This window comes from Artibeus jamaicensis, unplaced genomic scaffold, assembly GCF_021234435.1.
Source record: "Artibeus jamaicensis isolate MK-2021 breed Jamaican fruit bat unplaced genomic scaffold, CSHL_Jam_final contig_2170, whole genome shotgun sequence".
Taxonomy (NCBI): Eukaryota; Metazoa; Chordata; class Mammalia; order Chiroptera; family Phyllostomidae; genus Artibeus; species Artibeus jamaicensis.
The window spans coordinates 4,261,672-4,405,850 of NW_026521445.1; the positions used below are offsets into that span (position 1 = coordinate 4,261,672).

General features: G+C 43.9%; 2 protein-coding genes and 1 long non-coding RNA gene across 7 annotated transcripts in view; 2 read left to right on the top strand and 1 right to left on the bottom strand.

Moving 5' to 3' along the window:
* Positions 1 to 296: 296 nt before the first annotated feature.
* Positions 297 to 102,944, top strand: LPGAT1 (lysophosphatidylglycerol acyltransferase 1). 5 transcript variants are annotated; one of them, XM_037136941.2, is made up of 8 exons: positions 297 to 388; positions 33,534 to 33,798; positions 58,067 to 58,185; positions 60,033 to 60,128; positions 63,302 to 63,575; positions 67,053 to 67,179; positions 94,075 to 94,181; positions 96,863 to 102,944. In XM_037136941.2, exons 1-8 carry the CDS (start codon positions 380 to 382, stop codon positions 97,012 to 97,014), a joined length of 1,149 nt encoding a protein of 382 aa, XP_036992836.2. In that variant the 5' UTR covers positions 297 to 379; the 3' UTR covers positions 97,015 to 102,944. The 5 variants fall into 5 exon arrangements, with proteins under 5 accessions (XP_036992836.2, XP_036992839.2, XP_036992837.2 ...); XM_037136944.2 differs by lacking the exon at positions 297 to 388 and adding an exon at positions 32,006 to 32,225 and having other exon boundaries at positions 33,538 to 33,798; XM_037136942.2 differs by lacking the exon at positions 297 to 388 and adding an exon at positions 32,136 to 32,225.
* A 9,761-nt stretch (positions 102,945 to 112,705) lies between these two features.
* LOC128626391 (uncharacterized) lies at positions 112,706 to 114,389 on the bottom strand. Its single transcript, XR_008390330.1, has 3 exons — positions 114,232 to 114,389; positions 113,292 to 113,430; positions 112,706 to 112,980 (listed from the first exon to the last, which is right to left on the bottom strand). It is a non-coding gene; the product is annotated as an uncharacterized LOC128626391 (long non-coding RNA).
* A 28,337-nt stretch (positions 114,390 to 142,726) lies between these two features.
* NEK2 (NIMA related kinase 2) overlaps positions 142,727 to 144,179 on the top strand; it is a 10,602-nt gene continuing 9,149 nt past the window's right edge. Inside the window, exons 1-2 of the mRNA XM_037136995.2 lie at positions 142,727 to 142,944; positions 143,916 to 144,133. Coding sequence (XP_036992890.2) covers positions 142,849 to 142,944; positions 143,916 to 144,133 — 314 coding nt within the window. The 5' untranslated portion in view covers positions 142,727 to 142,848. The remainder of the gene's footprint in view (positions 142,945 to 143,915; positions 144,134 to 144,179) is intronic.

Sequence of the window (144,179 nt, forward strand, 5' to 3'; positions counted from 1 at the left end):
AGTATTGGAGACCACAGTTGTGCCCCAGGTCAGCTGAGACCCAGCTTTGGGGGATTCCTGAAAACTTGGATGCCCAAAGAAACCCTGAAGTGACCAGTCTCCCAAAGTCACCCTGGGCTTTCCCAGACACTGGCCATTTACTGATGGGAAAACTAGCAGTGATCACAACCCTGAACAGAAATTGTTTGCTGGGAGCTGTGGCCACTGTTTGTAGAGCTTGGCCTTGTTGGTGACTCTGCCACTCACGTTTACAGTTGCCCTGAAACCTTTGCTCTGAAGAGCCCCGCCCCACTCCCAGTCCTGAGGACCCGGCTGCCTGGCTGCCTGCTCCGTCAGACTCCATTACTTCCTGCTGCAACCACCCAGAGCCTGCAGCTGAATGGACAAGGTAAGTGTGGAGAGTTCTTTTCTGGGCAGCTACCGAGGGAAGTGACTTTGCACGTGTCGTTTACCAGCTGTTTGCAAAATGGGCAGTATATTCCTAGAGTTGAAAACACTGGTTTTCAAACCTTTTGTTTTCCTTCTTGAACTCACTTTTAAGCTGGACAGCCAGTCACCTCCATCCGTTCTCGTGTACCAATGGAGTGATAACTTGAGGGTACTGTTTACAATATACATTGTAAAGTATATGTGGAGGGACTAAGTGTGCATGTGCTTTAGCAATTGGGGCATAAATGATGCATATTGAGATTGTAATGCATAATTGTCTTTAGGTATAATTACTGCAAAATTAAAGGCCAAAAACTACAGTTGAAGCAAATTCACAACACTAGTCCCTTTAAGGTTAACCAAACAAATCACAACTAACTTGTTCACGATGGAGGTAAATTAACAGTACGTTGTCATTAAAAACAAGGACAGCAGCTGTAGAAGACCTTGCCCCACACTGACAGTAGACTAATGACAGAGTTTCAGCCCAGAGAGTGTCCGTGTGTGGGTGAGGCTGGACGTCCTGATGGAACATTCAACTCGAATCCTTAATAGGATTCTGGTAGAGCATTGATTTTGGTTTATGAATCCCAAATAGATTAACCTTTGATAATTGACTTAGTGAACTGTTAGTAAGTCTCAGATGTACATAAAAATGGGAGGGTATGGATTTGTAAACAGTTTGCCCAGTTTGAAGGGAAGACTTGCTTTCTTGGGTCAGTTCGAGGCCTGCCAGGTGGGCGGGCCTTCGGTAGCTTTTGAGAATCACTGGTTGGAAGGCTCTGGAACACATCTGGATTATTATTTGCAGGGGATTTAGAAGGCAGGAGCAAGAGATGAGATCTGAGCACCAGGGACATTTGTTCCAGCCCTCCTGCAGTGAGAGTCTGTCTGGACCTCAGGAGAAAGTGGAGCATTCTAGCCTGACACTCCCAGTAAGGTTAGCCTTGAGGTCTGTGGGACTTGGAAACTTTTCACACTTACTAATTAAAAAAAGTAGTGAAGATGGACATTGTTGACTCACAGAAGAATTACGGTATTTTATTTGTGGCTAGAATATTGAATGAGGGAAAGACTAAGAAGCAGTCTGCCAAGAAACCCAGCAGTATTGGTCTCCAGCGGTACTGGCCTTGTAGTCTACGTCAGAAAATAACACTTCACAATTGTGTAGCACTTCCAACTTCTCAGAATACACCTGCACATGTTACTCTAATCTGGAAGGGAAGTTGTGATTACCGAGTTGACCAGAGGCAGTTTGCAGCTCTCTGACCCCTTTATTCTCCTTTCGTGCCTCAGCAGTCGCTTTTGTTCTCCTGGGGCTCGTGTCCCTCCTAATTTCTCCTTTCTCTCTTGTTCTTTCTATTCACTTTCTCAGTTATTGCTTTAATAGTTGGCCCAGGCCTTGATTATTCTTAAAATGAAACTATGGGACTTTTCAGGGTTACTTAGAGGTGGCTGATCCTGAGATCAAAGTCTAATTCAATTTAGATCTTTTGGGTCTTTTTTTTTTAAAATAAATCCTCACTCAAGGACATGCCTGTTGATTCTAGAGAGAGAAAAAAGGAGAGACATTAATGTGAGAGAGAAATATCCATCAGTTGCATCTCCTATGCATACCTGCAACGTAGGCAAGTGCCCTGACTGGGAATAGAACCTGCAACCTTTCAGTTTAACAGATGACATTCTAGTCAATTGAGCCATGCTGGCCAGGGCTAGATCTTTTAGGTCCTTTTGAAAAAAAAGAAGTATTTGACTTTCGAGTGAGTCAGGTAGAAGCCTTCATGTCAAGCTCCTTCACTCCTGGATAAATTGCCCTTGGTAAGTGGGTTTATGAATTGTGAGTGACTCATGCATCGCACAGGCTGTCTCGTGTTTCTAGACTCACTGAGTCAGCCAGCCACCAGCTCACCTGGGTCTTGGTTGTCTAAAGTTCAGTGTGAACTGGGAGAGCATTATGGGTTGAACTGTGGCCCTTTTCCTCCCCACCCAGCAATTCCAATGTGGAAGTCCTGACTCCCAGGACCTCAGAATGTGGCCTTATTTGGAGATGGAGTCTTTAAAGAGGTAATCCAGTTAAAATGAAGTCAGTAGAATGAGTTCTAGTCAAATATGACTAGTATTGTAAAAAGGGGACATTTGACCACAGAGACAGACAAATAGAGAAAAGGCATGTGAAGAGACAAGGGGGAAGATGGCTACCTACAAGCCAAGGAGAGAGTTTTGGAAAAGATGCTTCCCTCACCAGCCCTCAGAAGGAGCCAACCAACCCACTCGACAGCTCGATCTGGGACTTTTGGAGTACAGGATGATGCTCCAAGCAACTGAGGGACCCCGCCGGGGCTGTTCACACATTTTTGTACCAGATCCTGTGCTAAATCTTGAAGACACAAAAATAAATATCAACAACCAGTTCAACAAAGAACCGTGACCTCCCGGATCTGTGTCCGAGCAGACCTCATTTTACTGTGCTTTGCTTTATTGCACTTTGCAGGTGTTGCTTTCTTTTTTTTACAAACTTAAGGTAAGAACCTCACCACCTGCAAAAAGGCTCTTAATTAAAGTATTTTTAATTAAGATATGTACATTTTTCAGACACAATGCTACTACATACTTAATAGACTATAGCATAGCATAAATATACCTTTTATATGCACTAGAAAACCAAAAACTTCACGTGACTCATTTTATTGTGGTGATCTGGACACGAAGAACTGGAATATCTCTGAGGTATTCCCGTAATCTCTCATCCAATTCAAACGGGTGTCTTCTGGCATCCTCCTGGGGGCCAGGAAGGGCAGCTGTGACACAGGGGACCACAAGGCTGATCAAGCAGAGCAGAAAGCCGTCGGGGGTAAAATGCCAACCCGTCAGGGGACCTGGGAGCAGAGCCTCTCGACCTCTTGCTGGAACACTGACTGGGACCCACCCATTAGAACAGAAGTACAGTCCCAGTTAGGCTACAGGCACTGCCACTGAAAAATCACTTAGGCACAATAACCACTGAGCCACACAAGGAAAGATTTTAGTTAAGTGGATCTTTCTAGAATGACTGCAGTCATTGGGTGGGTTGTTGACTTTCTTCTTCAACATGGACCTTTTACCAAGTTCCTGAGACAAAACAGATTTATATGCTGCCTCTGACTCCTGCGAGACCTTCTCACCGGGAGCAGAAAGACTAACTGAGCCATGGGCTGCACCTCCCCACTTTAAAAACATGTTCTCCGGGTTTTGAAAAGCAAATTTCCCCAGGAAACACTTCTTCACAGCAGTAACTCCCCAGACTATATGTTTGGTACTCTGTAAATTCCATAAGTAGTTTGCATGTTAGAGGCAAGATGACACTCAGTGTTTACTTTGAACATAAAGGGACAGGGAGAAGAGATAGTCTTTGTTCAAGGCATTGCCAGTTACCCATCCATCAGAAATCTGTGGAGGGTTTACTTTATTCAGCACTGTGCTGAGCCCCAGGGTGATGGAGCAGGACAAGAGGGGAAGGTACATACTACATACAAAGCACGTGACAGCTAGTCCTCAGTAAGCTTCCGGTCTCATGGGGTGTTGTAGGTCAGGTTCCCTGGGTTTGAGATGGATTTGGGAGCAAGAAGTTTACCGGGGAGTGTTCTCAAGGACAACACCTGTATGGGACTGGGAAGAGGTGGGGGTTGGACTGTGATGCAACAGAAGCATCAGCTGATCCCACAGGGAGCTCTGGAGCTGAGCTGGCCCTTCAGAAATGTCCCGAATTGAGGCAGGGGAGGTGTGTCTTTGTGCTCTCCATCCAATGTCATTGGATGCAGGCTTCTCCCTTAGAAGTCAAAGTAAACTTGGACCGAACAATACCTCCTGTGGACAGAAATTCATGGGAGGGACTCAGCTATGAGCTTGCAGCAGGCAACGAACCCAAAAGTTGGGGAAGTTGTGCCTTGTCCCTGCAGGTGTGAGTGGCACACCACGAGGGAGTGTTACATGACAATACAAAGCACAGGTGACACCATGGTGTGGCAACAAAGGTGCAGATGTAGCAGAAGGAGCATTCAGGAGGGGGAGAGATCACATGTGGTGGGGAAAAGGGAACACTTCCTGAGGAAGCTGGGGTCCCTGGAGAAGAGCAAAGGGTGGAGCGGAGGAGGAGGGAGAAGTAAGAATCTGCAGTCACCTGCTTGCCCAGCTCTTTCAGAGTCAGCAGTCCCAATGACCAATCATGTCTACCTGAAATATTTCTTAGTCTCCTCTGGCTCAGGAAGCCCCTGATTGCGCTGGTAGAGAGCTGCCCACCTGGATCTTTCAGGCGTCTTCACTGACTGCTCTGCTCGTGGACCAGCTCGCCCAGCTGAGCGATCCCTGTTTGGTCCAGGAGCAAACCCATCGAAGGCGACCCCAGCATTCTGAGCCTAGATGATGCTTTGCTAAGATAGTGCCTCTCATTGTGCAAACTTTTTGTTACTACTAAGCCTGGTTGTTCACCCGTTTTTTGGAGTGTGGGTGTCAAAGCTGGTGAACTTAGAGCCACCTTTCTGCGATCAGGAGGATGAGAAAGTGAGGCTCCACTCTCTGGCAAGGCCAAGGGTATTTTCATCAGTTTGGGGATTTACCTTTCTGCTTGAGATGCCTCCAGGCTAAGGGAAACATTTTTTTCATGGATTTACCCCTCCCCCTGCGAAAAGCAGTAGGTCTCCTTTCCCATTTCATAATTTTGCTCAGCTACACACCTTGAAATTCTCCATCTTCAGGCAAAGCAAAAAACTGCTGTTCAGAAGCTGAATAATGGTTTCCCTCCCAGTGCTTTGCATACATTTGTATACTCCAACACACAACGTTCAATGCCATGGTTCCAAAGCATTACTTCAAGCAGGCAGAGTTAAACAAACAAAGCAAAGCACTTTAGCCCTGTTGCAGATAGGGCCTCATTTTCCTGCTGGTCAAATACAAAGGTGAATCTCACACAATCGTCTGTATTTGCTAGGTCCTCCCATGCCAAGAACCGCTGACTCATACATCCACTCCCGGCTAATGCCCCCATTTCATTATTGGAAACTGCCTCTGCTGTGGAAGCCAAAGCTATCCTCTTGGAGAAAGAATGTATTTAGAGGGCAGTTCCCTGGAGGACATTGTGGGGCAACTGCCCAAAGTACTCACAAATATGGAGTCTCCTAGGGAGCCTGCATGCAGCAAACGATCAAGAATAATGTCCGACATGCTACGCGTTCTTCCAAGCCTGCTCTGTTCCCTTCTACCTCTGGGGAAGGATAAGCTTCTGGCCTCATGATGGCTTCCTTCAGGGAAGTCCTTCCTATCAGCTTCTGCTTCTGATCCTGCCCTGGCACCACAAGCCCAAGAGAGATGGTTCAAGTCCATACAGGAATGAGCACAGTGCTGCTGCCTGAGCCCTCGGTCCCCTCTCCTGTGCTTCATCTACTGTTGTCCCCTCTTAGCTGCAATTTTGCTTTCCACAATTTCAGTAACTCAGGATCACCTATGGTCTGAAAATGTGAAATGGAAAATTCCAGAAACAGACAATTGCTAAGTTTTAAATTGTATGCCGCTCTGAGTAGTGTGATGAAATCCCGTGCTGTCCCACTCTGGCCCTCCTGTGATGTGGGCCATCCCTTTGTCCAGCATCTCCACACGCCATGTGCCACTTACCACCCGCTAGTCACTTAGGAGCCCTCCCGGGTATCAGACCAACCCATCACAGAACTTGTGTTCCAGCAACCCTTGTCTTACTTAGTAATGCCGCATTTACATAACTTCTATTACAATGTATTATAATTGTTCTGCTTTATTATCAGTTATTGTTATTCATCTCTTACTGTGCCTAACTTATAAATAAAGCTTTGTCATATGTAGTACGTATAGAAAAAAACTAGTATAAATAGGGTTCAGTTCAATCCACTGAGAGTCTTGGAACAAATGCCCCACAGATGGAGGACTGCTGTATTAAGATAAAGCATTTTCCATCCTACAGTGGACAGCAGACTCAAACCAGTTTCTCAGCGTCCTTATGGGTTGGGCCTCCAGGGCCACTGTGATAACTGTAATAACTGTGCTCTCTGGGGTCAACCAGCCAGGCCTGTATCCAGCAGGAACACAGGGAGCTGGACCTACAGCTAATCAGTAGCTCTCAGATCTGCCTTCACTGGTTGGTTCCAGTCACCAGCTGATGGAATAAGCTCTGCTGGTGTCTTTAGGTGTCTAAGGAGGGAGTACAGCCCATCAAACATCCAGGCTGAGTGCTCAGGGCTAGACCTCCTTTTCTGTCTCTTGCTTTCTCTCCTCTCCCTTACCATGGCCAGGTTCAGGTTCTAGTGGTCTCCAACCAGACAACTGAAGTGCCTCTGGGCTCTGCTTGGTGCAGTTCAAACCACACAGTGCTTCAGGCTTGCTCACGGGCTGTGCCCCTCAACAATTTTCAGTGGCTCTGGAATGTGCCTTCCAAGTGAAGGATGCGTTCTACTCCACTCGCCAGCTATCCAGCCGCATTCCCCATCTCTGACTTCCTAGGTGATGCTCCAGGAACTACAGGGGAGGAGGGTCAAGGCTACTACTAAACAGCTCTCTTGATCCTGTGGGTGGAAAATGGGGCTAGGCGGATTTCCCAGCTCCTCATGACATTGTCAAGGTTGCCCATGGAAACATCAGGGCAACCACGAAAACAGTGAAATTAGGAGTTTCCCAGACCCATGAAATCAAGAGAATTGACCCTTGAAGTCACCCCTACAATTTGGGTTGGCCAGGACTACTGGACGATGAATGGCGGCGCTCCTGACGGCAGGGCGGGTGTACACCAAGGATCCCGTAGACTGGTTCCGTGAACTGCCACTCTTGGCACACTTAATAGAGAGTGTCCGTTTTAGCAATACTATTACTGCCGTCATTTCAGTAACCACGATTCCTGGCAAGGACCATGCCTTCTTTCTAAGGGCAGATTCCTTTTAATTCAAAATTCCCCTGGTGTAGAGTTAGGGTAAGGTTTCTGAGGAGACCGACTGCAGTGTGAGTGACAGCATGAGGGATGAGGATGGAAGAGGCAGTTTTTCAATCCAACTCCCCTGGATAACTGTAGCCATCATCCTACCCCATCTGTGTGCCATTTACCCACCTGTACGGCTGCACGTGCTCTAGTATTTGTATTATAAAACATCAGGGCAGGGCGGTCAAACAAGTTATCCTATGAGCCAAGGGCATCTCCGTCCTGCCTCCAAGTGTTCTTCCAGCCATGGGTGTGTGAACCACTCCGCTAACATAGGAAACTAACTTGGGCCAGTGATTTCATCCTCTTCCCCAGTCTTTTATTAACATTTCTATTGGGACAGGAGCACACCTGCCTCTCCCTTTCCTTCTTTCTCATTGGTAATCCTGCAAATGGGTAATAAAGTGGTCCAAAGAAGGTAATGGTAAGAGAGAAAGCCACACGTTTGGGTAATTTTGAAATTACAACTTCAAACAATCTCTTGAGTAATGAGGACAAGTTGCATAACATTAGAAATATGTCTGCTTTTCCTGAAATAACCAAAGTCTTTCATGCCGTATTCTTTAATTCTAGGAACTCATATTTCCTATGGGGAGTTGCTGTCTTATTCTTTCTGGTTTTTAGATTTGTTATTTGCAAAGAACAACATTCAGGTTTTAGAATTATGTTAATGCTCTAACACTGTCTTTTAAAAAAATACTTTATTTTTAGACTGGACAAGGGAGAGAAACATCAATGTGTGGTTGCCTCTCACATGCCCCTACTGGGGACCTGGCCCACAATCCAGGCAGGTGCCCTGATTGGGAATGAAGCCAGCAACTCTTTGGTTTGCAGGCCAGCACTCAATCCACTGAGCCACACCAGCCAGGGCAAACAGTGCCTTTTTAAGCTTAACCTTCTAACCTCTCCAATAGATTTCACTGTGCTCCCCCACAAACAAGCTGCCCCATCCTCAGTGCACTAACAAAAATGTAACAAAGGAGTTGGGGCATGAGTTGTGTCTCTCAGAAGATCTTTTAAATGGCTATTTTCCCAACTATGTTGGGATCTGATTCCAAGCCTGTCAGAGCCAGGCCCTTTTGGCCTCAACATGCATATTCTGTCCTCTCTCACCCACTGCCCATGCTCACAGGACGGGGGTGGGAGGGGGGGCGGGAGAGAGGAGAAGGAGGAGCAGAAGGAAGAGAAACAGATATGCTAAAGGTGGTTTGCTTTTTAGGGAATTCAATATCAGCTTTTTATACTTTTGAATGTAACTCTCCATCAAGGTATTGTTAATAATTAATAAGGCAATACCCTATAAATATCTGTATTAGCTACTTCACAAGATTGTTGTAAGGCTACTATTAATATTTAATATGGTCATGTTACCTTATTTAAGGTTTTTAAGGTATTATTTAGATCTACCTCACAGGATTCTAGTGAGAAATAAACATAAGTATATTAAGTGCCTGACACATCAATGATAGTTGTGAAATAGTAAATATTACTGGTACCGTGAATTTGGTAGAAATGTGTTCTCTAATGCTAAAGGCAGACAGACCTGAGTTCATAGACTGTGAACAAGTTATGTAAAGTCACAAAGCCTCACTTTCCTCATTTATACACTGTATGAAATAGATATTACTTCCTAGTGTTGTTATAAGGATTAAATATGCTAATGCTATGATATTTAGCATTACGCTTGTCATGTAGAAAGTGCTGACTGAACATCGTTATACATCAGTGTTATTATGAGGTCTTTATTATCCTGTTTTTGTTTAGCATGTGCTTGATGTCATCACACGTTTCCTTCTTAGTGACTCCACATGCCTTCCCCACCTTTGGAATAGCTGTGCTTTTGAAACTCCAAAACCAGTTTGGAAGAATTCCATTGGATTCCTTTCTTCTAACCCTCATTGAGTCTATTTTTATTACATTTCCCCTGTAAGTTCTCTAGGTCCTTTCTCTTTGCCATTATTATTTTAATTTAGAGCACCCTTGAAGCATGACCCATCATTCAAACCCAGTACATCTTGTAACTTGGAAACTCTTTTTTGCTCAGTAACAGTCATACCCTTGATTAAAACCATGACACTTGACTCAAGGGGGCAGTTGTTTTCTATTATCTTGCATGCCCTTCAGTGTGGGGGCGACTTTTCCTGCAAGTCCCCCCTGTCTACCACGGATGAAAGTAAACAAGACATGGTCTGCTTGGGGAGGAGAGGTGACTGATCCCTCAAAAGGGAAGGGCCTTGAGCAGTGGCCAGTTTCTCAGGGGAAAAAGGCCAGGAGCAGCCAGTTTCTCCAAGGAAAAAAGGCCTGGAGCCCCTCCCTCCAGGAGCTTTTATTGGGTTGTAATACACAGGGATACAGGGCAGCAAGGATCAAACTGTAGATAACATTTCAAAAAAATCTGAGGGCTTAGTCTGAGTCAGAGTCTGTCAGGAAGAGAGTTTTGCAGAAACTTTTAGGGTTTCCTGCTCGGACCCTTAACATATGAATAAAAGCACTCTTAGCAGAGCAAATTTTACAGGTTTTTCAGGAATTCTTTGTGATGCCAGATTTTTCCCCGCTGCTCCTCTCTGGCAAGACAAGGAGCTGTACCCCTGCCCATCAGGTAGTCAGGCTTAAGTGGATTAGAGCCAGGAAGCACTTCTCCCAGAGTACATGGGGATTCGGGCTGTGTCATATAGCTGGGGGGCAAGAGTCCATTGCTTGCTGTTTGTTGCAGCCCCCCGAGTCCTTCCATGATGGCCTCCCAAGTGATCATGTCTGGCTTAGGTTGCCCCTCCTCTGAGGGGACTTACCCGTCAAAAACATAGACCATGCTTTGGGGGCAGGGAAAGGAAACTGAGGCAGCATCTGCTATCAGAGACAAGCCTTCACAGAGTCTCCTGTGGCTCACATTCTGGAGGTCACTCACTCATCCTTAGCCATGGGGGGTAGAGTTACAATTCCTGAAACCAGGCAGAGTGGTCCCCAACACTTGAGCCCTCTATAACCATGAGTGAGAACCCCACAGGGAGAATCGCTGCTCCCCAAATCAGAGAGGCACACAGGTGAACACAGATACTCATACTTGTCAGAGCAGAAACTCCTGGGTAGAAACCTTTAGAGGACCCGGTACTGGGGTAAGAAAACCTGAACTATCATTGATGAATTGTTGGAGCCTCAGTATACACAAGTTCGAGAGATCCAGGGGGACACAGTCATAAGGGGCTCCCACACTTTTGAGAGTTGTACCTCTAGGAAATCTACCAGGTTGTCACAGTGACTATCAGGAAAAAATGCCCTCCTGTTTCTGGCAGGATAAGGAGAAAAGAAACCATTCTGAAATATCCCATGGCATCCGGTCTTCTTAATGAGCCCATGGACTTTAAAAGGATAATAAAGAAATACTAGGGACAACTTTATGCCCACAAGTATGATAACCTAGATGAAGACAGCCTGCCAACATATACACAAAAGACAATCTGAATAGGCCTATGACTATTAAAGAAGTCAAATCAATCATTAACCTTCTAAAGCAGAAAGCACTGGGCCCAGATGAGTTCACTGGGGAATTTTACCAAACATTTAAATAAGAAATCATACCAGCTCTGTACGAACTGTCACTCATTGCTGGTGAGACTGTAGAATGATACAGCCACTTTAGAAGACAGTTTGAGAGTTTCTTACAAGACAAAACACACTCCTACCATACAATCTAGCAGTCATGCTCTTTGGTATTTACTCAACAGAGTTGAGAACTTATGTCTACATAAAAGCCTGCACACAGATGTTTATAGCAACTTTATTCATAACTGCCAAAACTTGGAAGCAACCACATTGTCCTTCAGTAAGTGAATCAATAAACTTGTACACCTTGACAATGGAATGTATTCAGCACTAAAAAGAAATAAGCTATCAAGTCATTATAAATACATGGAGAAAATGTTAATGGAATCACTAAGTGAAAGAAGTCAATCTGAATAGGCTACATACTCTATGATTCCAACTATATGACATTTTGGAAGAGGCAGAACTATGGAAACAGTAAAAAGATCAGTGGTTTGCCAGAGTTGGGAAGAGGGAGGAATAAAAAGGCAGAGTACAGAGGATGTTTAGGGCAGTGAAACCATTCTGTGCAAATGCCGCAGTGGTGGATACACGTCATTATACGTTTGTCAAAACCCACAGAGTACACAGCACCCAGAGCGAACCCCAGTGCCAGCTATGGACACGGAGTGATAATGCTGTGCCAGTTACATTCATCAGTGCTACCAACCGTACACTCTGATGCAGGATGTTGATAGTGTGCGCGGTTGTGCATGAGTGGGGGGAGGGGTTACATGGGAACGCTGTACTTTCTGTTCAGTTTTGGTATGAAACTAAACCTGCTCTGAAAAATAAAGTTTGTTGAACCAATGATAAAAATAGTATGTTCATGCAAGAATACAGAGAACACAAGTCAGTCTTTAATACCATTCACTTTGACATTCGTCTCTTTTTCCAACACTTGGTTGAAATAAATAGTGTTTAAGTTTGAGACCCCTTCTGAGATCTCAAGGTTGGGTCTTCCTAACACCAAATGCCAACTCTGGGCAACCTTTATCCTCTTTGGCTTTCGTGGCTTTATTTGTAATGTTCATCTCAAAAGTTAAAGATATTTCTCCATCAGTCGTAGCTTCCCTACAAACCCATTATAAGCCTAAATATTTTTCATTTTAAGAATACATGATAAATGAATTGTGGAAATTTACATCCCTTGGTGTATTTATACTATGTGATCACTAAAGTAAATGTACCTAGAAATATGTATATAGACATTGATATTAGACAAACGTTATTAGAAATGCTAGGTCTTGAAAACCCACTGAGTAACAATTCCAAGTTGTACAATATTACACATAGCATACTATTTTTGCATTTATTCATATTTATTTATGTTTTAATGACATTATTTCTGCAAAGTATAAAAGCACAATAATATTTAATAGTACACTATCGGAAAGGAAGAAGGAGGATGGGTGAGGTAGAGGAAAGAACACAGGGACTTCAACATTATCTTCAAAGTTTTCAAAAGAATCTCTTATGAAACTTCTGTTTTTCTTCTGAAGGGCCATGAGGGGCAAATGTTTCTTAAGTTTCCTGGTAATTTTGTAAGGCGATGCTTGCCTGTGTCCCCATGTCTCTCTTTCATACCTAATTGGGGCATTCTGATATTTGTGAACTTAATTTTGTTCCCTCTCTCTTTACCATTACAACTTTATAGGCAGTACCCGTGAAGAGTCTATTTAGAGGTAATTAGGCCTAGGGTTACATGGCAGTTCTGCCACTTATTAGTGGTTTGGTGTCAAGTCAGTTATTTAATTCTGTTTTTCTTGTCTGTAAAATGGTGGCAGCAAAAATATTCCTCTCCGGTGGTTATGAGGTGATATGTGTAATAATAGCAGACACAAAGCTGGTACTCACTAAATGCTAGTTTCTACAAAATAAATAATCTTCTCTCTTAGTCTCGGAACTATCTGTGTTTCGAATAAGTGAATGAATGGATGCCAGAAGAATTATGTAGTCAACAATGGAGTAGCTATAATGATAGCAGGCTAGAAATTTTACCCGGAAATGTAAGTAATTAGGTAAAGCACCAGTTAACAGTTCATGAACATGTGGATTTTAGGTGATGAGTACTTTACAGCACACCACTGAAGAGGAGGCTGATACATCACTGTAAGATGTGCGATGCAAGAAATCGATCAAGTCGTCACTCCTAGCCCGATCATACGCGGATGAGTCTAGTTATGTCACGTGACATAGCACGGAGATTGCCTGTATTAACAGAATGGAAGTCAGGGTCCAGAGTTACTAAGAATAAAATGGAGGGTGAAGGCGGGGAGTTTTAAAAGTTAAACAGAAAGCCCTGGCCACCTGGCTCAGTTGACTGGAGTGTCATCGGTGCTCCAAAAGGTGGTGGGTTCAGTTCCCAGTGCGGGCACATGCCTAGATTCAGGGTTCTAGGAGCAAGGGTCAGGAGTGGCCCATCCATGTGCCATCTATAGATCTATAGATGTGCCATCTATTACATCTATGTAATAGATGTTTCTCTCTCTCTTCCTCTCTCTCTAGAATCAATGAACATACCCTTGGTGAGAATTAACAAATAATAATAAAATAAAAGTTAAGAAGGTGTGTTGTGGTTTTGAATGTAAGAGCAGCTGTGGTTAATATGTGATCTTCTGAAGGAGCTAAGCGATAGACAGATAAGCCCCTTAACAAACCGGTATTCAGAAAACTCAGAAAAGTAAGTCGTGTTCCCCTTTTTGACTGCTTGAGGTGGTGAGGCCCCCTGGAACAGAAAGTGCCTAGTAAAATACTTTTCAAAGTAGTCAGGTATTTCTCAAACTATGGTCTAGCTCACCGATAAGAAGCAAATGGGTATCACATGTCTCCAGAGGACACATTCAGGAAAGGACACATCAGTTATGTAGGATTCTAGCCAAAAATGCATAACCCAAATCTAATCACTAGAAGACATTAGCTAAGCTTACAATATGGGGTATTCTATAAAATAGTTTATTTGTAGTCTTTAAAAAAATGTCAATGTCATGAAAAAATAAAAATAGGCTGGGATACTGTTCCAGATTAAAAGAGACAAAAGGGATATCATATTAAATGTAGCACGTGGTCCCTGGCTTGGATCCTGTAGGGGGAGGGAGGGAAAGGCTGCTGTAAAAGGCATTAATGAGGCAATTCACGAAATTGGAATATGCATTGTGTATTCGATAAAAGCATCTTAGCAATGTTAAGTTTTCTGAATTTGGTAAGTGAAGAGGGGCTATGTAGAGAGACTATACTTATTCTTAGGAAATACACACTGAACTTTTAAGGAACAAAGAGGCATGACATGCAACTTATTCTCCAATAATTTAGAAAAGAATTATAAATAAAGACAAATAGAGTTAGAAAAAAGCAAATGCAGCAAAATATTAAACACTGATGAATCTTGATAAAGCATTCATGAGGGTTCTTTGTACTGTTCCTGCAACTTTTCTGAACTTTGAAATCATATCAAAATAAAAGTTAATTTAAAAAATTGCCCATGGGTTCCACACCTGAATCAGAATTCTCAAGTGAGGACAAGCTAAAGATGCAGATTCATAGTACTGCCACTGAATCAGAAATCCTGGGGACAGAGCCTGGGAATGTTCACTCAGAAAACTATTCTTGGTGATTGTTATGCCTCCTGAAGTTGGAAAACCACTGGAGTGAACTTCAAATAACTTTTCTAGTTTAATCAACTAGATGCCTCAAGGAAGAATGCTTATTCTTCTCCTAATAGCTGAAATGTGTCATGTGCTTATCACGTGGTAAAGACTCTGTATGTTGTATTCAATTCTCATAGTAATTTCTGTGAATTACTATAGACTCTTTTTACAGATGAGGCTGGGGGGAAGGTTAAGTAAAATGCCAAAGTCACATACAATTAAGAGAAGGAGCCAGGTTTTGAATCCAAGGACATTCTGACTCTAGGGCCACACTCTTGCCACCATACTATTGAGCCCAGCTGGGAAAGCACATGTTAGAATTACAGGCTTTGACTATCATAAAGCAGACAAGTTGTTTGTCTCTTCTAAAGTCAGTCCTTGACTGCATATTAAAGAAGGAAGCAGTGGTTCAGCTACAACGATGAGCTTTATGAATATTATGATAAGGCATGGAATTCCCCCTGCCCATCCTCCATCCTGGTGACAAAGCCTTAGCCGTGACTAAGATAAGGCCACAGCCTATTTGTTCTTCTCGATCACTACCGTTATTTTCCCATCCTTATTTTTTCTTAATCCTCACCTGAGGATATATATATTGATTTTAGAAAGAGAGGAGGGGAGAGAGAGAAACATTGATGTAAGAGAGAAACATCAATTGGTTGCCTCCCAGAGGCTCCCTGACCAGGGATTGAACCCACAACCCAGGTATCTGCCACGACTGGGGATCAAACCTGCAACATTTTTCATGTATGGGAGGACACTCCAACCAACAGAGCCACCCGGCCAGGGCTTCTGATCCATCTTGTAGATCCTCTTCAATCTGCAGGTACCAGACTGGACGAGGTCTGGATAAACGTTCACCAAAAATAGATCATTGCTTACTTGCTTACTTACTTACCTTACTTACTTAACCCTTACTTACTTACCTTACTTACTTAACGTTCAATGAGGTAGAATTTCAAAATAGTTTTATACTAGGAAAAGAATTATCCATGATGAAACCAAGCAAATGACTTGATGTAAAAGAGGTAGGCACTTCCCAGGGAAACAACTCAGCTGGTCCTGCCTCCGCTGGTCCTGCCACCCCTCTGCTGAGCAAACAACCATCCCACAGGCGGACACCTGAAGAATAGTTCCCTGGACCCTCAACAATAACCTTATGAAGAGAGTTAGGCAGACATGAGTCTACTGCTAATATGGACAGAGCTGAACTGGAAACCAGCCTTCCAATTCCAGAAACTGGGGAGGTCTTTCCACGAAACCATGCTGTCTTGTGAGGAAAGAGGTCCCTAATTTTGGAATCATGCTCTCATGTGTTTTTATGTAGATTGATAAGGGCAACCCTGGAGGTAAAAAGCCAAATTATTTTTCAGCTGCATCTAGATGAAATGTAATGTAAAAATAATTGGTAATGAATTTTTTATTGAGAGAGTTATCTTTTCTAACTGGAAAAATGAAAAGCTTTCAGCAGAACACATCGCTACTGTGAAGAGATTGAAGAAGCACCTCCAGCTCAGCCCACTGCTGTGCAGTTGCTATCGTCCTTCAGAACCTTCAGGTGGCATGTGACATGACCTTATATATTAAAAAGCCTAAGCAATCCACTTAAACTATTACATTTAATAAATGAGTTCAGCGAGGTCACAGGATATAAGATTAATATACAAAAATCATTTGCTATGTACTTCCGATGAAAAATCTGAAAATAAAATTAGGAATGGAATGCTCTATTTATAATAACATCAAGAGGAATAAATTAGGTAAAAGAGTGGCAAATCTATGCTCTGAAAACTACAAAATACTGCTGAGAGAAATTAAAGATGATTTAACAATACTGTTAAGATGGCGCTACTTCCCAGGGCACCATGGATGCAGTGCAATCCTTATCAAAATCCCAGCTGGCTTCTGTGCAGAAGAAGCTGATCCTAAAATTCATAGGAAACTTCAAGGGACCCAGACTAGGCAAAACCATCTTGAAATAGAAGAGTGCAGATGAAGGATTCACACTTCCTAATTTCAAAACTTACTGTAAAGCTACAGTAATCAAGACAGCATGGAACTAGTATCAGTACAGACATATAGATCAATAGACAGAATTGAGAATCCAGAAATATACCCTCACATTTTTGTCAATTGATTTTGAAGAACACCCAGTGGAGAAAAAATAGTCAAGGACAACTGGGTAACCACATGCAAAAGAATGAAGTTGGACCCCTACCATCCACTACACACAAAAATCAATTCTAAATGCGGGAGCTAAAACTTAAACTCTTAGAAGAAAACATAGGTATAAATCTTTGAGATCTTGGATTAAGCGATAGTTTCTTAGAAATGACACCAAAAGCAGAAGCAGCAACAAGAAAACAGATAAACTAACCATCAAAATTTGAATTTTTTTCCTTTACCAAGTGAAGAGAAAAGCCACAGAACGAGAGAAAACATTTGCAAATCATACATCTGGTAAAGCACTTGCATTTAGAATATATAAAGTACTCTTACAACTCAACAATTAAAAGACAAATGTGAAGGCATCTGAATAGGCATTATTCCAGAGAAAATAAACCAATGGCCAAGAGCACATGAAAAGATACTTGATCTCATTAGCCATCAGGAAAACGCAAATCAAATCCACAGTGAGATACTGCTTCACGCTCAGTGAAAAAGAGGAAAAATAGCAAGTGTCAGAGAGAATGTGAAGAAACGGAACCTTTATACATCTATTGCGGGTGGGAAAATAAATTGGTGCAGCCATTTTGGAAGACAGTCTGGCAATTTCTTCAAATGTTTAACATAGAGTCACCATATGACCCAGCGATTCTACTCCTCAGTTTATACCAAGAGAATTGAAAACCCCTGTCCACACAAACCTTGTGCATGAATTATTCATAGTAATCCCAAAGCAGAAACAACCCAAACATCCATCAACTAATACTAAGATACACTAGTGATTACTTTCAAAGAAAATAATTATGTACTTTATAGATGCAAAAACACTAACAAAGAAGCTCCTGCAGGTTTACTAGAGACTTTAGATTAAATGTAAATTGAGGAAAACAAAGCAGAACGGTGCTTAAGTGTAAGTTTTGATTCTCTAACACCAATCTTGTTTCATGGTTATTTGCTTGGCTCGCAGTCCGGACCGAACGACTTACTTCTAAAGGCACCAATTAGTTTTATGATGCATAAAGAGTGTGACAATTACAAAGTTATATATACTGTCTGCTGTTCCTACCAACAAAATGGAACATCTTGCAAAGGATGTTGAAATTATCATAAAACTCATGACAGTCATAAGTAAATAATCATTTCTGTAGCTATCTTAATTTAGAAATATGAGTTAGTAAATAAGGCAGAAGCGAATGATTATTTGGAAATACTGTCAGAAGCACAGTCTCATACCAATTAAACCTAGATAGGCAGCTCATGGTAATACCGGAACACTTTCTAGTCAGAGAAAAAAACATCTCAGAGCACATCCCGGTGAGAGGGTCCCTGGCTCCATTTCCAAGTGTGTTTGTAGTTCTCATGATGGTCAGGCTGTGACAAAGACTGTTTTCCTTGTGGAGCACAGTGATCTGAGCTGATTTAAATGGCCTTTGCCTAAAGGAGGCAAGTTAAGGAGCTACCATTTTTTTCTTTACAGCCTTTGATCCTTGAAACTATGGCCTAGTTTACACTTCGGCTAAGATAATGTCCTCTTGGGTCTACCTTACTGTTTCAGGGCTTGGAAGAATACAATGAACGTTTTCCTATGTGGCATTTGGAGTACAGATTTCACTTTTACACTTGAGTTAATCCATGTGGTCTTGGAAATAGCATTCCTAACCTCTCACCATGTCCTGCCAATCTTAACCTCCTAGAGTTCTCTCAAGTCCTTCTCTCAAGTCCACCCTCTTTTCCACTCCACTGTTACAACCCTAGCCCAGGCTCCCGTCTTCTCTTGCCTGGATACTCCACCAATCTAACTGGCCTGGTCAATTCCAACCCTGTTTCCCTACAGTAAGCAGAATGTGAGCTTTAGGGGAAATTGGATCATGTAAAACTACCAGGGTGGGGAATCCCTGACTCGCCCAGAACCATCTGTCTCATCTTAGCACTGACAGCCCCACAGCCCTGAGTCCCAGGCAGACTGGGATGGCTGGTCGCCCTAGGATGCTGCTCAAAAGCTGCCGTCATCAAAGCCAAGATGAGCTGGTCACTGTAAGACCACACCAGCTCTATTTCTGATATGCTCCAATCATCTTTGGAATAAACTATTTATAATGGTCTACAAGGTCTTATAGGACCTTTCTCTTGCCTTCTTCTCCAGCTCCTCTCATGAGAGGCTCCCTCTTGGGCACACCACTCCAGGTAAACTGGCTTTATCTTAATTATGAGAACTCATTATCTTCCTTTCCATCTCAGGGCCTTCGCCTTTCATTTCCCTACAGGAAATGTACCTTCTGCCTCATTTCACTTAGTTAACTTGGGCTTATCCTTCATATTTTAGCTTAATCCTACCTCACTGCATTAGGTCCTCTGACGCAAGCTCTCAGAACATTCTGTTCCTTCCCTTCATAGCACTTAGCACAATTTGCCATATTAGGAGTAGTTCCATCTCTGATTCCCATATCAGGCTGTACACTCTATGAATGTAAGAAGCATGTGTGTTTTGTGGCTTTAACTCCTAGAATATGCCTGGGATATAAAGGATCTCAACAAATACCTGTTTTAGTTCCGCTGCTTATGCCATGAGCTAGGTTGGGGTTTTTGAAGCATTTCCTTGCTTCTAACTTATTCACCTTCCAAACCATAATGTGCCCTATTGCCATGCTAATATTCTAGATACAGATACCCCCTGATTTTCCACAGCCATCGCTGTGTTCCATATTGCTCTGTTGATATGCCCTTGTATATAATTAGAGTGCATTTACTAAGGATGTACTGTGTACCAGCACTATGCTAAATACTTTATATTCTTAATCTAATTTGCTCCTCACAACCAGCCTTGAGGAATGTTCTACTTACTTTATATATGAGAATAGAAAGGCTTAAAGAGATTATGTAAGTAATCTATTGGGGTCTTAGAGTTTATATGTGATGTCACCAAGTTGGTGCCTGGTACAAAACCCTTACATTTTTTACTTTCGATTATGTTTTATTAGTTGAACTAGGTTTGGCTGGATATGACAGAAGAGTCCAAAGTACAGTGGTAGTGGCTTAAGCAAGACATAAAATTGCATCTTTCTCATGTTAAAAAGAACAGGGGAAAGCAGTTTGGAGTTAGGATGGTCTAATCACCAGGGACACAGTCTCTTCCTGTTTGCTCATCCAAGCTTGTAACTTCTACCTTCTGGTCCAAAATGGCTACTGAACTCCAGTTATCCTCATCCCTACCTACTTAACAGGGAGGTGGGAGATGTAATGAAGACTGTGCCCTTGTCCTTTAAAGATAGTTTAGAGAAGTCACAGCTCATACTTCTATTTATATCTCATTGTCCAGAATACAGTCATATGATCATACCTTCCTGTAGAGGAGGCTGGAAAATGTCTTCTATGTTTTGGTCATCTATGAGCCCAACTTTTAAAAAAAATCCTCTTATAAGAAAAAAGAGGGAATGGATATTGGGGCAAATAATCAGCATCTTCCAAATACATATGATAGCAAGTTCTACTTCTAACTCTCTAGTTATCAACAATTTAGTTCCATCTTACATAACCTTGGTTTCCCACCCTTCGCTCACCTTAAACCTTTCCCATGACAGAGCTATTCAGCCATTCACTTCTCTGTCTCCTAGTACAATTGAACTCATTTTAATTCATACATCCCTTGCTCTCTCCTCCTTGAAAAGGCCTCCTGTCGGCTTATAGAGTGCCTACCCACACTTGAACAAGCAGCTCTCCCCTTCCTCCTGACTCTCCTAGTCAGTGTACTTCCCCCTTCTTTGAACTCCAATGGCAAACGTCAAATGACCACACAGCACAGAGACATTTTAATAGCCTCTAAAAGTCTCCCATACGTTAGCTTTCTTTCCCTGAAATAGAATGGGAGAAGCAAAAGTCTGGGCACATAACAAACACCCAATGAATAAATACCTGTTGATTAATATGTAAAAGAGTTTTGTTTATATGCTCCAGCATTTATCTAGACCTCTGGTTTATTCAGCGTTCTGTCAAGGCAAGTTAGTTTGCACAATGGGACTTTCATCATCCTTATTCCATGACAATACATCCATCTCATGAATATTAATCACGTACATATTAAAAGCTCCCATAGAAGAAGGGCTAGGTTATCCCTTAATAGCTCACAGTTGGTTTCAAGTTTTGAGTTGATGTGATGCTGTTTATTGTACTGTAGTGTACTATTTATCAAATCATTTGCACTCAAATAACTTGGGGACTCTTTTTTTTAAAATAATGTATTTTATTGATTATGCCATTACAGTTGTCCCCTTCCTCTGCTTCATTCCCCTCCACCCTGCACACCCCCTCTCACCCACATTCCCCCCATTTAGTTCATGTCTGTGTGTCATAAGTTCTTTAGCTTCTACATTTCCCACACTACTCTTGCCCTCCCCCTGTCTGTTTTCTCCCCACCATCTATGCTACTTATTCTCTGTACCTTCTTCCCTCCTTTCCTCCCCTGTTGCTAACCCTCCATGTGACCTCCATTTCTGTGGCTCCGTTCCTGTTTTAGCTGTCCACTTAGTTTGTTTTTGTTTTAGGTGTGGTTGTTCATAGCTGTAAGTTTGCTGTCCTTTCACTGTTCATATTTTTTATCTTCTTTTTCTAAGTCCCTTTAACATTTCATATAATAAGGGCTTGGTGATGATGAACTCCTTGAACTTGACCTTATCTGAGAAGTACTTTATCTGTCCTTCCATTCTAAATGAAAGCTTTGCTGGATAGAGCAATCTTGGATCTAGGTCCTTGCATGTCATGACTTAGAATACTTCTTTCCAGCCCCTTTTTCCTATAAGGTCTCTTTTGAGAAATCAGCTGACAGTCTGATGGGAAGTCCTTTGTAGGTGACTATCCCCTTATCTCTTGCTGCTTCTACAATTCTCTCCTTCATTTTAATCTTGGTTAATGTAATTATGATGTGCCTTGGTATGTTCTTCCTTGGGTCCATCTTCTTTGGGACTCTCTGGGCTTCCTGTACTTCCTGGAAGTCTATTTCCTTTGCCAGATTGGGGAAGTTCTCCTTTATTATTTGTTCAAGCAAGTTTTTCACTCGTGGCTGTACCTCTTCCCCTTCTGGTACCCCTATAATTCAGATGTTGGAATGTTTAAAGATGTCCTGGAGGTATCTAAGTCTCTCCTCATTTTTTTTGAATTCTTGTTTCTTCATATTTTCCTGTTTGGCCATTTTTTTCTTCCTTCTGGTTCACTCCCTTGATTTGAGTCCCACTTTCCTTTTCATCACTATTGGTTTCCTGTGCAATTCCCTTCATTTCAATTAGTTTAGCCTTCATACATTCCTCTAATTTGTGACTAAAATCAACCAGTTCTGTGCCCATCCCGATCACCAGTGTTTTCAACTGTGCATCTGAAAGTTTTGCTATTTCTTCATTGCTTAGAGTTATGGGCTCTGGGGCTTTGAGAACTTCTTGAGCCATTTTTGGTCTGTTTGGGCCCATTAGGTATGAGGAGCGGAGCCTAAAGTGTTCACCAGGGTAGGGCTGCCCAGGTCGCTGGCTTGTGATGCTGTATGTGGGGGCGGGTCAGAGCAGGGAAATGGCAGCCTCCTCTGCTGCCGCCTACTGCTGGGGCCTGCTCCGGCTATCTCACCACCCACTCCCTTGTTGGTCTATTTGCGCGGGAATGCGTGACCACAGTCAACCCACCGCCCTGCACCCTCGCTGGGTCCGCTGGCCGTTGGCTGGGTCGCTCACAGGGTCCGCCCTTTGCAACCCCACGCCTGGGATCCACTCGCCTGAGTCCGTCTGACCGAGTTTTCCTGTGCAGCCCTGTTCCACCAGCTGCTGGCTTCACCCCTCTTACGGGTCAGGCTGAAGAATTCGTTGTTATCAGACTTCCGAAAAGTTCAATTTTCTGTGTTCTGGCTGTGTTTTCTGTTGCTAATATTTTGTTGTCTCTAAACTTGGTTGTGTGAGAAAGCATAGCATCTCCACCTATGCCTCCATCTTGGTGGAAGTCGTCCTGTTTCTAAATTTTTGTTGTCCTTAATTTTGGTTGTGCCAGGAGGTACCATGTTTACCTATGCCTCCATCTTGGCCAGAAGTCTGGGGATTCTTATTAAAATGCAGATACTGCATTTTAGGAGGTATGGAATGGATTCTAAGAATCTGTACTTCTAACCCATCACAGGTGACATGATGTTGGCAGACCACACATTAAACAGCAAGGCTGTAGAGATCTTCACAGCATCTGCCTCAGGTCACCTGACGGTACTCTTTCACAGTGAGGATCCCTGGTCCCCACTGCAGACCCACTAAATCAGGATCTCCATGAATATGGGGCCCAGGAATATGCATTTAAAAAGCTCTTCAGGAGAATCTTATATTCAGTAAAGTCTGAAGTTAAAAAGAACTCAAGATAATTCTTATGATTAGGCATGTTAAGAAAAAATGAAATAGAGAAACTGTGAAATTTTTGGAAGAATATCATTCAAGTCAATGTAACAGGGAGTTACTGAAACTTTACCAAACTTTCATATAAGAACTTAAACTATATTTATATATTACTCACCCAGGGACATGCTTCTTGATTTTAAAGAGAGGAAAAGGGAGGGGGGAAAGAGAGAGAAACATAGAGAGAGAGAAACATAGATTAGTTGCCACTTTTTTGCACCCCAACTGGGGACTGAACCTGCAGCCTAGGTATGTGCCCTGATGGAAATCGAGCCCATAATGTTTTAGTTTGCAGGATATTACTGCAACCAACTGAGCTATACTGCTGAGGGCAGAACTTAAACTATATAATTAGTATAACTTGTATTACTCTAAACTTTAAAAATCCAATACTTTAAGAGGCAGTATGTTAGCATTACCCTTTTGCCCATAGTTTTGTTTGATTCACAGTACCTAAAAGAGAAGTTTGTGTCTAGAAGATTACACAATAGGAAACCAAGAGGTGAGGTGTTCTTTATTGAAAGTTCCCAATTTATAATCAAGTTATCATTTTAAGAGAATGTTTGTTTGAATTTCCTCATAAAAATAATATTCTGGGAGAGAAAGGGTAGAGAGGTGGGCCTGCCAGCCTTGGGAGTGACAATGATTGGGGTCCTCACACCAGGGCCTGCCTGTGGCCATGTTGGGGAGGAGGAGCTGGTCCAGGATCCACTACCCAGCCCTGCTCTGGGGATTTTTGACACTATGGTCGCCAAAGCTGAGTCCAAATAATGTCGATCTCCACCTCTGTTTATGCTTTGAAGCCAAAGTTTAACAGAAACAAAGAATTTGAAAATATATTTTATAAAATGTTTCCTGAAGACATTTTAAGAGAAAAGCACTTGTAAAGAAATTCTTTCTTTACTCTTCTTACTTTTTTCAACCAATAAGTATCTGCCTACCTCAGGGGGTTACTGTTAGCATCCAACAAGGTGTGTGTGTGTGTGGGGGAGAGAGAGAGTGTGTGCTTTTGTTGACTACAAGGTATAGGAGAAATGCAAGGTGGCAAGATTTTCACTACAATAGAGTCTTAGGCACCAGGCTCAGTCCCCAATATGACAAATTAACCTCAAAGACAGTTGAAATGGGAGCAGAGTGAACATTTCTGTTCAAACCTCTTATGTTTTAAGCTGATAAGAGCCACACTGCATTGCAAACGGCTTGGATAAGTGAGAGAAATTTAACTCAGGTAAGGATAAGTAATATGCTTTAGAGGAGACATTAAACATACTGTCTGCCCTGAATGACTTCTTAACTCTGATGTGTCACATGATGAGGGAGCAGGTGTAGCAGAGAAAAGGTGTGGTAGGCAAAGAAGCTGGACCTCTTGTAACCTGGCTAAGGGACTACATGGGGACCCACATGGGGCCACTAACCATTTGCCAGGATGAGGAGTTTCCTGCGATATGGAACTTTGAGTGCTAAAACCATGGAAGTCTTGGGTAAACCAGGAGGAATTGGTCACCATAAGGCCACACCAGTTCTATTTCTAACATAACCTGTGACGAACAAGCCACATAACTTCACACCTTATTGTCTTTGTTCATAAGTGGAATTATCCTGTGTTCCATTCTTATGGGGAAATTCCTCTCCCTTAGCAAATATCATTAAATCCACACCCCAAACACCAGAGCAAAGATCCTCCTGTGGTTTTTCTTTTTTAATTTGTGGGAAAAGCCAAAAATATAGGACCCGAATGAGATAAAAGTTTCCACAATAAGTCAGGAGCTTGTTGTCAATGACAGGACTCACAGGTGTGAAAGAAAGCTTGAGTTATGAAATTCAGTGGGGTTTCCTGGGGATGGAGGTGAGGGCAGAGGAAAGGGAGAAGCAGCTAATTCAAAGCAGCTCATCAGGGTACCATTTCCAGAAAGAAGTTGGTGCTGGGAAATTCTACGGACCGAGTCCAAGGAAATTGTCAAGCTGGAATTCAGACAACTGAGGGCAGTGGTTTTATCCAGAAACTAGGGGGAACCTAGGAATGTAGAAGACCCAGCTTTTCCAAGGGGCTACATAGAGAGGCTGAAGAAAGCAGATTTGGCTTTAAACTGGTGGATGAACTTGGAAGGATGGGAAAATGGAAAGGATCAAGCTACTGAAGGACCCAGAGGCAAATAAGTGAAATGGAGGAGCTGGAATTTGTTTGCATTCTGAGTGGCGTACCGTGGAATCATGCACCTGGGACTTCTCAAATCTGTAGTTTATATGCTGAGATCTCCTTGAAATGCACCTTTCTTATTGGACAGTTAATTGTGGCTATTCACTGTGACAAACATGCAGAAGGAATCTGTGAAAGAATGAGGTCTGACCTTAATTTGAGAGTCCAGTGTTTTTTATAAATGCTGTAAATACTCAGAGAAGGGACTCGGAGTCCTGTAGAAATGGACAGGCTTCCGCCAGCTGCTGAGAGACACTCTACAGAGAAAGAAGGATGGCATTCTAGGTAAGGGAAGCAGCCAACACAAAGCTATGGAACATGCTTGTTTAAAAAGAAGTAGACAAGGCCAACCGGGAAACCAGTGAGAATTGAAGTAGAATCTGACAGTGTTTCCCACCCTTTCTTTTAACTTCATGGCACTTGTTGAAAATGGTAATGACAGTGGGGGGGCAGGTAAATGGAAGCAACCAGTTTACTGCTCTAGAGCCACCAGGTTCTGCTACAGGAACTTCACTGAGACACCTCAGAGTATATGGCCCATTGGTTGAAAAACCAGAATAACGAGTGAGGAATCTGGTGTCGAAGGCCCTGACTGAGTGAATTAAATCAAACAGAGACGTTCAGGCCTGATTAGTTAGGGCATGGAAAACCAATGTCAAAACTTGAACAGAAACATAAGTGTCAAGAATGGCGCTTTAACAAAAATATTGTACAATAACCACGTTACCTAGGATGGATTGGGACTTAGGTGATAGCTTGAGAAGGGAGGAAGGAAAATATTTTAATAATAAAAGGTGTTATAGTTTTTTTGTGCACTTAGAGATTCACTGAGGTACTTCTAACCACTGAATACTACTGAAACAATCATTTTTAAAACACTGAAATACATTTTAAAATAAACTATTAGCAATATTATTTCTTCTGGGTACGGATTGGATGATGATAATGTCACCATTCCAGGTACCCTATTGGCAACTTAAAAAAACGGAAAGAAATCATTTAGTCTGAATGAGTTAAACATTGAATTTAAAATTTGTTTCCTACCACAAATAAGGCACTGGAAGTGTCCAGCTTAGTGCCTTATTTGTGGTAGGAAACAAATATGAACAGACAGGTGATGTGGAACCCCTAATCTCAGCAGACAACCTGAAATACAAAGCATCCAGGCTGGTTCCAATGTAGTAAGCCCTGTGACAGAAGTATACATATGGAGGAAGACGGTGAATTCTAAAGTGGGCATAGGAGTGGGGACCCTTTGATCTTACCTGGATGAGGGATGGATAGGATCAAATAGACACAGTGAAGAAAAAAACATAACAAAAAATCACGTGAGTTTGTATGTGTGAAACAGCACAGTGCATTCTGTCAAGAAGGTGAGTACATTAGTGTGATTAGTACAACAGGTGAGTGGGGAGGCACCTGCGGCCTGGAAGGGGCCAGGAAGGAGTGATAAGAGATGAGAATGGAAAAGAGCAGCATCCTCCAAAATTTCCTAACTCTCACAGTGGAGAAGAACTTTTCTATCCGTCTCTCCTGGAGAGGCACTGTGTGTGGTCCGTAACCTGGGCTCTGGAGCCTCAGAACTGGGAATCCGGTCCCCCACCTGCCACTTGTCGCTGAGTAACCTAAGGCAGATGGCTTAATCTCCCCATCTGTGAAATATGGGTGACAGCACGGTCTTTGTAAGGTTTTTGTGAGTCTGAATGAGTTAATGCACGTAAAGCACTGAGAGAAGGTCTAGAAGTTGAAAGTCAGCTGTTAGTATTAACATAAAATGTTAATAGTTCAGTTCTTATGTTAGGACAATGCAATCTTAAGTGTGCATTTTTTCTTATCCATAGGTGTGCCATATGACTTTGTAGGTTCTGCCAGGGGAGAAATGTGCTGAAATAGCCTTCTGTAAAATATCTTACGAGAATGCTCGTGCACTGCAGCACCTGAGAACCTACCCCTAGGAGGTTCTTTATAAAACGTTCATACTTTAGCGAGAGGGAACACGGTTTCTTCCGCCATAAGCATCTCAGCATGAATTAATTTACCACAGTGGGTAGGAAGGACAGGGCTGAGCTAAGGAAATGCAATGTTGGACCAGTGACAAAGAAGGTTCTAGCTTAAAGTCCTGTCTCTGGGGAGAGTGGGGGTCTTCCCTTTAGGAACTAGAGATCATTTTGGCATTAAGAGGGGAAAAGGGAAATTAATTGAAGAGGAGAGCAGCCCAGACAAGAGAGAACTGTTTAGTTAATATTGCTTAGGGCCATCCACATTCACGAAAAGTTGCTGAAATGACTTAAATAAAACTGCACTCTACCCATAATGGTTTGACCCAGCTTGTCTAAAAACTGTTAAGGTTATAAGCCCTTATACATTTATATAAAATGATTACTGATAATAACATAGAAGAAAAATATTTTTATATATTTACATATATATTTCCCTTTTTGTTTGAAGTTAAAGCAGACAGTGGGTGGAAAGCAGGACTCTCTTGGGTGCTAATTTCTGGGCTGCAACTGTTTCTAGCGATGTGGGCGCCTGTGCCAAGTCACTGTGCACCTACAACACTGTGGACGGGTTTCCCCTGGAGAGGAAGCTGTTCATTGGAGCTTTACTGCAGAAGCCGGCACAGGCAGGTGGAATGTTTTTATAATTGCCACGAGGAAAAAGAGAGGGCCCAGGGGGGGTTTCTGCCCAAGGGAGCCCCTCCCTGGTTATAACCTAATTTGTGTGAATGTGGACCAGGTGGGTGAAATTAAACCTTCTAAGGTATTGTGGTTAGATTGTTTTAAAATGTCTGGGGACTTCGGGAAATGTGAGAAGTCCTGTATCTTTTACGAAGGACCATCCTCTTATGGTTCCAATGTGGGCTTTTGAAACTGAAACTGTAACGACTGTGGCATTGGGTGGAGCCTATTTTCCTTTTCCCTATTGGGGTATATATATGAAGGCTCTGAATTTCTTGACTTAATTCCTGTCGGGCTTTTGATAAACAAGGCTCTAAGGTCTCTAAGGTAGCAAGATAGGGAACTAGAAGCTCATTACTTATTGAAGAAAGTCCCTGTTTTCTGAATCTGTCTCCCCTGAAGAACGGGCTTTCCCCAGCTTCCTGTCACACTCATTCAGAGCCTCCATGCACCCGCCTGCCTGCCGTGTTGTGGGAATGAGCTATAGAAAAATCTCAGGAGGCTGCTTAAGTGGGTTGAGGGCAAAAAAAAAAAAAGTATAGGCAGGACGAAAGTATTATATATAAGGTGAAAGAATACAAAATGTTTATATAAAATGAAACCTGGCTTTGCCTGGGCAGCTCAGTTGGTTGGTTGGAGCATCGTCCTGTACACCAGAAGGTTGAGGGTTCCATCTCTAGTCAGGGCACGGAACCAGGTTTCAAATTCGATCCCTGGTTGGAGCACATACAGGAGGCAACAGATCAATGTTTCTCTCTCACATTGCTGTTTCTCTTTCTCCCTTCCTCCCTCTCTAAAATATATAAACATATCCTTGGGTGAGGGATAAATAAATAAAGTGAACTCTGAAGTAGAAGAAATATTGTTCCCTGAGATGTCAGCCCTAGTGTAGTTTCTTATCCACTGTATGTACTGAATTATCTTGAAACTGAATGGGCTCCAGTGGTCAAGCAAGTCGAAAAGATAAGCCCCCTCATTCACCTTGGGGAAAGAAAAGGCAGATCTACACTTGGAACACAGTATATTCTCTGTTTGCTTCAAGAAAAGTCTAATGAGGTTGGAACCAGTCACGAGAACAACTGAAAAAATCAATATTAGGGCCCCTGTGTCCCTTCCATCAGAACCTACTTCAATAGCAAATTCTGTAATATAAACAATAGAAGGATGACGTCGTGGGTGAATTTCATCACCCTACATTCCTATATTGAAGCCCTGACCCTCTGTAGCTCATAATGTGACTATGTTTGGAAATAGGACCTTTAAAAAGGTAATTAAGTAATATGGGCTCATTAGGGTAGGCCCTGTTCCAACCTGAGTGCTGTTCTTGTAAGAAGAGTTTAGAACACAAAGAGACGGACACCAGACACATGCACACACAGAGACGACCATGTGAACGGCCAAGGAGAAGATGACCATCTACAAGCCAAGGAGAGAGACCTCAGTAGAGACCACCCTGCCGATACCTTGATCTTAGGCTTCTAGCCTTCAGAACTGTGAGAAAATCAATTTGTGTTAAGTTACCCAGTCCACGGTATTTTGTTATGGCAGCCCCAGCAAACTAATACAGATAAGAACAGATATGAACAAAAGATTAAAAATTACGAAGGGTCTAGAAAAGGATGTGATTATCTCAGGACGCCTTACAGTCAGCGTTTCTTAAAGCAGGGTCTCCCTATTGCCTTCATCAGAAACACCTCTGATGTTTTTTAAAAGCAGGGTCCCAGGCCCCTCTGGACCTAGAGTATTAAAATTTTCTGGCCCAAGAATCCACCTTTTCAATAAACACCCCAAGTGACGTTTTTGCACACTACAGTGTGAGACCCACTATGCAAGGTCCTGCCCAACCTCCGGCTCTTTTGTGGGCCTAGCTGGCTGGTACTCATCGCATCTCAGAAAGTGCTGGTGTACCTTGGGGTTCCGGCAGATGCTCTGTGGTCCAGGAACCAGGTATACATCCCATTGCAGATTATATCTCTCCAGGTGTCAGTCAGTGTTTACCACCCTGTGAGGAATGCTGAATGGGATGGACCAAAAGGAATCTTAGGGGCACTTACTCTTGATTCTTGGAAAGAAATATGTGCCTCACCTATCTTACATAAACTATAATGACCCACTCCGAACAGAAATCTACAGTATATACATTATTTCTCTCATTAGATTTATTTAAAGATGCTAGTACCTCAGCACCTAAATTCTCAGATGGAATACAGGGAATAGAAAGAAAATATCTGCCCTGGCTGGTAGAGCTCAGTGGGTTGAGCACAGGCCTGTGAACCAAAAGGTTACCAGTTCGATTCCCAGTCCAGGCACATGCCTGTGTTATGGGACAGATTCCCAGTTGGGGGCACGCAAGGGTCAACCACACATTGATGTTTCTCTTCCTCCTTCTTTTCCTCTCTCTCTAAAAAAATTTTTAATTAAAAAAAAGAACATATCTAACTTTTGCTATACATCAGTTGAATTTATATGAAAAGTTCTCTGACAGGCCCTGGTGCCTTTTTAAGCCCTGTATAGTTAAAATACAATATTAGAGAAATCAGAGAAATAACATACATAGATAGAAACAAGTAATAATACATGGGAAGGAATTATTTCAGCCAGGCGCTGTGCTTTCATGGATTTCTTCATTATCAAAGGGAATGGGAGCAGAAAGTATTCTTTCATGTAGCACAAGATGAATTTTCTTTCCCTAATCTGTGAACCAAAGAGAAACTGGAGCTATAAAGAGAGCGAGAGCGAGAGCGAGAGAGAGAGAGAGAGAGAGAAATAGTTCAAAGCAAACACAGTGACAAACATTTTCGCAGTAGGCAAAATAGGTGACATTCTGATTTAAAGATGGCAGTTCACTAGAAATATATAAAGACTGTCCCCCCCTCCATTTACAAATGTGATTAAAGGCTGTAACAAGCTTTTATAAGCTTATTTTTATTTTTAATTTTTATTCATTGATTTTAGACAGAGAGGGCTGGGGAGAGAGAAACATGGATTTGTTGTTCCACGTATTTATGCACTCATCGGCAGATTCTTATACGTGCTCTGACCTCAACTTTGTCTTGTGGGGGCTATACTCCCGCCCACTGAGCCATCCGGCCAGGGCCTGTAAGTTTATTTTTTAAACTGAAATGTAGATAGGCCATTTGAGAATGTGCAGGTGGGCAGGTCTTTAGGCTATTTCTTTATTTCCCTTCTGGTGGTCCGTCCTTGAAATAGGAAGCAGCTAGTGTCCCAGGAGAGACTAAGCCTGTCCAGAAACCTATGACCACCATTTTTTGTTCACTCGCTCAATGACAGGCGCTGCAAAGTGCGTTTCCCTCCTCGACTAACTAATTTTAGTGCCTCTGTGTAGACCACTCATTCCCACTGGATTCCTTTTTTTTTAATTTTTTTATTTTTAGGAGTGGAGATGGGAGGATGGATGGGGAATTGCAGTTGTCAGTATTTCAGGTGTTTTTCAAAAACAAGAATTCTGGCACTTAAAGTGAATTGACTTTAAACTCCAGAGTGACTCTAGGCTAGACCTATATACTCTGGCGAGGTTCGAAAGAAAAGCCTTGAGAGCCACTGAGTTTCATTAGGAAAGAAAAGACATATTCAGTCTTCAAGGAGACAGCTTCCCAGTTTGGGCAGTGATCGGCTTGTCAGAGGAGAGAGCCTTAACAATGAAAAACGGCTGTTTTGGCTGAAAGGGGGCTCTGGATTTGGACCAAAGCGCTCCTCGTGCGCTGTAAGGATTGGTGCTCCTTTCTAGACTTTTCTGATCGGCCTTTCCCCTCCCTACTGACCTCAGTGAGGTCCCGGCCTAGGGGACCACGCAGCCCTGAGGGCCGTGACCCACACACCAGTGGGGTCCGCGGGTGGCGGCGGGAAGCGCGGCCGCAGCCGCGCCTTCATTAGAGGGCGCTCTGGGGGCGGCTCCGCTGCAGTCCCGAATCCCGCCGCTTCCTCCTTGCTGCCCCTCCCCACCAGCCCGGGGAACAGGGCCGGCCCTTGGGGGCAGAGAGTCCGCGCCGCCGGGGACGGGCGCGGGCCGCGCCGCAGCCGTAGCGGGGCCGGGTCCCGCTGCTGCCTCTTTCCGCCGGCCGCGCCGCCGGCCATGCATTCTTCCGGCTCCTCAGGCTCCCGTAGCCCGGGCCCGGGCCCGGCCGGCCCGAGGTAATTCCCAGCTTGGCGGGCGCAGGCCCCGGGGCTGCGGCGGCGCCGCGCCTGGGGAAGCGCCGGGAGGTGGGCAAGGGGTGTCGTCGACCTGCGGCCGGGCGGGCGGAGGTGGCGGCGGGGGCATAGGGGACCAGGGCGCGGTAGGCCCGGAGGAGGAGGGGGGGAGCGTGGGGCGTCCGCCCGCCTCCCCGGGACCCGCCCCGGTGACAGGTCCGGCCTCTGAGTCCTCGCCGCCCCTCTGTCCGCAGGCAGCCGCGAGGACACTAGGGCTCCGGCTCGCGCCGCGCTTCGGCCGCCGCCGCGTCCATGACCGCGACCCCTCGGCCGGGGACACCCGCCGCCGCACTCGCGCGCTCGGGGCCGCTGGTCCCCGGCCCCGCTCGCCCCCGCGCTCCACCTCCCGCCGTCCGAGCCCGCCGAGGTGAGCCCGGCGCGCGGGCCGTGACCGCCGCCCGGACCCCGTCCTCACCCGGGGAGACAGCTGCGGGCTCCACCCGCCTGCTGAGTGCAGTCGTCGCCTCGGCGTCCCCGCTTCTTTCATCCCCGCTCCCTGGCCTTCTGGTGGAGACTTCATTCCCTCCATCCCTGGCCCCCTCTCCTTTGCCTCTTTCTGGCTTTTTCTCCCCTCCCCCTATTTCTGTCCTTCCTCCTTCTCTCATTACCCCCCTGCCCCCCCCCCCCACACACACTTTCTTCTTTTCACCTTTCTGCCCTTTTCTAGGCCCCTCTTTTATTCTTAAAAAAAAAAAAAAAAAGGAAACAAAACCCCCTTTTGCCGCAAATGAACATTTTTAGCGAACTCTTTTTGCTAATGCGAGAGACCTTTGGCAGGAATGAATCAGTGTGCAGGAATGGTGTTGCACAGGGTACCAGGTTCCTGGAATCTGGGAAAACTGATTGAGACCTTTCAGTTTTCTTGCTACCGGTGCCCTTAGTTTGGAAATACTGAGGGTGTCTGAAGCAAGTGGGTCTGTTTGCTTTCCCTAAAGTCCAACGGCACACTGCAGTGGGACTTGGTGCAGGGACGGCCGCCGATTAGTTAGTGGGAAAAGCATTATCATTTGCTAAATATATTATGACATACCCTGTGCCTCTGTGAACAGCTCCCTTGACCTTGTGCGGCTCCTCCTCCCTCGCTCTCTGTCCCCCTCTGGAATTTCCCGGAGAGCGCGGAGGTACTACACCGGGAAGGCTCAGACCCTCGCTTTTCTTTTATTTTTGTGCTGGAGCTCATTTCTATGTTGGTGACTATTTAGATGTGTTTAAGCCATTTTCCTTTGTAAATGCATTTTCCTTTCACCTCAGAAAGGCAGGACGGACTCCAATGTGAGAATGGCTGTGACTTTGGAAGAAGCTCCGTGGCTGGGCTGGATCTTGGTGAAAGCCCTGGCGAGGTTTGCCTTCATGATGGTCAACAACCTGGCTGCAATTCCATCCTACGTCTGTTATGTGATTATACTTCAGCCCCTTCGATTGCTGGACAATAAGTGCTTCTGGTACATTGAAGGAATCATGTATAAATGGCTTTTAGGCATGGTGGCTTCTTGGGGATGGTATGCTGGATATACAGGTAAGGGTTTAATGTATATAAAGAAACATATAATGTTATGCTTAATTCAGGAGCCATGATTAACTACATAGTACATTTTGGGTTGGCGATGCTTTTATGCTTTGACTATTGAAAAAAATATAAAGCAATTTTATTGAGTTTTTTCTTTAGAATCCCAATGAACAAGGACATTTTCAGAAGTATAATGTCATAATTATGTATTGATAAATTTCTTCAGTAATATTTATGTGATTGACATTTAGTGAAACTAGTCCATTAAAGATGTTTTAGAGAAATAGGAGTGGATTATATAGAACCTGAGGGCTTATGAAATGAAGAGGTAAGATATTTAGCTTATAAACACTGGGAATTTAGAAAAAGGACTGAACCATATTTGTGCTAAGATAGTTAATTATGTTTTTTCATTTAATGTATTATTGTACTGTTAACATTTTAAGCCAAACAAAAAATTGCCTTTTTTTCTGTTATTGTACATTTCTCTTGCCTGCTAGAATGTGTTTTATCTCATAAATTTGTATTAGAATATTAAATATAAAATTTAAATTTAATCTGTGGTAAGCTGACTTATCTTCTGAGTGTCTTTAAGTACATTTTTATTTCTGCCTTTAAACTTCATTTTGGGAAGCAGAGGCATTGCTGTTTTAAAGTGGACTTTTAGAGAACGAGATGAGAAATAGTGTTTATTTTTTGTTTTGGAGCCTTTGGGAACTTGTGCCCCTGCTGTGAAAATTCTGGATTATATATTGCATTTGACTTCTTTTCCTCTAAGAATTAGGATGATTAAAAAAGCATTGAGGTTTCTTGCACTTGTCTTAGACATTGAGACTTTTATCCCGGAATTTTATAATGGATAGTCTCCTTACATCCTGCTGTAGATGCTGCACTCAGTGGAGACGGTAGAGGAGGGTATTCTCAGGGTCGAACAGCACAGCAGTTGCCCACTTCAAATTCTCTGTCTCCCTCTTTCCTGCCCAGGCTGCACCTGCAGATTTTAGCCACTCACATGAGAAAAGGACTGACAGCACCCAGCTTTTTTGGAGTCTGACGGTCTCTAGCTAGGTCGGAATGCTCTGTTTCCAAGATGAAGCCTTTTCTCCTTCTGGCAATGCCATTTATTGTTCTGGAAGATCTTAAGCCCCTGGGTAGTATATGCTTTGCTTCCTGGTTGTGCATCTTGTTCAAATCCCAAAGCTTTTTGGATGCGCAGGGTGAGCTTCTAGTCCTTTTATAGGGCCTTGTGGTAGCTGTAGCAGTGGTAGAGAAAAAATGAAGTTCTCATCTATGGTGTTGGATACTTACCTGAACTGCACTGCTGTGTTAGAAATGCTTTGCTCTGTATAGTTCGACCTTCCCCAGATATCCTACGTGGTGCTAGTTAGTGGTTTTTGTTCTTTGTGTGGTATACTTAAATTGCTTGTTTCAAATGAGCTGATGGTGTTTTTTTGAAATGTTCTAGAAGTTTGTTCTACTTAAACACAATGAAATTACTGAAATCTGTGTGCTTGTGTATGTGGTATATTTGTGTGTAAGTGTCAGCATGATGAGAGGCTGACAAAATTAATTTGACATTGACCTTGGATTGTAAGGAGTGCAATTGTAAGTGCTGCTTGAAGTTCAAGTTAGCTGTCCTATGACCACAGCGTGGATGCAGTGTATTTTTAAGCATCTTTTCTTGGGGTGCCTCTTCCCTGCTGACTATAGAATTGTAGTTTCTTTTGCCACCTGCTTGGAAAGTGGTCTTGACATAATTTACATATTTTAGTCTCTCGGAAGCATCTTCTCTCTTTAGGCTACTGCATTTTGACCATTTGATCAGTTTGTCTCATTTAAGAGTAGAATATTTGAGTGTGTTTATTTTAAATGGTTTTTCTACAGGTAGAATACTTTTATAGAGTCTGGTCATGGTTTGATCATAACAGAACACAGTTAAGAGGTGAAGCAAATGTAAGAATGACTTTTGTTGAAAGCTGCAACTGGGTCTAAAGAAGCAAACATAAATGGGGTTGGATGAGCAGACGTCACAGTAGATGTACGCATACAAGCATGTAGGACAGTGATTTTGAACCCTTTTCATCGCATGGCACACCAACTGATTACTGAAATTCTGCAGCACACCAAAAAATGTATTGTGTTTTTTGCTGGTCTGACAAAAAATAAGTATAATTTTTATTTGTTCACACTGAATAGGTCTTGTTGTGTTGGCTGCTGTCATTTTTTTATTTGACAGTCTAAGGGAAAAGAGGTCAGTGTCCCTGACTAAACAGTCAGGTATTGCATGTTTTAAAAATTCTTATAGCACACCAGTTGAAAATTGCTGGTTTAGGAGGTTATATTAACCTTTGTATGAATTTATGTGTTTTATTTCTTCCCTGTGTATCAAGGTGGGGATGAGCTTAGGATTTTTCTCCTTTCCCCATGCTTAAGTTTTACAGATGGAAAATTAAATGTTCCCAAAGGAATTCTGCTCAGCAGGTCTAGTCTGTTCATGTTTTAGAATGAAAATTGCCAAACTTTGTTGAAAAACCACTTCCGAGGAAATCGTAGATGTGAATGAATTAATTATTAATTAGGAAGCTGAGAAGCAAATATCGGTTTAGGAGATCATTTTTTCAAAATGTGGCATTCAGTCTGAGACAAGTCAATGACACAGCTCTGCTGCTGAGGACCATGTTGATTACCGGTCGTGCAGTGCCCACAAGGGGGCTTCTGGCTCAGGTGGCTATTGAAATTGATTAAAGCGAATTGATTAAAGCGAATGGAATTTAAAGTTTAGTTTCTCAGTCACACCAACCACATTTCAAGTGCTTCATACCAGGCAGCTAGTGGCTTTCTCTTTATCCTTAGGAAAAATGCATTTCATCTTTAGAGAAAGGATGTTTTTCCAAACTTAGCTTTAAACAGGTTTCTTTTTAGAAAGACAGGAAGATTTATTCAAAATTTATAAGATAGTCTTTTAATTTGAGACAAATGTCACAAAAATGAGTCCTTTAAACTCAGACACACTTCTTGGATGGGGAATGGTGAGGCTAGTATAAGCCCAAGAACTCGAGTGGACATTTTTGTACTTAATTTGCATTCTCAGAGCTGGGGGTACTGCCTGTGGACATGGAAGATGGAAAGGGATTTTTCCGTCTTTCTGCAGATTTCTGACTTTACATCTTGTTAAGGGAACACAGTTCTTAAAAGAACTCTGAGGACATTGGGGGTTGTTCATCTCTAGCTTGAGAATAAGTAGTGGTGCTGTTGGTACCACATTTCCTTTAGTGGGAAGTGCTGTAGAAACGTCTCATGGTGAGGAAAATGTACATACTGCCTTTGCTCTAATATTTCATGGGCACACCAAAAGAGATACTAGCTTAATGAATGTTCCACTTTATTCAGATCTGTGATTCAATATACTCCTCCCCTCAACTTAAGTGAAGATTGGCAAATTTCAGAGGCAGATTTTAGAACACTAAAATGTGTTTGTTTACAATAGTTTGTTTTGATTCTCATTCACTTATTTAATAAATTTATTGTTCCCCATCCAAACACAGCCAAAAAGTTTATTTGTTTTTTTCGTAAGATGACTGTAGTAGCGCTTAGTTGTCTTTAACTTCATTCAAAACAAATTTGTTAGGTCGTATTGTGACAGCCATCATATCAGTGTGCATTTATAAAAATTTATCAAAATTAGTGAGCTTTTATGTAGCCATTTTAATAGTGAAGGAAGAAAATATGCCACATTTTCAGCATATTATGCTTTATTACTTCAAGAAAGGTAAAAACACAACTAAAACACACTAAAAAGATTTGTGCAGTGTATAGAGAAGGTGCTGTGACTGATCGAATGTGTCAAAAGTGGTTTGTGATTTCGTGCTAGAGATGTCCCTCTGGACCATGCTCCACGGTCAGGTTGACCAGTTGAACTTGATAGTGATCAAATCAAGACATTAATTGAGAACAATCCAACATTATACCTTGTGGGACATAGCCAGCATACTCAAAATATCCAAATCAATAGTTATTAGTGAAAATGAAAAATACATCTTATTTTATGGAAAAAGCCACCTAACTATTCTTTTTGGCCAACCCAATAATTCAAGCTTCTTCACACAGAATCGTTTAAAAAAATTTATTGTAAATAGAAGCACCAGAATTTGTATGGGACTCTTTTGGGCCACAGTCTAATGGAGGGGGGAGCTGGGGTGTTGGGTCACTTGCCACTGAGATGTTTTTGCTTAGCAAATGCTGTTTCCCTTAGTGCGGGCATTTACTGTCGTGCTTTTAGGGGATGAGATTTAGCTCCCTCCCACTCCCCAGCAGACAGCTGTCATGGCTTTATGTTGCTCTTTGTGGGTTGATTATTTGATAGTGTTTTTTTTTTACTGGGATACAAATTCATTTGTGTGAGAAAAAAAATAGGAATTACATCTGACCTTGAAATTCTAGAAAATTAAAAAAAAATACATCTTCTTGAGCAGTATTTTTCCTCCTTTGATTGAGTCATAAACCAATGTAGTGTGTCAAGCTGAACATTTTAAAGAAATGAAACACAATAGAATTAAATAGAAAAGATCAGAAATGTGAATATCTGTACTAGGTAGTGCTACTGAATTAATTTTTTTTTAAACATGAGCCCTGTCAGCATTTGAAAGGCATTGTTCTAGTGGAAAGAGCACTGCAATCGAGAACTCTGGGAGTTGGATGTCTTGATCTAGCTGTATGTATTTACTCATTGGTGGGGAGCAAAATCCTCACTTGCTCTGTGCTCACTGGGTGCTCAGCGCTTTGCAGATAGAGACGTGGTCTTCCGTATAACCATGGAGCCCAGTCGGTGGCCTGACAATCACAAAGTGCTCCACGCTGTCCAAGGATTTCTTGAATGAGCCCTTCTTTCTTGGTCCCAGCGGAGGTGCTTTCTCTGCCTACCTTCCTGAAAGGTCTTGTATCAAGGTCACTGCAATGCACAAATAATAAATCTGAAACTAGACCAAGTTTTTCACACACATACATATAAATACACATCCTATAGTACCACATTTTTTAAATTTGATATATCTTTATTGAGCTTCTACTATGTGTGGGAATAGGTGCCCTGGAGGTGCTGAGATGCACAAGATGTAATCATTGACTTTAAGGAGTTCGCAGCGGCCTTGGTGGGGAAGACAGAGCACCAACACCGAATATATCCTGGTATAATGCTCTCATGGAGGTGTACCGTGGGATAAAAGAGGAAGGGCTCCTGACCTCCCTCCCATCAGTGGTAGGTGGTAGCAGAGAGGGCATAGGCAATTTAGGGAAGAAGCAGCTTTAAATTTTCTTTTTTTTTTTTCATTAAGGAACTATTTCTCTGTGGGGCTAACTGTAGCATAGTCATAATTTAAAAGACATTGATAATATGTCAGTTTGAAATTAATGTCTTTTTGATAATATAAATAACATTTATTGAAATTCAAGCCTAGTACTGTTCTAAGTGTTTTGGTCCTTTAATGCTCAGAACACTCTTATCTGGCTGGTTCTATTATTGTCCCCCTCCTTCTGTTATTGATGTTGAAATTGAAAATTCCCTTTAGGCATTAACAGAGTTGATGTTGTCACAGGTTTATTTTTGTATTTAAAGAGCCATTATCGATTTTTATGTAGTATTCCTAGAGTTTTTCTCGATTTTTACCATCCATATGTTCTTTTATTTCTGGAGCATGAACTCTCTTTCCAGAGCTATGACTCTTTACCACCTAACAGCAGTGCTGTAGTTAGGAATTGCCACAAGAAGTTAAGAAAATCATTGCTGCAACAGAAATATTTTTAGTATACTGTACATGATAAAAATCCTACTTCCTTAAATCTCTGCTTTTATTACAGAGAACAACAGTTCAACTGGAATTTTAATTTTTGAGTGCTTGACAACTGATTCATCAGAGTGAGGAGTTACTATGTGATGTTAGGTTGAAAACTGATCTTGAAATAAATTCAGCTGAGGAGTTTTCAGTACAGTGTTTTGATTTTTATATGGAGAATTAACCATTAAAGATAAATACGTTGGTACCTTGGTACTCATCATTAATTTGTTTCGGCAGTCAGCACGAGTGTCAAAAACAGGTACTAAACTGTTAACAAGCTGAAAAACGTGCTGAAACATTTTTCTCATCAAAATGCAACGAATGAGTATGGGCTTTGACAAGTCCTGAAGCCCACGAGGCCAAGGCCGGGGTATGACTGCATTGCTACAAGCTTTAAACTTGGCACTCTGACAGCGCGTCCGATTTGATAGGTGGTCTTATTTCATAGATTAAATGTAATTGAATAATTTATTTCAGATAGCTTTTCTTTTGGAAATATGTTTATTTATGCACACATACCCATGGGCACTGTTACAGAAGCACATGAAGCAGTGTTCGTAGCGCTTAAGATCTCAGATTCTGGATTTACAAAGAGCTGGGCAGAGCAGTTCCTGCTTCCTTCGTGTTGACATTCGCCTGGTATGTCTTTGCCCATTCTTTTGTTTTGGAACTATTTGAATGATTTAGGTGTGTCTAATAATCAACATGGAGTTAGATTTTGCTTTATGAGTCAATGCTGTCATTGTATTTTATTTTGTTTTCTGTTTTTATATGTATAAATTTTGGCTCTTGCTGTGTACTCTTATTCTTTGCTTTTTTATTGTTCTAATATTTAATAAGGCTTGCGTATTTGTCATCTTAGTTACTTTATGTGATATCTTTAGTTCTCTATTGCTAGTAACTATTAGTTATCTTTTGATGAACACAGGTAAAATTATTATTATTATTATTATTAAGATCTTATTTATTTTTAGAGAGAGAGGAAGGGAGGCAGAAATAGAAGGAGAGAAACATCAGTGTGTGGTTGCCTCTTGTGCACCCCCTACTGGGGACTTGGCCTGCAACCCAGGCATGTGCCCTGACTGGGAATAGAACCGGCAACCCTTTGGTTTGCAGGCCAGTGTTCAATCCACTGAGCCACACCAGCCAGGGTGTAAAATCCTTTGTAAATCCTCTCTTCTCTCTTACCTTTTCTCTTCTCCATCACCCAATTTTAGTCAATAGCCAGTCATAGTTTTGTACGTCTACTACTTGCTTTGTGAGCATTACAGCTATCATTTACTACTCTTAGCTGTTACATAAAGGTAATCAGTAAGCTTATCAGACTTCTTGCTTACATTCTCCCTTCAATTTATATTTTGTTATAGCCTATAATATTTATGTTTTATTTTATTACACCGTTTCCTTCTGTTGTAGTCTTAATTCTTCAATTAAATATATATACAGTGGTCACCCAAGTACTTCTGCTGGAGTTTTTCCCAGTCATCTTTGGTTAGCCAAAATTCATTCTCTAGGAAGTTTCTCAATAAGGAATCATGGGAACAACATAGGAATATTATTCTTACAACATGGTCAGAACTTCTTTTAATTGCTCTACACGTGAGAGACAGCTTAGCAGGTAATAAAATCCTTGGCTCACTCTCTTTCTTACAGGTGCTGTACTAATGTCTCCCTGGAGACAGTAAATGTTCCCGTGGAGATGTGTGAAGCCAGCTTGAATTTTTTCTCTATTATTGATTTGATCTTTTTTGCCTCTCTATCCAAAGGATTTTTGCTTTCTCTCTAATATTTAGTAACTTTCCTAGGATATACTTGTGTAGGATATGCTGGCACATGTATGCCCTTTTAATGTGTTGCTTTAAATCTACTTGTATTTCAGGAGAGTTTTCTTTAATTTTATCTTTAGATATTTATTTTGGTTTTCTGTTTTGGTGACCTTAAGTGTATGTCTGTTGGCTATCCCTTTGTATATCTTTTTTATCTATTGTTTTCTCTTTAAGCCTTTTAAATACTTTTCATTTTTGTGTCTTTAATGCCTCTTCCATCTTCTGCAGTGTCTCTTCTGTTTGTTCTCCTTTTCGTCTCTTCTTCATTTCTCTTATCATTTCATTTATTCTTCTGCTTCCTCTTGAGTTCTGTCCGTTCTTGTTTTCCCTCTTCCTGTTGTCTAGACAGTTCTTCCTTGAATTCTGATACTTATGCTTTGTGATTGTCATAGTGGTGGTGACTTCACTGACTTTCTTAGGTTCCTGCCAGAACAGTGCAATTTTTTATGGCCACTATAATATTTTTCTAGTGAGCATTCCTTGACACTTGGTACATTATGCAGCTAATTTCTACCATATTTCTTATGTCTCTCAGTCAGCGCTGTGCCAGCTACCTTTTTATTCCCTGCAATTTAATGAATTGGACTTTCCTTTGTTATTTGTAGGAGGTATGGGTAGAGCTAGGGTAGCTTTGAGATTTTTGCCTTGGAGAGTCTTTTTTTACATATGGTGCCTGGGTGTGTTTCTTCGTGTTGCCACAAGTCTTCCGCCTCTCCAGACTGGGTCTAGGAGGCTTTCTGCCACCAATTCTAGACTTCCCAGTCCTTTCTTTGCAGTGAGGCTGGAAGGAGAGAGCCCCACCTGCCAACACAGACCTCTCTCCTTAAGGAAGGCCTCTTTGCTGTTGCTCTCTGAGATTGGCCACTGCTGGGCCCTCCTGCTCACCGGGCACACCTCCACCTGTCCCTGCCCCGCTCTCCCGACACAGATTCTGCCTGATGTCAACCTCATTGGAGGTTTTTTATTTTTGTTTTTATCCTGGGTTTGCTGAAAAGAGTTTTTTGAGGTTTTTCTCTTTTTCTCCTGTTGCTACTTGTATTCTCCAGGAAGATTCATGTCTGTAACTCTACCGTGGTCATAGCAGGAAGTGAACACAAGATTTTTATTCAACTATGTAATTGTAATTCAGACAGCTCTGTCACCATTCTACTGTACTACTAGCTGATTGTTATAAAACGGAGGACAATTTTACTGGCTAATTAATTTTTAAAGACCTATCAAAAAGCAAGAAATTAGCTCCCAATTTTTCCCCTCTCAGTGGTTCTCTAACTGTTTTGACTTTTGGACTACTTACAGTTAAGACATCCACTCTAATTTTCACTTGGGTACAGTAAGAAAATGTCACCAACATGAATGGAAGTAGCGACTTACCTTTGATACTTCAGTAAGGAATATGGCTGAAATGTGACATTAACACTACTATTCTCACCCTGGCCAGGTGGCTCAGTTGGTTAGAGAATCGTCCCATACACACAAAAAAAGGTTGTGGGTTTGAATCCTGGTTAAGGCACATGCCTAGGTCGCAGGTTTGAGCCCCATTCAGGGTGTGTACAGGAGGCAATCAGTCACTGTTCCTGTCTCTCTCCCTACCTTCCTCTCTCTCTAAAATCAATAAACATATCCTCAGGTGAGGATCAAAAAGAAAATGCTACTCTCTAGGGTCTGGTCTGTGGACCACCTTAAAAACTAAGGGTGAGGAGCATCCCCCCCCAAACTTCAATAAATATCCTTATTGTGTATTATGTATTAAGTATATAAAAATGTAGTTACTACATATAAAATATATAACATATTAAATATAGTCTATTTATAGTCTCTTATAAACTAGTTTCAGGAGTTTCTTTTCAGAGTGTGGAAGCTTGTGGCCATATTCACCAGCTGATGTGCTTTATTTGGCCTTCATGCTATCCCAACTTTTTAAAAAATTAGTTGCCAACATTTCAAAATTAGAGAGATTTCACAAAACATTGAGAAATTAGAAATCTGGCCACGCGGGCGCCCCACTGCTGTCTGCGGCGGTTTGCTGGGGCCTGTGCTCGCCGCTTCCCCCGAGATCCCACTCCTCCCTCGTCTCACTCGGCTCGTTTGTGTTACCTGCCCGGACCCCAGAGGCTCAGGTAATGTTCATTAAAAAAAAAAAAGCTTAAATATAATTACTAGTCTATTTCCATTAGGCATATGGTAGCTTTGCATTTATAAGCCTGATGATCTATACACTAATGATTCTACCATTGAAAACTGACAGTTTGTTAATGGCCTCGACTGCTGATTTCACGTAGCAAAGGTGTGCGACAGGAACTGAAAATGAAGTGCCATCAGTAGGAACTGTGGTCAGAGGCTTTTCAAGTTTCATGTAACATATTACCAACCTAGAGAGATGGTTCCTGCTTTTGGTGTACTCATTAATTAGTAGAATGTCTCATTTCTTCTTTTCTTTTTCAGTCCTCACCAAAGGATACGTTCGTTGATTTTAGAAAGAGAGGGAGAGAGAGAGAAACATAAATTAGTTGCTTCTCATATGCACCCAGACCGGGGTGGAACCCGCAGTAGGTGCCCTGACCAGGGATCGAACCCACACCGCTGTTTTGGTGGGTGGGGTGACGCCGCTCCAACCAGCTGAGCCACCCAGCCAGGGCTCTCATTTCTCCATATGGATATAATCATGTAAAATCTAGATTACTAAAAATTAATATTTAAAAGTTAATATTTTTAAATATCAAAAACAGCAAGTCTGGTTGATTTGTTTCTTTATAGTACAGATAATTTAAAAATAGTACTGTAAAAAGAATGCCTAAATTTTTGTTACAAGTTGTATTTTTTCTTAAGATAGAATAGATTTGATTAAGTTTTGCTAGCAAAACACCCTTCCCAAACATTTTTTTACCATTACACTTTAAGAAGCATTATGACTCATACTTAAGATACACTTTGCATATGCTGTTAATTTGAATTTTTCGTTATTTGACACTTTAAGGGAAAAAATCTGTAGATTTAAATACATCAAGAAGTTTCTGAATCATCACAAGACTAAACTATGATCAGTGTAGCTTTAGTATTAAGAATATATATATATATATATATCTCAAACCTCTGTACTGTACAACTGAAAGTAACACAAAGTAATTTAAACTGTAATTGAAAACAAAATTTAAAAAATAAAATAATATATTTAAATAAAGATATAATTGACATAGCTAGAATTCACCATATTGAAATGGACAACTTAGTGGTTCTTCTTACAGTTGCAGAACTGTTCAGCCACCTGTGTTCACTAGTCCAGGACACGTCCTCACCACCCAAAGAAACCACAGACCATTAGCCGCGACTCTCCATTCCTTCCCCCTTTCTCCCCTGGCCACCGCTAACCGTGCTCTGTCTCTCTGGGTTTGCCTACTATGACATGTCATGTAAATGGCGTCGTGTAATACGTAGTCATTTGAGTCTGGCTTCTTTTGCTCAGCATCATGTTTCCAAGGTGTGTCCATGTTGTGACGTGTCAGCGTTTCATTTCTTGTGTGGCTGGATGACACCTCACTGGACGTGTGGACCACACGTTATCCACTCATCACTTGGTGAACATTTGGCTCATTGACACACTTTGGCTATTATGAATAATAATGCTAAGGACATTCATGTGTAAGTTTCTGTGTGAACATGTTTTTAAGTCCTTTGGACCTAGAAGTCCAAGGGCTGGGTCATATGATAATTCTATGTTTAACTTCTGAGGAGCTGCCAGACTGTTTTCCATAGCAGCTGTCCCATTGCACATTCCCAGCAGCAACGTGAGTTCCGGTTTCTCTACATCCTCGCTAACACTTGTTTCCTGGGGTTTTGTTTGTTGTTTTGTTCTAATTTGGCCGCCCTACAGATATGAAGTGGTAGCTCACTGCGGTTTAGATTTGCACTTCCCTAATGATGAATGATGAGCATCTTTTCATGTACTTACTAGCCATTTATATATCTTCGGAGAAATGTCTACCCAAATCCTTTGCACATTTTTTAAATTGGGCTATGTGTCTTTTTATTATTGAGTTATAAGTTTTTTCTGTGTACCAGTGGTCCCCAGCCTTTTTGGCACCAGGGACTCATTTCATGGAAGACAGTTTTTCCATGGACCAGGGTGGAGGGGGATGGCTTTATAGACTGCCACCAGTTGCAGGTTAATTGTCACTTGCCACTCACTGAGATAACTTTGGTAAGAGTCTGCAAGCGATTGGTTTTTTTATGGTCTCTACGCAGTCACACCTCTCTGCTAATGATGATCTGTGTTTGTAGTCGCCCCCCAGTGTTGGAATCACCGCCTCATCTCCACCTCAGACCATCAGGAGTTAGATTCTCCCAAGGAGCCTGCAACCTAGATCCCTCGCATGTACAGTTCACGGTAGTGTGAGAATCGAATGCCACCTCTGATCTGACAGAGGACAGAGCTCAGGCAGCAATGCGGGTGGTGGGGAGTGGCTATAAATACAGACGAACCTTCCCTCCCTTGCCTGGGGCTGCTCACCTGCAGCTCTGCGGCTGGCCGGGTTCCCATCCACTGACCAGTAAGGGTGCCTGGCCTGGGGTTGGGGACCCGTGCTGTGTACTATGCCCTCTCTGTTTTTTCACTCGTTGCTTGTGCTTTCACTGTCATAGCTGAGAAACATTGCCTAATCCAAGGTCATGAAGATTTACACCTATGTTTTCTGTTAAGAGTTTAGCTTTTATATTTAGGTCTTTGATCCATTTTGCATTAATTTTTCCCTCTGGTGTAAGGTAGAGGTCCAAACTTTGTTCTTTTGCATGTGAATATCCAGTTTTCCTAGCATAGTTTGTTGAAAAAAAAAAACTGTTCTTTCCACATGAAATGATCTTGGCATCTTTGTTGAAAATCAGTTGGCTGTATGGGTTTATTTTTGGACTCTCGGTTCTATTTCATTGTTTGTAAATGTCTCTCCTTATGCCAGTACCACACAATCTTTGTTACTGTAGTGCCGTAATAAGTTTGGAGTGTTAAGTATATTTTGTTGTAGTTTAATTTCTTAAAAACCATGATCCTTTCTGCGATGTATTATGACTTCAATAATAATTAGTTCATGAATCAGAAATCCTAATTGAACTTCATCTTGGATTTAAAAATGCTCACTGAGAATAGTGTTTTTCAACAATTAATATTCATAATTGGATTAAATGACCCCTTCCTACCTCTATGTTGAGGAAATTTTTTCTAGTTATGTGTTTCACTTGTCTCAGAAATATTGTTAATAATAACAGTATTTTCTAACAGGACATTAGTTGTAGGAGTATCTTTTGTGATTGAGAAACCAAATGTTTATTGACTGCCTCCTGCCAGTTAGCAAAGTGGTTGATTTGTAAAATACTATGATTTCGACTAATTCCTACCAAAAGGAAATTTGGCATAGTTTTTATTTTGATGGATGGTTTTAAAAGTAGTTGAATTTACTATGAAATATGTGTCCAATGGATCTGCGAGAAGTTTTCTGGAAAAATGGAAATCAATATGCACATTTTCCCTTAATATGATGGTTCCATTTTCCAAAGTTAATTGAAGTCCTTGCAGAGATGAAAATTACGTGGAAACTAAATTTGTTTTGTAGAATAAAGTATAGGTTACATGGATAAGGAACAAGGGTGTCGTTTTTAATGAGTCACAGGCTGTTTTTTGTGGGCAGGATAAGGATTGGTTTGTACGTGAGAGACTGAATTGGGCAGTTATCTAAATAATCATTTAAAGCCAGGTTAAGCCTGGGATCCTTATATAAAGATGTATAATGAAGAATAGAGATTGCTAGATAAAATAAGTGTGATAGCAGAGATAGCCTGATGTAGCAACCAAACTGACTTTTGAGTTAGTTGGAGTCCTGCCAGCACCACTTGCAAGTTGTGCGACTCTGAGCTGGTTACTTCTCTGAACCTCAGTTTCAGACGCTGTAAAAATAGAGGTTGGTGTATTTATTGCTTGTGAAGCTTTAATGTAAAGTGAACAGCATGGTAGTTGGTACTCTATAAATAACTTCTGTTAATGTTATTATATTAGTGCCTAGGAAGACAAATATGTTAACCTTTTGGGGAAAGGTACGTCTAAATGAATAAAAGCTAAGTTATGGGATAGTTTTAGAAATACATTTGAGGGTACTCAAGCTTAGCTAATAGTATAGCTCAATACAGTTTTTGCCTTAATTAATAAACAATGTTATTAATTTAAGCCGTAGTCTAACTAAAATACTAACTAAAGTTTATGTTTGTTAGTTACGAAGTGCTTCAGAGCAACTTTGTTGGATTGTCTTCTGATCGATGCAGCCGCCCATTCTAGTGACGGATGTTTGAGGGCCCGGGGCGGGGGGGGGGCTGCCGCACAGCTCCTGTGCTGCTGCGGTTGACGGTTCCATGTGTGAGGCAACTGGAGGCCCACGTTACCACGTCGTCACAACTGTGAGAGGGCTCCGAAGAGCAAGTGTAGGGGCTACAAGAGTGAGAATGGAGGGTGTAATCTGGAGAGAAGTGGTGTCCAAGAGGAATGGCCTCCTGGAGAAAGCTGCACGGAGACTGAGAACTGAGGAGTAGGTAGGGGCTGGCCGGGTGAGGCTGAGTGAGGGGCAGCCGGTGCAGAGGAGGAAACGGGTTTGTAAAGTACTGTGCTAAAATACTGTGCCTCCCTGTTCGGGGGGCAGAGGGAAGGCAGGCTGGCTGCCGCACGCAGTGAGTGAGGACGTAGGGGCGGTTGTGGTGGGGAGGCGATATGGCCAAATCCACTGAGGCCTTTTAAGAGCATGTGAAGGGTTTTGAAATTCATCCTAAGAGGAAACCATTCAAGGATTTTAAGTAAGGGGATGGTGAGATCAAGTTCATATTTGTAATTCTATACTCTGCCAGCTTTGCGGAAATGGATTAGAGGGAATTGAGAGTGTGCAAGGGATACCTTCGGAAGATGGTCAGGTGGGGTGAGAGTTGCTTGGTCTCACGTGATGGCCATGGGGATGGAAAGAAAACTCTCTCACTGGAGAGTTTTGTAGGGGGAACTGTCAGGGTTAGTTAGCCGAGGGACTGAACATACAGGATGCAATGGAAGTGTTACCAGACCAAAGTCAAAACTTGAAACATCCGAGTTGGAGCAGGGAAGGTTTATTGACCCAGAAGACATCAACTGAGAAGATGGGATACCAAGTGCTGCTGCAAACCCATCTTAAGAAAATGCAGACTTTAGGCTTCTTTTATGTCAGGGGGGGGATGGGAGGGGCAAGGGGTGCTAGCTGGCTGCAAATAGCTGGGCACCAGCAGGGCTCTGAGGAAACAGTGGAACGAATGTGTTTGTTCCTAGTCTGTGGGCTCTGGTTGATGTGAGTCTGGTCACAAGTTTCCTGCAAATCATTGGTAAACAGTCACTGTTTTCATACATACTTTCCTCATCTCCTCAGGAGAGGCGCCTTGGGTAAGGGGCTGCTATTGGAAAAGTCAAGTTGCAAGCAGAATTCCTCTGATGATTAGCATGTCCATCGGCAAGAAGCCATTGACCTGAAGGCCATGGGAACAGAGCAGGTGTGAAGAGGATGGCATCAGAGAGGCCTGGCGTTTCGCTGTTGCAGGACAGGTGCCAGGGACGATCATGAGGGTTCTGGTGTGAGCTGCTGGGTGGTTAGGGAAGCCTGAGAAGGGGTAACGTGGAGAGGAGAGAGAAATTTAGCATAGGGTAGGTGAGAAGTATCTGAGTGGAGCTCCGAAGTAAAGGTGGGGTTGTGAAGTCTGGAACTCAGAAGAGAAACTTGAGCTAGAAAGGCAGGTTGGGAAATGAGTGAAGGTGTTTAAAGCCACGGGGATGGAGGGGATCACCTAGGGAGATCATGAATACTGAGGGATGAAAAGCCCAGGGTCAGTCTCAGAGGGTTCCGGCAGTGGGAGGCTCAGGACCGGGGATGGCGGAGCCTAAGGAGGAGCCCCAGAGAAGCAGCAAGAATGCCTCCCTAGGTGTGGAGGTCAGGTCAGCAGTGTGTGTGTGGCAGGTGGGGTGGGGGGTCTGGTGGTGCTGCTGGGAGTTCGTTTTGGAAGACAAGAGCTGAGGTACCATTTGTTGGATTTGGCAAGAGCAGCTTTACTGAGGCAGTAGCAGTGGAAACTGGATTGGGGTAGGTTGGAGATGAATGGGGAACGGGAGAAGGTAAAATGCAAACATGAACGTGGGACTTTCCAGAAGTTTGGCTCTGAAAGAGTAGAGGGTGATAGTTGCAGGAGAGAAATTGGGTCAAGAGAAGGCTTTTAATATTAATTATTAATCAATTTATTTATGTATAATTATTTTAAAAAATTCTCACCCGAGGATATTATTGATTTGAGAGAGGAGGAAGGAGGGGGTGGGTGGGGAGAGAGAGAGAGAAGAAACATCGATGTGAGAGAGAGACACTGCTCAGTTGCCTCCCACATGTACTCCATCTGCGGCCTCGAACCCGCAACCTAGGTGTGTGCCCTGATCAGGGATCTAGCCTGCAACCTTTCTGGTGTACAGGATGATGTTCCAACCAACGATCCACCCGACCAGGGCTGTCTTTTAATTTTTAAGATGAAAAAGCCAAGTTGCTGACCTACTTAGAGCTGTACCTGAAGAAACCGGGGTCACTTACTTGCATAGCTAATGGGTTTGGGAAACTGTTCTTAGTGAAGGTGGAAGGAGAGGAAAGGGGCGATACAGGGACAGCCCTTAACTGGCAGCTCTGGTGGCGGGGGCAGGCCATGAATTCGCTCCTGTTCGGAACTAGGATTTAGTAAGACTGCTCTCCTCATTCCGTCTACATCTTCTCACTATTCTTCCTCTCTGAGAGCTCTTTTCTTCAGTTTCTCTGAAAAGTTCTACCTACTTATCTAACCCCATGGCATGGCTCCCCCCCCTCAGTTTCCGTGCTCTCCTTCCTTCTGAACCTCTCTGTCGTCTGCTCGGTTAATTGTGGTTCCTAATCTTTGGGCTGAGATTTCCTGCAGTGCTTCAGGGTTCTCTCGGGGTCAGTAATCTGTGTACATGTTAAATATCATCTGTGGATAAACAGTATCTTATAAATATCTGTTAATATTTTAAAAATATATATAAGTGCTATTTTGATTAATAAGAAATCCCTTAAAAACATTATAGACTTTATAGTTGCTTTTTGTTGTGGATATTTTCACTCAGTGCTAAAAGAACTATCATAGATATCTGCTACATATTTGGACATTAAAAAGGCTGTTCATACTCAAAATGGTTAGGGCTCACTGCTTTACTACATAAAACATTCAAAATTGCTTCCTGTTTTTCACTCTTGTTTTTACTGTTGCTGTTCTTGTCTCTTTAACTAACTTGTCAATTGCTTAGAGCAGGAGTTGTGGTTCTTTCTTCTTCCTCCTTTTTTTTATTTGATACCTTTCTGCAGTGGTTGGTCAGCAGCCAAATCCAGCCCACTGCCTGCTTGTTTTGCAGATCCTTTCCAGCTCTGGAAGTTTCACAGATCACCATTCGCCATCCTTCTGATGATAGGAAGCACTGACTTTGAACCCCAGTTAAGTTAAGTGAAATGTTAACCCTCCCCAAAGGACGGCCACACTTCTCACTAGCAGACAAGCTGTACTGCAGAAAGTTGTACAGCAGTCCACCCTTCTCTGCAGTTTCACGGTCTGCGGTTTCGCTTTCCTTGGTTTCAGTTACCCGCTGTCAACCACAGCCTGAAAATATTAAATGGAAAGCTACAGAAATAAATAATCGTAAGTTTTATATTGCACCGTATTCTGAGTAGCATGGTGAGCTCTTGCACCTCCTGCTCCAGCCCCAGCAGATGTGACTCATCCCTCGGTCTAGTATCCATACCGTAAATAAACCACCTGCCAGTCCGTCCCTAGTAGCCGTCTCGGATGGCAGATTGGCTGTGGGCCTGTCACAGTGCTTGTTTTCAGGTCCCCTTATTTTACTCAGTAATGATCACAGAGACATTCACATCCCTTTTATAACAGTGTATTCTTATAACTGTTCTATTTTATTGTTAGTTACTGTCAACCACTTAATGTGCCTAATTTATAAATTAAGCTACTTCATAACCATGTATGTGTAGAAATCAACATATATATACCACAGTACTAGATGTGGTTTCAGGCCTCCACCGCGGGTCTTAGAGTGTATCCCCTGTGGATAAGGGGGAGACTACTATATTGTTACTTTTATATTTTGAATTTTGTCAATAAAATTTTTGGAAATTTGTTGGAAAATAGATCTGTTATGTAAACACACGCCTATATAATGTCCTCCATTTTGCTGCTTAACCTGCACGGCCTAATATACGTACAGTCTGACGCTGTGTGGAAAATCAAGTTTACTGACCCCTGCCTCGAAGTAGCGGTTTCCACTTCCGTCTGCACATCTGGATTATCAGAGGACATGCACCCTCTGCCCTGGAGATTCGGAACCAGTGTGTGGGGATGGAGTCTGAGAACCTACATTTTAAACAGGCTGTTTAGTTGTTTGGGAATCACTGCCTTTTAATGCATTCCTAGAGTTGAACTCCAAGAGACAGTACAGTGAATTTTGGATTAGATGTCAGAGGACAGCTTACTAGTTTTTTTATTTCAACATTTATGAACCATGGGATCGTATCAAAGCAATGACTTGTTCTGCAGGTTTTAAAAAACTTTTCCAGTTCCTTTGTTTATAGACAGTTTTGTTTTATCCTCTACAATGGTAATTTTACCTTCTGGAATTCACAAAAACCTCTTTTTAGAATCTGATGAAAGTCATGGGCCTTCCCCTAACTGCCCCCCCCGAAAAATGCACCTGAATTAATTTTTCATGACTGCCATAACAAATTACTACAGAAGCACTTAAAACAACAGAAATTTATTCTCTCACATTTCTAGAGGCCAGAAGTTCAATTCAAGGTGTCAGCAGTCCTGCCAGAGGCTCCCTGGGGAGACCCCTCGCCTCTTCAGCTTCCGGGAGCCACCGCTCTCCTGGTCTTGTGGCTGCACCGCTCCACCTGCCTCCTCCTCTTCCCTGTGTCTGTTCTGTGTGTCTCTTACAAGGACACATCTCCTTGGTTTGGGGCCCATCCAGATAGTCCAGAATAAGCTCCTTCTCTCAAGACCCTTAATTTAATCATATCTTTTATGATATAGAGTAACATTCACAGGTTCCGGGGATTTGACGTGGACATTTTATGAGTCGGAGGTGTGGGTACATTTTTGGCTTACCCCAGCACCTTTGCACATACTGACAATTTTACAAACAACTTCAAGGGGCTTATAACTCTGAAGTTCATATATGGCTCCCATGGACTCTGAGTTCGAACCTTATACCTGTAGTGGATTCTAATTATGTAGCCTCTTTATTCTCTCCCCTGTGTCAAGTTCTTACATTCATCATCCTGTTGATCTCAAAATGATGTTTTCTTCTTGTGACGTTAGATTCTTTACTTTATAGTTTGCCGAGTCAGTTTTTCTGATGACTTTGGAAGCTATTTATCTTTGGTAAGGCGTTAAAAGAAAAGCCTGGCCTGTGCCTTTTACATCACTCTGTAGCGAGGAGACCACGTTCCCTGCAAACCACAGGCAGCTGACTCTGAGTGCCTGATGGGCTGGGCCTTCTTGCAAGTGCTTGCACTGGGTTCTTATTAAATACTATAAAATATAACAGTCCTCAGAGGGAAGGAACATCCATCTCATTGTGTAAGCAAGACAGTGAAGCTTGGGGGAAGTTACTTTGGGGGATAGAGCTTTGGTGGCTGACAGAGCTAGCAAGGGACAGAGCTGGCCTGTGAGTGAAGGTCTCCTACTCTTAAGCCCATGCTATTTTCATGATGCCATGAACACATAGCACACTTCCCTTTTAGTTGAGTGGTTCGTGATCTTACACAAGGGCTATGTGTGCTTTGGTGTCGGGGGTCGACAGACCAGGGTTTTGGTTAGATTTACAGTATTACCTGGCACAGTGTCTCCTCTGATCCTCAGCTTTACGTAAGACCGATACCTGGCTTCTGTGCCTTGCAGCTCTGCTGTAGCAAGGGAGAGAATCGGAATGAAAGCTCTTCAAAATAGGAGAATGTGCCACTATGTAATACCATTAATTAGCTTCTCATTTGATTATATTCTTAGTGTTTTTTTCCTTCACTAGCCTACATTTCAAAGTTTGGGAATATGGTCAAGCCTCGACCAGAGGCTACATATTAGCTCCCACTATGAATTTCTTGGCAAAAGCCCTCTTGGGCATTTGGCTGGTATGAACACTTAAGCCTGCTCTTGGTTCTTTCATTTTAAGGACATCCCCAACTTGGCCTAGCTCAGCTCCACCTGGGATATCTATGTTCATGATTATTTTCTGAACATTTCTCTTTCCCAGGTTGGTTTTTAACTCCTCTCATCACCCACTGCGACTCGGGTTTGGTTGGTGGCCCCAGGGCCGTGGTCTAGAGACTCTTCCCTTTTCTCTTCCTTACGCCCAGTCTCACGTCACTGATAACTGTCCCCTTTTATCTTTGCTCTTGACTTCCAGAATATAAAGATGCTAAAGACATTCTTATCTTTTACCAAAATAGCCCCCACAGCCCATCCCACCTGTTCACACCGTAACACCATTTTCTCTCACCCCCTGGCTTTTGTGGCTTTTATATGGTGATGTGCAGAATTCTGGTGCCTAGTTGTAGGGTAATCTGATTGGAATGTTTCATTGGAGAACCACAGATGTGAGTACCTGTAGATCTTTTCTCTAGAGCTGGTTAGAGTTTCTAGAGGAGACTTCCAGACCCTTGGCTGCCATGTCCTGGGGCTCAGCAGGTGAAGGGTGAGCATCAGAGGACTGGATCTGCCCCCAGGGAGTGCACTGCACTTAGGCCTGTGTTGGCTCTGCTGCTCTCATTTGTTATGTAACCTCGCTCTGATTTTACCCCAGGCCTATACTGACCTAACTCATCTTGAACTTTCTACCTTAGCGGTTCTTAAATGGGATGGGGGTGGGGGTCGGATGTTTGGAAACGTGTAGGATTTGGGGGTTGTATTAGAGACTGTTGACTGGGATGCTAAAAGTTTTGCAGTTTTTTAAAAAGATTTTATTTATTTATTTTTAGACAGATTGGAAGGGGAGGAGAAAGACAGGGAGAGAAATGTCAGTGTGTGGTTGTCTCTTGTGCTCCCCACACTGGGGAACCATGCCTGCAACCCAGCATGTGCCCTGACTGGGAATCGAACCAGTGACCCTCCGCTTCTCAGTCGGCGCTCAGTCCACTGAGCCACTCCAGCCAGGGGAGTTTCACAGTTTTAATGTCTGCAGGAACAATTGCTTTTCCCAAGCTATCAGTGGTTCCCTTTTTTAAAACAGCAAACTTAATTAAACTTTTAAACTTAATTAAATAAACTTACACAGACACAGAGGGTGCAGGGTGTGTTCTGGAGGTAGATACCACGTGATTTAGAGATGGACTAAGTGTGGAGACCTAAGGAGAGAGAGGCATCAAAGGGGGTCGTAGGTTTTGTCTTGCCTTGACGGGGTGAATGATGGTGTCCTTTGTGGAGATGGAGAAGCCTAAGGGGAAGGAAGAGCTGGTTCTGTGACGAGCACATGGTATTCAAGACGGCTGCATCCAGGGCCCCAAGACAATGTTGACGTTTTTCTTTGATATCCATTGCCTCTTTAGACTTGGTTGTTATTCACCTGTCATACAAAAAAACCCAAAACAAACCAAACCCAAAAAACAATGTCCCACTTAATTCTTTGGCTGTGTGCTCCTGTACCCCTCCTTATTGCTGCTGTCCACCAACCTTATTTGTTGAGGACTCTGGGACTTAGCCTGTCCACCCCACATCCTGGGACAATAACAGGCAGCTTCAGGGCATCTGTGAGCAACATACCCAAGGACCGTCTTCAAGGTTCTCTGCCCTGCAGCGGGCCAGCAGTGCCCGCGTGCACCGTGGTTTTGAAGCCGAGTTCCCCTACTTCCTAACTGCGCAACTGGGAAAATTCTGCTCAGCCTTTTGTGTCTCATTTTCCTTAATTGTAAATTGGGGATCATAGTATCTGGACACGTGGGGTTTGTTACTAATTATAAATGCCTGGCACATAGTAAGCATTCTGTAAATGGTATCTATTAAGATTATTAGTATTTAATTATTGTATATCTATTTAATCATATATGCTGCTGTTATTCTTTCAGTTAAGCAACCAGTTCAAAAGCTACCCCTTCAGCCTTACCTCCTCAAATAAAAACTCTTAAATTTTAAGCGCCCCCAAAAGGGGCACTGACCACAGTTGCCTAATATGTTCAGTATACTTGGTTAAAAAAATAAAACAAAGCTGAGCAGTGCTCCAGTTCAGCAGTTCCTGTTTACAGGTGTACATCAGGTTTACCCAGGGGCTTTTTCAAAATATCTGGGCCTTCTGGGGGTTTGAATAGGATGGGGAAGGGTGAAGGGTAGCCTGAAATACCTCTCCCCCCTCCATTTTCTTTCAGTTAATCACCCCCTTGCTTGGTTCCTTTCCTCACCAGTCTCCCCTCCATTAATTAGTACCTTAAGCTACTTTCTCATGGCTGCCCTTAATTATGTTCTCATTCTCTTTTCATCTTGCCCCATTTGCTCGGTTAACCTCTAACTCGGCATGAATCCAGTGCAGTCTGAATCCAGTGTGGGCTACTGAAAGCCACAGTTTTTGAGCAACGTGAGATCCTGTCATGTGGTATTTTGCTCTTCAGTCTTTACTATTCACATTAGAGCAGCTGACCTTCCGCGACACAGTGGGCATATGGCTGTTTTCATTAATACTGATTTCAAAAGTAACTTCACCTCTCGTGTAGTCCAATTACCCAAGATCTCTGTGTCTATCAGTCATGTCTCATTTATTTTTACAATATGTTTTGAGTGGCATTAGTGATATTAATGTTTTATATAGGAGAAAACCAAGGTACAAGATAGTAAAATAGTTTGGGGCGTCAGCTTGCAGGCACAGTGTTTTTGAACTTTGGAAGATAAGTTTGTATCGTCATGTATTAAGCAACCTTTCTTCTCCACATCCATTGTCTTATTAGGCAGTATAATGGCTTTAGCATCACTGTTTTTAAGGAATTTGTGATGAATTATTTTAATAAATTTTCTTTTTGAGATGGAACATGTCCTGATCAGTTCCAGTCTGTAACTCTGGGGAGAGGTTTGTTGGTGCATGTGGGTGTGTGTGGGTGTGTGTGGTAAGTGACCATCTTTGGCTTTGGTTTCTAACAAGAATTTTAAAAATTCTGTTACAACTAGAAAACTCCTTTTGCAGTTTTTATTCATTTTCCTATATTCCCTTTGGAAATAGTGAACCCGACCCAATTATTTTTTGAGAATTCATTCCACAGAACAGTATGTTAAAATATTTTTGTTCTTCTAATTAAGTTCAATGTAAAACTTGGTAGGCATCCACAGCTTGTATTCTTTAACATGCCAACAGTTCTATTCCTTGGTTAAGATGGGATAGCAGGGTACGATCTGAGGAACACAGCTGCCCCGTACGTGAAATAAGTGCTTTTTCTCTTCAAGCGTGATTTATCTAGATTTCGTTAGTCTAACAGTGGTCTTTGAAGTATATAACAATACGGTCCAGGTACGACAGAAAAAGAATAGGAGAGATATTAGAGACTAAATGTATTGTTGAATAAAATCCAGATTTTTACAAAATTCAACATGACTTTATTGCTACATCAGAGTGATTTTTTTAAAGGGAACTGGGGTGGTTGAGCAGGACTGGGGAATTCAGTGTGGCCCAAGATGAGTGAATACTAATGTGTAATCAGCCCCTGGTAATTTACATCAGACACTTGAGGAGCCCTGGAAGCTTCTTTGTAGAATACTAATGCATGAAACCTATGCTCAGTTTTATTTTCTTCTGTGAAGTGAATTTACTATAAAATGAAGCCTGACCTCATGGAGACGCCACAGTTTCCCTTAGACTGTTCACACAGGCTGTGACATTTCACCTGGAGATTGGTAGTAAACGTAACGTCTTTTTTCTTCTTTGAAAATGAAGATACTTAACATATTTTTATAATACTTGCATATTTTATTACAAAGCAGAATTTGAAGCATTCTGGGAATCACTTCCTAGTGACGATCAATATTAATAGCTTAGAATTCATTCCCCCAGACTTTTCCCAATGTATTAAATAACATAAATTTTATTTTTTCTTTAAAAACATGTTATCATGCTGTATACACTGTTTGTGACTTGCTCTGTTTAGGTAACAAGTCCCTTTGGGGGTTTGGGTATTGGGACACCCCCCATTCTTTTAATGGATTCATATTCTTCCATTACGTCATAGTTTTCTTATCCATCCCCCTGTTGGTGGACATTTACGTTGCAGTAAACATCCTTTATGCATATATCTTTGCCTATTTGGATAAATGTTTCTGTAGGATAAATTTTAAAAAGTGGAACTTGTAGATCAAAGGGTATGGCCATTTTTTATTTTAATGGATGTTTTTGGGCTTTGCAAAATGTTATAACGGTGTTCTTATTCTTATAAGAAATAAAGTTCTAAACATGCAGAAGTTTTAGCTAAGCAATGTATCATCATTAATGTATACCAGTATTTCTAATACAAGGTTTCTAGTGACATAAAAATCTTTAAAATGATAGCTCGTTTATTCTTACAGTGATGGAATGGGGTGAAGATATTAAAGCCATTTCACAAGATGAAGCGGTGATGTTGGTGAACCATCAGGCAACCGGAGATGTGTGCACTCTGATGATGTGCCTCCAGGACAAAGGACGGGTGAGCTTTTGCCTGACAGCAGGATGGGGAGGGGGGCCGTGTGGAATCCACCCAAGCATCTTCCTATGGCTGGAATGCAGACTTTAATATGTACTTGTGTGCTTTTCCCGAGACTTTAGAAAAGCTTTCAAAAATGCGTATTTCTAAGTTACTCCAGGAGAGAAATTTAGAGACTTAAAAAGAAATAATAACTGGGATAATGTGAATTGTATCTCTATAAAAGCTGTTTTACAAATAATAACTGGGATGAAAGCCAAGTTAATATGGCTAATCGGGGGCTGTCTTAAGGTGAAGTGGTAGACTGCCAGTTTGGGAAACAGAGAACAATATTGTTTAAGGTAGGAGAGTGACATCAGCCTGTGAATTTGCTGATCTGGGGGGTTTTTAGCCAAAGGAAAATGAGGTAAATATTATTTTGGATTCCATTTACAAAGCATATTAGAAGAAAAATTATAAGGCCCACTTTGGTTAGTGTTGTTCAGGGTCTAGTCGAACTGGTGATTTATACAGCTTAAGAAATTATCTTTAGCATTAAAGGACTTATTGCCTTAGGAGGAGTTAAACAGGTTTTACTCATAGAAAACTAAATAAATAGTATATGAAATTAATGCAGTAAATATTGGCCTAAGAGTAAGTAAACAATCTACCAGATGTTTATTAAGTGCTATATATTCATGGTCCGTGACTGTAAACAGATCACCACCCAATGACAGACTTTTCTCCTGTCAGAGGAGCCAACGAGCCAATAGTGAGAGGTGGAGGGAGGATATAGCAAATGATACATCATTGCAAAGTGAGAAGTATTCAGTGGCCGGTGAACTCACAGTGTACTTGATGGGTATAGTAGTGGAGGGAAAAGGACATAAACTTCACCCTGAAGAAGTACTATTGAGTAAGGCAGAGTTAGTGAAGGGCTTGTTCTTTAGTGAGATAGTCACAACCAAAGTGACCAAGGCAAGAAGAAACCTGGTGTGCTTAGGGCCTGGAGATTTTGATTCTGTAGCTCAAGAGTCAGAAAATGAGGTGAGAGTCGAGGAAAATCTGATTATTATGCTTCCAGTTTTTCTTGTTTATCTGGAAAGCAGCAGCACAATCTTGCTGGAATGTGGAATAAATTCACCTGTCTTCTATTAAGAATCTTGAATTGCTAAGACTCTCGATGTGTAGATGTATTTATACTTCTAGTGATATTTATCACCTATACCCTAAATTCATGATGTTAAAATTTTGTAAAAACTAGTTTATTTGGTTTTATATCAAGAGAATCCCCAATTAACATTTTTATTCTTACTGATATGATCATAATATTATCATAATTAGTGATTACACAGTGTACTTAATTAGTTTTGAATCTCAAAGAATGATTAAAATGGTCAATATAAATATGCCTAACATATTACTCTAACTCAAAGATGATAACTATATTAACCAGAATATAGTTAACCTGAAATTTGCCAGTCATGTGGACAAAAGAAAGTTTTTTTTACTTGCTTTTGTAAAAAGATTTCAGTTAGTTTGTCTTAGGTACATTTCTTTTTGTCTTCAGGTTAATTATACTAAACATTTTTATGATCTGATACTGCTGAATGATTTGAAATCTTGAATTTTAAAATCTTCTAAAGGAGTAAGTGAGAAATACAAAACTGGAAATATTGAAATCTTTACCTCTTACCTAAAAAGTTAGGGCAGTATCGACTTATATTTACAAGTAGGAATGTTTGCTTGTTGTTTTGTGTGCTCCATGCTCCATTCAAAGAAGGTACTCACAACACTTAAGAGAGTTCTAGGCTACAGTCAGGTTTCTTCTATCCAACATTCAATTATTTCTTGTTTCTTAAACACTTTAGGTTGTTGCTCAGATGATGTGGTTAATGGATCATATTTTTAAGTATACAAACTTTGGAATTGTTTCTCTGATTCATGGAGACTTCTTTATAAGACAGGTAAGTAATGAGGATTTTTTTTCCTTAGTGATACCCTGATCGAACTGTTTTTTCTTTTATAAAGAAGCATAACAAAACCAGTTATAATAGGTAACATTAGGGAGCTCTTCCTCTGACTCCGTGTTCCCTAAATCATTTATTGCAGTCTGAACTTGAGTATGTACAAGCATTAACATGCTGATGATGTGAATATTCTAATGTCTACTCCCATCTAAACAGTACCCTGTTCAGTGGACATTTACCAAGCACCTGCCACATTCTCAGCTTGTCTACTTCGTACCTGTGTGAACTGGGCAAGTCATTTAAACTCTGAAAGTTTGCTCTCCTCGAACGACAGGTGCTCCCCTCACAGGTTGGTGGGGAATTGAAGGCAGTAGTACCTGTGAAGCACTCAGGACGGCGCCTGCCGCCTTGTCCTCACTGTTGTCATGCTTACCACTGTCGTCATCTACATTATCACCGTGACTTTATTTATAGGTCACTGTTAAGTGAAGTGTGTAAATTAGCAGTAAGGGGATCATTAAATAAGTAAGAGGAATTATTTTGAGAGTCAGTAGTAGGAACGATGAGTGCATCAGATTTTTGTGGATTCAGAAAAAAACTTTTGGAAGAAGAAACTGATATTTGGCTTCAGTATAAAGAATGAGTGTGCCCTGGCTGGCGTAGCTCAGTGGATTGAGCGCGGGCCTGCGAATCAGAGTATCGCGGTTCGATTCCCAGTCAGGGCACATGCCTGGGTTGCAGGCCAGTTCCCAGCAGGGGACTCACGACAGGCAACCACACATTGATGTTTCTCTCCCACTCTTTCTCCTTCCCTTCCCCTCTCTCTAAAAATAAATAAATAAAATATTTTTAAAAAAAAAGAATGAGTGTGGGTTTGATAGAAGGCAGATTGAGAATGGGTCCTAAGCATTAGGAATAATTTAGTGTGTAGGAGAAGGATTGTAGTATCTTATCAAGTGAGTACTACATTATATAGTATTCCCCTGATATGCTACCAGTATCACAAACTTTGTTTTCTCAGAAATGGACAACTGAAATATGATATGCAGGCCCTTTGTTTATAGTAATGGTGTTGATATATTTGGTGACTTAAATCCGGATTGTGTGGTACCTTACACATAATAAGCTCTTAATGAATAACTAGTGAGTCTAATTCGGCCCCTTCTGAGAACCGCACATTCAGAAATAAGCTGGAAGTGTGTAGGAGAAATTCTAAGCTCTCTGAAAATAGGTATCACAAAACACATGTTCTTTACTCCAGACAGTTTTATGTACAGAACGCATTTCATTTTTCACATGCTGTGCAGTTATCTGGTTTCTTGTGGAAACACCCTTGGTTCTTCTGAGCAGAGATGAACAGATGCATGGTCTGCAACCTCAGGAAGGAGCGGAAGTGGGGACTGGCCACAAGGTTAAGACAAAATATAGTGATCAGAACAACAAAGAAACTAGCCTAGTATCTCCGAGTAGCCTCACAGTGGATGCTTAGTAGTAGGGGAATCCATGGGAAAAATCAGGTGGGTCCTTTGCATTGTGGAAGTCTAAGGAAATTACTGACTTTATAGTGTAGTGTAATATAACAAGTGACCCTGATGTGATTCTCAGTTATTAAGAAGAGGCAAATTTTACTAACTTACCATATACTTTGAGGGTATAAAAGTAGAAATTGCACTCTAAAACAGTTTCCTTTTTATTACAATGTAAGGTTTTACATATTTAAAGACTATTTCAAATATCAGATAGATTTGCAAATTCTTTTCTAAAGAGAAACATTCCCCCCCTAATAGTAACAAAAATTTATAACATGGAAGGAGAGGAGAGAGAAAAGTATTAATGGGTAAGGAACATCTCTTGGGACTTTGCTACTAGACAATTTCGAGAAGTTGTTTCTGAGAATATTAGAAATATTTTGCATGTAGGGTTGGGAACTTACATACATAGAGCTTAATCATAATTCAGTTCAGAAGATTATCAAAGACAACGTCTTACTTGTTTTCCATTTGGAATGACTTAAAGCCCGATAGCATGCAGGTTGTTTTAGGAGCATCTCAATTGTATTAGCTGAAAAATTAATAATAAATTGATCATACTGGAAGGAAGAACCTTTGTACTGTTTAGTTACGGGTTTGGGGCCTTTCTACAAAGCTTTCTGGATTCCTCTTTTCAGTCTCCAACTCATCCTTTCCTCTCCTTCCCTCACAACTAAGATCCGGTGCACCCAAGTTCCCCATTAGCTTGACTTTCAGTTTTTTCCTGAATGTACCGGTATCCACTTCTCATCGATATACCATAGTCAAATCTCATCAGACTCCTCCGTCTGGACAACTGCAATAGTCTCCTAACTTATCTCCTGTAATCTTTGTGTCACTGGAGCCAGCAGATTTTTTTTTATGTAGATAAGATCATGACACTCCCTTGTCAAAACTATTCAGGGACTTTCTGCCCCAAACCACTCACCAAGTTCAGGGCCCTTTTCTGTCCTCCACCTCTGCAGTTTCCTCTCCTGAGCTGTCTGCCTCATTCACCACACTTCAGCCATGCTGGCCTTGGTGCGGTTCTTTGCATCGCCACAGCTCGAGCTCAGGGTCGTTGTCTTTTTCATTCTCATCGCCTGTCATGCTCTGCCTGGAGTCTTCTTCACACGGCCTGTGTCCTCACACTGTCAGCTCTGTGCTCCCACTGCACCTCCGTGGAGCTGCTTTCCCTGACCCTCTTGACCCTCTCTATCCTCTTAACTCTTTTTTTTTCTCAGTTGAATTTTCACTCCTTACTATCTGCCTGCTCTAGTAAGCTCAGTGAGGGTCTCTTACTTTCTTCTCTATGTCTAGCATACAGGACAGTGCCTGGCAGGTAGGAGGCACTCAGTCAGTAAACAGACATGGAATTGATGGTTGAATGAACTTCGAGGGGCAATCAGAGCAATTTTTTCTTTAGAAAGAAGTACTTATAGTACTTATTTATATAATAAAAGTACTTAAGTATTAGTACTTATATAATATAAGCACTAACAGCTTCTTTTTACCACTAGTCAATATGGGCCATAAGTGGGGGGAAATCACCATTCTAGTTTACGATTGGATTTGACTTTAGCAGCCGTTACTACTGTTTTATTTCATAGCAGTTTAATTTCAAGTGTACCTGTCCTTATCATATGTGGGTCTACCTTCTAGGGAAAATCTCACCGTGACCAACAACTTCTTCTTCTCAAGAAGCACCTAGAAAACAATTACAGGAGCAGAGATCGAAAATGGATCGTCTTATTTCCAGAAGGGGGCTTCCTCAGGAAGAGACGAGAAACAAGTCAGGCATTTGCCAAGAAAAATAACTTGCCATTTCTTCAACATGTCACTCTGCCAAGGGTTGGAGCAACAAAAATTATTTTGAACGCACTTGTGGCACAACAAGAAAATGGGAGTCCAGCAGGAGGAGATGCTAGGAAACCAGGTGCGATGGCTTTTAGCATCGTTTTTTCTTTGTTGGGATTGAAGGATTTTCTGGAGTACCAGAAGATAACATTGTTATTTTATATGTTTATAATTTTTGTCAAAAATAGAAATAATACTCAGGGAGGGGATGAAATACAATTTTAAGTGTATCTATTTAAAAAAAAACAGTTAATGCTTACTATAATTCATTCAAATAATGCAAAAATGCATGAAGTCAAAGCTGTCTTTCCTCTACCTTATCTATTTTCACTCCTGGCAATTCTCACTGGTACAGTAAACATTCCAATGCAAAAATGCATGAAGTCAAAGCTGTCTTTCCTCTACCTTATCTATTTTCACTCCTGGCGATTCTCACTGGTACAGTAAACATTCCTGTAAATATATTTGCATTTCTGTGGGAGTGTCTGTGGTGCAGATTTGTAGAAGCGGAATGGCTGGAGTAAAAGACATAGGGAATGAAGTGACTTATTTGTGAAACTAATCATAGATATGCAAATGAAAGTGGTAATGAAAAAATGTTTTTATTTATCAAAGTTAAGAAAGCTTTTTTGTTTTTAATACAGACAATGAATTTAATACAGTTTAGCCATATTTAAAGTCCTTAAAATGTTGATAAATGAGTTATTGTACTGCAAAATAAGTACTTGTCAAAAGGAAATAATCTGAAATACTGGCAAAGAACTTTATTTTTATTAATAATAGTAAAAAAGTGGAAATAGCTGTGAGACGGGATAGATAATTAATAAAACATCCATACGACAGAATACAACACAGCCATTAGAAATGATGCTTACAGAGAATTTTTATTGGCTTGGAAAACTACTTCTGCTCGCTAATGATAATGGAGTGGGAGGAACAAACAACTCTGGAGAAAAGAATCCGAGCTCATAGGTATAAACAACAAAGCAGTAGAGACAAGTGAGAGGAAAGATACCAAAATGTTAGTTACCGCTGATTGCTTCTCTAATTTGTAACATTATGAATGCTTTGTCTCATTTCTTAATGCTTTTCTGTACTTTTTAAAATACTGAGTATGTGTTACTTTCACGGCCAGGAAAAAGTAAACCACACTCAGAGGTAGGACTGCATGTCTTGGAGATATGCTGGTGAATTGCGGAGACTTGCTGACAGTGTTGTGCCAACAGCAGGAAGACTTACGAGCAAGTTTAAGACACTATAGGAATGTGGTGATAGAAGCTGAAAGAACCTCACCAGGCCTGTTTCCTTAGTAGCATTTTGCTCTTTTTAAAAAGTATTCTTTAGACAAAATAAAAATAGAGATGATAGGCCCTCAGAAATATGTATTTTCAGACGACAGTGAGAACTGGACAGAGAGAGAATGCTGGTGGATTACACTGCGTTTTCCTTTCATTTGTTTTTTTCTAAGCAGTTGCTTGGCAGTCAGCTCTCTTAATCTTTCACCATCTATTGCAAAGACAAATTGAAAAAGTCTTTTAATAGAAAAGGAAAGTTCAGAATAGCTTTGCCACTCCAGAGATACGGTGCAATGTCAGCCAAGCCAAAGCTTGAAGGCAGAGGACTTCCAAACAGGATTTGCTGCACTAATTAAGGCTGCTGTTTTTAAATACTTGTACCCGGCCATCTCCTGTGATGTCCTAGACTTCAGTGCAGAGACAGTTGTCACATTGATTATCCAGTGGTGAAGAAAAACTTTTTTTTTCCTTTGGAATGAGACAATTTCTGCTCATAACCAAGGCAAAGTGGTTTATTATTTATCTTACCTTAGTTAACATTTCTATTCTGTTTAAGAAAAAATATAAGTTCTAGAAACTTGTATACCTGAAAACTAGTTTTACTTGTATTTTACCATTTTTTCTTTATGTTTTGGTATTTTGTATTTTTTTGTTTTTTTTTAAAGATTTTATTTCTTTATCTTTAGAAGGGAAGGGAAGGAAACAGGGAGAAAATATCAATGTATGGTTGCCTTTCGTGCATCCCCTGCTGGGAACTGGCCTGCAACCCAGGCATGTGCCCTGACTGGGAATTGAACCGCAATCCTTTGGTTCATAGACCAGTGCTCGATCCACTGAGCTACACTAGCCAGGGCTGTATTTTATTTTATTTACTGTTCATATTCATTATGTAGTGTTCTATTCCAAACAAACAAACATTCCATGTCTTTGTGTCTGTTTTAAGATGTAATCCATACATATATCAGAATTAACTTAAAATGATTAGGTGTTTTGATTATTGTGTGAATTAATAGATATTAAACAACTCTGATGAGTTTTCCCCCATGGTTTTATTATCAAAATTTTCAAACATATAAAAATTGAAAAAAATTTATAGTTAATATCCATGAGCTTACCAACTGGATCTGGAATTACCATTTTGCTATAATTTGCTTTATCATATCTCTCTCCATTCTTCTATCTATTCATTAATTTCTCTTTTTTTTAAATGCCTCTCACAGTAAGTTACAGACATCAGTATACTCTACCCCTCAACATTTCAGCATGTACATCATTGGTAGCTTGTCAAAATGTGTTTTTGTTACATAAACTCTGTTCCTTTAGCAGTATGTTATTTTAAACCATTTTTTACTTATTTCTTTTATGGGCATTTTTACCCCTTCAGGACGTTGCCTAAAATTTTTTAAGCATTTAAGGCTAGTTTGTAATTATTTGACATACCAAGGTAATGTGTCATTGATTCCTAATGCACATTTGGGCATACATTTAAAAATAAGTTTTATTTTTTAGGGATCTCAAATACCTCAGATGAAGGATAGACCACTACATGTTAAAGACTGGTTGTCCTCATTCTGCATGAAGATTCCTGTCTCAATTCTTGCTCAACTTTGTACTCCACGCTGACAACAAAAATAGTGTTTCCCCATTTCCTTTCCCCAAGCAGTTACCTGATGTCCTGACCAAGGGCAGACAGTCGGCCTGTTCCTTTATTTGTGTGTAACTCTTGTGACAATGAGAGGAGTTTTTTGTTTTGTTTTGAGATCAGCCACTAATGATCACATGCGTCAACAGAGTGCTTGCTTTATTGCCTTATTCCAATATTTATTAATGTCTCCCACGCATCGCATTAACTGGGTGCTCAGGTTATGTTGTTATATTTTGTGAATGGTTTTGTTTGGTTTTGAGGTCTGCTTTTAATTTTTGTGATGTAATACTTTAGCTTCTGACCTTTGCCAGTTTTTGAGCAATAGAATATAAATTAGACCTTGACAGTTCATAATTGTATTGAGTACTTGACTGACACATGTCCAGTAAATAATAGTGCTGTCGTTTGTTCATTTGTGTGAAGTTCATATAGTTTATAATAGAATAGGAAATGCTTAATTTCATCCTAAGTGTGTCAGTAGCACCAAGATCATCCTGTTTTCTTAAAGCAAAAGGTATATGAATATGCTTCCTGCTCAAGTACCTTGTACTATGTAATTTGTTGTAAGCAATATTAACATTGATCCATTTTAAGTCATTTTTTTCTTTGTCCTCAGACAGCAAATCAAAAGGCATCCAGTGGATAATTGATACAACCATAGCTTATCCCGAAGCTAAACCCATAGATATTCAAACCTGGATCCTCGGATACAGGAAACCGACAGTCACACACGTGCATTACAGGTGAGAATTCTACATTAGTACTCAACATACATCCAACATAAAGTACTGTCTTAGGACACTGTGAATGTCTCGATATTAAATTTTTAATCAAAAGTGAAAATGGTCAGTTCAAAATTGTTGTTATATTTTTGTTATGAAAATATTATTTGAAGTAATTCTTTTCACTGAGTGATAAAATTCTCTAAAAATGACATTCCATTAGTAATGTGATTACTTGATTGTCTGAAATGCTTTTGTAAAAATAATTAAAGGGCATACATCAAGGATAAGTATATATTCATTTGGGTTATGTAGATTTGTATTAATAGAAATAGAATTTGTTTTTAAATCATTAAATCATGTAAGATTTTTCTAAATGATTAAATGGATAACAATTATAATTTACATGTTAATATTTAATATTTTAATACTATGTCATTCACATAAACAACAACAAAACATTTATTGGGTATTCTGCACTAGTTTTTTTGAGATTTTGTAAATGTAGATTTTTTTTTTTAAAGAAGTTCATGTAGCCCTGGCTGGTGTGGCTCAGTGTATTGAGTGCTGGCCTGTGAACCAAATGGTCCTCAGTTTGATTCCCAGTCAGGACACATGCCTGGGTTGCCCAGTTGGGAGCACACAAGAGGCAACCACACATTGATGTTTCTCTCCCTTTCTTTCTCCCTCCTATCCCCTTTCTCTAAAAATAAACAAAATCTTTTAAAACAAATTTTTTAAGAGGTTCATGTAAATGTTTGTAGGTATTTGTATCAAAGCATGATGCTGATGGGTTCTGGATAGATTTGATCACTTTATAATCCATTTATTTTTATTTCCTGGTCAAAGATCTCAACCTATGACAACTAAGTTACAAGTGAGCAATTAGTCCCAAGGAAGATCAGAACTGCTGCAAAAGCCCTCAATTCAAGAGGAAAACTACTCACATTACTAGCCCTTAGAGAGCAGAAACTGTCACAGTTTTACAAATATAAGTTCAGAATGGGGAAATTTTGAAACATGAATTTTAAGACCTAACTGTTGCACATTGGGTTTTTGACATGTGAGGGTTGACTATAAAATTATAATTGATTCTGCTGTGTGACTTCCATCGCTGAATTATGAAATTCATGTATAAAGAAAAAAAGTAATTCTTTTTTATTTTAAACAATTTTTTATTTTTGATTTACAGTTAGCATACAATATTATATTAGTTGAAGGTGTACAACCCAATGATTAGACATTATGCAACTTCTAAGTGATCATCCCAATATCTCATACCCATCTGGCACCATACATAGTTGCTACAGTGTTATTGACTATATTCCTATGCTGTACTTTACATCCCCATGACTATATGGTAACCTCTAGTGTGTACTTCTCAATCCCTTCATCTTTTTCACACATCCCTCCCAAATCCTTACCATCAAAATGTTCTTTTGATCTACGAGTATGTTTCTGTTCTGCTTATTTGTTTACTTTGTATTTTAGATTCCATTGTTGATAGATATGTATTTAGTACCATTTTATTATTCATATTTTTAATCTTTTTTTCTTCTTAAAGAAGACCCTTTGACATTTCTTGTAATACTGATTTGTTGGTCATGAACTCCTTTAACTTTTTCTTGTCTGGGAAGCTCTTTATCTCTTTGATTATAAATGACACTTTGCTGAGTAGAGTGATAGTGCTTGTAGGTCTTTGCTTTTCATCACTTCGAATATTTCTTGCCAATCCCATCTGGCCTCCAAAGTTTCTATTGAGAAACCAGCTGACAGTCTTTTGGGAGCTCCCTTGTAGGTAACCAACTGCTTTTTCCTTGCCGCTTTTAAGATTCTTTGTTTTTAACCTTTGATATTTTAATTATGCTATGTCTTGATTTGAGTTTTTTAACATTCATCTTGTTTGAGACTCTGCACTTCCTGGACTTGTATGTCAATTTCCTTCACCACATTAGGGAAGTTTTCTGTCATTATATGTGTATTTTTTATTGTATTTTTCCCATTACCGTTTATCCCCCTTATCACCCCACTCCCCCAAAAGGACTCCAGGTCTGAGTCATTTTCTGTTTTTGCTTGTTCCCTCCACCCCTTAACCCTCCTCCCAGTTTTCATCCTGCTCTCTACGAGTCTTTCTATTTTGCTTGTTAGTTCAATTTGTTCATTAGATTTCACATTTGAATGAAATCATATGGTGTTTACCTTTCTTTGACTGGCTTTATCATAGTGTTCTTCAAGTCTATCCATGCTGTCACAAGGTTAAAATTTCTTTTTTACTGTTGAGTTGTATTCCATTGTGCATGTGTACCATAGTTGTTTTATCCACTCTTCTACTGATGGGCACTTGGACTACTTGCATATCTTGGCCATTGTAGATAATGCTGCAGTGAACATAGGTGTACTTACGTTTTTTCAAATTAGTGCTTCAGGTTTCTTAGGGTATATTCTGAGAAGTGGGATTGCTGGGTCAAAAGGCAGATCCATTTTTAATTTTTTGAGGTATCTCCATACTGCTTTCCATAGTGGCTGTACCAATCTGCATTTCCACTAACAGTATAAAAGGGTTCCCCTTTTTCCACATCTTTGCCAGCACTTCTTGTTTGTTGATTTATTGATGATGGCCATTCTGACAGGTATGTGGTAGTAAGTCATTGTGGTTTTAATTTGCATTTCTCTGATGATTAGTGACATTGAGCATCATCTTTTCATTTGCCTACTGGCCATCTGTATGTCCCCTTTGGAGAAGTGTCTGTTCAGGTCCTTTGTCCATTTTTTTTATTGGATTGTTTGTTTTTTTAGTGTTGAGTTTTACAAGTTCTTTTTAAACTTTGGATATTAACCCCTTATCAGATGTATCAGTGAATATGTTCTCCCATTCCATGGGTTGTCTTTTTATTTTGTTGATGGTTTTCTTTGCTGTACAAGAACTTTTTAGTTTGATGTGGTCCCATTTGTTCTTTTCTGTTGCCTGGTCATTATTTTTTACATAAGTTTTCAATTCCTTGCTCTCTTTCTTCTCCTTTTGGTACCCTCATGATGCGAATGTTGGTACATATGAAATTCTCCCAGAGGCTTCTTATATTTTCTTTCTTTTTGGATTTTTTTTTTTTTTTTTGCTGCTCTGATTGGGTGTTTTCTGCTTCCATATCTTTCAAATCTCTGTTTGATCCTCTGCTTCATCTACTGCATTGATTTCCTGTTATGTATTCATTTCAGTTAATATATTCTTCTTTTCCGATTGGTTCTTTTTTATGCTTTCTAGTTCCATTTTTACATTTCCTATCTCTTTGTTGAAGTTTTCACTAAATTCATCTACTCTTCTCCTAAGTTCACTGAGCATCCTTATCACCAGTGTTTTGAACTCTGCATCTAATAGGTTGCTTGTCTCCATTTTGTTTAGTTCTGTTTCTGGAGTTTGGCTCTGTTGTTTTGTTACCTGACAGGGACCAGGCTGGAGTGGGTCTGCCTCAGGCTGGCTGGTGGTGTGTTGGTTCTGACTTTGTGCAGGAAAGATTTCACAACAAGAGTCCAGGGGGTTTGGGGAGCACATTAATTAAAGCTAGGGACAGTGAAACAAGGAAGGACTTGAGACAGAAGAAGCAAAAGGAGAGAGTCTACGGGGGGCTGCTTTGGCTCACTGAAAAGTCAGAGAAAAGGTGCTTCAGACAAATTCAGGGGTTTTTGCTGTCCATTTTTCCCCTGGTTGCAAGTCCCATGGGTGTCCCCAGAGTTTTAAAAAAAAGTATGTGCCCAAGAGAAGAGTAAGGGAGCACTCTGAGGAAGGCATGCCCATGTCTTTTGTTTTGAGGGCTTTTATCTGTCTTCTGCGCATGGGACTCCTAGAGCAGGTCTTGGGGGAGGGTCTGAGCAGAATATTCATCAGCTTTCCAGGTGAGTTCTTTAATGCATTGGCATACCAAAATCAGCACAGAGTGGGTCTAGGGTCATTTTCTGGTCAGTTGCACCTTCAGTGAATGTCACTGAAAAGGGACATCCCAGAGGGGTCTGGAATGGGTAATTTATTTGCTCCTAAGTGCCCTTGTTTAGGAAAGATAAAACCTTGGGCTTATTATCTGGCTATAAATTGATCGACCAGTTTGCTCAGCTATCTGTCTCAGTTTCCCTACTCCACTTGCTATGGAGTTTTCCTAGCTTCTTACTAACTTGGCTCACTTTCATTTGGGACACATTTCTTTTTCCCCTCGATTTGGCAGCCTCCCAGTGTTTGTTTCTATGTATTATGCAGAGCCACTACATCTCCCAGGGTTGGTAGAGTGGCCTTGTGTAGTCCGACCCTTGTGTGGGCTGTGTACACCCTCCTGTTGTAGTCGAGCCTTGATTGCTGTTGGCACATCAATAGGAGGGATTCATCCCCGGGCATATCAGCTTCAGGGCCTGGCTGCAACCACTGCGGAAGATCCGCTGTACCAGTGCCCACCTCACAGAGTAGGACATGGTTCAGCAGGCCCTGGTGCCTGCTGAGTTTGCCCCTTGAGTGTGTCACTTGTGGAGGTGGTTGGGTGGCACTTCAATGTGGTCCAAAGCTGTCCACTGGGTGCACTGGCTCTGGAGCCTCCAAGGAGGTGCAGGCCAAAGTCTCCCGCTGCCTGTGTTCTGTCCAGGGCTATCTGGCATGAACTACAAAATGATCTGCAGATGGCTTCTACTCGTGTTGGATGTGGAGGTGCCCAGGAGAGGCCAAGCCGTGAACCAAGGCCAGCTGCTACTAGTGCCAGGGCTGGGGACACTTAGCAAAACGTATGAAGCACAATGAGGCCAGATGCTGCCTGTCTGACGGATTTTAGAAAAGGTCCGAGCATGAGTCAAGACAGGTCATTTGTATGGAAAAACCACTGGGAACAGGTTGGGGTAGGCCTGCAAGCTGGGTGGGGTGGGGTCCCAGGGAAAAACCAGGGCAGGGCAGACAGTCTTTACCAGGTTGTTGGAGTCTCCTAACATGGGGTGTGCCTCCAGCCTGGTGGGAGGAGGGTCAGAAAAACAGTGGCCTCTACCAGCACTTCTGTCTGGGAGAAAGCCGCCTCTCCTGCTCTCTCCCTGACACGGACAGTTCAGCTCCTCCCCATATGTCCCTGTCACCTTTCAAACTGCTGCCCCAGCTCTGGAGCTTAGAGTGAGGAAAGCCAAGTAAGGCTGTCTGTGCCAGAGCCCTTTAAGAGGAACTGCGTGGGACGCCAGAAGCCCTCTGTCTCACTCAGCCTCAGTCCTGTCTGGTTTTTACAGACAGAAGTTATGGGACTTCTCTTCCTGGCCCTGGGACTGTGGGCTTGGGGCCTAGTGTGAGGCTGGGACTCTTCACGGGGGGAGGACCTCTGCAACAGATAGAGCCCTCCCAATTTCCTCCACCACATGTGGGTATGGAAACGGCCTGCTCCTCATCTCTGCCCGTCCTGTCAATCTTGATGTGGCTTCTTTAAATCCTTAGCTGTAGGACTTCCATTTAGCTAGATTTCAGGGGATTCTGAAGGATGTTTGTTCTGCAGTTGTAACTTGGATGTGATTGTGGAAGGATGTGAGTACCACATTTACCTATGCAGCTGTCTTGACCTGAAGCCCAAAAGCAATTCTTGATGTCTGTTTTGACTCCATTCCAAATATATTGTCCGTTTTACTCAAATTATTTTGCACTTACTATGTACAAAGCAGGGTGCTAGCCTCTGGAAGAATTTATCCAGAAACGGTTTTATTTTCATAATCTGAAATATATTTAGCCTTCAGTAAGTTTTTCATTGTAATCTATAAAGGAAGCTCAATTCTAATTCCCCAACTGGGAGTACGTGGCTGCTGGGTGTTTGTTTTAGGCACACGTAGGTTGTATCTGCGTTGCATCTGCACAGATCTTCCTAGCATGTCATACCCAAAAAGAAAATAATCTGTTTCTTGCTTATCCTGGATTTCTTCTGCCAGAAATAACACTATTAAAATTAAAATAAATGTAAGCAAACATATTACTTCTTATTCATTTTTTTCTGTTTCAAAAATATTGGTTTTTGTTTAGATTTTTGTTTAGTTATATTTTAAATTTTTCAACAAGGATGAGATCTTTTCAATTATAATAGATTTTAAAGTGCAACATTAGAAATCTTACATACACAAATGTGAATAATATAAATAACTGGGGTTAGATCGCTCTCTCTTTAAATGTGGGAAGGGTAGCGGTACTCCGACCATACTTCAGGGGAATCGTGTGGCAGGCAGTGACTGTCCTTTCCGTGTGGTGCGACTTGGCACCTGCTCAGAGCCAAGGACCTGCCCCCAATGGCTGGGGCACTGTGTTACGATGCTGTAATGCTCCTGTTAAAATCCACTTGGGAAGCAATAAAATTGGCATAATTTAGTTAACATTAGTCAGTGGTTTGGCTGTTTTTTATTTCCTTAATACGTGTCTTTTTTATTCTTGGAAAGTATTGTCAAGGCTACCAGGTAGTTCTGCCTGCACCTCGCTGGGGCACCCTGGGACAGTGTGGGGAGGTCTCTGCACGACAGTCAGGCCGCGGTGGGTACCGTACGTGCGTAGGAGCCATCTGGCCTTTATTTCAATAGGAAAGAATCATCTAGATCACCGGGATGTTCCAGACTTTTAAATTTCTGTACTGATGCTTAGAAAAGAGCCTAAGGATGCAATAATTTATTTTAAGTGTTTTAAAATAAACTATTTTTTCTTCTAGTAGCAGTTTTCTACATTGTCAATTCACTTCTTACTTTTAGGCCTGTGTTGATTTTTAGGATTTTCGGAAGAGATGAACCCTAAATATACATATTATTGTATGCTGTGAAATACTTCCCTAAAATACCACATGAGTGAGAAAGTAAAAATTTGTGACAGGGTTATATACTACATCCTATCTTACAAATAAGTAGCGATATTATTTTTCAAAAGTCAAATTTTTAGTCAAGTATTAGAAGCTTGTTTTTTAGGAAATTTGTAGTAAATGGTGATTAAGTACCCAGGACACTTTACTAAGTTTTTAAAAGATTTTATTTATTTATCTTTAGAGAGGAAGGGAAGGAGAGAGGGAGAGAAATATCAACGTATGGTTGCCTCTTGTGTGTCCCCTGCTGGGAACTGGCCTGCAACCCAGGCATGTGCCCTGACTGGGAATCAAACCGCGATCCTTTGGTTCACAGGCCCATGCTCGATCCACTGAGCTACGCACTTTACTAATTGAATTGAATGTATGCGTGGCTGCCTGGGCTTCCGTGAGTGCATCGTCGGTCGGAGCACTAGGTGATACACCGATGCAGAGCATCCTACAAGTAAAATGGACCATTATTGTTAAGACATAGAATGTGTGTGCAGACAATTACTCAATCCAGTATTAGGAAATTAGCAGTCCCCAGAGAGTGGATGTAAGCCACTTACTACTTTAAGAGAAAAAAATATCTTTTCTTATTCCTAACTTGCCAATATTATGTATTGTTTAACTAGGGAAATATTTTGTATTAATTTGCTTATAATTACATTATTGATCTTTTTCCAAAGTAAAGCTTGTTCCAAAAGAGCAGCCAAAGGTTGAACTCTGAGAAGCGTTGGAGGGAACAGCTTTTTCCTCCCCCCCCTTCTCACAGTGGAAGGCAGCTTCCTCCCATTAAACAGGACATGGGCGTGGTGTGCTGCTGTCAAGGAGTTAATTGGAAAATGGAACATGATTAGATTTTAATCACAGGGATACAGTGTTCATAGAGATAAAAGCAAATTAACCCCCGTCCTTGGTATAAATGTCTGCTTCGCTCCAAATTAGGACAGTGAATTAGAGAAGCTGATCATATTATGCAGATGGAGCTCGTGTTTTCTTTTTTTAAATCTCGAAGAAATACATAACCGTGAGTATATGGCGTAGACAGATTACCAGAAGCAGAGGTGTTGCTTTCATGACTCATCTGATTGGGACTTCGGTTACTTTGGAGAAGGCATTGAACTAGAGACTACGGGCAAGAATCTTTTTTAAATTTTGAAGAAAAATTAATTCAGAAGAGTAATACTTAATGTTTTTTTTAAGCAAATATGCCCATTAGCAAGAATGGGCAAATGTCGCTCTGGCCCTTGTGGCCCAGTTGGGTGGAGCATCATCCTGTAAACCCCAAAGTTGTGGGTGAGATTCTGGTCAGGGCACATACCTAGGTTGCAGGTTCAGTCCCTGGTTGGGGCAAGTACGAAAGGCAACCAATCTATGTTTCTCTCTCATATCAATGTTTCCCTCTCTCTCCCTCCCTTCCCCTCTCTCTGAAATCAATAATCCTGTCCTTGGATGAGGATTTAAAAAATAGAATGGGCAAATGTTAATATTTTGATATATTTGCCTCTGGACTTTTTTTATTAATAAAAGAAATAAAACAATTCTAGTAAAGTCTCCATTGCTCCCCTCCCCAGCTCCTTACCCCTTTGCTTCTGCCCTTGAAGCTGCTACCACCATAAATTTGGTGTGTGTTCTTCCTGTCCTTGTACTTTCATTATATAGATATATTTATAATACTGTTTTTATGTTTTTTTAATGTTTTTAAGTTTATTGATTTGAGAGAGTGAGAAAGAAACTCCGACTTGTCGTTCCACTTGTCTAAGCATTCACTGGTTGACTCTCTGTGCCCTGATGGGAGACGGAGCCCACAACACTGGCACAGCAGGGTGACTCTCTAACCGACCGAGCTACCTGGCCAGGGCCCGTTCTGTACATTTTCAAACATGTATATAACCATACATAGTATATAGTCTTGCAACAGTTTTCCACTCTGTTATTTTCTAGATCTTTTCATTTTTACATTTATGGCTCCCTTTCATTCATTTGAACTATAAACACTGTTTACCTATTCTATTCCTATTATATGATTGCCTGTTCCTGTGAGTGCTAAAGTTCATGCTGTCTAGACATTCACTGTCCAGGGGTAAAAGCCACTAGTCACATGCGGCTGTTGAGCACTTAAAATGTGGCCAGTCTGACAGCAGATGTGCTGTGTGGCATACACTGTATTTCAGAGACTAGTAAGAAATAGAAATGTAAAATAAACCATTAATACTTTTTGTTGGTGACCTGTCGAAACCATATTCGGAGTGCAGTTAAAGAATTAAATATCTTTAATGCTATTAGAGAAATAACAGAAGGCTGAGCAGTTCCATGATCTGCTGTCTGCAAGCTGGAGAACCCAAAAGCCAGTGGTGTAATTTGGTCCAAGTCCCAAAGTCTGAGAAGAGGGCGGGGGAGGTGGGGGTGTGGTGTTAAGTCCCCATCTGAGTCCGAAAGCCCGAGAACCAGGAAAGCTGCCCTGGCAGGTGTGGCTCAGTTGGCTGGGCTTCGTCCTGCGAAGCAACAGGTTGCCAGTTCCATTCTGATAACAGGAAAGCTTACGTCTGTGGTGTAAGATGGATGTCTTAGCTTCACCCACCCGTAAGAGAGAGTGGGTTTTCACCCTTCTTCACCTTTTCCCTCAGTTCAGGCCCTCAGTGGACTGGGTGATGCCCACCTGCGTTGGTAAGGGTGCTCTACCCAGATTCAAATGATGATCTTCCGGAGACACCCTCACAGACACCCAGAAATCTTGTGTTCCAACTACCAGGCGTCCCCTCGCCCATCAAGTTGACACAAAATTAACCATGACAATAGTCTACACAGAGATACTGTGTTTGTTCATAGAGAGGAAGACTTAAAATTATGAAGATATCAATTCTCCCAAATTAATCTAGAAAATTAACATAATTCCAATGATATTACACCCAGAAGGACTGAGAATCAGAATCTGGGAGTGTTTTTCTGGAAATTTGACAAAATGGTTTAAAAATTTATTTGAAAAAGCAATTATAAATGAATAGCCAAGATAATTTTGAAGGTGAATGAAACAGGAATTCTTCCTACCAGATACCAAGGTTTAATGTATTTAGAACAGTGTGGTATGAAGGCAGGGCCAGACCACTGAACAGAAGAGAAAAATACAAATTTATTTTGAAAACTTTTAATGATTGAGTACGTATCACATTATCAGTAAAGAAAGAGTAAACTGTTCAATAAACAGAATGGTTTGGGACCATTGCTTCTACATATGAGGGAACATAAAATTGAAATTTTACCCCTACCATATCCCCAAATAAATTCCAGATAGATTTTTATCTCAACATCAGTAATAGACTCTAAATTATTGAAACAAAATCTATGAAACTCTTAAGGTTCTCACAGTAGGGTAGAACTTCCTTATAAGACACAAAAATCATAAGTCATAAATTACGAGGGAAAAATACAAATTTGGTGTCATCAAATTTAAAAACTGGAGTATGCAAAAGACACTATAAGCAAAGTTAAGGTGTTTGAAATGCACATAGCAAGGATTCACATCAAGTAGATGTATAAAGAGTTTATATAGATCAGTTAATTATTGTTACCAGGTTTTGGCGAGGTTTAGGAAAAATGGGACAAATTGGTACAACCAATTTGAAGAACAATCTGGCAGTTTCTTAAGTAGTTCCTCTATGACATGACAGTTCTACTTGGGACTATACATTCCAGATATTATTACAGCATTTTTTGCAAGAGTAAAAAATTAGAAACAATTTAAATACCCATCAGTAGAGGAGTGGCTAAATAAAAAAGAATATACCAAACAGAATTTTGTATCTGACTGCTCAACACCTTCAGTGGGGTGTCTCCTAGTCCTCTCTAAAATTTACCTGGATTTTCCTAAAAACACACTCCACATAGCTTTCCCCATCTGATTATTGATAACCGCTTCCATCCTTCTGGTTACTCAGGTAAAGAACCTTGGACGTGTCCTTGACTTCTGTCTTCCTCTCACATCTCAGTAGGAAGTCCTTTTGCTTCTGTCTTCACATGCATTTCCTGGATCTGGCCACTTCTTTTCACCTCGGTCTGGCCACCGCCACCTCTGCCCAGCCCCGCGATCACTGCATAACCTCCTCCCGCTTGCCCTGCTTTCCCTTTGTCTCCCTGAGAGTCTGTTTCCAGAGTGGCCCTTCTAAAATCTGCCAGGGCACGTCAGTCCTGGGTTCGGAATCCCATTCTGTCTTTACCCATCGTACAAGCCAGGAACCGTACAGTGGCGTCTGAGGCTCTGCTTGACCTGCTCCTTCCCTCTGACCTCATCTCCTGCTACTTCACTCACGACCCTTTGGCTGTACTCGCACTGTCTTTGAATGTGCCAGTTATATTCCCACCTCAGGGTCTTCGTATTGGCCTTTTCCTCCTTAGAGAGGCTCCCCTTGGAAAACTGCAGTGTGTGGCAGTGCATTCAGTATGATTTTCTAATTATGTATCTTATGGTTGGTAGTTACAAAGGTGATATGCAAAGCTCATCCCGTAGAAGTGGAGTCATTTCTTAGCTACCAGAATTAAGTTCTGAAAAACACAATAAATGAGAGATAATATTAAGGTACATACTTTTTACATATGAACATCTCTGAAGTAAGGAGGTGTCTGAAAATCAGTATAATACAGCATTGGTTACAGTTTAATTGGGTATGTGGCGTGCAGCACCTCAGACAAACCGAAGTCCAGAAAGTGAGTGCTGCCCCTCTCCTGCCCCCTCCCAACAGGCTGGACGGCTGTGGGGGCCTTGGGTGGGTGTTCGTCTCGCTTTTCACTGTGCTGTTTGGTTTTTAAATCATGTGTGAATGTATTCATTCTTCAATTAAAAAAAATTAACTGAAGAAAGAAAGTGGCCGCAGAATTTAGAATTTTGTTTTAGTAATCATTTGATTCATCACAACCAAAGCATTTTCATCAGTTGTAAGAATTCAGTAGGTTCACACTTAAAATGCATACCACTTAATAGTCACTAAATAGATTTTACCCCTTTAAATCAAAGATATTGAAATACTCAAATTATATAGCCTAAGAGATTTTCATATTCTAGTGTTTTACCCATAATTTATTTTTAAATTTATTTTTTATTAAAGTGTGCATGCAGTACATTAGTTTCAGGTGTACAACATAGCCATTTGGCATTTATATACCTTACCGTGTGATCACCACCGTAAGTCTGGTACCCCCACCTGTCACCATACAAAGTTATTACAATGTTATTGACTGTTTTTCTTACGCTGTACCTTATGTTCCCATGACTGACTTATTTGGTAACTGGAGGTTACACTTCTTATTCTCCTTTACTTTTTCATCCATCCTCCGGTCGTCTGGCAGCCTCCAGTTGGTTCTCTGTATCAGTGAGTGTGTGTCTGTTCTGCTTTGTTTTTTTATAGGTAAAATCATTTTTCCACTTAGCATAATGCCTTCTGGTTCTATCCCATTTTAGCCATAATTTAAAAGTGAACTTTAACAGGCTTAAATTTCTATAATCATACTTTTTTGGTGCAAAACTTAGAATAATAACTTTCACCAAACGTAGAAGGATATAAATATCGTAAAAATCAGTTATCTAACAGAATGGGGACCAAGTTTCAGGTCACCTTTTCCCAGTGGCTGTAACTCAAGTTGTTCCCAGCTAGAGCGGGCACCTAATGACACACGCGTAGAGGCTGCCACTCCCAGCCCCCGCCCGGAACCACTCCTCTGGCAGTGGGGTAAGAGGATTGCCTCGTGAACCAACGCAGCTTGCTTTCTGCCCCCAGCATACGGAAACCGCGTCCTCTCTTCAGTTTTTCTTGTGCTAGGACTTTTCTCTGTCGTTGCTTACAATTATTGCTCATTTCACCCCTACGCCTGCTGTGTGATAACTCACTTCTTCCTGTCTGCTTTTCTCATCCTCTTTTGTTTTCTATTCCTTTGCCTCTGTGTCCTAGTTTGTTTTGTTTTTTTTTTTCTGGAAAACACTGGACATTTTAGTCATCTGTCACTATTCAGAGCTTCCAGCTGGAAAATGCAGTTACACATTAAATATAATCTGCAAGTGTTTAGTTCTGCTTGGCTGTTTTTATTAATGTGCACCACCCACAAGCTTGTTTTTCTTTTCTGCACCAGCAGGTTTTCCCCCGTTCCTTTGAGAAAATATAACGGCTTAGTTTGGCACCATGCAGGATGCTGGAGACACTCTGTGAGTGGTCTCAGTCGAGGGTGACTCTGTGCGGACTGAGTGCTGCATGTTTGTCATGAAGTTTCGAAAGAGGTGAATCATCACTTCAAATGAGATAAAAAAAAATCCCCATATTCTAGTTAGAGGATATGCTTAATTTCTTCTCAAATATTTATCAGAATTTAAACATGAAAGAAATTTTTTACTGTTAGCATAGTAAAGAACCAAGCGTATAACATAAATCTCACTTGCTAGGTTATTTTCACTATATGAACCTGGACATAATATGCTTTACAGACGATAATGAACTTTGAAAGTAAGGAGCTCTCTCCCCACCTTCTTGGCCCTCTGGGGGTTCACCATGTCTTTTTCACTTATCAGTCTCTTTAAGATCAAGTACAATATCATGACTACCATTGGTGTTCAAAATACACTTTCTTCTAATTTAATTTCATTTTGTTGGAGATGTCACATTTTTAGAGTTTAAATTTTAATGAAATAAGGGTTAAAAATAATTCTCACAGATGATCACTATTAAGAATAGCATTGAACCTGAGAAGTGGAAGAACTGGATTTTTGTTTAATTCTTCATTGACTATAAGGTCATATCCACACACATACACATGTGTGTGTCTGTGTGCACACACACAGCCTCTGAGAGACCGACCGATCATAGACATACAGACCTTCTCCAGGATCCTGTGTTTAGTCCTGGCTCCTTTTTTCCTATGGCAGTTGAGTCCATCACAGCAAAGCTTAACAGAAGTGGCTTCTGTATAAATGGACTGCAAGCTCTTAGTCTTCCCCCCAAGTTCCACCCCCTCACTTAACTTCCTTTCCTCCACGTGTATACCCTGTTGCATCTTCAAACCTGTTACTTCTAAAACTGAACTCATTTTCCTTCACCCAAACTTGCTTCTCCTGGCTTTCCAATTGGGCTTTATATTGACATCATTCTATCCACACCCTAAATGAAAGTTTTAGAGTTTCTTTGACTCTTCAACATTTTTAATTTTTTGATTTTTTATATATTGATTTTAGAGACAGAGGAAAGAAGAGAGAAACATCGTTTTGTTGTTCCACTTGTTTATGCATTCATTGGTTGATTCTTGTATGTATCCTGACCGAGGATCGAACCCACAACCTTGGTATATTGGGGATGATGCTTTAACCAAATGAGCTGCCTGACCTGGGCTATTTTCTTTTCTTTGTTTCTCTCTTTCTTTTGTTACAATCTTTAGCAGGACCGGTGGCAAAATGTGAATGAAGTAGGTAGATTGTAGGTCAGATAACAGTATTGTATCAATGTCAATTTCCTGATTTTGCTCCTTGCTCTGTGGTGATATGAGAGCCTGTCCTTGTATTTAGAAAATAAACACGGGAATATTTAAGGGACACAATATCTGTAACTTACTCTCAAAAATGGAGGAAAATCATATATATACATATATATCAGAAAAATATACATGTGTGTAGAGAAGAAAATAAGATAAAGCAAATACGGGAAATAGTGATATTTGGGGAGTCTGTAACTTTTCTCTGAGTCTGAAATCATTTCAAAATAAAGAGTTTTGGGTTATCAGGGAAATGTAGGGAAGTCTCTGTGGAAGCACCTTTTCTACAATTTTGCTGTGAACCTTAAACTGGTCTAAAAAATTAAGTCAATAAAAAGCCATTTAACTCATGGAAAGCATCATAGGACTGTCATAAGCAAATGTGTCATTGTCATGTCTTGCTTACTGGACAGTTCAGTTTATTCAGCAAAAATACATGAAGATTCTTACTCTGTCTCACAGGACGTAACAGGAATAAAAATGTAATAAAACCATCTAAGGTCTAGACAACACCATGGCATTGTTTATACCCTCCTGGGGCCTGCCGGTCTGCTACAGTTTGGACTATTGCAAGGAGCAGGGCCCGGGAGCAAGGGCGACAGGCTCGGTTGCCCCTGACCGTGAAGGGATTCGAGGGCCTGGGTGCTGAGTATTTGCCCTCTGCTTCTCTACACAAATGTCAGTCCTTCAGAATTCTCTGCTAGATGACCTGTGGTTGCTACTCTAGAGCCTTGGGTTATCCCTGTATTAAAGCAGCTAAAAGTTTGTATCTGAATTGCTGAATTCTGTTTTCAGGTACCTGAGTGGGATTTTTTAAAAACCCTTCTAGTGGATCCAGGGGAAGCTATCAATACTATATTTTAGTATGTTGAGAATGAGTCCCGAGCACCTTACTTTGGGACCGTGGCTCAAAGCAACATTTCTGGGAATTGAATGCTGGGAGAAACTTTCACATGTTAAATTTGACAGTGTCTGTTCTTGTCCGTAAATCTATTTTTGGTGGCAAGTAGTTTCTGCATTTCTGAGTTATTCTTGTCACACTAACCCTGGTGGTGTCAGTTAACTGTGCCCATGGTATAGTTAACTGTCTGCAGTGGCACCTCCTAAAGTTTTACACTGGCAGATTACTTTCAGTTTAATTCAGTTTATCCAACTTGAGTTCCCACAAAGGAGTAGGCACTGATTCACACAGTGGATATGCAAAGGGTCCAGTTGAGGAAACAGACACATAAGAAAATAAAGAGAACAGACATGAGTAAGCATAGTTACAAAGTTCAGAATTGGCCCTGGCCAGGTAGCTCAGTTGGTTAGAGCATCATCCTAATACACCAAGGTTGTGGGTTCAATCCCCGGTCAGGGCACATATAAGAATCAACCAATGAATGCACGAATAAGTGAACAACAAATCGGCATTTCTCTCTATCTCTCTCTCTCCCTCCCCTCCTTCCCTTCCTTTCTCTCTTTGAATATCAATAAGTAAAAGAAAAAATTCTAAAGGACAAAGTTGGCACTGAGAAGGACTTATTAACCATGTGGGAAGGAAGAGGAGAAAAGGAGCAAGAGCCACATTCTTGTCTTCCTTAGGAGGAAGTCAGTGAATACACTTTAAATTGGATGATCCAGAATAGTGGTATTAGCATATTTATTTATAAGCGATGTGGAGGTGAATAGCAAAAAAGTGTTCTGGGAAGCAGGCATCTGAGGAGGGAAAACACTGGGCTGTTGTTTTCTATTGTGAACCTTTGCAGTACTCCGACTTTTAAACCTCCACGTGTGTGGTTACTTGGTTAAAAACCTTACTTAGTGTTAAATTCTGGTTACTCTTTCAGGCCATCTCAAGTGATGCTGTTTCCACGTGTCCTGTGCCACAAGCAGACATGCACACCCCTTCATGTAAACTTCCCCAGAAATTCTTTAAATTGCTTACACTACCTTTGTCATATTCTGGTTTTAGATTGTTTACTTTTCGAATCCCTCTGCTGGATTACTATTTTTTAATTACATTTTGTTTACGCTACTCCAGTGGTACCAGCTCCCCCCTGTGCCCTGCCACTCCCTCAGGTAGTCCCCGCTGTCGGCCCTGCCCATGGGCCGTGCATATGTGTCCTTTGGCTACTCTGTGACCTCTGTTGTGCTTTACGTCCCCATGACTGTTCTGTAACAGTGAATTTGTACTTCTTAATCCCTTCATCTTCTTCACCCATTCCCGCTCCCCCCTTCCTGTCTGGCAACCATCAAAACGTTCTCCGTATTTATGATTCTGTTTCTGTTCCACGTGTTTGTTTATTTTGTTTTTTAGAAATAATTGTCAATAGATGTGTATTTATTGCTATTGTTCATATTTTTTATCTTCTTCTCCTTAAAGAAGACCCTTTAACATTTTTTATAATACTCATTTGGTGGTGAAGTTATTATGTTTTTGAAGGTAGGAAGAAATTTACCTTAAAACCTTAGGTGCTTATTAGCTCCCTACGTGTAGTTGGCAGAATGTCGGGGTTAGCCCTGTTGTTTGTTAACACACATTTTGGAATCTTTGTGGCATGAAAATTCAAATGTTCTAACTCTAATTTACAGGTGCCAGCTGCTACAATCTATATCTTTTTTTGTGAAAGTATAATTTATCTAGTGCTCTGAAATCTGATTCTGTGGATTTTGGTAGAATACTCAGTGCTTAAGAGGTCATTCTGGATTCTGGATAAAAAGAATTTTTACTTCTTGAAAATTAGGAGCTGGTTTTTAATTTGGATAGCTATTGGTATCAGGAGGACTGATTTATTTCTGTTACTTGTTTGATTGTTTGTTTAATCCTAGAAGAACTCCTTTTCTTTTCTAACAGGACTGGTATTTAGTGTATTTGATACTTTGCCATATTACGGGATGATTACTCACTTTAATATTTTAATCCCATGGTGACCAAACAATCAGATTGCTTTGGAGGGAGCATTTGGTTTGTCCTGCTGGCTGTTTCCTAAGGCAAGAGAATGCCCAGGCTATTCTAGGCAGGTGGCGGGGTAGGATTTCCATTAAAACGCAGCCCCACTCCCTCACTCTCCCCCCTTTAAAGCCGTAGGTACTTCACCAGCCTCACCACCGATTCTTGGTAAACTCAAATAAACTCCTTCTGTTTATTACAGCCTTGCTTTTCCTGTCATTTTTCTCCTTATAAAGATGTTTTAAATATTATTTCAAGATACTCTTTAGCCCTATGGCTCTTGCTAAGTTACCCTTAGGTAGATGAGGCCTGATTTTATATTTACAGAAATAGTATATTTTTAGAGGTTAAAAAAACAGTACTGATAATTCTCTAAACCATTTGGCTGGGATAGATATGAATAGTTTAAAAAGTGCTGCTTACATTACAAAACTGTGTTAAAACATATTAAATAATCTAAAAGTAAAAGGTAATTTGTAATTCCATTCACTTTAAAAAATAAACTGATTCTTAAATTTTTAATTTTAAAACATTTTCCTAGATGAAAGTTAACCAACTTACCTAAAAATCTAAATGTTTGAGGACATTTAATTTGGAGACAATGAAACAAATCACTAAATTTTCTGAGTAGGTGAATTTCCCATGTAACCTGGGGCACCTCCCTCGGGTTGGGACTAAGACCTTGAGGCTCTATTCTGCTGGGACTCTGCCCCGTCCTCCATCATTCGGGGTCATCCGGGGTTTGGGTGGGTTTTATGCTCAGAAGTCACGACTGCCCCTCTGCTTTCTTCTCTCCGGGATTCCTCACTTTCCAATGGTTATGGTCACTCATGTCTGTCCTCTGATTCTTCAACCTGTGAGACTGCTTGTTTCTACTATATAACTTTCACTTCCTTGCGTCGCACTAACTGCGAACAATTCTTAGGTAATAACAGCTGTAGAAAATGGAACTCTTGCCCAGAGCCATTCCTGTCTTCCAAGTGTTGACTCTCCTCTAGTGTGTATCTGCTGTTAGTCGCTCTCCAGCATCTTCCACTAACACTGTTTCTGTTTTGTCCAGAATTTATAACTGTTCCCTGTTAACTGTTCTGCAGTTACAGGGAGCAGAACTCCTCTTGTTTTGTTTTAATGGATATTAAAAGTCACAAGGAGAGCCCTAGTTAAATCTCAGATTTTAAGAGGCGAAAGATTAGATTTTGCTCTTCAGCAGGACCTGTTCACTTTTCTGGCCTTGTTCTTTTACTGAATTGTGCCAAAAGGACTACAAACATAAGCACTGAAGTCACATGGTACTGCTTGGTTACTTCATGTGTTATCTGTATGATTCAGAACATTTTTACTAAGATTACTATTTAAATGAAAACACAAGATACCTAGTCTTATGGAGTTTTAGATGGATCCCCAAGAATGTGTGCCTAACCTGGCATATGTCAGGTGTGAGCCACTGCGAGCCATCATCTGCTACACCCAAGTCAGAGACTACTGACTGTTGTTACTCTCTAATTTAAGTATCGTTTTGCAAGAGGCATTTTCATAAATTGCTAGTGAAAATATGAATTGGTGTAATCTTTCTGAAGACAGTGTAGCAACGTCTTTCAAAATTGCTAATGCATTTAACCTTAACAATTGTACTTCTGGAAGTTTATCCTGTAGATATATCTACTTGTGCCCATATGAATGGACATTTGTCATGTTATTCATTGCTACATAGCTCATAAAATGAAGATGAGGGACTGTCTATCAGGGAATAAGAAGAACCGAATGTTCACCATGTATTAAGAGATAACAGTGACATTAGACAATATTTTTAACAGAATAATGAAAATATGATTTATAAAATTATGGGCTACAGCTTAATCTGTGTTTAGAGGAAAATGTGTAGCCTTCCAAAGCTTCTATTAGAAAAGAAGAAAACAAAAAATGTGTGATCTGAATATCTGTCTTAAGAATTTAGAAAAAGAAAATCATATGAAATCCAAAGACAGTAGACAGGAAACAATAAAGGAGAATTTACTGACATAGAAAAAATAGGATAGAATAACAACACCAAAAAAAAAAAAAAGGTTTTTTTTAACACTGTAAAATAGAGATTAACTCCCGGCGAGACCAAGAAAAAAAAGGAGGCCCATGTTACCAGGACCACAAATGAAAAGGGGTCATCACTGCAAATCACATGTCATTAAACAGTAAAAGGACATGAAATGCAATTCTTTCAGCAAGAGAAAAGAGGGGATACTTCCTAGCTTGTTTTGTAAGATCAGCATAACTTTGATACCAAAATGTGAACCAAGGATCTTATAAGAAAGGAAAATTTACAGGCAAATCTTTTACATGATTTTAGGCACAAGATTAATCCAGCAATATATAAAAAAGTACATTATATAATGTCCTGAGAGCATATATTCCAGGAGTGAGTTTGGTTGAACATTCAAAATCAGTCAGTTCAATTCATGGCATTAACAGAATCAAGGGGGAAATTATATGTGTTTTAATAGATAGAAAAGAATTGATAAAACACGTTTCATGTTAAGTGGCAAAATAGGCTCAGAGACTGAGCATAATTATTTGCCAATAATTTAACTCAGCTTTACTGTGGAAATTATAATAATTTCACAAGTCAGTAGCATACAGGAAAGTGTCTCTTAATAAGCCAGTAAAAAATAACATATTCCAAACCAGCAATTTATTAATTACCCTGTTGTTCCAGACGAGGGGGAAATGGAAGAAATAATGTTCAAACCTAGTCTGAGGTACACCTTTCCGTGGGTCGGTTCTTGGGCAGATTCGGCTCAGCCAACCCACCCGACATCCATCTGCCAGCACAAAACCCAATTTCTTTGTTCCTAGGGTACGTTGCTAGGAAACAAAGGTGCTGGTACCAATGAGCAATATAATATTCTGGGTTTTTTTATTCTATTACAGTTGTCCCAATTTTTTTCCTTTGCTCTCCCCTGCCCCGCCCTCCCACGGTCAATTCGTCCAGACCCCACCCTATTGTCCACTCCGTGGGTCATCCATACATGTTCCTTGACTACACCCTTCCCCTTCTTTCCCCCCCATTCCCCTGTCGCTGGTCGCTGTCAGTCTGTTCCTTGTTTCCATGCCTCTGGTTCTCTTTTGCTTGTTTGTTTGTTTGTTTTGTTCACTGGGTTCCTCATATAGGTGAGATCATATGGTATTTGTCTTTTGATGATCAAAATAATACTCTTCACAGGCTTCTGCACCTCCTGGTAAAGAGTTGCTTTACTACAATGGAACACCCCATGGCCGTCAGAGGGCTCTAGATCAGCAGAGCACCTGCCCACACTGAACAGTCTCCCACGGTCCTCATAAACTCTGGCATTTCTAGTCTAAATGTCCCCTAGCCATAGCTGCCATAGCTGCTTCTCCACTTGTTCTCACCGATCAGCCCTCAGCAGCTGCGCTGCTGCAGCCACGGATGCCCATGACGGCATCCGGACACTTCACTCTTATATCAAAACAACGTTACGTATAGGTAAGGAAACAACTTCATTTTTGTCATTAACAGGTGGATTTGAAGTCATATTAAACCAATACACAACAAAATGCAACTCTTGTTCATGATAAAAAGGAAAATACTCTTAGCAAATTGGGAATAGAAGGGGATTTCTTTAATCCAATTACTGGGATCTACAGAAAATATTACAGCAAATATCATACTGAAATGTGAACTACTGAATGTTTCCCCCTGAAAGACCAGGAATGAGAGAGAGTTTTATTTACCTAGAAAATAATGTCCCCATTCTTAGTCACCTCTCTTCAATATTGCACTAGAGTTCCTAATCAGGCACTAGAGAAAAAGAAATCACACGTGTAAATATAGAAAAGGTAGAAACAGAATGGTCATTGTTTGCCTTTTAATTCCCCTTCCTGCCTGCAGTTAAGATTAGAAGACTGCTTGGTACATGTATAGACACTCAGTCCTTACATGTAACTGGTTGTTTCAGACATCCAGGTGCCTAAAGAGACTTCTTAGAGAAGGAAAGATGTTAGGAAAAACTACTCCCAACTGACCTTTTTTTTTAATCAACTCCTTTTCAAACCCACTCTAAGTGGAGGTGGCTTGAGACAAGGAGTTTGGCTTTCTGCAGCCGAGGAGTGAGCTAGCAGGCTGAGGCAGCGTGAACTGGCATGTGTGGTGCACAGCAAGGACACTTTTCCATAGAAGTGTGCTGGCTGCTGACTGTCCTGTAGGGCTTCGTGTGCGTTGGGGTGAAGCAGTCCGGCGAAGCAGCTGTAGGGTCTTCTGTGTCCTGGGTAACGTTCCCCCACGGGAATCTGCATTCTTAGTTAAAACAGGGAGAGGAGGAAGAGGAAACTGTCAAATTCTTGAAATATCTCTGATTTGAGAGTGTTGTATAATTCAAAGGATAAAAGTTACTTTAGAAGAGGTGGAAAGACAAACCTGTGTAAATAGCCCAAGATTCCTCCTTTGAAATTTTCTTTTCTGTACTCCAATTATATCAATACTAATATTAAAAGAGTCTTTAGCATCTCTGTCAGTAACTTATCTTTTGAATACTTGATAACAACTCTTTACCCTTTTACTTTTCCATGACTAGCTCAAGCCTGGCTTCATTATTGCCAGGGGTATAGAAAATGTGTATGTATACAAAGAGTGCACATCTACGTGTACAGATACCTACACTCACACATACATTATGTCTGTCAAGTATTGCACTGTCTGGAGATAGTCGTGGAATGCCAAACCGCTTAACAACTTCTGGTCTAGTCCAGTCACTGCGTGTGCCGCCATACCCAAAGAACTTGAAAGAACAATAATGCTTATCGTGAATGGTCTGGGATTCAACAACCAGCAGCAGCACCTCTGCTGGTGCCGAGGGATGCCACTGCCCTGTGCCAAGCACTTTGCACATGTACCAACTTTGTAGCATAATAATACGATCAGCCCCATTTTACAGACGAGGGGACTAAGTCATACAGAGGTTAAACAATTTTCCAAGGTCACACAGCTGGCAAGCGGTAGAGCCAGAATTCATCCCCCGCCGTCCTTTCAGAGTCCGCACTCACACACTGTGCCGCCCTGTCTCCTGGGATTGTTTTAATTGTGCCTAAAAACCAAGCAGGCTCCACGTGTAACAAAAACCAGACACCCCATGTTCAACCCCATGTTTGCGGAAGAGACTCTCAGCCGGGGAGTCCCACTCACTCACTCACTCAGTGAGGCATATGAGAACGTCAGTGCGTGGAGAGGTAAAATTTTTTTTAATTTCTTGTACAAGATTTTATTTATTTTTAGAGAAAGGGGAAGGGAGGAAGAAAGAGGGGGAGAGAAACACCAATGTGTGCTTGCCTCACACACCTCCAACTGGGGACCTGGCCCACCATCCACGCATATGCCCTGACTGGGAGAGAGGTAAAGCTTTCAGTGTGAAAGATATTTCAATTATTTAGGAGAATAGGCATTAAGAGGGCTAAGAAATACTGGCATAAGGGATAATTTTATGAGGTGTAAGCATTTCCAGTATTTTTCTCTTTTTAAAAGGGGTGCCCTGGCTGGTGTGGCTCAGTGTATCGAGTGTTGGCCTATGAACCAAAGGTCACTGGTTCAATTCCCAGTCAGGGCACATGCCTGGGTTGTGGGCCAGTTCCCCAGTATGGGGATGTGCCAGAGGCAACCAATCAGTGTATCTGCCCCTCTCGTTCTCCCTTCTTCCATATCTAAAAATAAATAAAATCTTTTTTTTAAGTGTTGACATTTTAAACATTTATCTCTTTGTTTGTTAGTGCTTTCCTAGCAAGGGAATTTTCATTCCAACAGGGGACCTTACAGTAACAAGCTGAAACTAACTTTCTGGACTATAGCATCTCCTTCCCCATTCAAATATCTGATAGGCCAAAACACCTGTATTCCTGCTTTATGAGAATGTAGTACTATATTTTGAGGGAATGGAAAGGTGACTAAGGATGGGAAAGTTATTTTCTGTGTAAATAAAACTATATTTTGGTTATCTTTCTTTTTTTTAATCAAAATTGTGTGATTGTCCTGCAGGTGTGGCTCAGTTGGTTGGGCGTCATCTCACAAAGCAAAAGGTTGTTGGAATGATTCCCGGTCAGGGCACATGCCTGGGTTGTGAGTTCGGTCCCCGGTTGGGCTGCATATAAGAGGCAACCAATCAATCATTGTTTCTATCTCTTTCTTTCTCCCTCCCGCCCCCCTCTCTAAAAACAAAACAAAACAAAGACACCCTGTGATTTTTTTGAAGTATATTTTCATAATATATTTTATGTATATTTTTATGTATATGTGTGTATATATTTTCATAATATATTTTTTCATACTGTCTACTGCTACTTAAATTTGGTTGCTAAAATTCCCCAGTTTGATATTTAAATGCTTAAATAAGAGAAAGGAATCTGATTCATCAATAACTTCCCTTCTGACCTTTTTGAAGTTGTGTACCAATGGTTGCGTTCGGTTAGTCATGGTTTGAACAGCCTTCAAAGGCGTCTGAGCACGTCACTCTGGCCAAGCGGACCCTTCATAAATTTGACTGGCCCGGGACTGTTCTGCTGATAAACTGTAGAAGTTGTTTGGTGTTTGTAGGGGGCGTGCAATATCCATCATTATGTTTTTTAAATCCTTACTAAGTAACTTGCACACATTTTGCCTGAGCTCGGAAGAGCAGTGTGCATTCCTTTGTAGAACGGCAGGTGGTAGGTACTGGCCAGAGATAGAAAATCATCTTAGACCTTTCAGAAATAACGACAGCTTCTCAGAAGAGGTGTGGAAGATTTATGTCTACTTTCATGCCCTTCCAAAGAACATGCCAGTAAAAGAACATGAAGGAGGTCTTTAAAGGTGTAGACCGTCAAGAGTGGGGAGAACAGCGAGAAAGACAGTGGCACCAAAGCTTGGGCCATTGACAACAGAGCCCTAAGCAAGCCGAGGAGAAAGCCAAAGCCAACCTTATTTGTACCACAGAACCTCCACAAGGCTGAAGACCTGGCAGCATCTTTGCCTGTGGACGTGAGATCGAAAGGATGCTAAACTGGTTAAATCCGTGTAGGGAGAGCTCAGATCCCCAGAATCTCTTCCCTGCATCCCACAGGTGGGCGATTGCACCTTCCCTGCCCTGGCCGGCACTGGAGGTTTACTCTGGAGAGGGAAACGCGCTGTCTGGACTCCCACACACGAGGCAGGGGTCCATCGCACTGTGAAAATAGCATGGCTAGGTGATGTAGGTGTGCAGAGCGCTGAGACTCCCTGCCCTGGTCCCAGTCTCTGCTGCCAGAGAGCTAGCAGTCAGGCCTTCATTAGCCCAGCTTTCTCAGGGGAAATGGTGAAACCAACTAGCCCAGCCACATAGTCCTCAGTGAGGTTCACAGTCAACCAACTTCACTGACATGCTGAGAGTGTTTAGTCAGCTGACAAGGCCCACATCTGTAAATGTGAAGGAGCAACAGAGAATTACCAGGTAACCGGCAAGCTGATCAGCCTCTGCTGTGAAAGGCAGAAGTGGAGGCAAACATAAGACGGTGACTTGGAAGGACAGGTCAAGAACAGCCTCCAGAAGTCCTAATAGTACATGGGAGTTCATTAACCCTCTTCCCTACTTTTGTGCGTGTTTTAAACTTCCCATGGTAATTCTCCTGGAGATGTGAAATTGCAACAATAAAACAATAATAGCATACTATAAAAAATAACACTCAGCACATAGAAATTAAAATTATGATAAAAGATGTAAAAGTTCAGTAGAAAGTTTAGAAGTTAAATAATAAATCTCCCAGAAAGAGGACAAAAAGACAGAGATGGAAGAACATTAATTCCAACCTGAATTCTTTATCTAGTCAAATTGTCAACCAGATGTGCAGACAGAAAGAAGACATTGGCAGAAATGCAAGGTTTAAGTGCCTGTTGTTAAGAAACTGTTGAGGGAAACTGTTGTTAAGAAACTGCTGTACTCCATGAGAATGTGGAGTACAGGCAGAGAGAGGAAGGTATAAGATGTAAGAAACATGAAGTCCACCTTAGGAGTGCAGAGAGTCACCAGGACAACAGGAAAGGGCCTTAGCAAGACGCAAACTACAGGCAGCAAACCCTGAGTCTGGGTGAAACCCTCCAGGAAGGTGAAGTTGAAGGAACGTCTGGTGTACATGAATGCCTTGTGGGGAGATGTCTAGACCAAAGGTCAATGTGGCTTCTATCTGTTTTCTAAATAAAGTTTTATTTGAACACACACGTGTATTTACACACTGTCGCCGGCTGTTTTCACACTACAAGCAGAGTTGAATTGTTGTGACAAAATCACGTGGCCTGCAAAGTCTAAATATCGTTTATCTGGCTCATTAAGAAAAAATTCACAGACTCGATCTGGAAAATTGATTCTGGACAATTGGCCAAGAACATGTGGCTGAGTTAGCTATGTGTACATAGAAAACTATAACTGCTCCATTCAGGGAGAACAAAAATTGGTCAGGAAAGGAAAAGTAGCCATGATTAGCTTCGAATATATTTACATGATTATAATAATGTATATGACTCATATCGTGCTATTTAAAATTACCATACAACTGCATGGGAAGCTGGGAGATTTTTGGTGTGTGGAGGGAATGGGAAGAAAAAAGAGCTTAATCTTCATATTCCATAGTGGGAACTCAGCAGATGAGCCCCCAAAATGAAGAAGAAACATGGTGATAAATGTCAAGGTCATCGGCTAGAAGAAGTACAAATCAATTCCTCTAAGGAGGGATAAATGAAGGGGAGAGTGACAGGCTCTGCTGTTTTTTCACACAAATAAACCTTTTGTAGGCTTTTTAACTGTGTACCTTTTTTAAAAATTTTTTATTGATTATGCTGTTACAGTTGTTCTATTTCCCCCTTCATTCCCCACCTAGTCATTTCCCATATTCTTGCCCCCCTCATTCTATCTACTTCTATCTCTTATTTTCTTCCTTCTCCCCCTCTTCTCGATCTGTGTACCTTTATACCTTTGATAAAGGGGAACATTTTAAAACACTCTTCCCCAAAATTTGGAAAACAAGCAAGAAAAGAAACTCTTTCTCAAGGTCAGCAAATGTAGCATTACTCATGCCGTCCCCTCTGTTCTCACCTCCGGGGGATGTTTATCACCAGCCATCCCGTCTGCGGCAGAGCTGTGTGCCACCCCCAGTCAGTCTGAGTGGAGGTCGCTCGTGAAACCGGTATATCTGATATAGTTGGTGAAAAGGCACCAAGTTAGGGGCATTCTGTCCAGTGCAGACATTCCCAGCGGAAGAACCTTGCTAAGCTGCATTATTCGGCCTAGCACTCGCCTGTTCCAACCCTCAAGTACTTCTTTTAAAATCTCATCTGTTCTAAATACCATTCCTACCTCACACACAGGCATGGGAAGACAGTTGTTTCTCAATGACTATTTATAGATAGAGGATAACTCATATGTTTTTACCATCTAGTACTAGACCTAACACACTAGGCTAATAAACATTTGAATGAATGAATAAGTGAACTCTGTTGTGTAATCAACATTATTTTTAATCAGGGTAACTTGAGAAGCTGAAGAAACCCACCCTTGCAAAAGGATTCTATAACTTCCTTCAGCTTTTCCATCGCCACAGCTGAACTGTGGGTCTGAATGATTTTGACTTCTGAACTAAAGTAATTCTTGCCCTTATTTTCTTAACTAGGATCTTTCCAATTAAGGATGTACCCTTGGAGACTGATGGCCTTTCTGATTGGCTCTACCAACGTTTTATTGAAAAAGAAGACCTCTTATCGCATTTTTATAAAACAGGTACACAGAATGCTGTTACATTCCTTCCTCAAGTTACCAGTAGTTCCAAAGATGCACTTTAGGGAAGATAACCTTTTTTTTGATTCTTCAGATACCCTAAAAAAAATCAAAGTATTTTTATATTTAAGAATTCACCAGAGGGGAGAGGGAAGGGAACTTAAGGGGAAAAAGGGGGAGGGATTTTGAGGAACAAGTATGAAAGACACAGAGATGAGGACTGGGGGGGGGGGGGGGGGGAATGGGAGGGAGGGGGGAGACCGGGCGGGGGGGGGTGGGATGGGAGAAATAGATTAAAAAAAAAAAATGTACTTGAAAAGTAACTAAATAAAATTTAATATTAAAAAAATAAAATAAAATAAAATAAAAAAGAATTCAACATAGAATGTTCACAAGACAAATTTATGTTAAATGTATTGAGGCACTTGCTCCATCAGCCAGTGCACAAAGGTCAGGAGATAAGTCAGATGTTGTGCAAATGGATCTCATTCCAGAGAGTGTGTGCGGAAGACTAATCATGTGTATCTAGTTATACAAGCTGTTTCCTGCAGTGGTAAATGACGTTTGTTTTTTGGCGTTGTAGTTGACTGTTTAAATAATACCATCATCTAGCAATCACTTGAGATCATTTGTAACTGCTTTTTTATATGCTCATTCTTTTTTATAGGGATAAAGTTCAGTTTTCTCCGTGGCAGAAGAAAGTCTATTCACCCTAACATCCCTTCTCTATACTTCAGTCTCCATGTTCACTGAAAACTACAGTGCAATAAAAAGATTTTGGGGCGGGGGGGAGGAAGAAAGGAAGTGATGAGGGAAGGAGGTTGGCACTGGGAGAGCCCCAGGCTCCCCACGGTGCTTGCACACATAGCTGCCTGCCGGCCAACATCAGGGGAGGAGAAGGTTGTCCCGAGTCTGAGGACAGCCATGGGATTTTTGATGAACAGTGCCTTTTTGAAGGCACTGTTTTCTTCCCACTTTGGACGTTTTTTGTACAGAATTAAAGTTCTTGTTGAATCAGACTGTCAGAGGCCTGATGCTGAGCTAAGGCTGGTACCACTCATTACGTGTTTGTAGTGCTTTCGATTTTGCGTGTAGGGTTGTTTCACTCTGCCTTCCTGATCTGGACCTTCTCATTCTGGGGCTGTGGAGCAGGGCATGTGTCTGTGACAGGAGCTGGACCCTGTGCGTGTCGTTAGAATCCTTAATGAGACTAGTAAGATGGCCCTCTCCCTGTTTGCCATCCTTGCGCTTCCTCTCAGATTTTCCTTAAAGTTGAGAGCGGATGGATGCGTGAGAAGGCGTGAGGCAATTAGGAGGCCAACAGGGTCTGTCTCTTTTTGATATTTGGCCTAAATTGTAGCAGCAGTAATGGAGGCCTCTTTTTTAAAAAACCTATTTGCATAATAGACCTTAAAACTTGAAAGTGTTCTCTGTACAGTGCTTGGGAGAAGCAAATCCCCACATGAATCAGCTTAAACTGGGGGATTATCTGCAAGGGCAAAGACCATTGAAATGCCGCAGTGTTATCGAGATGACCTTAGGTAATATTGCCCTGGAATGGCCCAGCTTTCCTTTGCAGAAACCTGTTTACTTTGTGTTTCTCCTCCTTATTATTAAGATATAGTTCATAAATCATATTGCCTTTTGAAAATATCAGATTATTTTAAAAAATCAACCACCTTTAAAAATTAAAAAAACAACCACCTTTTTTTAATTTTAAAAAAAAGTTTTATCTATTTTTAGAAAGAGAGAGAGAAGCATCTATGTGCAAGAGAAACACTGTTCCACTGCCTCTCACAGGCCCCCCAACCGGGGACGTGGCCTGCAGCCCAGGCATGTGCCCTGACTGGGAATCGAACATGACCCTTCAGTTCGATCGATCCACTGAGCCACACCAGCCAGGACACAACCACTTTTTGTGGCAAAGACATTTAACTTGTAAATAGAGGAATGAGTATAAATTAATGCTATTGGGAAAGTATTCAATATTGATTTCACACATCCTGTGTCCTGGCCACTGAGGAGCTCTGTAGGGTACAGTGGGACACAGGGAAGCGGAGCGCCTAGTCTCCTGCAGTTTCCGTTCCAGCAGCAGACAGGCTGTGGAGCGCAGTGGCAAACACCAGGCCCGCGGGCCGAATCCGGCCCTCCACCTCGTTTTATCTGCCCGGCACCTTGTTTGTACCCGGCCGCAGCACTGAGCTCCTTGCCCCTAGTTGAGGAGTAGTTACATTTACACAGTCCTAAAATTACATTCAGCCCTTTGAAGGCAGCCACGAGGCTGATGTGGTCCCTGGCGGAAGTGAGTTTGACACCCCTGCTGTAGAGAAAAGATAGATGGAGATTATTACAGACTGTGCCAAGTGCCAAGACGGAAGTAAACATGGGGATGAGAGCGACTGACTGGGGGCTGGTAGCGGGGAGCAGGTGGAATTTTCTGATACTGGGAGAATGCAGGTGCCACAGCCGTTTTCTGGGACGAGGAGGAAGCAAAGGCTCAGAGGCAGGAGAGGGCTCAGCAGGCCGGAAGGTCTGTTTCAAATGAGATCTCTCTTCGAGAGCAAGGGGAAGTCACAGAAGATGCTTTAAAAAACAAAAATTCTAGTTAAACTACTATTCAGCTTTTATTCCAAGAGACCTTCCACTACAGTAAAACAAAGTAATATTTCCATCTTGCTTTTTAGGGGCTTTTCCGCCTCCCAAGGGCCACAAGGAAGCCGACTGCAGGGCGATGACGCTCAGCAACGTGTGGATCTTCCTCATACAGTGTTTTGCGTTTTTGTCGGCCTACATGTGGTACAACACCCTGCGGTATTTCTACCATTGCCTGTTTTAGGACTCGGACTGGTCACAGTCACCATAGGAATTCAGACTTCCGTGAGTGTGTATTATTTTACATGTGCAAATCAGAATATTAAACAAAAACAAAGGAAATTCCATGGATGGATGAATATTTATCCCCCTTTGGGATATTTTAAAACTCTGTGAAAAGGAGGATCAGTAATATAATGACCTGCTAGTATGTTGTAAGGACTTGTCATGTTTGAAAAACATACACTCTACCACACATCTAAGCGACCATCACCTTTGGAGAAGAGGAAATCACAAGATCATCCTAGAAGACTGAGAGGAATTCTGCTGCGGCAGATACTTGATCGTCCAGTTCAAGCGTCGTCCTCCCGGCCAGTGTCTCCACGAGGGCAGTGCTGTGAGGTGGCCTCACTCCCCCAACGTCTGCTGAGTTACGAGTGACCTCGAGGGGCGCTGGCTGGCACCCTCTGAAGACCTGCCGCCCTGTCGTTTGCCGTGACACGCCAGTCCTCACCAAGTCAGTGAGGTTCAGGGTCAGGCATGTCGGGGGGCGGGGGCGGTGTCCGGCGGACACATCCCCGTTCTGGAACGCGCTCTTCCAGAAGGCTCGCCCAGTCTGTGTTTACACGCGTGAGTGCTTTCCCGTGTGGGGGTGGGCACTCGGTTTCTCCTTTTGTACAGAAGGTATATTGTAGATTGACCATTGTTTCCTACAAAATGCACTTTTATCAGATGCATCTATAGCAAAGGACTGGGATACAGCCTGAACACAGATGTAATCAGGGAGTGGGCTTCTTCAGAGGCCGTCTCGTCCGCGTGTCTTACCTGTGCGCCCGCGCCGCCCACGTCGGGCGCCGCACCCAGCTGAGACTTCTGTCCCGCTCAGTGGCTTTGTTTGTTTTATCTTAATTTTGGTATATTAGCACCAATTTGGGGATGGTTGAAACAAATTCATGCAAAATATTTAAATGATTAATATATGGTAAAATAGGCTAGTTTATTAGAAAAACAAGAGCTACAGCCAGGCTTAAAATGGTGACCGGTTGTCACATGGCACCCCCAGAACCTGTCACATCAAGGAGCTGCCCATGTTGGTGTGGCATGACCAGGAGAGAGACCAGCACACGAGGCTTTGCAGTCTTTTCCAGTCGCTTTTGGAGAAGATAAAGTCCAGTGTCTATTTCTAGAAGGCATTTTTTTTTTTTATTTGTCACTGTCTTCATACAGTTTACCTCACAGTAGAACCAAACTCTTCTCAAAAAGTGCTGGCACCGCCTCGGGCGTCACCAGCGCTCCCTACGTGGAGCACGTTCTTGGTCCGGGGTTGTAAGACTCCGAGCTCCTAGTGGGTCAGTGGTCATTCCCTGTGATGTGAACAGCGTAGGTCCCCGCTTTGTCACTAATCATACAAAGGACAGTTCTGAGAAGGAGGCTGAAGAGTAAAAGTAAAAGGCTGATGTTTTTTGTTTTTAAGTAAACCAAAAAAACCCTGAGAAGATGGAAGGTTTTTCTCGGTGATGTGGGAAAGGCGAAGCCACGCCAAATTCAGGCCCACGCAGCCTCAGCTCTGGGTTCACCCCCTGCGTGTGTGCAGAGCGCGGCACGTCCACAGAAATACCTCACTGACAGCAGGCTGCTGCTAAGAGGCAGGGCCAGCGGCCCTGTGTGTGGCTTGGGAACAGGTCACAGGTGCCACTTCTGTGCAAGCTGAGCACTTCTTTACGTGTTTTGCAGCGATGGTGAGTAGGCAAAACCCACCTCAGCTTAGAAGTACAGATAAGATAGGAAGCCCAATAGAAGCTGAAACATGCTTCTGTTTGAGGCCCAGCAAACGCTGCTGGATGACAGGGTGAACTGGAATTGTTCATCTGAGAGGTTAGCCAGCCGTCCAGGGGATAGTTGCTCGCTGTCAAGCGTGGCAGACACAGTCCTAGCTGTCAGACCTTGTCCTCGTTGTTAAAGCCAACCATGGGCAGAGTGGCCGGTCCTCCTGTCAGAGACGGCGAGAAGGGCCCGTGTGCACGCAGGCTGGGGCCGCTCGGCCGTCACTGTGCTCCAAAGGAACGTGGCGTCGTTTCATACACTGTACACATTAAACAGTCTGTTCTTTAAGACGCTTTACTCTTCAAGTGCGGTCATTTCAGCAGCCTCTAGAGTGACAAATGCCAGTAGATGTGTGAGTCAGTTTTTGCACATAAATCTGTGAGTTGTAAATAGACATGTGTTTGATCTGCCCTGCCCACTTCGGTTCTTTACCGACATGCTCCCCCTTCTGCTTGAGAGCATTGCCAGCGCTTTCCTTACCCAGAGAAACGGGGGTCCTCTGGCTCGCACTGGGGGACGTGAAGAGAGAATCGGTGCTCTAACGCTGCTGTCGGGGAAGCAGCAGGATGCCCCTGTACGGAGCTGAGTAAAAATGCCTGCCCTGTCCTTCCTTTGCAAAATGAGATGGGAGGAGTCTAGTGAACATCCATTTTGTCCAGTGGAGAGAAGATAGCACTGTGCCAGTTTTCTACCTGTAGCTTTTAGAATCCCCGCTGTCCTGCCTAGAGCCCCACGACAGACGGGTGTGCGAACTCCCCGTGCTGGCTCCTGGAGCCCCAGTGGCGAACATCTGCCCGGCCTCAGGTGGGTGCAGGGACTACAGAAGTGACCATCCCAAAATTCACACTTAACTTCAGAAACTATCGTTGGTGTTCAAATATATGACATTGTAGAGAAGCCTGTAGGCCAGTGGAAGGTCAAGAGAAATTATAGAGTGGAAATGATGTCTTGAGTAGTCATGCCAACCAGTTGAGAATCTAAATCGTAGAGGTTTTTTTTTTTTTTAAAGATAACTGTGATTTGAGATCCTCTTGTTATCTATCATATTTTAAAATTACAACCAACCCTTAATTTTCTACAGTAAAGGAACTAGAGATTACCGAGTAATTATTCCACTAATAAGTCATAGGAAGCCAAAAATCTAATTGTGTTTAGAAGTTTGAATATTTATTCTCATCACACTTTTTTTCTTCCTGGATGCTTACTGATTTTAAAAAGTGATTTGAGTTGTTTATTAGTTCCTCTTGCTTATTTATTTATAAGCAAGAAGAAGAAACACAAAAACCTAAATAATGCATAGACTTAAAGGGGAAATCCTAATAATCAAGAGTTGGCAGTATTGCAGTTGTTCTCAAGCGTTTTTATGAAAATGAAACATGAAATCACCAAGTGTAAACCTCAGAACATCACTCTAGTGCTCATATCATGTGGGCCAGTGTTGAGAACGCCTCTTCCTTCTTTGCTCACGTTCCTCTCACTTCTAGTGAATTTGTCTTAGTGAGGTTTTCTGACAATCACTTCCCTAAAGACTCTTCTGAACTAGTGGGACCTGGTTATAATCATAGAACGTAGCCTTTAATCATGGATAGTTTTATTGGATTCTTTTTGTATTGAAGAAAATTTTATTTGCACTACTGCTTGGGAGGAAGAGTTAGTTATTTGATCCATTACGCAGGACTCCCTCCAGAGTTACCATTACTGGCATAGCAGCTCCGGTCCACAAAGGACAGATGGGAAAGGTTAGTCTCATTTGTTGCCACGTAGGGCTGTGAGCCTTGCTTCTGGTAACATGAAAAGCAAAGTCAGAAGCAGCCCGGGGCAGCAGGAATCCTGGGTCACTGTATGAGGGGGAATAAACTAACATGTTTGGGACCAAAACCACCGAAGTCGGACCTTTCTGGATCACGGGGGGCCGGGCGTTCTCTGGAGTGGCCTCTGGACGGTGCTTTGTTGTGCTCGTTCCGCATCGATCTCCAGCACACGGGGACTGGACCCTGGGCATGAACCGCAGGTGCAGACCTGTTGGGGCAGTGTGGCTGATGGAAGATAAAATGTGTTTTTCTGCAAAATTTCCATGTGCGGATTTTTACATTTAATATTTTTTTAAAACAGTTTAAAGAGCAAAAAAAATTTTGTGTATTCTAGTTGCAAAATATGCACACATATTTTGAATGGCTTTATTTTTATTGTGTAAAACTGTTGAACACACGTGTCTGGGATGCACACATTTCTTACGTGTAAGGAGTCCGTGCATTTCACAGGGACTTCTGTTCTGACTGGGTAATGAAGCAGTTACACATCGGACTGCCGCGGTTGTGTTAAGTGCTCTCTTTTTCTTTGCAGTTATCACAAAGTTGTATTTATTTTATACAGTTGGATTTCTGTTTCCTGATGCCATAATGTTTACTTCAGCTCAATGACCTGTCTTGCTCTGTGTGTCTCTGCATGTTGTGACAATGATGAGAATGAGTGTAAGGGCTGTGGCACCTGTAACTTTTGTGAAGGGCTGGTCACACGCGGATCTGGTTTGTGAATGCATTGGAGTTATTTCAGTAACCAGATTACCTTTTCAGAAATTGAGATGTGAACACCAAAAGAAGCATTTTCTCAATAACAACAACAAAAATTAATAGCTGGTTCTATTTTTTTTACCCTAGAAAAAATAAAGTTGATTTTTTTCAAGTGAAGTGCTTTTAATTCTGAGTGGGGGTGGGGTGTTTGTGTTTCGTTGGAGCTGTTTGACCTGAACACCTGTAGACATGCATGTGGAAGATGCCATGGCAGGTGGATGCTGAGGGCCGACTGGAAAACCAAGTGAAAATCAGTCTTCCTTTGGTTTTCAACTCTCGCCCCTCCCCCTTCCCTGTTCTTCCCATCAGTGGTGTACTGGCAAAGGCTTCCCAGTCTGCTCTCCTGGGGGAAAAGACTTGTATACAAGGGCACATGTCATAAATTTTGATGATAGTGAGGATTTTATAGCACAATTAACAGATAATAAGATGTACTTTATTGTAAATTCCATAAAGCCAGTTGATTCTGCCAGGGTGCTGTAATTGATTTTTGCTGAACTCTTTGGCTAGTTATGAATGTTATCCAACCGATATTTGAAAAATGGAATTATATCCTAATCCACTCATTTCTCGGATTTGTCATTCAGTCTAATATGTGATCTACTGTTCAGCTATTTCTTAGCCTTGTACAAATTATACTCTTTTAAGTGAACCAGTTTTAGCTTCAGCACCAAAGGGAAGTATATATAATTTAATCTTAACAACAACCGGCAAAATTCTAAAACAGTTGGCTTTCTTGCTTGAGCTGGTAGGAGATATCTGTGGCCCACCGCTGCCCAGTTCTGTTTTATTATTTTTGTTTTGTTTTGTTTTTTTAAGCTGTTCGTGTTGAATAAACTTTTCACAGTTAATTCACTCACTGCTCTTGGTAAATTCCTAGCTGTGACCTGGCAAAGGGACCTTTAAGGGTAGGAAAGCATTAACCATCATTTCCACAGAGCAGGCTTTGGATTTTTGGAGAATGTGACAAAAAGCAACTTTTCCTGAACTGCATGTAAAGTTTGCGTATTTTTAAAGTTGGTTCTGTGCTTTCATTTTTCAAAGTAAACTGGGATTTAGGCTTCTCTAAGATTTTGTTCTGAGCATTTAAAATGTTTTTGTTTCTATGTTCCACCCCACTGGAAATTTTGAAGTGGATTCAGATGTCTCACACAGTCTACACAATGAGTTCAGTAGTGACAGTTCAGTCTGCCTCTCCTCTTTCCTTTCTGGGTTTAGGATGCTGATCTGGCGAAGCTGTAATTTTTCCCCTGGAAGTGGTTTCCGTGGAAGACGAAGAATAAACGGGGCAGAGGCCTGAAAGCTAGTTCCAATCCGAGATCTGGTGCTGACCAGCCCTATTCCTCATGAGTTGGGGGGAAGAAGCCATTGTTCTTAATTTTCACTTAATATGAAAGCGTCTGTTTCAAAAAATGTTTCTTCCTGCTGGAAAAAAAAAATGTATTTTTAAAAGGGAAAAAAATTCTCTTTTTGGCTATAAGAAAAAGTCAGCTGTATGAGCAGGTGTGACCATATCATAACATGCTGATATGATATAAATCAATAAATTTTTACCTCTCAGGACTCGGACAAGCTTGTTCTTAACTCTTAGAGGCTTGAGAAACGTAAACTAAGTATCAATAATCCGGAGAACAAATGGAACGTGGGAGGAGGGTCGGCCGACCACTGGAAATGAGGCAGGCTTTTTTCATAATCAGAAAATACTCTGAATTAGCTATGATTAAACCCAGTTTTACAGAGGAAGAAGTTGGAATGATGGGTTTTGGTTTGGTTTGTCGTCGTTGCTAGAAAGCATACGCATCTCGCAGAGCTCATTCCTGAGCCCTTCCCTGCAGTTTCCATGGCCTCTTCTCGGAATGCTCCCTGCCCTTGAGGTGTGACTTGAGGTTGGTGGCGTTCTCTTACCTTAGGCAAGAGAGCACACTGGCCATCTGTGTGACCGCCGCAGTGTCGCTGAGAAGTGGCCAGGCTGGGGCACGGCCCCTCAGAGAGCAATTGCTGCGTCTTCATTCCTTGGTTTTATTTTTGATGAAAAAACTGCCTGCAAAGGGGCTTGCCCTCTTTTTTACCAGTTAACTAACACTGACTCAGGACCAGCTGATGGACAGTTGTGGGAAGAGAAAAGAGGAACCTAGCAGTGGAGAAATCAGAGGAGCTTTGGGGCTCTAGGAAGCAGAGCCCAGGAGCGCTGGGAAGCAAGGGAACTCCAAGGGCCACAGTCTGCAAACAGGCAGACACACCCTGACACGGGAAGGCCCCCGGAAGTATTCACACGCGGAAGTCTTAAGGAAAGCACCTTCCGTGGAAACTCTGCCCCAAAACTGCCAACCATCCCCACGGGCTCTCCTGTGGGGGCCTCCACCTGGCGTTTCAGAACCTCCACCCTCTTGGCAGAAGAGCGTGCCTCTCAGCCATGACGCATCTCCAGGATGCCAAACAAAGGGACACTTCGAAATATTGGTGGCAAGGAGTCTCTTAATCAGGGCATCTGGAGCCCACAACAGGGCTTTTTATCTTTTCCTGACATGCGCACATTTCAACAAGGGCAGAGGGTGGCATTGGAAATGAGGCATCTGGGTTGCAGCTGGAAGTACTGAGCTCTGCTGTACTCCGTGTGGGACAGTGCAGGCCATGGCCGCTCAGGGCTCCGGGGAAGCACAGAAGTCAAGGCAACCAAGACTTCTCTTGGCTTAAACCCAGGCCTGGCACAGCGTGGCTTTGGTTACAGTGAGTCTCGGGGCCAGTCCGGGCTCAGTGTGAGAGGGTCTCTGAAAGGGTGTGAGTACTGCAAGGGGGGGGCTCACTGGGAGCCATCTGTGAAAACCAGCTATTATGGTGAAAAAAAGAAAATCCCTCAGCTGTTTGAATAATTAAAGAACACCAGACGGGTCCAGAGGGTTCTTGCACTTTGACGGGTTTGCCTATAATTCCAGTAATTGGGAGTTTGTTTTACATCTTCACCCACGGATATGTTCATTGATTTGAGGGAGAGAAACATTGGTTGCCTCCTGCATGCGCCCTAATTGGGGATCAAGCCCTCAACCTTAGGTATGTGCCCTGACTGGGAATCAAACCTGTAACCTTTCTGGCGTACAGGATGATGCTCCAACCAACTGAGCCACCTGGCCAGGGAAGTTTTTGGAAATTTTTTGCTTCTAAATACTTTAAAGCACATTCAATCTGTTGATCCATCCATCATTCATATAAATCACATTAATCTAAGGAACGCCCATCGGAATGAATGGAGGTTTTTTGTTAGTCTGGCACCGATGAATGCATCGGCCCTGAGGATTTCGGGGCCAGTAGGAACTTTACAAATCACCCTGTTTTATGATGGTGCCTCTCATTCTGGTGTCATTTTGGTCCATGGCTGGTAGCGTGAAATGTCTCCTTAATAGAACTACAAAGACCAGAACCAAGTCTCTTTATTTCCTCTCAGATGTTTTCCCCAGAAGAGAAGATTGCTTCAGCTCGGGTTTCTGTTTAGAGTAAATAAGAGGTAAACCCAGAGGACGGAGTACCGTCGTTACAGGGCCGGCAGATCCAAACGCTTCTACAGTGCCCACCGACCGTACAGTAAAACTTACTGGTCCCCAAATGCTCTCAGACTATTGTTGCGCATTCTCCTCCGCTGTTGCAGAGATGCAACGAGCCACCAAAAAAAGTCTGAGATGCTTGTTTTTATCTTTTTGGATGTGAAAGTGAAATGTATTTGGGTTTTATTCTGCCTTCTACAGAAGAGAAGGAGAACGCCTTTGTTTCAGACCAGAAGGGATCGTGATTTCAATCTCCCATTAGGTGTTTCCATTTCTGAACTCCAGGTGTGAAACTGGCAGCAGGTCATGAGTTCAGGGCCACATCTCCTCCAGTGCCTAATGTCCCTCCATCATGGTGGCCTCTGGGTTCCAGGGCTTATCCAAATGGGAGCCAGCCCCGGAGCTCGAGTGCTGGCCCCTCTGACAAGTTCTCTTCTCTCACCCTCATTCTGATCGTGTGTTCAGTGGGGTGTTTTCAGAGTTCCTGTCCATGTTAAATGAGACTGTGCATGCGAAGCACTTCATACCGACCGACTGCTCAGTACGGAAGGCTGTTGGATCCCACCCCAGCTGGGTTTCGCAGAGGTTGCAAACTATCCCACATCTAGCTACGAGCGAGGTCCTGATGACCTGTTCGGTTCAGTCTATAATGCCTGCCATCCCGTTTTCCAGAGCCCTGGGTCCCTTGGGTTTCTAGGGTAAACTGAAATGCAATCAGCATAGCCAAGCTTCTAACCTCACCTCATCAGACTCCATCTGGTCACCTAAGGCTCCAGACAGCAGCAAGAAAAAGCTTTGAGGTTGGAGAGCCAATTAGGAAGGCGAAGAGGAGAAGGCATGAAGAGGAAATAGGATGTACTAGACATAAGACATTACATAGCCTTAATAGGGACCTATTTTTGCTTCTGAGACATGATGTCACTTATGGCGAAGACCTTGAAATAATTATGGAAAGGGGGGGAAATATAATTTCTAGTAGTTGGAAGCTAACCACCAGCCCTTAATTCTCTATGTATAATTCATACGATCCAAGATATAAAAGCCTTGATGTCATTGATGGCATCCTAAAGATTCAGGAAGCAGTGACTTTTAAAACCTTTTCCCTTCTAGTTGCAGAAGGCTCTGAGATTTCAATTATAAATTGAGGATTCACATTTCGTCTTTCAGTTGTAACTTCAGTGTACTCAGTTCTTAGAAGTTTAGGTACCAGAAAGAAATGGGCAGATTACAGTCAAATATAGTGCCCTGGCTGGGTGGCTCAGCTGGTTGGAGCATCATCCTATACACCGAAAGGTTGTGGGTTCGAGTCCAGTCAGGGCACATGACTAGGTTGCAGGTTTGAGCCCCAGTTGGAGAGCATGTGGGAGGCAACCAATCAATATTTCTCCCATCGATGTTTTTCTCTCTCTCCCCCTCTCTCTCACCATTCCTCTCTAAAGTCAATAAAAACGTATCCTTGGGTGAGGATTAAGAAATATATATATCGTTTATGGTTATTGAGTGGAGTGCAAAGGACCCTTAGGTGGAGCTGGGACAGCAGGCAGGACCGCGAGCTCAGCTCTGCCCGGGCTGGGAGCAGGGAGGTGATAAGAAGGTGACGCTTCAATGCCTGATCTGGCCCCAAGAGCCTTGATTCTCCAGCCCGATACCCAACCTGCTGCCCAGCCCGCCATTCATAGAACCTGTTCAGAGTACAGACACCAGAGGTGGAAATCCCAGGAGACAGGATGAGGGACAAAGGGAGACTGTGGCACAGGTCTCTTAGAGGAGATGTGGAAATAGTTAGAAGCCGTCACCTGGTGGGAAGCCTGGCGTGAACAACTCTTGTGCCTGCCCAGACATGACTGTGCAGAGCAGTCCTGCGCTGGTTTACAATGGAGAGCACCTGGCTTTGTTTTCCTAAAGGATGATTACAACAGGCAAGGGACGGAAAGAATGAATGAATGTGGAGTTTATAAAGCAGTTTCTCCTTGGAGACAGAAGCGGGATCGTTGACTACTCACCCTTTCGAAGCCGCCTCACTGAAGGTAAGGCGTAGCAATTACAATCAACAGGAGGTGTGTCTGAGTGATGGGGAAGCCCGGTGTCCCCCCCGCCCCCACTCCCAGGAGCGTTGACTGGGACTACTTACTGTTTTTTAAAAGAGAAAGGAAAGAAGTGACAGGAGGGCCAGAGCCCCAGTGGCAGTGACCTGTCTAAGCACAGGGGTAGATCCTGGCACGAGAGACCAGTCCAAGCAGACTGCCGCAAGGGTCTCTCATTCGGAAGGTATTTATTGCTGGGGGTGGGGGTGGGGAGGAGTGGTGGTGAGCACAGAATATAAGCACAGAGATGAAAGCTGCAGACAGGAAGGAAGTGAAAGTAAAGGCTGGAGCCACTGAGGGCTTGGCATAAGCCGCGGCAGCAGCTGGGCATTCAGCTTACTGAGCCAGTGGGAAGCAAGGAGGTCCCTCCTGCCACATGCTCAGTGCCAGACATTTTGGTGGAGTGGGTGTGTGCCTACCAGTGAGTCTGCACCGTGAGCACCTGGCTGCTCCTGCCGGGGTCTCCAGCTCTTCCCGTCAACCCTGCACCCCACCAGCAAGACAGCAAGTTGAGGAAACCCTTCCTGCCGGCTCAGGTCCCAAGTCTCAGGGACCTGCACTCACAGCTCCTTGCCCTAGCCATTCCCTCAGGCAGCTGTGGTCCAAATGGGAGGGGACTTGTGAGGTGCTCAGGATTTTGTGGATGAACGTTTTCCCCTAGTCTAGGGTGGGACAAAAACCCCATGGTTCCAGAAGCTTCCATTTCTTTCCCTGACTGGCACTTTTACAAGTGTGTGTTTTACCCACATTTCTTGTGTGACTGTCTTTCTGGCTGTTTGAGGCTATTGTGTTTTTGTTGTTTTTACGCTTCTGTGTTATTTCTTTGGCCGGTGGGGAGGGGAAGTTCTGTGATCCTGCTTTATTCCACCATCTTGAACAGAAGTCTAATACATTTAACACAGTCAGCTTGTTAAAGGCTGGCTCAGCTCATGCTGCCTTCATGGCTGTTATTACATTACTACAGCTCAGGGGGGAAAGATTTAGTATAAACAATTAAGGAGTTATTTTGATAGGCTGAAAGCCTTCCTAGGCAAAGTGAGACTTCAGTTGCCGAAAGGAAAAGGGAAAGGCCCAGGGGGGCTGCAAGGACAGCTAATCCGCAACTTCTGCTCCTGAGGCAGCGCCCACCACGCCGAGGGTGGGGGGCGTGCAGTGAGGCGGTCCTGGTGGAAGGGTTTGGAGAACCTTACAACAGTCCACACAAGTGAGGGGCATTTACAGTTAGAAATGACAAGGAGACAGGTCCTTTCTTGTCACCAGAAGACTTCTCAAAGAAGCCGGGCAAGCCTGGGTCAGGGGTACTAGGTAGGAGAACCCAACGCTGGTGGAGGTTGGGGCAGCTGACCCTTGAGGCTTACCCTGCCTGTCTGAGCCATTGTCAGTCACTGGGGCTGTGACAGAAGCTCCCACTCTGCCTGCATTTCCTGCCGTTCTCTGAGGGAAGAAACAGCTCAGAGAAGGGGCTCGTTCGCTCTCATCCCTGGTGAGAGGCCTCTCCCGGAGCATCAAGCCACCAGGCAGGACCCGCCACTTAGGTTGTGGGACCAAGTGCAAAATGAAAATGCAAAGCTCCTGCCTGGTTAAATAAATAAATAAAATTAATTAATTAAGAATTTCATGATGGTGGCAGCAGAGCATTAAAACAAGAGCAGGTGACATGTTATTGAAGTCAGCCACGCCACCAGGACCACCAAGGAGGAAATGAGGATTAGGAAGGACGCTGGGGGTCCCCAGTGTCCCTCCTCGCAGGGCGCTGCACAAGGAGCTCTTGCGGAGGAGGGGCTAGAGGAGCAGGCACCAGGCGCGTCCCCTGTGCCCCACAGCGCTCCCAGCGCTCACACCTCGGTACTAAAGACACGGATGAAGTGGGCTCTGGTAGCGCCACTATTGTATAGACGTACGGAACGGCACACGGGGTTTAAGTGACTTGCCCAAGGTCACCCAACTAGCGGTGGCAGAGCCAGGTTCAGAGGCAGGCAGTCTGGCCTCAGTCTGGCCTCTTAGCCACTGTGATTTACTCTTTTCCAGGCGGTTCAGTACAGTTGCTGAGACAGGGGGCAGGTGCCGGGGAACTGTTCTGGGAATGTAAATGGTTCGCCGGGCCTCAGTCTCTTCTCCTGTATCGCCCTTAGTAAAACCATACCGAACCCCCGCGGGAGGTGGGCAAGGTGGCCAGCAGCCACAGCTACCCAGGCAGGCAGAGATGACCGTGTGCTCATCCAGGTGAGGGGTGTCTTTACTCGGGTCCCCTCAGCAAAGCCTGAGGTAAGGCTGTGGGCTCTGCTAGTTTATTTGAGAATTGATCCCTGGAATGAGTTAAAGAGAAGAGAGAGTGGAAAAGTAAGGTAAGGTAGGGAAAGGGAGGGGAGGGGAGGGAAAAAAGCCAGTATTAGGAGGCATTGCTGCGGCCTCCACTGTAGGCAGGAACTCAGCTCTGCAGGCTGTGCACCCCCTACCACCTCCCATGCCCCCTGGTCGGGGCCTTTCTCTGAGGCCATTACCTTCCCCAAACTGCTGGGCCGCCCTTGCAGTGGTGAGAAAGGCTCCCCTGGCACCAGAAAAGCTCCAAGCCCAAAAGCAGAAAGCCTCAGGACTTGTGCTTGGGGTGGGATGTGCCCAAGCTGAGCGTGAGCCCCCAGGGAACCTGAGGCCTTCACCACAATGGCAGCTCAAGGCAGTGGGCCAAGGGCATACATATACAGTGAGGGACACCGAAGCCACCTACACAGAGGCCACCAGATTTCCCCAGGAACCAGCCTCCTTTGGGAGGGAATGTAGGGATGGCAAGGATATCTGTGGACAAAACGCCATTTGTATTGTTCCTTGCTTCACACTCACTGCGGTTGCCCATTCTTAGAGCGACTCGCTCACCTACCCTCTGCCCGCGAGACAAACACCAAAGCACAGGAGAGCGGGGCAGAGGCCTGGCACCTGTCCATCTGTCAGTTGTTTTCTGAGTGGACTGGGAGGGGTGATGGAGGGGAGAGAGGATGCAAGCTCTGTCCTCCTTACAGCAGCACATCAACACACCCCATGCGGCCTCACAGAGATTAGCTCGGTCTGTGCAGAAGAGCTTCAGGTGAGGGGTTAATCCCCAGCCTTCCTAGAGAAGGAGCCGAGAAGCCCAAGGGTGGCTTCAGAGTGAAGCCCCGCTGCTGGCAGAACACAGACACCCTGCCACCCTGCTCCTCAGCCCCTTGTCCTGCCCGTGGGGCTGCGGCTTCCAACCGGCCGCTGGCCCGAGGCCGGCCTGTGCTCAGCCAGGGTTCCTGGCTCAGCAGCAGATTCTCGGAGCCTCTGAGCTGAGCCCTCCCTGCCCCCACGCCCTCTTCCCTGAGCCACGTTTCCTCAAAACCATTCTCTAGCCCCAAATCGCCTCCCTTGCTGTTCTGAGAGACTGGTTGACAAGTTGACCGACCCAGAGCCCCTGAACCTGTGGAAGTTTATGACTGTTACTAAACTTGGAGAGGCCAGGGAACTAGAAATCTCTGAGTCAGGTCCCAGCTGAGCCTCTTCCCAGCCAGCTAGGTCAGACTCCCTCAGTTTCTGCATCTGCAGACAGCAGTTGGCCTGGCCACGTCCAGCTCGTGGTGCTGGTGTGAGCGCAAGTGAGACAGTGTCTGCGAGCGGAGTTTTCAGCCCGATGGAGCTGTAGGTCAGGGGAACATAACAGCATTGTCTAATGCCCTTGTGCCTGGCATGGCACTGGTCTCTCCACTCCCTTCCTGGCACACACAGTGGACTTCGTTGTTTGGAGCCTGTTAGCTTGGCACACGCCTGCTTGTCTGGAATCTAAACTGGACACTCAGACAGGCCACTGGTGGGTTGTCTTGGGTTGTGGTTCAATGGAAGGGGCACCCAGGGCCAAGGGTCCTTGCTCCAGACCCAACAGCTAGGGGCTCCGTGGCCTTTGGCAAACCCCTTGATTTCCTAGAGCCCTGTGTGATTCATCTGACAAAAGGGGCTATTATGCCCGCCTGTCGACCCCGTGGGTTCTCCTGAGGGTCAAGCTAGACTGTGGGGGGCCAGTACGCAGCGTGTACTAAGTACTCAAGCAGTAAGTGAGCGTAGGGATTATATCTGACGTGACCCCGCAGCACGCAGCCACTCATCAGGCCCAGTGTGGGCTTGGACGCGCAGGTTTCTGGATCTTTGGAGACAGTGGATGAAGAGAAAGGCTCCTTCCCCTGGGAGCCAGGGGTACAGGTAGTCATCGTCACCAGGATGGTGATGGTGGTACGACATGTCAGAAAAAAGAAAGGAGAGGGAAAGGAGTGGGATTTGAGTCCCAGGAAAGGAAGAATGAAAAGGCAAGAAGTCTTGGGAGGGACGGCAGGAAGGGGGGGGACAGGGCAAGGCTGGGCCTGAACGCGGGGCCTGGGAGGAGGCTGGTGGCAGGTGATGTTGGCTCCCCCTGGCTGCCCTGCCGGCAGAACTCGGATTTTCTCAAGTCAGAGGGCCCTCTCCCTGCCCAGGGAGCTGTGGATGAGCCGTGGTTGCCTTAGCACCCCCTCCTCTGCCACTGATCAGCTTGTCAGTGTGACCCGGCCCTGGCCAAAGGAGAGGTGGTCTACTGGACACTCGTGGGAGGGATTTTCCTCCTCCTTGGTGAGGAAATGAGAGGGACAGGGGGCCTCTTCCCCCCTCTGCATCCGCCCTCCTCCGGGGCCTGTCCCTCCCACCTGACATGAAGCACCTGAGCTGGATAATTGCTGGTTCCTGTTTCTAATCAGCCCCCCCCACCACTGCCCACACTTTCCTGTTTGGACTGCCTGATGTGAGAGGGCGGGGCTTGGAGCCTTCGAGGCAGAAGAAATCCAGGAGTTGCTGTGAAGTTAAGGAACGAAGCCCCTGGACATTGTTAAGTTGCTGAATCCCGGAATTCCCTCCAGGCCATTTTCACCCGGTGTGCAGAGAAGGAATGCTGCCCCGGTGGGAGCCTCTTTAACCTAGTGTTCCGCTGATGGGAGAACCAGGGGTAAGATGGCGCCGGTAGTGGGTGCCTTCGAAGGGTTTGGACAGCATATTTATATATACTTATTTCATTTGTCACAAACGATGAGAGGATAAGTGACCTTTTTAAATATATATATTTATTTATTTATTCGTTTATTATTTTTTTTGAGAAGGGAAATGAGGGAGGGAGGGAGGGAGACAAACACTGATGTGAGAGAGAAACATCCATCCGTTGCCTCTTGCACACACCCTGATGGGGGGTTAGAGCTGCACCCCAGGCATGTGCCCTGACCGGGAATTGACCCCACGACCTTTGGCTTTACAGTACCAAGCCCAACCAACTGAGCCACACCAGTCAGGGCTGATCTTATCTTCCTTCTAAAATAAATGAGGAAGCTGAGGGCCGGAGGGTCACTGACTCCCAAGGTCACGCACTGATTGGTGAAGGGTCTGATGCCCTAAGCCAGGTTTCCTGACTCTCGGCCCAGCATACTTCCTATGCCACCTGGGCGAGACCCAGACCCCAGGTGAACTGGGGCTGCAAACGCTCCAGACAGGTACAGCGGAAGGCCAGACAGCTCCCAGGAGACTCACAGGGGAAAATTAGAGAGAATCTGCTCACCAGCTACTGGTCGGCCATGGGATGGGGGGACTGGGGACCAGACAGAGAGGGAGTGGGGAGGTGGACAGATGAGAAAGGTGGCATGTTCCTTCACTGCCCCCAGGAAGCGCCTAGATGGAGGAGGGAAGGACGAGAAAGCATAAAACAAGGACTGCAGACTTTCCAAGCACAAGGCCAGCTGGCTTCCCGAATGAATGGCCGGCACCGTGCATTTGGCAGCGGGGAGATAGGACGTGCAGATGGATGGGCCAGAGAGACGAGTGTCAGGAGCAGGCTCTGTCTGAGAAGCTTCCAGAAGAGATGAGGTCTGAGTAGAAGAAAGAGCCAAAGAACCTCGGGGAGGACCAGGAAGGGACAAAGAGGGTTGTGGTCCTGTGGTCTCTCTGGAGCCCGAGGTCCCTGCAGTCATGGGGTGGAAAGGAACATGGACTTAATTTTTTTGGTCCTCTCTCCCTTCCTTTCTTGCTTCCACTTTTTCTTTTAATCAACAAATATGTGCTAAGAACTTACCACGGGCTAGGCACTGGGGATAGAGCAATAAAAGACAAGGTCCCCTGGACCTTGCATTCTAGTCAGGAGAAACGGAAAACAGCTAAATTAAACACAGCCGACCTCCTCATTCTCAGAGGTCAGATTTGCAAACTCACCTACTTGGTAGAACTTTCAGAGTCGTGTGGAAACAGAGCCAAGTTGTGAATAATTTGAGTCACCTGATGCGCTCACTCCCAGGTGAGATGGAACCGTCTTGCTCAGCTCTCATGTTATAAACAAGCCTCCTTCCTGGGGCCCGTTGGCTGCCACTTTTTAAACCTTTGCTGAAGTGAGGTCTGTCCTGTAGGCGCAGGAAGGCTGTGAAGTGCCCCACAGAGAGGAGACCAGTGTTAGATGAACTCCACTCAGGCATGAGTGCTGTTGGCTATGGGGTCAACGTTAATGAATCAGCAAAATATGTTAAACTTTAAACAGAAACACACATAAAGCCAGGGTAGGTACTGATGGGTGGGTGAAAGGCTGCAGCCAGGGGCTCATAGGTATCTATACTCGTGTTTCCCCCAGGGCTCAATATTTGCTAATTCGATGTTTACAGCAACTTTCTAGAACATAATTACCTTAATTAATGAGCTAGGACTATACTTTTATTAATTATAGGAGCTGGACGTGGCGGGGCCTCTGTGTTAGTGGCGCAGGTGAAAGAGACAGGTGGGCCGTGGACAGTGGGCGGTGAGGAAGGGCGTCATGCCTCAGTTTCTTTCCAGTGCCCTATTCAAGAGGGATGGCGAGAAGTAGGGTGGTGACTAGGGACAAAGGTGGGTTTAAGATCTGAAGACCCAAATGTGTTTATATGTCGAAGGATGGATAAGTGGACAGAGACAGGTGACAGTCCTGAGGACCAAGTCACGGGACAAGGGAGGGGATGAGCCTGGAGCACGTGTGGAAGGTCAAGGAGCAAGGACAATCGGCACACACTCCAGTTTAGATGACGGGCAGGGAATGGGGCCTCCAAACCAAGGTTACCTCACTCAGCTGCCCCACAGGCCAGTGAGGTCACACACACACAAAACCAAAACCAAAAACAAACATCCCCCACCCCGCAAAAACCTTCATCTTTTTCATGAGTTAGTTCCCAGAGCATTCCTTTTTCTCAATTACCCTTTCACCTCCCAGCAAGTGCAAAGCCATTGCTGAACTTCGGTGGCAGCCTATCAGGTCACTGGCCACCAGCTGGGTCCAGCTCTCCAGGTGACGCTGGCCAGAGGGCAGGGTAGTCCTGCATTGTGCCCCTTGTCGCTGTTACCTGACCTAGGAGATCCGGTTGCCCCAGGATAGTGTTCACTACTCTGTCCCGGGCCATGTGATGCCGTCAAGGGAGGAGCCTGGATGTAAATTATTAAGGAAACCTCAGGTTCTCAACAACTCCCTGGTGATTCAGAGATGCCAAGAAACCTGAGAGGAGTCAGCCCTTAGGCTGCACCGGCTGGGATTGAGCCATTCAGTGATTGAAACCTAAAGTCTGGGGGCTCACCAGGACCCCATGTTAAAAGCCCTCTGCACCCAAAGATCAGTAGGGGAGAGAAGATTGGCCCACTGTTGGAAACCCAACTCCGAAACTCCTTCATCAAGGCCCCCTGGCATGTGTGAAGATGATGAGGCCAAATCCATGCCTGTTCCTCTGGAGGAATTCCAGTGAGGCATGGCCTCCCCTAAAGAGAGGCTTGACCTCAATGTGGAAGGCCTGATCCCTGTCTTCGGGGAGCCCCTGGCCAGAGGACACACACATACACTGGGACTGTAACTGACACAACTAGAACCAGACGCAGGTGAGGAATAAGCACTATGCAGGAGGCCGGAACTAGCCAGACCACTGTAGGGCAAGGCCCAGAGCAGAGGACCAGCAGGAAGTCGCCCCCTTCCTGGAGGCCTCTCCACCCACATCTAGTTCAGAGCTGTGCCAAGAAGGGTCCCAGCTGGTTAAATGCTTGCTGGTTCTGGCTGGGGAGCATCTGGCCACTGCAGTTCCTTACAGGCACAAAGCTGCAAGGATCTTACTCACCTATGGCACTAAGTCACAGACCACTTTCTGGAAAACAGGAAGGGGAAGCAGGGAGGAGTTCAGTGTTCATCCTCTTCAGGTTTCCTTTGGCTTCAATTATCAAGAGAGACAGCCCTTGGGTTTGCTCAGGGCTCTAACTTCCCTGCCCTTGAACACATTATCACACTCACCGTGTGTGTCTTGGGCTCGCAAAGATTGCTGAGCCTGTGGGCATGTGCTTGTGCATGTACATACCCTTCCATCCATGGGCATATCTATATGTGTTGTGATAATTTTGCCTAAGTTGCCCCCCTGCACACGAGTGTATGCAGGTGTGTGTGCTGGGGGTCCTCTTCTGCAAACACACTGAGTTCTCATCCACCAGGTTTTAATGGTCACCAACACGATGATATCAACACAGTGACATCAGCACAGGAGGCTGAACATCGAACTGGGTCTCACCAATTCTCTGGCTTTGTCCAGAGCTGATGCATGGACCCTAACGTCCCGAGTGCCCCTTCTTTCTTCTCAACCTGCCACACATCCCTGAAGAACTCTTGTATTCCACACCTAAGACTTTCCAAGAAGGGCTGAGGGTGTGTGCCCTTTGGAGCTTCTACTGACTCTCGGTTCATTTGTTCCCTTACTCCTCAATCACCGAGTTTCTGCCAGACCAGCTACCCTGTGTTAAGGGTCAGGGATGCAGCTGAAATAATCCCCGTCTTCTTGAAATGCGTACTCTCTCAGGGAGAAAGGCCTGGACAAAACTATTCATATTCAGAAGTAGCTCTGATGAGCATATGCGAGTGTGGAGAAAGGAGACGCAAATGCCCCTGAGGGACCCGGGGAGGTTTCATTGAGGTCACATTTGGCTAGTACTTGAGTGGAGTTTCGACAGCAGAATGTGCAGACCAGCATTGCAGAGCAACAGTGCAGTGGGAGATCTGGGAGCGAGAAAGCCCAAGGGAGGTCTACTTTCAAACCCTTCGTTGGGGCTGGGTGTTGCTTGACTCCAGCCGAGTGTCTCTCACATAGAACGCAACGTGCCCCCTAAAGTCGTGTGATGCTGTGGTCCTGCCTTTCTTCATCTGTATTCCTATCGGTCTGTGCCCCAGTCTTTCTTATGTTACATTAAACCCTTTGAAAGTAGGACCAAATGAGCTAAAGTGGGGGGCAAAGAGCATGGGGCAGGAGGAGGCGACTGTGGTGTGTGTACTGTGGTTTCAGACTTCTGCCTCCTGAGCTGGGAGGGAATACATTTCTCTTGTCTGAAGCCCCCGAATTTGTGGTGCTTGTCAGTCAGTCCTGACAAACAAATCCCATGCAAACTGACTTTCTACAAAGGAGCAAAGGCAACTCAGTGCAGCAAAAATAGTCTTTTCCACAAACAGTGCAGGAACAACTGGGTATATATACGGAAATAAATAAACTTGCATTCCTACCTTTTAGCATATATAAAAATTAACTCAAAATGGATCATAAACCTAAATGTAAAGCCAAATCTATAAAATGTCTGGAAGGACTCAGAAGAGAAAACTTTTGTGACCATCTGTTAAACAAAGATTTCTTAGACAGGATACAAAAACATGCTTCATAAAAATTTTAAAAACCCATAAATAAGACTTTTTAAAAATCAAAATCTTGTGCCATTTATAAGATACTGTTAAAAGAATGAAAAGACAAGTCACAGACTGAGGTGCATGTATGTAATAAAGGACTCGTGTTTAGATTTTATTTTTAAAACTCAATAATAAAGCGATGAACAACCCAATTTTAAAAATAGACAAAACTTCAACTAGACAGTCCCCCAAAGAAGATACACAGGTGGGCCAATAAGCACAGAAAAAGATGCTCCCACCATTTTGGGGGGAGATGCACATCTGTCGGGAGCCGACCAGCAGCCGTCCCTTGACACAGTCAGGACGGATGAGATGCATCTGCACAGCAGAGGCAACTGCGGCTGGACTTCCTGTGTATCTCTCCCTTGCATGTTTGTTTTTGCAATTAATAGGTGGTGGGATTTTTAGACACCTGCATTTCAGGCCCAGTGATCTGCATAATTCCAATGAGATTATACAAAATAATGTCTTGGCCAGAGAACAAAGTCCCCCCTAATGAAGTAGCCCCTGAGTATCTAAAAGTTGATGGAGTAACAGCCCCTCCTCTACCTTGGATAGGAATATATATTAAGCTGAATTAGACAGGCAAAGAAACAGGAGAAGCTGGTTAGCTATTACAAACTAAGCACATAGAAACAACTACCAAGGAGTCAGAGTCCATATTACATAAAGAAACATTTTAGACAGAAAGGTAGATAGCTAAGTTAGACATCACAAAGGCCTCATAATAAATTTCCTTAACCTCTGCTCGGTCTAACTGACCTTTTTGCCCCATGCCAAATTCTAAGAACTCTAATAAACAATAAGACATTCAAGCTCTGGCTGGTGTAGCTCAGTTGATTGAGCGCGGGCTGCAAACCAAAGGGTCGCCAGTTAGATTCCTAGTCAGGGCACATGCCTGGGTTGCAGGCCAGATCCCCAGTAGGGGCCACCTGAGAGGCAACCACACATTGATGTTTCTCTAACTCTCTCCCTCCCTTTCCCTGTCTAAAAATAAATAAAATCTTTTTAAAAATCCAATAAGACATTCAAACTCTGTACATAGAGCTATTTCAAATTGTCTGATTAATGGTTCTCCTGGTCAAAACAACTTTTATTTAACATAAATGAAAGTATGGAAATTCTTGTACTTTTCTTGGTTACCTCCGTATTGTTTTTTTCTGCTTAACTGATCACACCATGTATCTGTTCCTTTAATGTTATACAATAATCTCTAAAAAATAAAGCCTTAATCAAACTCTATGAGTTGGGTCTGACCCACAGAGGCTGGCTGTTCTCCGGCATCCAATCGGGTGTCTGACTCATTGTTCATCACCTGTGCCATCCATCGTTTGGGGACCCTGAACCCTGCCGAGGCTGGACCCCAGCACACATCCAAACCACAGACTCTGCTATGCACCCATCAGAATGCCTAAAATGAAAGACCTTCAGTAACAAATGATGGTGAGAATGCAGAGCAACTGGAATTTTCATGCGCTACTGCTGGGAACATAAGGAGGTACAACCACTTCGTAATGAAGTAGTTTTTTAGATAAACATGAGCCTCTCCAACAGTCCAGCTATCCCACTCCTCGGTACGTACCCAACAGCAATGAAAGGGTACGTCTACACAAAGACTGGATGCAAATGCCCATCAGCAGTTAAATGAGTTGAACAAATTACAGTATTTACACAATAGATACTAGTCAACTACAAAAAAGAATAAACCAGCTATGTACACAACAATGAATAAATATCTCTGCTGAGTGGAACAATCTGGAACAAAAAAGCACGTAATGTATGTGCCATTTATGGAAAACGTTGTAAAATGAAATGAGTCTACAGTCATGAAAAGCAGCTTGGTGGTCGCCTGGGGCAGAGTGGGCTGTGGGGTGCAGAGGGGAGCGCGAGAACTCGGGGGGAGTGGAGATGTTCCCGGTACCACGGTGATGGTGTCAGGGGCGTATGCAGGTCAAAGCTTACCCAAGTGCCTACTTTAAATGTGTGCAGTGCATTGTATGTCAGCTAAACCTCGGGAAAGCTACAGAACAAAGAAGAAGAGAAATGGCCATCGTTAGCCATCAGCATCCTTAGCACTAGAGCTGCAGCTGCTGGCTGACAGTGGGGAGTGGAGGGAGGGGGTGAGGCACAGTGGGGTCCCACTGCCCTTACTCCCAGGCAGCCCACCCATATCCATGCGCGCGCGCGCGCACACACACACACACACACACCGAGGACTGGATGTGATGGCAGTAGACCACTGTCCCCACTCCTGAGCCCCTTCTTCAGGACACCACCCATGCTTGCCTGCTGGCTGCCCAGAGGGGAAAGTTGGGGGAAATGAGGTCATTAGAATCCTTGGAGCGAGATCCCAAGAGTCAGTACACATGTCAGGAATCATTTGGTCCAGCAGATGCTGTGAGCCCTAGGAGAATTCACTTTCTTTGCTTGGTTAGTCTTTGCTACCATTTGCAGATGGCTCTCTCCACAGAACTGGGGGTTCTGCCCAACTGCTGCCCTGAAGTCATGGACAGATCGCTGGGAAGAGGGGAGGAGTCCAGGGTCCAGGCTTTGCTGTGGTAAGACCCCAATAAACTGGGGATACACTCCCCAGATTTTCAAGGGTGTGACTTTTCTTCTTTTAATAAAATTCCTTATTAAATGTAATTATATTTTATAGTTTCATAAGGTTCTTTTGTGAAGACAATTTAAAAAAAAATTCCTATGGGGGTTCACTCAACTGGAAGATGAGAGGATTTAAAACCATATTCCCAGAAACCCCTGTGAAAGGACTTTGAGGTAGCTTATTCTGTAAGGAAATCCAGAAATCTCTCCTGCACTTGACCTAACTGGTTTGTGCCAAACCAGAGTTCAGCTCACCCTTTTTCTAGGTGGAAGACTCAGAAATCCAGCCTCCTGCGTATAAATGACCGCAAGTTCAAAATGATCAGAGTCTACATAATTGGGTGGCCTTGAAACTCTGCAGGGATGCAGATGTTTAGGTCAACAGCCTTGAGGAATTCCTCCATCGTGCGGGGTTTGAGTCCCAAAGTCCCAGAATGGACTCCCCTCCCTGCCCATGCCCACCAGGTCACCCTGTAGCCCTGTCCCCTTTCTCTGAAAAGCAGATCTGCTACTCCACCCCCTCGCTGCCCTGCTCACCGTGACATGGTAACAGGAGCTGGCATGAGGGCACTCAGATGGCTAAGCAGTGATGTGGACATTTTCTATTCTGTTGCATGTATTACCCAAGAAATCCTTCCAACAACCCAGTGAGACAGGTAGTATGATTATTACTATTTCACAAAAAGAGATGAGGTGAGGGTACAGAGTTGCTAGTTTTCTTGGGGGGTGTAGATTTTTAAATTTTTAACTGTGACCAATTACATGTAACATAAACATTAGCATCTTAGCCATTTTAACTGTGCAGTTCACGAATGTTAAGGACATTCGAACTGTTGTGTACCCAATCTCGAAAACCCTCTCATCTTGCAAAACTGAGACTCTGTGCCCATCACACAACAGCTCCCCACGCGTCTCTGCCCAGCCTCTGGCAGCCGCTGTTCCACTTCTGTCTCCCCGAATTTGACCACTCTTGGACTTCATGTGCATGAGATCACGTAGTATTTGTCCTCGTGTGGCTGGCTGATTTCACCCAGTGCAACGTCCTCAAGGTTCATCCATGTGTAACATGTGTCACAATTTCCTGGAGTTTCAGTTTTGCAAGATGAAAAGAATTCTAGAGCATGGGCTGGTGTGGCTCAGTGGATTGAGCACAGACCTGCAAACCAAAGGGTCGCTGGTTCTATTCCCAGTCAGGGCACATACCTATGTTGCAGGCCAGGACCCCAGTAGGGGGCGCACAAGAGGCAACCACACATTGATGTTTCTTTCCCACTCTTTCTCCTACTCTTTCCCTCTCTCTAAAATTAAATTAAAAAAAACATTAAAAAAAGAATTCTGGAGATGAGTAGTTGTGATTTGTACAACAATAGGAATGTATTGTGCTTCATGCCACCAAACTTAAAAATGGTTAAAATGGTGAAACTTGTGTTTTGTGTATCTTATCACAATGAAAACAACAACCACAGGAACAGGGGAGATTTGCACAAGGGCACGCACACAGGAAGTGGCCAATCCCAGCCCGAGTGGGCGGGCTCCTGTATCCAGGCCCCTCAGTGCTGTGCCATACTGCCACGCCACTCGGAACAGAAGTCACGCAGGGAAAACCTGAAGTCCCAAGTCCCTCTGTGTGCACGGCTGTGGATTTAGCAGGAGGGGGCAGTCCACCCATGGCTTTCAATGGGAGAGCGTCAGATCCCACAGGGTTCTGGGGCGCTTGGGTCAAGCAGAATGAAAGCCCCTGTGTGTGGGGGGATGGGTGAGAACCTGAAGGCCCCGGGGGCCACTGAGCCTGGGATGAGCTCAGGAGAATGGGTGACAGAGGTGGTGTGAGGGTGGGTGTGCCAGGAAGCCACATGTAACGAGAGGCCTGGGGACGCCAACAGGAAGAAGGGAACCTGCTTCTCTGACCTCTGTGGGGGCTCCCAGGGGAGCGGAGGAGCAAGGGGAGAGAACGGCCCCTCCCTGAGTGGCTTCTGACCCTCTTCTAGGGCAGTGAATGGGGGAGAGGGTGGTAGAGACAGAAGAGGGGGAGGCATGAGAAGCTGGGTGAGCACCTGCGCCACTCACCCCGACCCCTCCCTCCCATCCCTTTTCATGCGTCTTAGACATGACTGTGCACTGACTGTGCCCTGACTGGGGGGGCAGTTTTCTTTCAGCCCCCTTGGAGATAGGGAGTTTTACCACTAAAATTTGTCTTCTTTATAAACAATTGTAGGAGGCTTTCAAGAATCCAGATAAAAAGAAATCTAGATTATAAAGTAAAAATCGGGATGATGAGAGAAAACACACAACTGAATGTAAGGTCAGCAGGAACATACAACCTTTCTCACTCTCTTTCTGATTGGCCCGCAGCCTAGCCTATCTCTTGCTGGCACGCTAGCGCTCTCACCATATTTTGTGAGCAGCAGGAAAGCCAGGAGAACGCAGCAGAGAGTATGCTGGAGGCCTGCTGGTTGTGCAGGGGTGAGGTGGGTAGAGTGAGGGAGGGGCTCAGAGACCACCGTAGAGTGAAACCTGAGTCAGGAACCCACAAGGAAGGTGCACCCATGGCCAGAACCCTTCAGCCTCAGGTGAGGTCCCCACATCCCCAGCCTTTCAGGGCTTCTTCCTAATAAGCAGGGGCTTTGGACTGGGCTGTACCCCTTCCTGTGGGACAGGATCACCCTGACATGTTGGCTCAGCAACTGGATTACCTCCCAAGAATCCCTGGAAGGAGTGAGGAAAAGCTCAGTTCTGCCCTGACAAGATGTGTGGGCCCTGCCTGGCCCCTGTGGGAGAGGAGGCCAGCCCGTGCAGCCAGGCCTGGGAGTTTTAACGTAGTGGGGGGCCCTGCAGCAGTCAGGGGAACTTCCGGCAGGGGAGTGGGCGGGGCAGGAAGCGCACATCCTGGGAATCAGCTCAGTGTGTGTGCAAGGCTGCCTGTGGCAGTGGAAGAGCTGGTTCCAGCACAGAGCTTTATTACGGCCTTGAACTGCCTCCTACTCCCAACTGAGACAAATAGAGATGTTTAAGGAGTCAACATGAACACTATGCCTGTACCTTCCTCTCCCTGGTACCTGCAGACCTCAAGTGCCGGCTCCTCCTCAAAAATCTTTTAAGGTTCCTTCCCTACTTATCACCTGGCCCTCCCATCCTCCTCTCCTCCCTCCAGTGCTAACAACTTTGTTTAGATCCTGCAGAAGACACTGCCTGGTGTCATGATGACAGTGTGCATGTATAACCTCATCTTAGGCTGTACTTCCTGGAGCAAGCTGTGGCCCAGATTCCTGACAACTCTTGGTGTATAAACTCATAAAGGCACAAAGCCTGAGCCAGGGGGCCTCACCAGTTCTGCCAGGCGGCCAGGTTGAGAAAGGGCCCTGGTTGCAAGAAGGTTTTTTAACAACCTTCTAAGGCTCCAGTGCTTGATAAGAGAATAATGAGCTAATGTTTATTGTACTTGTACCAGACCCCAGGCACTTATGCACATTATCTAACATACTCTTCACAACTTTAGAAGTGGGCACTGGAAGTTAGGTGATTTAAAAATAAGACAACTAAATCTCAGTAAGCAGAAGGCCAGCTCTCAAACTGGACTGTGTTTGTCCCCAAAGTTGTGTGCTTATCCAATACTGGTGTTTCTCAACTGCCAGGAACATCAGCAGCTCCTAGGGGGGGGGTGAGGGGGGGTGGAGGCCATGGCCTCAGAGTTCCCAATACAGTGGATCTGGGCTAGAACCTGAATTTGCATTTCTCAGACCCTCACAGGTGGCACTGGTGGTCCCAGGAGCCCCACTTTCAGTTGCACTTTCCTGAACTATGGCTCCCAAACTCCTGCAGAGAGCACCTGAGTCACTCAAAACCCTCTGGTGTTGTCACCTCAAGGTCTTCATCTAGGAAATCCAGCCACTGTGGGTGTTGCGCACACCCCCAACCTCAGCCCAAGAGCCTCTGTGTTCTCTCCCAAACTCAGCGCTGCAGAGGGGACAGACACAAGCTAACACCCCCATCTGTGCTCAGGATGCATGTTTTTGGTTTCTGGTCAAGATAATGGAGGAGGTAAATGCTGTAGCTTGTCTCCTCCCACAACCACATCTAAATTACAACTACACCACAGAAGGACCATCACTGAGGATGGCCTTAACCCTAGCTGAACAAAAGTCCTATAACTAAGGACATACAGAAGAAGCCGCATTGAGTCTAGTAGGAGGGGCAAAGATAAGAGACAAACTGGCTCCACACCCAAAAGTGGCAGTTAAAAATCAGGAGGGATATTTTGGCTTCAGAGGAGCCGGGGGCCTCAGCCCCACACTGGTATCCCCATCCCAGTGTCTCTGTGCCAGGAAGAGAAGTCCCCATCATTTCTGGCTATGAAAACCAGCAGAGATTGTAGCTGAGCGAGACAGAGGGCTTCTGAAATCCATACTAGTTCTCTTAAAGGGCCCACACATGGACTTACTCGGTCTCACTCACTCTGCACTTCAGCACTGGGGCAGTAGCTGAAAAGATGTCAGAGGCATACAAGGAGGAATTGAATTGTTGAGCTTTTCAGGTCAAGGGCTGGAGGGACAGATTTTTCCCAGACAGAAGTGCTGGCAGAAGCCATTGATCCTTTACTGAGCCCTTCTTTCACAGGCACAGGTGGGTACCATACCTGAGTCCCCATTAACCTGGCAAATGCTGTTCACCCTGCCCTGGTGATTCCCTGAGACCCTGCCCCGCTCACCTTTCAGCCCCACCCAAGCCACTTCCAATGACTTTTCCATACAAATAGCCTGTTTTGGCTCATGTTGTGGACTTTCCTAAAATCTCTCAAAGGTTCACAAACCCCAGACAAGCAACATCTGGCCTCAATGTGCTCTGCATCTCTTGCTAAGCAGCCCCAAGCCTGGCACTAGCAGCAGCCAGGCTCAGTTCACTATTAGCTTCTCCCTGGCATCTGCAAGCTCAGCACAAGGAGCAACCACCTGCAGATCATTTTGTAGCTCATGCCAGGTGGCCTTGGACAGGGCACAAACAGTGGCTGACCTTGGCCTGCACCTTCCAAGAGGCTCCAGAACAAACACACCCAGCAGCCAGCTTCAGGCTACACCAGAGCACCACCCAACTACCTCCACAAAAGACACACTCAAAGGGAAGATTCAGCTGATACCAGACTCCCACTAAAGCAATTCTGCTCTATAGGATCAGCCTCTTCACAATACCTTCTTCATTGTAGTCATACTCAGTCCTCACAACCAATCAACCTGAGGGTCAGTCCCTTCCACTGACATGACAACAGCAATCAATGCTCAACTACAACAGGTGGGAACACAGAATCCACATAAGGAACACACCTGGATAATCTGACTCAGGTAACCAGGGAAACTGCATCACTGGGTCCACAGACTTCTACTACATGAGGCCAACTTACCAAAACTGGGAGACACAGCAGTTCTACCTAATACATAGAAACAAACACAGGGAGGCTGCCAAAATGAGGACACAAAGGAACATGTCTCAAATGAGAAAACAGACCAAAAGCCCAGAAAAAGAACTAAGCAAAATGGAGACAAGCAATCTACCAGATGCAGAGTTCAAAATACTGGTTATAAGAATGCTCAATGATCTCAGTGAGAACTTCAACAAAGAGATGAGTAACATAAAATAGACACAGAAAACATAAAAAAGAACTGGTCAAATGAAGACTTCATTCATTGAAATGAAGAATACGTTAGAAAAAAACAAAAGTAGATTAGATGAAGCAGAGGATCAAATCAGTGACTTGGAATTAAAGGTAGCAGGAAACACTCAATCCGAACAGCAAAAGAATTTATTTTAATGAGGATAGTTAAAGGGTCTCTGGGAAAATGTTAAGCATACCAAAATTCACATCATAAGGAGTACCAGAGGAGAAGAGAGAAAAAATGGAATTGGAAATCTATCTGAATAAATAATAATGGAAAACTTCCCTAACCTGGAAAAGGAAATAGGCATATAAGCCCAGGAAGCACAGAAAGTCCCATACAATGAATTCAAACAGGCCCAAACCAAGACACATAATAATTAAAGTGGCAATGGTTAAGACAAACAGAGAATCTTAAAAGCAGCAAGAGAAAAGCAGATAGTTACCTGCAAGGAAACTCCCATAAGACTGTCAGGTGATTTCTCAAAAGAAAATTTACAAGCCAGAATGGATTGGCATGAAATATTTTAAATGTTGAAAAGCAATGACCAACAACCAAGATGACTGTCTCCAGCAAAACTATCATTTAGAATTGAAGGACAGTTAAAGGGCTTCCAGACAAGAAAAAGCTAAAGGAGCTCACCACCAACAAATAGTATTATAAGAAATGTTAAAGCATCTTCTTGGAGAAGGAGGAGAAGAAGAAGGAGGAAGAGGAGGAGAAGAAGAAATATGAGTAATAAAATGACAATAAGTGCATATCTATCAACAATTACTTTAAATGTAAATGGATTAAATCCTCCAATAAAAATAAAAAGTACACAGGGTGGTTGAATGGATAAGACCCCAAATATGTGGTCTACAAGAGACTCAATTCAGATGGAAGGACAGACACAGACTGAAAATAAAGGGATGGGGAAAGATAGTTCATGAAAATAGAAACAAAAATAGAAAAGCTGGGGTAGCAGTACTTATACTAGTCAAAGAAAACTTTAACACAACAGCTATAATAAGAAACTAAAAAAGACTCAGCAACTTCATTTCTGGTTATTTATCTGAAGAAACCCAAAACACTAGTTCAAAAGGACATATGAATTTCTAGGTTCACTGCAGCATTAGATACAATATACAAGATATGGAAGCAGCCTAAATGTCCATCAGTAGATTATTGGATAAAGAAGAAGTGGTGGGTGTGTGCAACAGAATATGACTCAGCCATAAAAAAAGAATTCTTGCCAACTGCAGCACCATGGATGGGTCTAGAAGGTACTGTGCTCAGTGAACTAAGTCAGACCAAGAAAGACAAACACCATGTATTTTGCTTATATATGGAATCTATAAAAACCAAAATAAATGAACAAGCAAAATGGAAAAAACTCACAGAGAACGTTTTGATGGCTACCAGCTGTGAAGGGAGGGAGGGAATGGGTGAAAAGGGGGAAGGGATTGAGAAGTACAGAATAGTTACAAAGCAGTCATGGACATGTGAAGTATGGCATAGGGAATACAGTCAGTAATATTGTAATAACTATGTACGGGGTCAAGTGGGTACTAGATTTATTGGGGTGATCACTTTGTAAGTTATATAAATGTCTAATCACTATGTCATACACCTGAAACTAATACAATAGTATATGTTAACTGTAAATGAAAAATTAAAAAATTATTAAAAAGAAAAGATACACATTTTCATCACCAGCAAAACACAGCAGCACACCAAGACTGTTCTATCTGTAACGGAGCTGGCCTTGTCCTCATGTAGAAGTAGGCAGGGGTCGGGGCAGGGCTAACTGGGAGGTTGAGGTCCCCAGCCCTTTGCTCTTGGACACCCTGTGTCCATCACTGGCAGCACTTGCCACCATCGTAGCTGACGCCGACGTCAGGACTGTTCGGACGGTGCCCTGTCCTCCTGCTATAACAACTGTGCCATGAGGACAGGCGCCCTGTGTGCCTCACTGCTCCCCACTGTTTGCCCAGCATCTACAACACCAGGTGTGGGTGTAAGATAAATGAGTTGAATGAACAAATAAACAAAGAGACAGTAGACAAACAAAGTAATAAGTGAACAACCCAGTGAGAAAATAGTCATGGACAGGCCATGGTGGACTTGTGAGAAGCTGGAATATAAACTTGGTTGGATAGAGAAACCAGAAGACGATTCAGGGGCTCTCAGCTTCCCCTCCTCCCTCCTTGAGAGAGCGCACCTTTTCACAGGTGTGAAAGGTGTGGCTTGGGGGTGTGCCCACCTGCGCAGTAATCTGGAAAGACAGGTATTGGTTCGCTACAGCTGCTGTCCCAAGTTGCCGCAAACTGGGTGGCTTAAACAACACGAATCTACTGGCCCATTGTTCTGGAGGCCAGAAGTTGAGATCCAGGTGTCAACAAGGTTGGCTTCTGTGAGGGAGAATCTGCCCATGCATCTCTCCTCGCACCTTGTAGAGGCAAAACCTTGACCTCTGCCTTCACCTTCACGAGGTGTTCTCCCTGTGTGTGTGTGTGTTTCAACATCCAAATTTAGGCGTCCTTCTATCGAACGCCTGTCATAGGGGGTTAGGGCCCACCAAAATCACCCCACCCTAATTAATCTGCAACGACCCTATTTCCAAATCAGGTCCCATTCTGAGTCCTGGAAGTTAGGGCCCCAACATGTCTTCCTGAGAACACCATTCAACCCGTGACAGACATGTCGTTAGCAGCTGTGTTTTGAGGCACAACTTCCAAAAGTAGGTCTTTTTCATTCATTTCCAAAGGTAATCTGTTGACACGACTTTTAAAGTCTACGGGGGAAAATGTGTTCCCAGCAGTGCAAAACCTGCAGAGAAGGCGGTCACAGGTGTGTGCCCCCAGGTGGTGGAGTGAAGACCACGCCCAGGGATTCCCGTGCCACTGAGTCTGCTCCCTGGGACTGGGTGATGAGGATTGAGGGCTGAAGCTGCCAGGTGCGGGCCCACTCCAGGTGCTGGGGGTCCCAGACAGACCTTTCCTCTCCGGGGCCGCCTCGGTGGACCTGGCTGCCATAAAAGTGACCAGAGAAGTGGTTTATGCTAACACTGAAAACTTCCCTTTCTGGGGCTTTGTGCTATGGGTGCAAATTATAACACTGCCACCTCTCTTGCATGGCACAGTCCAGCTGCCCCCTTCCTCCACCGCAACCTCTTGCTTCACTTCTTCCCGAAGCTCAACACGGCCCTGTGCATGGTGTTTCTACTGGGGGAGGAAGGGACACCTCTAACTCCTTCCATATGTTTATTTTTTTCATTCAATCAGTCTCTGGTAAACTCGGTTTTCACACTTCTACCAACGGCCTGTAATGAAGCAGCTGCCAATAATTATATAAAACCACGAATTTATGGGAGAACTGCATTCGACCCCAGGTACCACTTATAATTCAGTGACTGTAGGCAGAATTTACCTGGTTTTAGATTCACCAGCACAGCAGCTTGGCAAAGTCGTGAAGACAGAGAGCTGCGGTGTCTGCTGCCCTGTGACCCTTGGCTCACCTCACTCTTCCCTGCACACCCTCCTCACTCCACCCCACCCTCTGGGCCACCCTCCTCCACACCCACATCTGGGGCTTCCATTGTCTTTTACCTGGTGACAACCTCAGATCTCTGTGTGTCTCCCTCCGAGATTATCTCTCCACTGCACAGAGGAATGCGGTGGGAGGGCCCCAGGCTTCAAAGGCTCGGAGCAGGGAACAAACCTGACATCCTCCTCCCCAGACCTGCTGCTCCTTCCCCCTTATCTCCGTGGGTGGCGCCGTCATTCTGCAGGTTGCATACCAGAAAGCTGGGTGTGGGCCTCAACTCCTCCCTCCCATTGACTGCCTAATGCACTCACCTCTTCCTAGTCAGTCTGCCTTCTAAACGTGACTGGAGGGTACCTCTCCTCTCTACACCCATTAGGCCTCCCCAGTTCAGGGATTTCACTAGAACCTCTTGTCTGGTTGCCCTGCCTCCAGACATAACATCATCTTTCTCCCCGACTCAGAAGTGATCTTTGTAAAAGTGTATCTGATGATGTCCCCATCCTCTGCTGAGATCCCTCAGGGGCTCCCCGTCAGTGTCAGGATGAAGCACAACCTCCTCAGCGAAATTTAAAGACTTCTGAGGCCTGGTTCAACCTCTTGCTCTTGTAGCATCTTAATGCCCACGCAGGGCCGCCCTCTGCTCTCCCTGCCTGTACCACTGCCCCCCACCCAGCCCTCATCTCCCTGGCTAAGTCCTCCTTAGCCTTCAAAACCCATCTCAGAGGTCACCTCCTGGGGAGTCTTCCCTGATCCCCAAGGTGGAAGGGAGGTGATACCCTCCCACGCTCCCTGAGCACGTGCACTTAACTCTTTCAACGTACTTAACACCCTATATGGCCATGGTCCACTTTTTTCTTTTCTCAGCCCAACCACACTCTATGTCTTAGAGAGCAGGGCTGTGTTTTAGCATCGTGAGACCCCCGGCACCTCGAACACAGTCTGGCATGTCATGGACTGGTGGCTTTGGTGGGTCCGTTTGTCGGGCTGTGCTATATGGAACCAGGCCTTGGCCCGGAGCCAGGTGAGAAGAGGTGTTCCCGCACCAAGCTCATCACGAAGACAGCAGCACATGGTCGCACTAACGTGGGCTTTGAGATCAGCCAGACTTGTTCAGATCCTGCTTTACCATGTGACCCTGGACTAGTGTCTGAACTCCTCTGAGTTGCAGTTGCCTGATGGGTGAAATGAGAATGAATGGTAGGTGGGTAGGGATGGGGTTTGCAATATAGGTCAGTGGTGTTCCAGCAGCTTTAGGTAGAATCCTGTGCTGATTATGCTCCAGAATTTTTGACAAAACAAAACTACCACCCCCCCAAAAAAAGGCCCAGGACTTCACTGTTTGGGGGTGCACCAACTCATACTGAATCATGCCTATTTCGGTGTTCTAGAAAAGTTCGAACTCTTCTGACAGTAACCAGTAACTAACTGGTTACTTGTCGGGGTGACTTTTCCCACAAGTCCCCCCAGTCTGCCACAGATGAAAGTAAACAAGACATGACAGGATCTGCTTGGGGAGGAGAGGTGGCCAGTCTCTCAAAAGGGAAGGGCCGTGAGCAGTGGCCAGTTTCTCAGGAGAAAAAGGCGTCAAACCCCCTCTTTCAGGTGCTTTTATTGAGTTGTAATACACAGGAATACAGGGCAGCAAGGATCAAACAGTAGATAACATTTCAAAGAAATCTGAGGGCTTAGTCTGAGTCAGTATCTGTCAGGAAAGGGGGTTTGCAGAAACTTTAGGGTTTCCTGCTCGGACCCTTAACATATGAATGAAAACACTCCTTGCAGAGCAGGTTTCACAGGTTTTTCAGGAATTCTTTGTGATGTCAGATTCCCCCCCAAGGAAGGCAAGGAGCTGCACCCCTCCCCATCAGATATTTAGGTTTAAGTGGGTTAGAGCCAGGAAGTGCTTCTCCCAGAGAACATGGGGACTTGGGCTACGTCACATAGCCACGGGGCAAGAGTCCATTGCTCACTTTTTGTTGCAGCCCCTCCCCCCAGTCCTTCCATGAAGGCCTCCCAAGTGGTCGAGTCTAGCTTAGGTTGCCCCCCGCTGTGAGGAGACTTACCCGTCATGGACTTCTGACCATGCTTTGGGGGCAGGGAGGAAACTGAGGCAGCATTTGCTACCAGAGACAAGCTTTGTCTCCTGTGGCTCACATTCCAGAGGTCACTCGCTCCTCCTTAACCCTGGGCTGGGTGGGGAGGGTTAGGGTTACAATTCCTGAAACCAGGCAGAGCGGTCCACAACAGTTACTCTAGAGGTAACCAGTTATGCGATAAAGAGGCACTAAATACCTTGTGATGATTTAAAAGCCAGTCTCAGTTTTGTGTCACCTGGATTCTCAATGGACAAATGCTTCGTGCTTTATCACCAAATGATGACACAATTGGCCTATTTCTAATTCAACAGGAAAAAGACCAAAAATTATACCAGTTCAGCAGAACTGGTACAGTCAACACAATTTAAACTGACATAAAAGGGTCCCCTTCGAAAACCAGATGGGGATAACGATGCTTCCTCCCTGGGCTGTGGGGAGCAATGTGCAAAGCAGGCACACAGAGGACATTGGTGGTGAGACTCCTGGTTCCCTGGGGGGCGGGGACCTCGCTGGAACAGGGGGTGGCCTGCAACTCTGGCAGGGAAGACAGCAAAACGAGCCCTCCCAGACACGCTCCTCAGAACTCACGTCCTGAGAGCACACCTGCTGAATGGGTCCTATGCATGTGTTCCCCATCCCCCCACCCCCAGTCCATTTGGTGGGCAGGGACCCTTGCCCCTAAAAGCAGTCACAGCATCCCAGCTCCGTAAAGCTGGAGTAGAGCTCAGAGACTCTTGGGGCCCCCTCATGTCACGTGGAGAGCGGAGCTGAGATGCAGGGAGAAGACATGGCCCCGGCCTGCCACTCACTGCTGTCTGGGGTCTCCCCACATCTGACTGCCTATGCGTGGTCCTCCCCACCTCCGCATCCCTCCCTCCTCGTCCCCAGGCCATGTGGAGTGCTGCTCCCTCTGTCAGGATCTGGCCTAAAAAGGGGAGGTTTGTGGCTCAGGGCCCCCAAAGCCCTGAGGCTGCAGTGGGCAGGGGTGGGGAGGGAGGACTTGTCTGCAAAGGCTTCTGGGAGGAAATTTCAAGGTGCTTCCAGAAAAAAAAAAAAAGGCTCCCAGCCATGGACTGACTGGGTTCTTCTCAAAGACAAGTCATGGTAGAGGGGAAGAAAATTGGAAGTGAAAAGATTGAAGGGCTCAGAGAAAGCCACTGCCGGGCCTGGGCAACCGGGCCCCGAGGCACCTTCAGGGACACATCTGCCCCTGAAGAGCAGTGGTTGGCTGGTACTGTTTCAGTTACAGGGTCAGCATTCCCATCATCCAGCCCTGTGCAGCCTGCCAGCATCCCAGGGTCTTGCGTTCTCTGGGGTCCTGGTCTCTCACGACCCACTCACCCCATCCCCCAGAAAAAGAGTGTGCCCAGTTGTTGGGGGGGTGTCCCTGTCGTCCTCCTTTCGTGCCAGGAGAGAAGAGCCCCTTAATCTGATGACAGGAAGGATGGCAGAGACAGGGCGGGGCTGAGCAGGGTACCCGCTCTTCTCCTGGGGGTTCTGGTCCCCACATGCCCCTCAGAACCACTTGGGGGACTTCTTTGAATCACAGAAGCCTGGCCCCTCATCAGAGACCCTGAGTCTAAAGGTCCAAGGTGTGGTCCTGGCATATTGGTTTTTAGAAAACAAACCCCATCAGGACATGTGATGAACACTGAAGTTAAGAACTACAGGGTGTTGAGATCAGATATGAGGTGTTACAAAACGACTTCCTGTAATCATAGCGAAGCTGCCAACCCTTGTGACGGACTCTATCTTTTTAAATAGGTAAGTTAGAGCAGACTTGAGGCTGCTGCTCTCTCTCTGTTGGAGAGGAAAGGCCGGCGGCAGGCTCTGCCCAGCCTGAGACTGCCCGAGAGACTGCCGTTGGCCCGCTCACAGGTGGCGTGGCCGCAGTGCGGTCCAGGGCACTGCTGGCTTCCCCAGGGCTGGGGGCTCAGCTCCAGGCGGGGGCTCTGGTGGAAGTGTGTCTCCGAGGCAGATGTCCACGCTGTGTTTCTCACTGGAGAAGGGCTGACGTTACCGTCCCTCCAGAGCACCTGTCCTCGACTAACCTGCACCAGAATCACCTGCGGACCGGGTGAAAGAGCAGGCTCCGAATCAGCGGGGCTGGGTGTGGCCTGAGGGTCTGCATTCTGAACCAGTTTCCGGGGTGAGGTATTGCCGCTGTCCAAGGACCACGGTCAAGGGTCTACACCTCTTCTGAATGACACCTCTCCAGCTGTGAACGGGTTGGGGTGCTTGCAAAGGGGAGGCTCCACAGACAAAGGGACCAACGACCCCGGTTCGCCTGGGACTGAGGGGTTTCCCAGGATGCGAAATGATCAGTGCCAGAACCTGGGACAGTCCCGGGAAAACCACATGCTTGGTCACCCTGCCCACAGCCTAAGTCCCAGCACAATTAATGCAGGGAAGTCTCGAAATAGACATCTGGGACAAGGCTCAAGGATGCTTACAGAGCAACAGACAAGATGATATACATTGATTTCAGTGCACGAAAAGAACTTTTAAATCACCAAGGGAAGGTAAATTCAACTTGTCATCACGGTGACCTGGGGCTGGCTGGTCAGGAAAGGTGGCGCTCCAGTCAGGTAGGAATCTTGGAGAGGGGATCAGGGAGGGACCCAAGGCCAGGGTGGGGGAAGCGCTCCCAACCCTACACAAGCTGGTTTTGGTGGGCTTTGACTGCGCATGAGTCCATGTCATCTTGGCTGTCAGAAGCTACAAGAATGTTAAAAATCATGTTTAGCCCTGGCACACATGGCTCAGGTTGGTTGAAGCATCGTCCCATAAACTGAAAGATCTCAGGTTCAATTCCCAGTCATGGCACATGCCTGGATTTCAGGTTCAGTCCCTGGCCCAGGTGTGTACAAAAGGCAACTGATCGCTGTTTCTTTCCCTCTCTTTCTCCCTCCCTTTCTCTCTCTCTAAAATCAATAAGCATGTCCTCAGGTAAGGATAAAAAATTTCATGGTCAAGTGTGAGCTGGTGTGTTGGTATTAGATGCCTATTTCCAGTTCTCAGGAGCCTCTTCCTTCTCATGCCGCTGGCACTTGACCTGGGCCTGCACATGAGTTGCCCCCGGCAGCCTGGATCTGGACTTGGTCCTGTCTCCGCTCTGCCGCGTACCCCGGGATTTGGGTAGAAAAGGGTCAGCATCCACCTGCCCATGCTTTTCTTCTGCCCCTCATAGGAATGACTGAGGCAGGAAGGCCCTCACAGGCCCCTGGAGACCGAGGACCTTGCCAATACTGAACAGCCGGGGAAAACCTCGAGGCTCGTCACCACCAAGACTGAACACAGAATTTGTGGGAGCACGGCCATACTCTGGCGTGTGGGCTTTCATCCCTAGAACTCAGAGTATGTTGAGTTTGGAATACCGTAGCTTCTGGGCCGGAACACCAGGAGGCTTCCTAAGTATAAAATGTATGAAAATAAGTGCAGTTTTCTTTCTTTAGCGGCGGTGAGGATATGACCTTTGGAGTCGGAGGGAAAGGCCAGCTCTGGCACATCCTTGTGGTGTGACTTTGGCCAACTACTTAACCTTTGAAGCTTTGGTTTCCTCACATGTGAGACAGATATGGTAACAGCTCCTCGTCTTCTGGGCCGCAGTGTCTAGGCTGGCACAAGGTCAATGCCCCAGAAGAGCAGCTATACTAGGATCATTGGGTTACTGTCCCGGGTCCACAGGCTGCTGGGGAAGGCTCCAGACGGGCCCCTCCCTGCTGGACCACTTTTAAGGAAACTGCTCATTAGCGCACTGCCAGTAACTGAAAGCTCCAAGATGCTGCAGAAGGACTTGAAAGGATGCGGTGGAAATCCACGTTAGGTAAAGAAGAATAAAGTTCTTAGTCACCAAACTTACAGAACAGGCTCTTTTTTAAAAAAACTGTCTTTTTTAAAAAAGATTTTTATTTATTTTTAGAGAGAGGGGAAGGGAGGGAGAAAGGGAGAGAAACAGTGATGTGCAAAAGATCGATCAGTCAGTTGCCTCTTGCAGGCCCCCAAGTGGGGACGTGACCCACATCCCAGGCATGTGCCCTGACTGGGGATCAAACCAGTGACCCTTTAGTTACCAGGCCATCGCTCAATCCACTGAGCCACAGCAGCCAGGGAAACTGTCTTATTTTTGAAGAGTTTTCGATGCATAGAAAAGTTGGGGAGCTAACACAAGGGTTCCCTAGCGTCAACATCTTCCATCAGTGCGGTGCCTCAGTCCCGATGGGCGGGTCAGTATTGTTACATTATTAACTCAAGTCTACACTTGATTCTGATTTCCTTGATGTTTTACCTAATGTTCTTTTTCTGTTCCAGAATGGATGTCACAGGACACTCGGTTGTCATTGTCATGACCTCCAGGGTCCTCCAGACTGGCAGATTCTTAGTCGTGCCTTGCTTTGGGTCCCCCTGCCCACTTGAGTACTGCGACCCTCTTTTTACAGGTGAGGAGACACATGCCAAGGAGACTGCAGAGCAGTTCAGGGGTTTGTGGAACCTCCTCCCCATGATCGTACTGCCCTGGTGATGGACATGGCAAACTCTCTGTCACTGTTAGCTCGGGGGTGAAGTTTTGCTCAGCCCTGAAATGGCCCAGGTTCAGCATCAACGTGCGTGACGCTGGGATTCTCGGGTCTTGCCCGATGCCCTGGGTTCCTCGGCCTGTGGGCACCCTGATGTGCTCCTCAGGGCCGCCATTCATGCCTACCTGCTCCTGTGAGTCCCCAGCCCAGGCCAGGGCCCCGCCAGGCACACTGCCCAGCCTCTCACATCGGGATGGCCAGGGACCAAAGGCCGCCAAGAAGAAACAACAGGGTGGAGATTTGCCTGTAGCCTGGGTCCCTGGGCGGAAGGGTGATGCTGAGCAGCCCTGCTTCTGCCCCAGCCTGGTGTGCCCAGAGCAGGGCGTCTCCTCTCTCCATATGAATTACACTAATGAGAGTTATACTGAATGTTGCTACTGAGAGAATTAATAAAAAACATAGCAGCTATCATGTCTGGGGCATCTATGGTGGGTCAGACCCTAGGTACATTTCATTCAACCTGCAGTGAAGCCTTGTGAGGTCGGCACCCCCGCCCCCCACTGGGCAGGGCAGGCGTCTGAGACTTGGGGGGTAACTGCTCCTGGTCTCGCCCAGCTTCTATGTGCAGGGCCAGGCGTCAGCCCCAGGTTCGTGTGATTCTGGGTGGTGAAGTGTGGTCGGACAGACTCCAGTCTGGGCAGACGCCAGGCCTCATGGCTCGGCTGTTCAAACAGAACCTCCACTAGACGCTGGGTCGAGGCTGTTGGTTTTTAAAATCCCCTCCACCTTAAATGAAACTAGGGAAGACACGCACACTAGCTGTCAAGGCCCTGGGTCCTGTGGTCTCTGCCCTCGCCACCCTGAGCCAGCCATTGGATCTTATAAATGCACCTTGGGTGTAGTGAGGAGGACGCAGAGGACGCAAGGGGTCAGCATCCACCTGACCGGAGGGAGAAGGCTGTGCTGTAGGCTCTGCTCTCTGCCTCTGCCTGGGTTTGTCCTCCCTGTCACAGAAACTGCCCTGAGGTTACCTCCTGCCAGGCCTGGAGAAAGGACTGGTGCGGAGAAAAACAAAGAGAGTGAGGGCTCTTCCTTCCAGACGGACCCAGACTCAAGGGGGTTGCCGACCAGAGGTGCCTGGGAGCTCCTGATGCACCCTGACTGTGGAACAGGCCTGTGCTGGTGCCTCTGCCTTTTGGTTCTGTCCCCAAAAGTTAAAACGAGTTCCTCCTATGACTGCTTCTGAACCCTCCACACTAAGCAAATGACGCCTAACACAGCCTCTCCCCAGGTCTCCGTGGGTGGCACCAGGTCATCAGGGTCACGACCTTTGTGTTTCTATGAGATGACATGTCTTAAGCTTGTAATGTGAAGTCAGCTGCGGGCTGATGTCATGAGAGTGGTGACAACGAGAGTGGAAAAGCCTCTGGGGCAGGCCACCTATTCTCTCTCCTGGGACAAAGGACTAAGGCACAAACAGGCAGAAAGGTGTGCCTGCAGCCCGCCTGTGACACACACACACTCTCTGCCCGCCCTCCTTCCCGGGCTGCACCTGCAGCAGCCCCTGTGTGCTGGCTTGGCCCCACTTTGCTTGAAAATGCTGTTACGCAGGCAGGCCACCTAGACTGTCCGAGTGACCAAATCCAGGGTTCTCATTTCTGTCCTTACAAGTGAAGTAAGTCACTTGCTCTGTCTTCAATATCTGGCCCTGCAGACCATTCCCCTTTTAAATTTATTTTAAGAGGAAACGCTAGGGAGTGAGGAAGAGAGGGAAAGAAAAACTGATTGGTTGCCTCTCACCCACCTACCACCCGGGGAGCAAACCCACAACCAGGCACATGCCCTGACCAGGAATGGAACCGGTGACCCTTTTCTCTGCAGAACGACACCCGACCAGCTGAGCCACACCAGTCAGGGCTCCATGTTCTTAAAACCATTTCCTCTATTTTGAAACCTGGGTTACAGATGATTTCCACATCCCCCGCTACCTCGCTGGTCACTTTCCTTGGTCTTTGCTCACTTCCTCCTCCTGCTGGGGGTAACCTCACCTCCAGGCTCCCTCCCCACACCCCTCCTCACTCTGCCACTTTCTGGCACGTTTACCCCAACACCGGCTCTCGCTCTTGGCCTCCAGCCCAGACCGCTCCGTTGAGACCCCCTTTCCAGCTGCTCATTGGCTAGCTTCTCCACAGGCCCTCGGGCCCAGCAGGAATTCAGTGTCCCCCACCCCAACCTGCCCCTCCTCCAGCATTTCTCCTCGAAGCAAAGCGGACCACCGTCTGCCTGGTCACTCCGGCAGGTGAGTCCTCCCTGCTGCCCTGCATACTGACAAGTGCTGTGTCTCAGCTAAGTGACCTCCCAGGCTGCTCTGGACGCCCTCGCTCATCTTCATTCCCACAGCCATTCCCTCTGTTTGGTGGGTCTCGCGCACCCCCACCAAGTTGCTGCCATAACCTCCCACACCATGTTCCTGTCCCCACATTCATCCTCTACAGCACAGTCTGAAAGTGTTGGTCTGCTCAAAGCTCCCACGGGGACTCCAGTGCCCTCGGGAGATTGCCTCAACTCTAGGGTTGTCCTGCTCACCTGTCTCACAAGGTGAAGTACATCCTTCTGGCCCACCAACCTGCAGGCCCCTAAATGCTTCCACATTTTTACCCACCATTCTCTTGCTCTGGATTCCAACTCATCCTTTAGATACAGTTCAAGTGCCTCACCCCCTGGGGATGCTTGTCCCAACCTGCACTTCCTGCCATCCCCAGCTGAGCCTGGCTCCTGTCTCTGGGCTCCCTTGACCTAGAGAGCCATATCTGCCGTCTCACCTTCCCAGGGGGACCACTTTGAGGCCAAGGGCTGATCTTTTGTCTTCTATCTCCAGCAGCTATGCCTGTTGGCCACTCCATAAGTGTTGCTGGAGAAAGTAGAGAATAAATAGAAAGGAGGTTGAGAAAGCCAATGCAGGCACAGCTACTAATAAAACTGTCACCCGGGGCCAAAGGAAGCCTCAAACAGAGCAGCGCCCTGGCTCTGACAGCAGTTCCCCCGAATTCTTAGGAAGAGGGCAGAGAATCATAACAATAAGGCTTGAAGGGTCCTTTAAGGTCATTTAATTTAACACTCTCATTTTATAGGGCCCAGAGAGGTCGAGTAGATTTCCTAGGTCACACAGCTCATCAAAACAGAGCTGGATGAACCTGAGTTCCTAAACCTCATACCCACTGCTCCTGCAATTTCATTGTGCTGCCCCCAAAGGAAAACTGGGACTCTTCTGTTAAAACTCCCACAGTCCCTTAGAAACACATATGAACTCAGCATTCATGATTACTTTTAACAGTCTTCTTAACCGATTTACTTCATCAATGAGCTTAGAGATAACAAATACCCTGAATTTACAAACACCATGACAGACCACACATGGTCTGTGACTGACTCTCTTTGCCTGGAGGTTTATCCTGCTACTGAACAGAGGTCAGCCTTCCCCTGACTGGTACCCTAGGGTGCAGGTTTGACCCTGTCCCTCTGTAAAAGGTGGTGGAGCTCAGAGCTAAACACTATTTGGTTTCACAGGTAAATTTCTTCTCATATGTTCTCCCACCAGCTGCCTGCCATTAAATCCAACACTATCTCTTACTTTATATCTTATCTTTTTGTTTATATCAAGTGGTGTGTCCCTGTTAGGTCCAGTCTCCACAACACTGCATTCTTTCTTCTAGAATTTGGTTATTTATTAAGCACATACTATATCATACACCTTTAAAAATATCTTTTAGCATCTGATTGGTATAAACAAAGAATCTCTTTTTTTTCTAGAAATCTTTAAGCATGTTAAGGAATTTTCATAATCCCTGACTTTAAATTGCTCCAAGATGTATAAAATGTCTTACCTGAGATTTGAAATGCTTGATATGAACATCTCAAAGTTTCCTGTAACGAGAGGCCTCTGCTGGTGGCCTGGTGCAGATGCTCCGACTCCCGGTTTGTTGTGAAGTTATTTACAGCCCTCTTGTGGGTCTTTAATGTAACAGGAGAAGGGAAGCTGAGGGCAATGAGGTATGGCTACGTCTGTTCCTTCCTTCCTTCATCTGTCTGTTCCTTCACTCAATGGGCAAATCCTAAATGAGTGTCTACTATGTTCCAGGCATGTTGTAGGTGCTGGCAATATAGCAGTGAGCAAAGCAAACAACAAAATCATATGCATAGTTACTCAAGATGAAGAAGGCAGTAGAACAAATGTTGGGCAAGGATCAGGAGTTTGGTTTTGGACACGCTAAGTTAGAGATGCCCGCTGGTCCTTCAGGTAGCTGCTGCTGCTGCTGCTTTTTTTAATCCTCACCTTAGGACATACTTATTGATTTTAGAGAGAGGGGAGGAGAGGGAGAAAGAAAGGGAAACATCAACTGGTTGCCTCTTGTGCATTCCCTGACCAGTGACTGAACCCACAACCTAGGCATGTGCCCCGATGGGGAATCAGACCCGTGACATTTTGGTTTACAGAACAACACTCCAATCAGCCAAGCCACACCAGCCATGGATTGGGCAGTTTCTTTTAAAAATAAGTTGGTGTCTCTAGGAAGATCCTTTAGAGCACTTGTGAGCAGACAGCATAGATGTCATGCAAATAAGCTGAGATTTCACCAAATTTGAACTAAAATGGACAACATGAGTACATTCCGCACAGCGGTTGTGAAGACAGGAATTAGACCCTCAGTGAGAACTCCAAGCTTTGGCCTTGCCTTCATGGAGCCATCCACCCTGTAGTTCTGTTTGAATGGAAACTTCTCCGTGTCTGTCTCAGTTCCTGGTTTTGTAACAGCTGGATTTCTCCATTTCTTGTGTGCATCTCCCTCCTCCACCTCCAGGACTGCACATCAGTCCTAATCACAGGGCACCTGGCAGGGAAGGATGAGTTTTCAACTCACTAGGTCCAATGAGATAGATGCACAGAAGAAGCTGGTATAGACTTGGATATGGCACATTGGACATGAGCAAAGAACACAGGTAATTGCTCTCTTAGGCGATCCCAGAGGGTTGAAGGCGGTCAGGAAATATTTTAGGGAAGAAACTAGGAGTGAGCTGAGTCTTAGACAATGGGATGGGTATGAAGGAGGAGGGTGTGAGAGAGGGGGAAGGGGTGTTTCCTGTCAAAGTGTTCCGATGAACCCCTACATGCTCCTCGGCCACCAACACCTCCTGGTTGACCACTTTGGTGTCTAGTGGTCTCTGCTGTGTTGTCCTGCCCCTGGCTCCCACTCAATGACATGGGCTAGCTTTGGCCAGTCTTCAACCAGGGGTGTCCAACCTTTTGGCGTCTCTGCGCCACACTGGAAGAAGAAGAGTTGTCTTGGGCCACACGTTAAACACATTGTGACGTGTAACCACACACACACACACAAATCTCATAATGTTTTAAGTAAATTTACAATTTTGTGTTGGGCCGAATTCATAAACATTCTGGGCTGCATGTGGCCAGTGGGCCGCAGGTTGGACACCCTTGCTAGGGTTTATCATGCCATGACTATGTTACTCTTCTTTATCATTATCATCGTGTCCCCACTGTCCATTTTTAAATGAACACCCTGCACATGAATGCCTGTGGTGACACCTAGGATATAGTAAGTGCTCAATAAACACTTGTTAAAAGAGTGTGTAACCCTAGGAGCCACTCTCCATAATCCTGGGATGGCCCTCTCCCCAACATTTACTCTCTGCCATAGGGCTGGGGACATTGAAAACATGAGTACTGGAGGATTTTCCCTAAGTTCTGCATGGTTGATAAGCTGCTTTTTCATATTTTTATTTAACAAAGATTTATTGCATGCCTCACTTATTATAGGACTTATGCTGGCTACAGGAAGTTTAGAGTTGAGCTACTGTGAGACCCATGTAAACAAATAATGATAAATAACAAGTTAAGGGCTGACTTAGGTACAAAGTGGTCTGTGAACATTGTAGATGAAGAATTTGCTTGTTGTAGTGTGCTGAGAAGAGGCTTCCCGGAGTCCAAGCTGGCAATGAACCCTGAAAGATAAGGTGCGTCCTCTAGACACACATGATAACTAGATGGAGAAGTGAGTAAGGGAGTCGGGTGGGAAGTATTCCAGACGAATAGAATAACAGGTGCATGGTAGTGGGGGAGGGGGCCCAAGAAAGTGTGCCCGGTTTGGGGAATCAGGGCAAAACACAAGAGCAGAAGAGTGGCCATAAAGAAGATGAAGGACTGGATTTGGGGCAGGCTAGCCAGAGAGCTCTGTGGATGTCAATTTCCAAGAGCTACTAAAATAAAAAATATAAATCCAACTAACACAGCCAGTAGGATCTCCTTGCATAACTTTTAAAACCTAAATTGGTCCTATTCCCTTGAGGTTAAGACAGTGCCCTTCAAAAATTCTCCTGGCTGTCATTTGCAATTATGTTATACTCAACATAATTCAGTGCTTGTAATACATGTCTCATTTTTAACATAAAGAGGTTTGTAATTCTTATTAATAGAAAATCAAGTTCCTTTCAATCCCAAGTTGAACAGATATTTAAAGAAAATTGACCTATTTATGCATTACCAAATTCCTACCCTCCTGAAAATGTGCAGATGTCTCCTTCTAACCAGAATGTTTACCAGGAACCCTCTCCCAGGTAAAAATGGGACTGTTCCATCTGGCTGGGTAAGCTGAAAACGCTGGTTTCTGTGTGTCCCCAGGAGGAGCAACATTCAATGAAGTACTGTCAGTTTTGTGTGCGTCGCCCCAGATAATCTCTTTAGTAGGGTTTTGTTTGTTTGATGTCTTAAAGGCAAACCTGATTATCTCTGCCTTAGAGCCACCACATTCCCCTGCAGACCTGCAAACACCGAAGACTTCTATGTCCTCTCTGGAGGGTTTTTACACATCCACTGTTTGTTGGACAGGTCTCTAAATCTGGTGTTCATAAATACAGCTTCTCTATGATGGCGGCGTCCTGCACGAAGTGTAAACTTAATTTTTTTTAAGGTTTTATTTTTTTAGAGAGAAGGTAAGGGAGGGAGAGAGGGAGATAAATATCAATCGTTTGCCTCTTGTTGGAACCAGGCACCCGGCCCCTGATTGAACTGGTGACCCTTTGCTTCTCTCGATGATACCTAACCAACTAAGCCACAGCGGTGAGGGGCCTGTGTAAACTTTAAGTCCCTGTACTTTTCAGCCAGGGACAGTACTTTTCACCTTTGTACTGGGCTCTCACTAAGTCTTCAGCGAGATCCCGCCCAGACTCAGGGTACAGGACAATGAGAGAAGGGTCACAGTGCAAAGGTCAAAAGGCAGTTGGTTGAACAAGTGTGCAAAAAAGCCTGAGAAGAGGTCACTGGACCTCGGTTACCCTGGCGACTTCAGCCAGAGAGCCAAGATTTGTGGAGACCCGCCAGAGGCCGCTTTCTATCCCCCGCCCTCCTTGATTTACCTCCGCCTCTGTCTCCCTAGTGGTAGAAAGCGGACGTCGACATAGACGCCGACGCGGTTCCTATGGATACGACTTCCCAAGAGGCCTAGGATGTTGTGGTCCTCTTAGCCAATCAGAGAGGCGAACCCGCCTCACAGTGGGCCAATAGACTGCGAGGCCAGGGCCCGCGACGGTTAAACGGGGCTGGCCCTGGGGCTGCGAGCCTTGTGACTTAGAGGGGTCTCCGTGTCGTGGGTGCAGCTCTGCGGTTGCGGCGCGATCTGCGGAGCGATCAGTAGGAGTCCTGCGGCGGGCCCTGCCATGCCGACGCGGGTGGAAGACTACGAGGTGCTGCACACCATCGGCACGGGCTCCTACGGCCGCTGCCAGAAGATCCGGAGGAAGAGCGACGGCAAGGTGAGCGCGGGCACCTTCCCTGTCCCCGCCCCTGCTGCGGTTTCCCCAGCCAATGGCGGCGATCTGTGACACAGTACGGGGTCTTTCCAGGGATGAGATACTGCGTCCTCTGGTGTATGTACGTTTCTGTATTTTTCGCTTTCTCTTCCATTTCCTTCCTCTTCCTGCTTTGACATACTAAGAGCCCTCCATTGGTGCCAGGTAGGTGACTCCAGAGCTATTTTTATTTGTATTCATTTATTTTTGAAATCAAAACATTTTCATTTATTGATGAGAGAGAGAAACCTCGATTTGTTCCACTTATGCATTCATTGGTTGCTTCTTGTACGTGCCCTGACCTAGATCAAACCTGCAACCTTGGTGTACCGGGAGGACACTCCAACCAACCAACTGAGCGACCCACCAGGGTTCCCGAGCTATTTTTAAAGAGTAGAACTCTGGGACAGGAGAAAGGGCAGGATCACAAGAAGAACCTGGGACTTTATGTCTTGCAGTCAGTGCTTATTTAAGATACCCTTTACTCTGATCATTGGCTTCATATTTCCCCTGTGCGGCGGTAGACTTTATTCAGAAAGACACAACGGAGAGGAAACTGCCCGTCTGATGGTGGAGGGATCTTGGCTCGGTTCTTTCACCCGGAAGAGCTTGGCTGTTTGGAATGGTCAGGGACTTGGACTGCCTCACTCCCACCTTTGACCAAAGAACCATAGCCAACCTCCCCCAAAGCAGAGGGAGGCCTAAGGTGCCTCATCTCCCTCTCTCCCATCATGTTATTTCCTGCTTAAAAATTAGAGGACGATTATGGAAATAAACTTAGGGGTCCTTAAGTTCACTGCACTAAATTAGATGATAAATGACTGTGTGATCTCTTTAATAGAGAAGTAATTTCCTACAATTTTACATTCTGGAGCTTGCATTCTTTGTTTTTGACTATAATGAATCCAGTCATGTCGTGGACATTAATATTTCAGATACTAGTTTGGAAAGAACTTGACTATGGCTCCATGACAGAAGCTGAGAAACAAATGCTGGTTTCTGAAGTGAATTTGCTTCGTGAACTGAAACATCCAAACATCGTCCGTTACTATGACCGAATCATTGACCGAACCAACACAACGCTGTACATTGTGATGGAATATTGTGAGGGAGGGGACCTGGCTAGTGTAATTACAAAGGGAACCAAGGAGCGGTAAGTTAATTTAAAAAAATTTTTTTTTAAGATTTTATTTATTTAT

Bases quoted from the DNA above. Each gene is read 5' to 3' on its own strand.
- LPGAT1 (XM_037136940.2), top strand. From the start codon at position 32,535: ATGACCGCGACCCCTCGGCCGGGGACACCCGCCGCCGCACTCGCGCGC. The intron at 63,576-67,052 runs GTGCGATGGCTT...CTTTGTCCTCAG, and splicing joins AGGAGATGCTAGGAAACCAG to ACAGCAAATCAAAAGGCATC. The intron at 94,182-96,862 runs GTACACAGAATG...CTTGCTTTTTAG, and splicing joins ATCGCATTTTTATAAAACAG to GGGCTTTTCCGCCTCCCAAG.